This window comes from Macaca fascicularis, chromosome 8 (assembly GCF_037993035.2).
Source record: "Macaca fascicularis isolate 582-1 chromosome 8, T2T-MFA8v1.1".
Taxonomy (NCBI): domain Eukaryota; kingdom Metazoa; phylum Chordata; class Mammalia; order Primates; family Cercopithecidae; genus Macaca; species Macaca fascicularis.
In genome coordinates, this window is record NC_088382.1 from 123,882,260 (window position 1) to 124,026,438 (window position 144,179).

A 144,179-nucleotide genomic window follows, 5' to 3' on the forward strand; every position below is an offset into this window, starting at 1 on the left:
TTTAACTGAGATATGAGGTTTAAATGTGGATTGGCTATGCAACCAGAGATTATTGAAGTGTAGAAAAGGGCATTTTAGGCTAAAGGAGTTATGATGAATTCAATAATTTCTGAATCACTACAGCCTGTGTGTGTGTGTATGTATGTGTATGTACATATCTGTGTCTATGTACATATTAATATATATATTTATTATATAATGAATTGCATAAAATATATTATTTATGTGATTCATGTACTATGATTAAGAATATGAAGACATCTTTTATTATTTCTTTGTCCTGCCTTCTCAAGAACCTTTAGTTCACCATTTGGAAGCTACCTAAAATCAATGTCTTAAAGATAATTCTAAAGGCCTCTAGAATTACATGGAATCACAGAAGTTGAATTTGCACCACTCAATTTAAGTGAATATTTTCTTTTGTAATTTTTCTGTCCTCCCTAACCTTGTAATAATGTGTTCTACTTCTCTGTTTCTTCTGTGTCACTTCTCTTATTCTGATCTTCTAAATGGGGACATCTCTAGACAAATTTTAGACTATTTTTGGTATCTTTGGGTAGATATGTGTGTACCACCTTTTCTCTCTCTCTCTTCTAAAACCCATCTCTAATGTCATTTTATTCATTGCTACTAGTCCCACTGTCAACTCTGAGACATGATCTCTTCTTACCTAAATTTCTGATGTCATTTTAAAACTTTAGTCATGAGTTTCAAAATTATCAGATATTTCTACTTAAATAAAATGCCATTGTGTTAAAATGAAGTGATTTTAAAAAACGAAGGTCCCAGAAAGAATATGTAGAATACAACTAGAAAATGACTGAAGCTAGAATTCTGAGGATTATCAACATTTACATTTAGGGAAAGTGGAGACTGGAAATGAACTAAAAATGAACAAATAAAGAATAGTATGGAAAACCTGGGGAGTCATATCATGAAACAAAGCAGAAGAGTGTTACCAAAAAGAGAAAATGAAAGTGCTACTTACCTGTCTATTATCTATCTATCTATCTATCTATCTATCTATCTATCTATCTATCTATCATCTACCTAATCTATTTCTTAATCAAGAATAATGTTCATTAGTTATTATCTTTAGTACATTATCTGAGACCTTGAGGAAAACTTCTAAACAAGAATTGGTAAATATAGAATCAGTATTTGTGAAGCTATGAAATAAGTGGATAGGAAGATGTCCATTCATTTGTCCATCTGAGAAACAGAGAATATATCTATTCATCTGAAATCTTGGATTTCAGGATGTCTTTGATACAATTATAAACAAAAATATCAAAGAGAAACATCAAATTCAACCTCAGACCTCAAAAGGCTTCTTAAGAGAGGGAACGTGAGTTGTGTCTTAAAGGACATATTTTTTGCAAGATGCCAAGAGTAATCAAAATGCATTCTAGAACAAAAGGACAAAAACGTAAGGCATCACTGAGAAATTACAGTAGAGCAAAGAAGGACAAATTCTTTATGAAGATAGAAAAGAAGCTGGAAAGAAAACGAAGAGCCAATTTGTAGTGGTTCCTATATGTAACTTGCAAAGATACTTTACACTTAATTTTAAAACATGATAGTTTCAGTCAATTATAGTTAAATTGTGTCAGACACTATTTTAATTTTTTAACTAAGCCATTTATTCTTTTATAAAAATATTGTATAATGAATGTTAAGACTATGAACTCTGGAAACTGACTGCCTGGACAAATTACTTAACCTCTCTGGGCATGTTTTCTCATCTGTAAAACTAAAATAGTATACCTACTTCATAAAGTTGGTGTAAGACTTAATTCATAAATAAGTATGTAAAGGACTTGGAAAAGCATTTATCTAATAGCACTAAAATATTTACTATTATAAATCTCCATTTTATAAATTAATTGCTTATATTAATTAATTGACTCATTAAATTTATTTAGAGAGTAGTTGGCAGAGCATGAATAAGAGAGCACATCTAGTCTCAATGTCCATATTCTTCATTTTGAAATTCATATAAAAATATGGAATATAAAAGGTAGGTTTCCAAGGAAATACATGTTACTTAGTTTTCGACACAGTAATTATGAGATACTTCTGTAACTGCAAAAGTACTAGAAAGGTAGGTATTCAGGGCTTGTACTCAGGACAGTGATCTAATATGTGACTAGAGATTCTGTCAGCATATGGTTGGCAGTTATTGAAGCTATTTTCTGGGCAAGCTTGACCTCATACTTTATGTAGCACTAATGAGAATTAGGTCAGAAATGGAGGCTTATGGAATGTCGATATATTGAAAGGAAGAAAAGACATCCATTAAAAGCCCAAGAAGAAATGGCTTTCATCTTTGAAGTAGTCTTGTCAAATAGTCTAATCTGAGTTTGACCCTCTCTCTAAATTCAACCACCCATTTAAAAGAAATACAGAGATACGCCCGAGAACAGTGGCTCATGCCTGTAATCCCAGCATTTTGGGAGGCTGAGGTGGGCAGATTGTCTGAGGTCAGGAGTTCAAGACCAGTCTGGCCAACATGGTAAAACTCCGTCTCTACTAAAAATACAAAAACAAAAACAAACAAACAAACAAACAAACAAAATTACCCAGGTGTGTGGTGGCATGTGCCCGTAATCCCAGCTGCTGAGGAGGCTGAGGCAGGGGAATTGCTTGAACCAGGGAGGTGGAGGTTGTGGTGAGCTGAGATTACGCCATTGTACTCCAACCTGGACAACAGAGCGAGATTCCATCTCAAAAATTAAAAAAAAAAAAAAAGGGGAAAAGAAAAGAAATACAGAGATAGAAAATGCCATTAGCAAAATTGAGCCTCTGGAAACCTCTAATGACAAATTTCCCGATTACTTTTCCAAATTAATTGCCAGTATTGGTATGATGAGAGAGAGAGAGAGCAAGATATGGAACAGAAAGCCTATAGATTAAAAGAATCTTAATGACTCTGTAAATGATTACAAATTATGAACCTTTTTTTTTTTGGCTCCAGTTTCCAACAAATATTTTGTAATTTATATAATGAAATTTGTAGGACAATTAGAAATTTGATTACTAACCCAAGATACTGATATTAAATAGTTGTCAATTTATAGATGTATGAATGCTTTGCCATTGTGTTTTGTTTTTATTTTATTAAGAGGTAGTTTTGCTCTTGTTGACCAGGCTGGAGTGCAATGGCTCAATCTCGGCCCACTGCAACCTTGCTTCCCCGGTTCAAGCAGTTCTCCTGCTTCAGCCTCCAAAGTAGCTGGGATTACAGGCATGTGCCTCCACGCCCAGCTCATTTTTTGTATGTAGTAGAGACGGGGTTTCACCATGTTACCCAGGCTGGTCTCGAACTCATGACCTGGTGATCCACTCACATTGGCCTCCCAAAGTGCTGGAATTACAGGTGTGTGCCACTGCGCCCAGCCTGTGTTTTATTTTTAAATAGCATTTATGTTTTAAAGATACATCCTGATGAAACATTCTCCAATACATGTTGTGTGAGATTTGCTTTAAAATAATAACTGCAAGGAATGTGGGGGATATCATGAAATAAAACTGGTGTGAGTTGATGACTGTACAAGCTGGATCTTGTAATACATGGGGATCAATTACACTATTGCAGATTTGTGCATATGTTTACATTTGGTTAATGTATATTTCATACAGTTAACAGACATATGTAGTGCATGTTTAATATAGTATGTTTAAAATAAAAATTAAAACAAATATCAAAGAATCATCGTTTCTAGAGAAATAAAGGTATGACGCAAAACATAATCCAAAGTAAAGAGTTTCAAGATAAGCAAAGTTATATAAAAGTCAAGTAAAATGTGGCAAGCTGCAGTTCCATGAACTTGACAATACTGAAATGTTTGATGACTTCCCTATATTTATTACTGTTAACACAATCTTCTCAATCACATAATAACACATTTTTGTCTTAGTCTTCAAATTCTTCCTTAGATCCCACATTCATTTTTTCCTCCCTCAAGTTTAAAGTTGTGCAAGCGCTAACTTCTCTTTCACATCACACAGTTTTCAGAATGTTCTTTTCTTTCATGCATCATCTTCTCTCATTGTTACAATTGTCACTGCACATTGATTTCTCTCATAAAAGCTTGCTAGTTTCTTTTCTTTTCTTAAGCTGAGTTTCCCTCCACTGTATCCTGCAGCAACCTTTTCTACTCATCATAGCATTGGTTATAATTGCTGGGATCAAAACCTCTTAGTTTATTTTTTCTGCTAGTGATTCCACTAAGAAAAATATATTTTTGCCTTTCACATTAATATTCTTCTGCCACAATTCGGTCACATTTCTAAATGTATTTAACCTCAGATACATGCCAATAAAATAATTTATTGATTACAATTAAATTTTTTTTTCCTTTGGATTTTTCCAGAGAATAGCAATTCATTCATTTATGAAAGTCATTAATCTTTATACCAACAGATTTCTAAGCTGTGGAACAATTTCCCTCCCACTCTTGAAAAAATTAAGATCTTCCTAGTATCAACTTACCAGATTTATGCTAACTCAGATAAAGAATTCTGCTGTGATTTCAGAAATGTTAAGTCAAAAATTTGTCTAGATCATTGTATCTTCAGACTACTTCTCTCTCTACCTGTGTGTTCTTTTCTATATTAGTTTTCTCTGCATGTCACATTCTACATCACTGTAAGGCTTTTCTTAAGTAGAAGTAAACTTGTGGCATGGTTAATTCTACTCAGTCATTTAAACGTATTTGACTTAATGCAAATATCAACTTTTCTAAGCCACGTTTTATTTATGTGTAAAAATGAAAAGATGTGAGATAATGCACACAAAATGATTATAGTACCTAGCATGAGAAGTACTTAATAAAAGTTAGCTATTAAAATTATTATTGTTATTAATAGAATCTGGTGGGCAAATAGGACCTTCTATTGTTCAATTTCATTACACTTGTGTAAGGAAATTAAACACTTTCTCAGCCCCAGGAATATTACTGATTCTCTATTTTAGGTCCACTTTATCTGAATAGTAATCTACTGTATCTTACAAATAAAAGAGCATTTTATTTTTGCTTTAAGACAAAGTATTTAAATCAGCTTGTCATTAGGTTACTGTCAACATTGAGTTAATTTTTTAAGCTCTATACAGAGTTATATCTGATATATATATATATATATATATGTATACATTCCACATTCCCCACTCCTCAGTGGCAGAAGATTTTATCATGATCCTCATGATCGTCTACATCATCTATATTTGTTGAAGTGTTATCCATATAACAATGAGACTTTTATATTCACACGGGAATATTTTCCAAAATACCAAATTGATAATATGAGCCACTAGATAACGTTATTTCATTACATTTGTCACTGTAATATAATATCTATGTCATCTGCATAGTAGCTTCTGAAATGACTGTGTGAGTTTTCTTGTGGAGAGCAGAAAATATGAAGTAAATCGCATGGTATCTGGATGAAGAAAGAGATAAGTAAAGACACTGGCATAAGATCAGTAAGAAGATTAAGAAAAGCAAAAAAATATAAATTTACTGGACACTGAATATATACTAAATACTGCTTAAGTGCTTTACAAGTCATGATTTAAGTATTTTGCTTTACTTTATTTAATTATCATCATATGTTTCATCCATCTTTCATTTCTTCTTCGTCATGCCATTCCTTTCTCCTGCCGCTGGGTCCAAAATTTTATCAAGAAGACATACTTGCTGTGTGACTTGGTTAATTTACTTAAGCATAGTAAGCCTTAGTATACTATGGAAATTAGAAAAAAAAAGGTCTTCTTAGAAGTATTTTATGAAAACGACATGAGAGACAGCATGTATATAGTTTCCATCACATATCTGGCATTATTTACCATTAATTGTTTTATTCTCTTAATTTGAGCAATTTACTTTTGAAATGCTTTCTGGAAATGGTGTTAATTTTGAGAAAGGTTGAGCCTCTATGTAAAAGTACTATAAGAGGTCATAACAAATATGTCTTAAATTCTGATGATGTGTCAAAAAGCTTGAGAAGCACTTTATCTCAATCAATAACAAAAACATACTGACATGCAGGAAGGTGAAATGAGGTGTCCATGGCTAGACCGCTAATAAATGTAAGAGATAGATTCTGATCTCAGATGATTTGATCAGAAACTTTTAACCACTATGTGCTGACTGAGCACTAAAATATAAATCTAAAAGTTGTGTTCTTTTTAACTCTTACGAGGTACTGTTTGTTGAGACATTTTAAGAATACAGTATAAAGATTTTTGCTAACTTTTTCATGCTTAATGCTTATGTAAATTAATTTTTTAAATAAAACAACATACCTATAAAAATCCTAGGGATACTATATTACTCACGACATTTCCAAGCTATATTTTTTTAATGTAGTAAATCAAAGTGGATGTATTCCAATTTCTTAAAACTACAAAAGCTAATTTCGATTAAAATGAAATGTTTACACAAATCAACTGCAAGATTTTAAAAATAATCCCTGGGGAGCAAAAAGGTTCTTTTGGCTACGTGGTTCATATCTTGAAAGTTCCCATACCACATTAGTGTATAGCCAAAGTAATTTATATTTTGTCATAAATTAATATGGTGTTGGTTGAATTTTCTGTGTAGAAATATTTTTGTTTTAATAGAAAAGATAATTTTCTATTTTGGCAGTTACACAAATATAAAATATATTTACACTTAACTGTATAGTTCAAATGTTACTCGATTATTTTACATTAATAATTATTGCAATACAATTTTTACAAAATATTTAAGAGATTGTATTTACTTATTTGTTTACATATTTATTTATTTATGTTTTGAGACTGAGTCTTGCTCTGTTGCCCAGGCTAGAGTGCAGTGGCACGATCTCAGTTCACTGTAACCTCTGCCTCTCAGGTTTAAGCAATTCTTCTGCGTTGGTCTCCCGAGTAGCTGGAATTACAGGTGTGTGCCACGATGCCCAACTGACTTTTTTTGTATTTTTAGTAAAGACAGGTTTTCACCATGTTGACTAGGCTGGTCTCCTGACCTCAAGTGATCTGCCGGCCTCCCAGAGTTCTGGAATTACAGGCATGGGCCACCACTGCTCTTGGTCTAAGAGAGATTATTATTATTATTTTTTTTAACAGTTTTAGGTTTACATCAAAATGGATGGGAAGGTACAGATCCTATGAAACTTTTGTCTCCACACATGCATATTCTTCCCTATTACCTACATCCCTTACCGAAGTGATGCATGTGTAACAATTGGTGAACCTACATTGAGACATCATTTTCACCCCAAATCCACAGTTCATATAAGGCTTCACTCTTGACGTTTTGCATTCTATGGCTGGACAAATTGATGAAGCCATGTATCCATCATTATAGTGTCACACAGGTTACTTTCACTGCACTGGAAATACTCTATCCTCTGCCTTTTCATCACTGTTTCTCGACCAACTTCTGTGACTATTGATATTTTTACTATCTCCATAATTTTTCCTTTTCTGAAATGTCATATAGATGGAATAATAAAATATGTACCCTTTTTAGATTGACTTTTTTTATTCTTTCTTGAGATTTCATTTGCTTTCCTTTTATCTTCCGAAGGTGGAAGCTTAGATAATTGCTTTGAGTTCTTCTTGTATTCTAATATTAATGCTATACATTTTACTCTAAACACTGCCTTCACTGAATCTCACACATCTTGAGAACTAGTGCTTTTATGCTGATTTAGCTCACAATATTTTAAAAATTTGTTCTCCAACCCATGTGTTATTTTGAGGTATGTTGTTAAATCTCCAAATACTTTGTAATTTCTCAGCTATTTTTCTGTTATTGATTTCTAATTCAAGTCCATTGTGGTCAGACACCAGACATTATGTAATTTTTATTTTTAAAATGTGTTTAAGGTGATTCGGAAGGCCCAAATTACAGTCTATTTTGTTGAATGTTTCATGTGAGCTTGAGAAAAATATGTATTCTGCTGTTGTTGGATGAAGTAGTCAATAGATGTCCATTATATCTATTTGATTGATGGTATTGTTAATTTTAGCTACATACTTACAGATTGTCTGCCTACTGGATCTGTCCATTTCTGTTGGAGTGTTGAAGTCAATTATGATACTGTATGCATTCATTCCTCCTCGTATTTCTATGGGTTTTGCCTTGTAGCAGGAAAAGCAGCAGAAAAAACCTCTCAGACACCGAGCTGTAGAAGGAAGGGCTTTATTCAGCTGGGAGCATCGGCAAGCTGCTGCCTTAACATCCAAGCTCCCTGAGTGCACAATTTCTATCCCTTTTAAGGGCTCACAACACTAAAGATTTCACATGAAAGGGTCGTGAATGATTTGAGCAAGCAGGGGGTACGTGACAAGGACTGCATACATTGGTGGTCAGAGAGAAACAGAACAGGGCAGGGAGTTTCACAATGTTCTTCTATACGATGTCTGGAATCTATGAATAACATCGGTTTTTAAGTTATGAGTTGATTTTTAACTACTGGGTTTAGGCCAGGCAGGCCCAGGCCTGGTTTCGGGCCTGGCGCCGGGCTGCCTGTCTTTGGTTTTACTTCCTTGTTTTTTTCTTAAAACAGGTATTGAGTATAAAACAATACAAAACAATATGAGAGGGTCTCTCTCTTTCCTCAGCCTCACATATTTTCATACTCTGTTGTCAGGCACATACACGTTACATATTGTTATATCTCATTGAATAACTGAGTCCTTCATTATTACATCATGCTCCTTTTTATTCCTGACAGCTTTCCTTACTCTGAAATTTGCTGTGTCTGAAATTAATATAGTGCTAATTCTGGTTTCTTTTTATTGGTATCAACATGATGTATCTTTCTCGATTTATTTAGTTTGAATCTCTAAGTGTCTATAGGAAAGTGGGTTTTCTGTAGGCAACACATAGTTGGGCTTTGTTTTCTGATTCTCTCCTGACATAGCTGGATTAACATCTTCTATATTTGTTTCAGTTTTCTAATTGCTGCCATTATTCTTTGCTTCTATTTTTATTTTTCACTCTTTTTCTGTCTTTTGTGGTTTTAATAGAGCATTTCATATGGTTCAATTTCCTCTTTCTCTCTGTTAATTCTAGCATGCCTGCTATATCTGAGTCTTGTTCCGGTGCTTGCCCTGTCTCTTCAAATTATTATTATTTTGTCTTTTGTTACGTATTGCAAATTGTTTTCTTGATAGCTGGAATGGGCTGGTTAAAAGGAATTGTAAATAGGCCTTTAGTAATGCCTATTTACAAAAATATGGTGTATTAGGAGGAAGGGGGTTTTCTTTAATCCTGTAAGTAGCTCTAGTGTTTTAGTGAGCCTGAGCCTGTGAGATGTGAATTTCAAATCTGCTTCTCATCTTTTTTTTTGCTTTGTGTTCTCACCCCCTTGGGACAGAATGGCTGGAGTGATCTGGGTTTGGGCATTTTCCACGTAAAGAAAGGAGGGGCTGGAGTTCTGTGTTTCCCTTCCCCAAGGTCATGTAGGCTCAGATAAAACCCCAGCAGTTTAGGCTCTCCTTAACTGATTGCTCCCGTAGGCAGATCTGGTAAAGAATAGACTGCTCTGGAAGATTTCAAAAGGGTTCCTTTACCCACCCACTGCTGAAAGTATGAGAGGAATTTTCTCCGACATTCACTATGAGAACCTGGCAGAGCTCCCGAAGGTAAAACTCGGAAACATATAGGGGCTCCCGAAGACTGTAACCCAGGAGGTTTTAATCTCTCAGACTCTTCCATAATGAGCCTCAAAGAACCCTTAAGTTTTTTCTATTTTAACACTGGTTCCTATGGAAGTTGCTGCTCTTATAAGTTGTGAGAAGTTTAATTGTTTTTTACTTTTGATATAAATACCTCTGCATGAGTAACACATCTGCATATTTGCTGTATTTTAAAATAAACAAGATGAGTCCATGGACATTATTCAGTTACGTGCTCAAGCAATTTTAAAGTGTAAGTAATAAGTACCCTTTAGTCAATAACATGTATATATTACTTATTTTCACGGTAAAATGTCTAGATGATTTGATATTCCTTACTCCCTGTCCCTTTTTATAGATTAAATTTAGCACATATTCAGGACAACAACAAGATGTCGGATATTTGGTTACACAGAGTCTGTGAAATAAACCAATAGATTAAGATCTTATGCAGCATGCAAACCCATTTTTGCAGTATTTACTGCAAAATCTTATAAAATTCTATTTTGAGGTTATCAAATTTAATCAACTAGGCATTTTTAAGCCAAAATCTTGTACTTTCTACATTTTAAGCATGTCATGAGAAAAGAATATAGGCTCTGGCTGTTTCCATTTTTAAAACATCTTATTTTGATCATATAAATAAGTAAAGAAAATATTACCCTGAGCCAGATTGGTTTTCTCTCTTATCATTAAGGTCTCCACTTATATTTGCCACCTGAGTCTTATTATACAATTCTGTAATTATGCAAGTATCAACATCAATAGAGTAAGCAAATGGATGGCATCATTTTTATTTTTTTCCAAAGTGAACAAAACACAACATGTTTTATAGAAATTAATAGTTGTATGCAGTTTGCTTACAAAATAATACAGCTGATATTTCAAGCAGTTTGTAGCTGGCTAGCTCATTAATTTTTGCTCATTAATTAAACTTTTTCTCTCTCAAACCTCTTACTCTAGTCTACTTTCTCTCTCCACCCTCAATACACACATAAAATGTAAGTAATAGCAGAGTCTGACATAAATCAGTTTAAATTACAGTTTTGCCACTCACTGTTTTTGACACTACGGATAAGTTATTCAATAACTCTGAGGCTAATTTTCCGCATCTGTGAATTAGGGATAAAAACGCTTATCTTATATTGTTCCTGTGAGTATCTAATAAGGGCATATCCGTAAGTGTATATTATCTAGGCTTGCACAATGTTTTATAAAAATGAACTATATATGTAATCAAAGTTTCCAGGTTGTTAACCTTCATTTTAATGGTGCAGAATATTTTTGTTCAGTAGGTCTACAATTTATACACATACATTTAAAGCTACAAAAAAATTTATTAACTAGTAACAAAAAATGGACTATAAAATCTGAAAAAGGAAGACTTAAGAGAGGTGATCAGTTAGCAAATAGCTCAACGCAGACCTGTTTAGGGATGACTAGCTTAATAAGTGTGCCTCAACAATGCATCTATGCAATTGTCTTCAAATAATTTTTTAAATAAACATGTTACTGGCATTTACTAATATAAAGAAGGGTTTCTATCTATAAGATAGTTTAATAGGATCTTTCTGCACAGATTAAGTTGATTACCATAAATAAACTAGAATTGATGTATTCAAGGGGCATGGCTGGTTGAAGAATATAAGGTAGCCACATGAATGTATTCAATTTAGTAATTAACGGTAGGTAAAATGAAAGAATACCTAAACCAAAATGGCTCCACTTAATCAACTGTTTTGTTGGCAGATTACCTAGACCCAGATCCTCTATCACTATCTTCTCAGGAGTCCTAGGCATATTAATGAACTGCTCTGAGTTTTTAGAATTTGTTCAGAGTGTTTAAAACTACATATATGTAACATCTGTTTTATACAAGATACTTCAAAAACCAGAGTGATTACTATAATACATTCTATTAAAACTAAACCAGCATATGTTCAAATGCAGAGAACAAAAAGGAATGTTTTGTCAGATGTTGCATCTGATGGACTGAAAAAGTTCTATAAAATAACTCCTCTATAGCTTGTGCTTGCCTATATTTTTGAGTCTTTAAGAAAGTTTAATGCTGGGGAATATCTGTGATGTGTGTGTGTGCCTAGGCAATTCAACCCTTTGTGATAATACAGCATTCCTAGCTAGCTATCATTCAATTGGATGAAAATTTATTAATTATTATATTTTACTGGTAGTAATATTTTTCTTTAATTTCTCTTTTCAATCTTGTCAAATTCAGTAAGAAAAATCAATGTAATATGCAAATATCTCCATTCTATCATTCCATGAGTTATGAGTCTTTTCTTACCAACTATATCATCTATAAACTAAGTACATGACTACTACCAAGTAATATACTATCTTATCATTAATGCTAATCAACTTATGTAATAATGTTTATATATTCTACTAGATTATAAAAAATAATAATTTATAAAAAACACAAACTCTGTTTTCCTTCATTTTAACTGCTGCCTGATGTAAACAATCCAACTTTTCATGTAGTTCCCTAATGTACTACTATTGTAACAAGCTTTCTCATTATCTTAATTTATGTTTATGAAAGTCAAAACATATTTTTGTCATGAGTGAGATGGTATTTTCATATTATGCACTATGTTAATGGGAGGGAAAGTAGGGGAGGTAGAAAAGGAAACTATGATGTGAAAAAAAAACTGCTAAGTCCCAGAAATACAATACCCAATATTGTAGCAACTAATTTCTTGAAACTATTGAACACTTGAAATGTAGCTACTGGAAATAGTAAGTGCAATATACACATTGGATTTTGCAGACAATACAAAAAAACAGACAAACAATGTATAATACTGGTATTTTGTATTTATTCCATTTTGAGATGATAATATTTTAGATATATTAAGATACATAGTTATGATTAATTATACCTGTTTATTTTCACTTTTTAATTTTGTTTTTTAGGAAATGAAAATTACATTTGTGATTCATATTTTATTCCTATTGGAGAGCACTGTGCCAGATACTTCACACTAACACTTTGAATTATGGAAGATGATGATCCTTCCTACCTGTATCATGAAGTTTGAGAATTTGAAAATTATAGTCCTGCTTGTATTAATTTTATATTACTATATAAAAATACTGAAAATTTGGTAACTTCAACCAACATCCATTTATGATCTTACATTTCTATATGTTACAACTCCAGGTTTGATTTGACTGGATTCTCTGCTAAAGGAGTTTCACTTAAGGTACGGAGGCTCTGGAGAAGAATACACTTTGAGTCATGTGGGTTGATGGCAGAATTCAGTCTTCTGGAGTTCTATCTCAGTTTCAAGAAGCCAAATGCTGTTCTCTGTTACGCGGACCCCTAAATCTTCAAAGCCACCATGAGAAGTTGAATACTTTCTGTACTTTGAGTGCTTTGAGTTACGATTTTTTCCCTCTGTCTTTGACCTGTAGAACCTGATTTGAAAGTTCACGTGACTAGTCAGGTCCATCTGAATAATCTCCCTTTTCATTAACCCAGTGTTACTTTATTAGTAATCTAAATTACATTTACAAAATTCCTTTTGCCATTTGATTTAATCACAGGAGTGATATCTCAGCAGTCGTTTTCCTGTGGGATCACTCTCAGGACGATGAAGAATGTCATAAAATACTAAAAACCACAAAAATATTGCTCCAGATAAAAAGTTTCTTAAGGACCTTAACTTTTAAATTGGGGCAAAATTTCAATATGTAGTACTAATCTATGTTTTTTGTTTGTTTGTTTTTGGGGTTTTTTTCTGATGGCAAACCCTGTATTATGCATTAGTCCTTGTTTTAAGTTGACTCCGCAAATTGGAAGGGACTATTTTTCTTCCTCTGTTGCCAGTTTTAAACATCATTATCATATTGGGGCTAATAAAAGTGGAATGAGCCCATTTCATATTTTGAGCCATTTTATATTGTGAATAAGTTCTAGTTACCTAATTTTGAATTTTTAAAATTGTTGTACTACATATTTGGTAACTTTAAGAGCTTTTTAACAAATCTATTTGGTACTTCATTTAAGCTCATGGAAGAGCTGTACTTCTCTGATCCATATCCTTTGCTTTGGCAAATACGTAGATAAATAAATAAATAAGAAGAAATATCGGTTTTTCCAGAAATATGTTTTCAATACTGATATAAGCCAATAAGGACTAGTGCCTTTCACTATGTTATTATCTTTCTGCCTCTGTAATTGTGGAAGCATCTGTTGAAATGAAGTCTTTAGTTGCCAGTCCCTGAGTGATAGTACGAGAAAAATCCTTCTTCTAGACATCACAGAAACACTTTGGGCATAGAGCGTAAGAAACAGCTGCTGAAGGCTGGATGCAGTGGCTCATGCTTGTAATCCCAGCACTTTGGGAGGCCGAGGCAGGTGGACCACCTGAGGTCAGAAGTTCGAGACTAGCCTGGCCAACACAGTGAAACCCGTCTCTACTAAAAATACAAAAATTAGCCAGGCGTGGTGGTGGGTGCCTGTAATCCCAGCTACTCAGGAGGCTGAGGCAGGAGAATCACTTGAACCAGGGGGGCGGAAGTTTCAGTGAGCCGAGATCGTGCCATTGCGCTCCAGCTTGGGTGACAAAAGTGAAACTCCATCGAAGGAATGAAGGAAGGAAGGAAGGAAGGAAGGAAGGAAGGAAGGAAGGAAGGAAGGAAGGAAGGAAGGAAGAAAGGAAGGGAAGGACGGAGGGAGGGAGGCAGGGAGGGAGGAAAGAAGGAAAGAAGGAGCAAGCTGCTGAGGATGTGGAAGCTTTTATTACCACTTCATAAAATAACCTATCTTGACATATTTGGATATAAAGGTTACTATGTCCTCAAATAAAGATTTCAGAATTGAAGAGAAGTATGTGTATTATACAAATCATTGTATACTAGATGATAGATAGAAAAAGTGCAATGAAAATAAGCACATGAGAAGAATGAGGAATGAGAGATACACTCAAAATTAGAAATTGATGTTATACAGGCCTGCGGGTTTAGGGAAAGGGGAAATTCACCAAGAATCTAAATAACTGCATCTGCTTTGCCTTTTTTCCAATTGTACCCTGTGGTAAATTGCTTAACCTAATTGAGACAGTGTTTTCTCAGTTGACAAACTGAGTGTACCAACACATTACATTCTGTATCATAGGGTTGTATGAGGATAGACAGAGAAAAGTATGTGTATGCATATATGTATATATGCAGAGAGATTATAGAAGTTTGTATATATGTATATGTGCATATGTATATGAACACAAAATTCTATAAAGTGCTTATACAAATATCAGTACTATTGTTTAGAATGTACCTTTTTAACTACCTTTCAGATTCTTGTCCACTAAGCGTTGCCAAGTCTTTAAAGGTAATTGCTGCGATTTTGGCAAAATCTCTAAGGCAACTCTTCTGTTCCCATGAAAGTCTGTCTAAATAGGAAAAGCATAAAAAGGTAGGCAAACTTTTTTTTGTCCTTGTTTTTTTACAGGATGAATCCTGTTGGAGTTATTTGTTTCTTCAGACTTTGTATCTTAGATGAAATCTTCTCCTTTAGAGGCCACATAAACTGATGATGCAATCTGCATCTCTAAGGAAAATTCATAGGTTATACTTTTTCTTCTTCATACTTGACATTTGAACCTAATAAGTTTGAATAGCCTGTAATTTGAAAACTCTTGCACATCTAGCAGATCAAGGTAGCTGGTTCTGCCTTCTGGATAAATGTTGCCCTTAAGTCAGTTTAGGGAGAGTGTTCTGATATCAAGATTCTGTTGTATACTATATACTCTCAGCTTCTCATTTGTTCATATATATATATGACATGTTTATCATGGAAGTATTTCAAAGCTATCTGAAAATGAATATTGATTATTAAGGCATTCAGTTTTAGGAAGAAAACATACAATGAAGATATATGATCTTCATTATTTTCTTTTCTCCAGGCAATTTCAATAGATACTTATCAAGAACTCAGAATATGCCTAGCACTGCCAAGGTGTTGGAAATATTAGCGAGATTAAAACAGATAAATTCCTTCCTTTAGTAGACTTATATTCTAACTAAATAAATGTATTTTAAAAGGGCATAATCAATGGTATAAGCAAAAGAAAATGAGGGTGAGGTGAATAGGGTATGCCAAGTAGGGAGCTGCTATTTTAATGAGGCCTAGGAGAAATCCCTCTATAAGGTGACATTTGGGCAGAGACCTAAAGAAAGTGAGAAAACGTGATATATGTATGTACATGGAAAAACAATACAATAAGCAAAGAAAAAATGGGCAGAGGCCAAGAGGGAGTTTTATGCATTACACAGATTTTGAACTAAAAGCAAGAAGGCCATAATGGCTAAAAATAAATGAGGATTCATTATAGAGGGAGAAAAATATAGAGAGTTAGGACTATTGGCTGTGATGTAAAGTCATTGGAGAGATGACCTGAGAAATTAGAACCCTGGGTTAACATACATTTCATTTGTTATTTCATTCCAAAGTGATATTCATTATATAAAGAGAAAAAGTCAAATAGGTAGAAATGATAAAATACAAAAAAAATGCTGACTTTTGAGAAACATTGACCTATAAATCCTAAGATGTTAAATATTTGTTTCTTGTGATTTGTATCTTTATTGATGTGGTAATTCTGTATCTATAAGTTTGTGAGTAAAATACATAACAAGCCTGGAATGTATTTTCTTTATAATTCACATTAATTTTTTTCCACTAAAATTCAATCTAGTAAATTTCCTGTTACAGTCAATTAATTTTGACAACACATATTTTAATGCTCCATGGTATTAACAACCCCTTATGGTTTGCATTTAAGATTGTTTAGAGTATTCATCATAATAAATAATGAAAATGTAGGCAGAAGCTTTTCCATGTGTATGCACACACATACATACTCTATTTTTAATTATTTCATTCACATAGATTAAAATAAATGAAGTTTTGCTTAATGTAAAACAATATTGATGCTCTCAATTCCCTAGTTACTTTGTACAATTTGCATGCCTACCAGCAATGATGAATATCCTAATTACCTTATACATGTCTGTATTATGTCAAATGTTTCAGGCACTTTCATTGTCTGACTTCTTTAGCACTGAAGTTCATGCTCAGATTTAAAGGGCCTGTGTGAACAGGTGAGGCCCACCTGAACACTCTGCAGATAACCTGATTTGGTACCTTAATTCCATCTTTAAAATCCCTTCTAGCAACACCTACATTCATGATTGATAGAATAACTGAGAGAAGGTATGTACACCAGGGACTGCGAATTTTGGAGGTCACTTTAGAATTCTGTCTTCTGCGGATACATTTGAATATAACTACACATTAACATGTACTTGTCACCACATTAAGGAAAATTAACATGTAGATTACCCCAAAAAATTTCCTCAAACTATTTAATAATTCTTTAATCCCACCCCTTCTTGCCCTCTTTGCCACCTTCAGCTCTAGGAAATTGCACCTATGCTTTTTGTCTCGGATTTTGTATAAATGTCACCATGCACTATGCACTTTTTTTCTGACTTCTTTCAACTAGCATAGTTTGAGATTCCTATATGTTTTATGATTCAATAATATATTTTTATGGCTGAGTCTTATTATATGACTATATCCACCCTCATGACAATAGACATTAGGTTGTTTCCAGTTTAGGGCCTGAGAAATAAAGTTATTTTGAACATTCATGTACAAGTATTTGTAAGGACATATGCTTTCATTTCTTTTGCATAAATACAAAAAAAAAAAAAAAGAATGGCTGGACTATAAGTGTGTTTAGCTTTTTAAAAACCTAAACAATTCAAAAAGCAAAAAATGAAAATCCCGTTTCAAAAAATGGGCAAAGGACATGAACAGACATTTCTCAAAAGAAGACCTACATGCAGCCAACAAATATATGAAAACATTCTCAATATCACTAATTATTAGAGAAATGCAAATCAAAACCACAATGGGATGCCATCTCATATCAGTCGAAATGGCTATTGTTAAAAAAATTAAACATTACAGGTGCTGGCGAGGTTTCAGAGAAAAGGAAATGCTTTTACACTGTCGGTGGGAATGTAAATTAGTTCAGCCACTGTGGAAAGCAGTTTTGAGATTTCTCAAATAACTAAAAAACAGAGCTACTATTCAACCTAGCAAACCCATTGCTGGGTATATACCCAAAGGAAAATAAATTGTTTTTTCAAAAAGACATGTGCACTTGAATGTTCATTACAGCACTATTGACAATAGCAAAGACATGGAATCTAATTAGATGTCCATCAATGTTGGACTGGATAAAGAAAACATGGTACACATCCACCATAGGATACTATGCAGCCATAAAAATGAACAAAGTCATGTCTAATGGCAGCTAAAGGCCATTATCCTAAGCAAATTAACACAGGAACAGAAAACCAAATACTGCATGTTCTCATTTATAAGTGGGAGCTAAACATTGAGTACACATAGACATAAAGATGGAAACAATAGACACTAGTCACTGGGGACTTCTAGAAGGGGGAGGGTGGGAAGAGGCAAAAGGTTGAAAAACTACCTGTTGGTTACTATGCTCACTACCTGGGTGACACAATCATTTGTACACCAAACCTCAGTGACGCTACTCATCCATGTAACAAAAAGCACATGTACCCACTGAACCTAAAATAAAAAAGGAAACAAAAAAATATATTTTTAGCTGTAGCTGAAAAAAGAAAAGAAAGAAAGAAACAGGAAAAGAAACCGCCATGCTATTCTTCAAAGTATTTCTGTCATATTACATTTCCAGCATCAGAGAGTGAGAGTTCTGGTTTCTCTAACGTCATCACCAGCACTTGGCCTTGTTGCTCTCTAATTTTAGATATTCTACAGGATGTGTAGTAGTATCTCAATGCGCTTTCTTTTCCAGTTCCTTAGCTACTAATGATGTTTAAGCATGTTTTCATGTGCTAATTTATCATTTGTGCATTTTAGTTTGTGAAGTGCCTTTAGCAATTTTTACCATTTTTTTTTAAAAAAAATGTTTCTTTCTTACAATTGGATTTGTTGTGGTTGTTGTTGTTGTTGTTAATGTTGAGATGGAGTCTCACTCTATCACCCACCCTGGAGTGCAGTGGTGCGATCCTGGCTCACTGCACCCTCCACCTTCCAGGTTCAAGTGATTCTAGTGCCTCAGCCTCCTGAGTCTCTGGGATTACAGGTATGCACCACTATGCCCAGCTTTTTTTTTTTTTTTTTTTTTTTGTATTTTCAATAGAGACAGGGTGGGTTTCACCATGTTGTCCAGGCTGGTCTCAAACTCCTGCCCTCAAATGATCCACCCACCTCGGCCTCCTAAAGTCCTGGGATTACAGGCATAAGCCACTGCACCCAGCCTGTTTCTTATAATTGAATTTTGAAAACTTTTGTATATATTATAGATACATGTCTTGTATCAGTCATGAAATTTTAAATATATTCTCCAAGACTGTGTATTGTATTTTCATTCCCTGAAAAGTCTTAATAGAAGAAAAAAGTTGCTAATTTTGATAAAATCAAAATTTTTAATTTTTCTTTTTTACGAATCACAATTTGGATGCCATCTATAAGAAATATTTGCTTGGAACACATTCATAAAGAATTTCTCCTCTCTTTCTTCTAGTAATTTAAGAATTTTCATTTTTATATTTTGGGACAATTGTCATTTTGAGTTAACTTTATATACAATGTGAGGTACAGATTGAAGTTTATTTTTGTTGACAAACAAATATCCACCTGTTCCCACAAAGAAGCACTATCTTATGTCCGTTGAATTCCTTTGTACCTTTGTTGAAAATCAATGAAATATATGAGTCTATTTATGTACAGTCCATTCTGGTCCATTGAACTGCCGTCACACCAATGCCATACTGTCTTGAATACACTGTAGCTTCATGATAAGTCTTGAGGTCAGATAGGCTATACTGTTCAAATTTATTTTTCCTTTTAATTCTGTTTTGGCTATTCTAACTCTTTTACATTTTCATTCAAATTAACCTATGAATGTTTTCAAATGAGCCTACTATAATTTCAAATGAGTTTGTGTTAAAATTGTATTGATCAATTTCAGGAGTATTGAATTTTCCTAATATTGAGTTCTTGGATTCATAAACACAGTTCATCTCTCCATTGATTTTTGTCTCTTGAATTTGTGTCAGTTATATTTTTGTAGTTTTTAATATATAGGTCTTTTACATTTTTCATGGTTTTAGCACTAATAAAATTATACTTGTATATTATAGAAAATATTTTATTTTAATTCTGATTATTCATTTTGAATATTAAAGTACGAAGGAATTTTATTGATTTTGTATCTTGTGACCAAATTAATTAGTTCTAGGTCTTTATGTAAATTATAGGATTTTCTACATGTATGATAATGTCATCGATGATACTTTTACTTCTTCCTCTGTAATCTGAATGCCTTTTGTATTTTTCTTGCTTTTGTTACACAGACTAGAGCTTCCATTATAATGATGAATAGAAGTTGTAAGAGCAAATGACCTTGACTTTCTGCTACCATTAAAGGGGAAATGTTTAGTTTACGATAAGCTATGATGTCAGCAAGAGGTTTCTCTGAAATGCCCTTTTTTAGATTGAGGAACTTCCCAATGATTCCTAGACTGCTGAGAGTATTTATCAGGGATGGATTTTCAATTTATCAATTTTTTTTCTGCGTTTATCGAAATTATCATAGTATTTCCCTTCTATGAATCTGTTAAATATGATGACATGCTAATTCTCAAAGGTTAGAATATTTTCACTTTTCTGACCCACTTTGTCAGGTTATATTAACACTTGATTTTCTCGAAAAAAACAGCTTTTGATTCAGTGATTTGATTTATTATTTTTCTATTTTTTATTTTGTTGATAATTCTTATCTTTATTAACATTTTGTATTTATCAATGGCTTTAAGGAACTTAACTTTTCTTCATATTTCTTGTACTTGGGCTTGCTGAACTTCTTGGCTCTGTTGGTTGATGTTTTTTAATAAAACATGGAAACATTCCCATCACTATTTCTCAAATATTTGTCTGCCTCTCCTATTATCCTTATAGACCCAAATTATGCATGTATTTGATCACTTAAACGTCTCCCATAATTCGCATAAGCTATTTACTACTTTTAAGATCCTTTTAAATTTGTATTAATTTTATATAGTTTCTATTGTTGGACTTTAAGTTAAATAATATAGTTTTATTTTTTGCTTGGTTTTCTGCAGTTTTTAATACTTTATTTCATAGACTGTTTTTTAGAGCTTTCATTTTTTATGTCTGGAAGTTAAATTTGACCTTTTTTACATTTTCTATATTTATTAATATCCTTAATTTTTATATACTTCATTGAACATATAAATTTGATTGACAAAAATAATTTCAATGTCTTTGTCTACTGAGTCTATCATATTATTTCTACATATAATTTGGTTTATTATTCTCCCAATTAATGGTCAGATTTCTATGCTTTTTGAATGCCTGGTTAATTTTGACTAGAGTTTATATATCGTGAATTTTTTACCTTTATCCTGCTAGCTCCCATATATTTGTGCATTCACAAAAATGTTATTGAGCTTTGTTCTAAGACACAGATAAATTTCTTGGAAATAGTTTGTTTCCTCTAAGGCTTATTCTAGTCTTTGAACAAAGGACCCAGTAACCTAGCAATCTGTTGCTGATTTATTTTTGCCACTATTGAGTCAATATCCTTCCAAATAAGAATAGAAAATATTATCCCGTTTTTATTAGCATTGGGGATTGTTTTTCTGCTTTTTTTTTCGGGGGCGGGGGGTGGTGCTTTCTCCGACATTTTTTTTTTTATATACACTCACATGCTGTTGAGTCCTCAGGTAAAATCTTGACAGAGATATCTGGATCTCTCTCTCCCTCTCTCTGCTAGTGTGTTTTCTTGCAAACTCTTTATGCCTCCTGAACTCGGAAGAATCCTGGGCTCCAACTTTATTTTATCTTCCTGTACTGCAGCGTCAAACCACATTGCAGTTCATATGCTGGGGGATCATAAGACCATTTGTTTCCTCTTTTTCAGGAAACCTCTCTTGCAGTTCTTAATATCTAAAGTCTGAAAACTAAAGGTTTATTCTTTTATTATTTTTTCAGAATATTAAACTCTTTCAAGCATCAGAGTACATCCCATCCCATCCCTGTTACTCTACCTTGCCCTGAAAAAAAAAATCCTTTTTTGACTTGTAATTTTAAAAACAAAATGTAGAAGTGTCAGTTGTTTCAGATGTGTTGTATTAATGAGGAAAGTAATAGAGTAAAACTATTGATCATATTTCATGCTTACTATACCATTGATGTACAATAGTCCACATACGGTGTTATAATTTAATGGATTTTTTATATATTACTATTTGACCAATGTCACTGGATTCAAAACACAAGTATTTATGTTAAGATGTAAAGGATAAATAAAATATTCTGTGATTAAAAAATATATCAGAAATTTAATCACCTGGTAAAGGTCAATATAAAGCCAACTGAAACTACAAACATTTTTCTTTGAAAACATAAACCAATGTAGCAGATGCTGAAATTGGGAGCAATTTTGTTAAAATTCATCAAAGAAAATGGAAAGAAGAAAAGTTCACTTTAATTTCACTGGGTAACATAAAAATACATTTTTACTGTCAGATTATTTGCACGTTATATTTAAAGATACCATCTCTGTGAATATTTATGTACTGTTAACATGACTCCTCTTCTAGTAGTCAGAAATTTGTGTTCAGCTGTCACTCACGGCAGCTACTTCAGACTTTCTGCTTTAAAAAAATCGTTGAACAGTTTAGCATCTTTCTTCAAGGACACTCTTTTATAGGATGTCAAGGAGCACCCTGAAAAAACACAAGATAAAACTTTATGTTTCCTTTTAGAGGACAGTCACCACCCCATAAAAACTTCAATTATAATTTCCATGATATATTTTGGATGAGGTTGGGGTAGGCTTGAGCTTGGACAATGTTTCAAAACCCTATTTCATTTTATTAAAACACAAATAAAAAAATTGTAATCAGAAACATTAAACAAAATTTCTAATGCTATGTTTTACTCTTGAGTCAAATGGAGTTATTGTTAATATTGATGAGATTTAGATTTTTCATTTAAAATAAGTGTTGTACCTACCACATTGGGTTTCTCAGACCTTTTTAAAACATGTACTGTCTTTTTAAGTTTAAAATATTTTTTGATTTACAGAAAATTGGCGGAGATACTGCAGAGAGCTCTCATATGCTAAACACCCAATTTCCTTATTATTAGCATTTTAAATTAAGTTGATTTGTTATAATTAATAAACCAATATTGACACATTATTATTAATGAAAGTCTGTACTATATTCATATTTCCTTATTTTTTACCTATTGTCATTTTTATTTTCCAGGATCTCACCTAGGATGCCATATTAGATTTAGTTATTTTTCTCTTTAGGATTGGCTGCAACACTTTTTCAGGCATTCTTGTTTTTGATAACTTTGACAGTTTTGAGGAGGCCTGGTCATGTATTTGGAGAATATCCCTTATGGATACCTTCTCATGTTTAAACTGATTTTTTATTTATTTATTTATTTTTTAAGGAAGATCATAGAGGTAAAGTGACATTTTCATTTCATCATATCAGATATATACTGTCAACATGATTGATCGCTGATGCTGTTGATCTATCAGCTTTGAGATAGTGCTTCTTAGTTTTCTTCACTGGAAAGTTATTATCTTCCCATCTTTTTATACTGTATTCTTTGGAAGAAAGTCACTATGTGCAGCCCACTTTAAAGGGAAGGCATTACAACCACCACCTGAATAAGAGTTTCTACATAACTTGATTGGTATTTTCCTTGATGAGATACTTCTCTTCTCCACATATATTTATTTACTCAATTATTTACAATACTATGAATGTATTTTACACCATTAATTTTACACGTTGGGATATAATCTATTATGACATGATTGATTTTGCTACTCAAATTATGATAGTTTTATCATTGGGAGCTCTTTCCCTTTGTTTCTATGTGCCTTTGATACACCACCATCATTGTGTGCAGGTTTTTGTTTTGGTTTGGTTTTGGTTTTGATTTTTTTTAATACCTTCTTACTTTCTAGAACTGCAGGATTCTCCAGGCTCATCTTGTATATTTCATGGCTCAGGCACTGAATCACCATTTTCTCCACAGAGCACTTGTACCTTGTGTTGGAGAATAACATCAGAAATCAAGATCTAGATGTGTTCTCGATTTCTTAAAAGTGTTTTCACTTTTAAGTGGGAGCTTAAATACTGAGTATACACGGACACAAAGAAGGGAACAAAAGACACAGGGGCCTGCTTGAGGGTGAAAACTGAGAGGAGGATGAAGATAAAAAACCTACTTATCGGGTACTATGCTTATTACCTGGGTGACAAAATAATTTGTACACCAAACCCCTGTGACATGGAATTTACCTATACGGCAAACCTTCCTATGTATTCCCAAACCTAACATAAAAATTAAAAAAAAAATGGAATGCTAAGTGTGCTTATTGTTACAAGAAAATCAATGCTTCTAGGCTCTCTCAACTGACAAAGGAAAGAAATACATATGCAAATACAAACCCATGTATACCCTACACATTACCTATCATCTATCTAAATTTACATAAGATGAAACATGAATTGATACCGATTTCTCCAACTCTAATTGAATACCACAGACATCATTCTAGTGGTCTCATCTTGTTGGTTTGTTAACTTCCACCATAAAAGTGAGAAACCTGCATTAAGAAGACTATGTTCAGCTTTGAAAGAAAGTGTAAAATCATTTTCCAAAGTAGATGTACCAAGTGTTCAATTTACTCAATTATTCAATGCAAATGTACATGTACAGGAGTTCCAGATTGTTCACATATGCCCTGTGGGGACAAGATATGATCTTTTACTGTGCAGAGTGTATGTACAGATTATATTGCCTTCAGTCTTACAGAATCCAACCTTCTCCAAAGTTGCTTAGGTCATCACCATTTCTGCATTGGCTTCAGGTAGGTTGCTTCATACATTGGTAAATACAGTTAGATTCTTTTATCACACTCAACATTCCATCCTGGGATTCCTTGACTTCCTATTTCTTAATAATTTGCATTTATCAGCTTTCACGTTCTATGCTGCAAAGTGCAACAGGTTTTGACAATTGCATAGTAGTATGAATCCATCATTATGGTGTTATACAGAATAATTTCAATGCCCTAAGAAAATGCATGTTCTTCATGAGTTCAGCCTCTGCCCAAACCCTTGACAAACACTGCTTTATTTATAGTTTCTATTGTTTTGCCAATAAATTGCAATCATGTAGTAGATAGACTTTACAGAATGCCTTTCTTCATTTAGCAGTATTCATTTGAGATTCATCGTGACTTTGAATAGCTTGATAGTTTATATCTATTTATTGCTGAATAATATTATACAATACATTTTTCTGTTCCATATTTAAGAATATATTGGTTGTTTCCAGTTTATTGTGATGATGTATAAAGCTGTTGTTAATATCTACATAAAGATTTGTGTGGGGACAATTTTTCAAATCACTGGTTAAGTAACTAGGATCACAATGGCTGGATTGTAAAATAAGCCTATGTTCAGCTTTGAAAGAAACTGTCAAACTATTTCCAAAAGTGAATGTAGCAGTTTACATTCCCACCAGCAATGAATGGAGCACTAGTTGTTCTGAATCTACAGCAGTTGATATTGTTTATTCATTTTTACTTTAGCTATTCTAATAGGTGTGATGTTATACCTTATGGATTTAATTTGCATTTCAAATAACAAATAATATTGATCATCTTTTCATCTGTGTATCTTCTTACATGAGGTGTCTATTTAGATCTTTTGCCTATTTTGTAATTGTGTCATTTGTTTAGTTTTAGGTGTTCTTTGTGTATTTTAGATACAAGTCATTTTGGGGAAAAAAAAAAATGACTGTTTCTAGTTGAGGAGATTAACTGCTGGTTCAAACCCTGTATGTGATTTTTTAGACCTGACCACAGGCAACTACAAAGGCTTTACCTGGCAGGACTCATGGGAATAAACTGCCCTCCCACAGACCAGACTGGGTGCACAGCCAGTTCATTACAGTCTCTGAAGGGAGTTGCAGTCGAGAACTCACGGCCTTTTAACTGGTCAGGCTCTTACCGTATTTAAATTCCTAGTGCCTTCATTCCTAGATCTCTTTATCTGAGGTCTAGGACAGAGAGCTCTTCTTCAAGTACCTCTGCTGAGACCTCCTGGAGGAGCAGAAGGTGGGAAAACTTCAAGATATGCTTTTTTCCCACTTTGACTCAGCACAGTAATTTTTCACTCCTAGCTCTTCCTCCTCATCCTGCCCCTGACACCAGGGTCTATAAAGCTGCCTGACCCTATTGTTTGCGACTTCCTCAAGAGAGAAATGATCCACCTCTCTGTGCAACACAAACGCCTCCACCTGTGTGCCTTTCCGTGGGAGAATTGAGACAGAGAGTTGGGGCTTCCTTTGGTTTTAGACTCCTGCTTAAGCCATCACAGCATGTGATTAAAGGTTTAACTCCTTTATTTTTAACTTGTTGCTTTAATTGGATCCTCCAACACTTGCTTTAATTGGAGTCCCCTGATTCTAGGTTTTTATTTCTCTTTACAGTGTATTTCAGGGAAACATAGATATTAATTTTTTAAAAGTCTAACTTATCAATTTTTTTTCTTTTTTTTCTCTCAGGATTGTGTTTTCAGTGTTGTGTTGAAAAACTTGTCACCAAAACCAAGGTCATATAGATTTTCCCTTATGTTTTATTTTGTAAGTATTATAGTTTTACATTTTATTTTTAGGTCTATGAGCCATTTTGAAACAATTATTAAGAATATAATTGGGTCTCTGCACAGGTATTTTTTTTTTTTCCTTTTTGCACATGGATATCCCATTGTTACAGAAACATTTGTTATAGTCTATTCTTTCTTAATTAAATTGGCTTTCAAACATTGTCAAAAATTAATTGATTGTATTTTATTGGTTTGTTGCTGGAAATCAATTTTGTCCAATTTACCTATGTTTCTATTATTTTATGAATAATATCCTGTTTTGATTCTTATAACTGTGTAATTAATGTAGAAATTGAGTAGTGTGAGTGTTTTTATATTTTTGAGCAGTATCTTGTAGCTATTCTAGGCATTTTGCCTTTCTATATAAACTTTAGAACAGGTTTATTAACATCCATAATAGTCTGTTGGGATTTTGATTGGGATTGCATGAAATGCACAGACCAAGCTGGAAAGAATTGACATTTTAATAATATCAAATCTTTCAATCCATGAACACGGAATATTTCTCCATTTATTTAATTATTTATTGATTTTTTCCACCATATTTTGTAGTTTTCTGAAAACAGATTCTGGACATATTCTATCAAATTATGTAAAGATTAGAACTTCCCTCTGCTTCTATTTTCTGAGAGATTTTGTATAAATTGGTATTATTTTTTCTTAAATGTTTGTTAAAATTATCTAGTAAAACCATACATCTCTGGTGCTCTCTCTTTTGGAAAATTTGTGATTATTTAATTTATTTAATATATTTTGAAATATTCAAGGTATTATTTCTCCATTTTTCATTTTTGGTAGTCCTTTAAGAAACTGTTTCATTTTACCTAAGGCAGAAAATTGGTGGCTTTGAGATGTTTGTTGTATTTTTTATTTAAATTTTACTGCCCATCAGTTGATAGTGATGGATAACCTCTCACTCTGATGTAATTTGGGTCATCTCTCTTTTTTTCTTGATTATTCTGGATAGGGGTTTTTGAATCATATCAATCTTCATAAAGAAAAAGCTTTAACTTTTTTCTAATTTTAGTTTTTATTTTTGTGAGTACATAGTAGACGTATATATTTACGAGGTACATGAGATGTTTTGATACATACATGCATTATGTAATCATCACATTATGGAGAATGGGGTATCCATCCCCTCAAGCACTTATCCTTTGTTTTAAAGAACAAGATTTTGGTTTCATTTTATTTGTTTTGTATTTTAATATTCTTGATATTTTTCTAACATTAATTTTAATTTTATGCTACTTTCTGACTGCCAACTCAGTCTTTATTCTCTAGTTTCTTAGAGACTTAGGTTATTGATTATAGATCTACCATATTTTCTAATATATGAATTTAGTTCAGTAAATTTATCCTAAACATTGGTTTTCCTACACTGTGCAAATTTTGATTAATTTTATTTTTATTTTTGTACCAGTTTATTGCTGCAGAGGCTTCTGTTCCAGGTAAGCAGATGTTGGCCGTGACTCTCTGGAGTTATCTATCACCCCAGATACTGGATTAAAACTTTGCCTTGCAAATTCAATTCTCTGTTGGTCAAAGAAAATTAATCGATTTTAAGTTTTTCCAATTCATCTTGTTTTAAAGATAGAAGTCATGACTTATAAGCTTTTTAAATGTCAGAGCTGGAACTAGAAGGCCACAATTATATACTTTAAGAACATAAAATGTCTCCCTTATTCCTACTATACAGTTGTCTATAAATACTTGTCAGCTATGCTTTCTTCCTTCAATAAACCTAAATTGGCATACAACCACTGAGTTCCAGGTACTCAGCAAGGTGTCTAAGATTTAGTAACGACACAACTTGACCATTGTTTTCCAGGAGACTTTAAAGCTTTTATTCGCCTTTTACATTATACCAAGTAGTTTTCACAGCTGCAGAGAAGTCACTCTTCATCTTTCCAATTAGAGTTGTTATACTCAAATGGTACTTGCATTCAGAATGCAATTTTATCATTTCACTCTGCTATAAATGACAGTTACCCAAGCTACCAGTTAACAATAGAAATAATATGTAGGAGCATCACACTAGAGAAAACTTCAACAAACTAGAGTTAGAGCACAAATAATTGAATGAGAAGCTTCTGAATTTTTAAAATATTATTCAATGTTATAGAAGTGTTTCTCTTTCATATTTACCTAAGCCCATTCTCTGAGTCATATGTCAGGCACTTAATAATAGTTTCTTGTCTCTTGTGCATCTATAACTGAGTTCCTAAATATAGAAGTTATCATCTGGTACAATTATACTACTGATTGCTATAAAGTTCACAGAAATTTCAGAAAATCTCTTCAAAAATCCATTATCCTGTGTTGTGTGTTAGATTAATCCTAAGTACTGTATTTTATGTAGTGGATAAATTTGGATTTTATAATTAATAGCTACTTTTCCTATAATACATGAAGGGATATTAATGAATAGAATAGATAGTAAAAATAAGACAAAACAAAGCAAATTGATAAGAACCTTTACATGTTCAGATTTAAAAAAAAACTTTAGAATTGATTTTGGAATGACGTAATCTACAAGACAGTTTGTTCTACTGGCAAGTGAATTCAGTTCTATTTTTCCAAGAATTGAATTCAATTTTGAGTTAAATAGCCCATTTACCTGTCATTTCTCAGAACCTCTGAAACTGTTTCACTTTTTACATCTACACTTTCAATTAGAAAGAAAATTTTGATCTGAGGCAAACAAAAAGATTCAGCTTTAAGTCCAGTTTTATTCTGCTGTTTCCAAAATTCAGAGGGAATTTAAGTTAAATCTTGTAGTCAGACACTCTTTAGATAACTAGCTTAAGACATACTCTCTCATTCTCTGGAGTTAGGTCCTTTCTGAAACACTTCTAGCATCATCATTCTTATTTATATTTTGTTGTTTTATGAATGTATCACTTCTCTTGTAATGTATTTTCTTGTGTATCTATGGAAAATTTTAGAAGATTGAAAGTATCTTTTATGATGATTTCGTTTAAATAAAGCCATTAAAGAGGTATTTTAAGTTAAGCTGCGGTTCATGCCCATCTTCTCTGGAAGAAGTTCAAATTATGGTTTTATTATTTAGTAAATATGTAACCTTGACAACTCACTTAACCTACCATTGCTTCAGTTTCTTCATCTGTAAACTAAAAAACTAACAATAAACTGTTCAGCTACTAAACAGAGTACTTATCAGATTAAATGACTTAATATAAGTAAAGTTATCTGAGGGTACTGGTTAAGAGCATGGATTTTTAAAAACCAAACCAAGAACATAGCACAAGATCTACTTTTAGGCAGAGATAGATTCCAAATCATATTAACTTTTCTACTTGTGCCTGGAGTAATTATTTTTCCTCCTACTTTAAAAAAATAAGCCATTAAGCCATTTCTGATTTACATAAAATAGTGTCATTCTAGTCTGATTTCTTTATTTTTCTTGTAGGCACCTAAAACAATGACACCCATCTTTGATTCTCTCAGGTCTTATAATGGAAATGGTCTCCTTTTGCCTCTGGCACAATGATATTTTCTTTACTTGTGTTTCATATCACATCTGTTTCGTTCAGTCTCTCTCTCTCATTCTCTTTCTCTTCCTCCCTCCTTTCTTCCTCTTCTCTTTCTCCTTTTCTTCCTCTCCTTGACCCTTAACTCTTTATTTTTTCTTCCCACTCAAGCTTCTTGAGTTGTCTATGCTTGTTTGCTACGTGTATTTTATTTCCTTCTTTCACCCTTCAACTGACTGTTGTCTGTTTGCATCCCAAAACACATATTAATGTTGGTCTCCAAGATCTCCATTGACCATTTCAATCTTTAACCTACTTTAAATCTCTGCATTATTTTTCACTGTATGCCATTCATTTCATCTTGATATGTTTTCTAATGGGACAACAACCTTCTCTAGTTAGCTTCAAAGTATCTGAGATTCGACTTCAAGGATGACAATTTCCTTACCTTTTCTATCAATAATCAAGATATTCCTTTCTAGTTCTCTCTTTCCTCTGGCATAGCCCACTCTCCTTGGGCAATGGTACCTACATCTATAGTTTTAATTATTCCCAAATCTACACTTTCGTGACTTCTCACTCTCTCTTAAGTTTGAGAGCCATGTATCCAACTGTCTTCGGTGTTTTATTTTTTCTAGATGCTTAGTAGTTCCATTATGCTCCAACAATTTTGGCTGCTCATTTTAGGACAATTAATTTGGGAAAGAACTGTAATTTGGGGCACCAGAAACTTAATTATACTTCCCAAAATATAGATAAAATGTACACCTCTTGATAAAGTGACTATCTGTTAAAATACTTTTGCAATACAAGATGAACTTGATATAGCATGGTATATAAGATACTCCATGACATAACCCTTGCTTGTAAATCTCGGCAATCCTTGTTAAATTTAGGCCTTCTATGAATATGGTAAGTGTAAAAAACTGCCCATACTCTGCCCTTTTCCACCTTAATCTTTAAACTTAAAATGTCTTATTACATCATTTATAGTCTCACTGATTGAAATTACTCTAAAATAGAATAAGTAGTCAATGAATTTTTTTCTAAGTCATTAGCTATTGTAGGTTTCCAAAATTATGTCATTAATGGCTCAACCATTAAAATATTCATTATTTTTTATATTTAGAAACATAGGTGAATAATGTATTTATCTTGTAGACTTAACTTAGAAAGTGAGAGTAAATAGTTAATTATATGTCAACTGTGGCATTATTTGACAACTTTTTATAAAGAAAACAGAGCTTCAGTTACAATAGAAACTTGGATTTTTACTTCTATTTTGTAGATTCCACATTTTGTTTCTTTTCAGACTACTAGTTACAGTTATGGACTTATTTATAATTAGATCTGGTGTTCAGATGTGCAAACTTCCTTAAATCAAATGTTACTTTTGTTTTCATCAATTTGTTTTCATTATATGAGAAAGCATATTAGAGTGGCTATCACAGATCTAATGTATTCCATTTACTGTGACATTTTTTTCAACCTAAAAGCTGTTTTGCTATTATGTATTATTTAGTTAAGGTCTTAAATATAATATATTTTATCTTTTTTTTAACTTTTATTTTAAGTTTGGGAGTACAAGTGCAGGTTTTTTACATAGGTAAACTTTGGTCATGACTTTGTTTTACAGATTATTTCATCAAACAGGTATTAAACTTAATATGTATTAGTTATTTTTCTTGCTCTCCCCACCCTCCACCCTCCAAAAGACTTCAGTGTGCATTGTTCCACCCTGTGTATCTATATGTCTCAACATTTAGCTCCCAATTTAAGTGAGAACATGTGGTAATTGGTTGTCTGTTCCTGTGTTAGTTTGTTAGAGATAATGGCCTCTAGCTCTATCCGTGTTCCTGCAAATAACATGATCTCATTTTTCTTAATTGCTGTGTAGTATTCCACAGCATATATGTGCCACATTTTCTTTATCCAGTCTATCACTGATGGACATTTAGGTTGATTCTATGTCTTTGTTATTGTGAAAAGTGCTGCAATGAACATGCACATGCGTGTATCTTTATAATAGAATGATTTATATTTCTTTGGGTACATACTTGGTAATGGAGTTGCTGGGTTAAGTACTATTTCTGTATTTAGGCTTTTGAGGAATCACCACAGTGTCTTCCACAATGACTGACTGGCAGGGATGAATCTCTTAAGTGGAAATATTTATAGCAAAGAAAAAGTAAAGAAATACCTGTACTCTAAGAGGAATTTATTGGTGAGAAAAATATTGGTAAGATAGGTACATAAAAAATTCTATAAGTAACTCACAAAAAGAAGACAATAAAAAGAAAAATGGTAAGTGAGTTTTCAAAATTTTGATATATATGTTTAGCCTGGTAATTATAACAAGGCTTATATTTCTTCAAGGATTATTCTCATAATTATTCTTATATATCTCAATGGTAGGTAAAACATGGTGGGTAAAAACAAGAAAACAAAACAAAACAAAAATAAAACCTATAGATTTGGTGTTATATTACCAGGTTTGAATCCTAGTTACATTATTTATTGATCATAGGGCTGTGGCTAGGATATTTAACATCTCTTAGCTTCATTTTCCTCATTAATACAATAAAATTAAAGTAAGATTTTAAGGTTAATATAAAAATAAAGTGAGGTTATATAATTAAAGGACCTGGAGCATTGTAACTTTTAATTACTTGTTAATTTTCTTCCCATCTGTAGTAATAAAAATATGAATATCTTTTTTCTTAATTAATACTTAGGAAATATGTTCTATTTTTTCTCTGAATTTTGAATGTATTCATATGGAATCCTAAAAGGAAGTTGAAATGTTATTTTTTTTTGTAGTGATTGTTGCAAAGTGATTATTTTAAGTTAATTATGAACAACTATTAAGCTTTTGTTTTTAAGATTTGGTAGTTGTTAATCATTAGAGGTAGGTTGGAGATGGCTCATTACCAGTCTAAAAGGTAGGAACCTCAGTCTCTATTTTGTCATACTACATACATTCATAAGAAGATAAGCAGTAACATTTTTATATCGAAATCTGTCATCTGGGATGAATGTCAGCTGTTTTTCCCCTGTGGTACCCAAAAGCACTAAGATAGTTTGGAATTTTGCTCCCCCCAGATCTCATAGGGGCAATGTAAGAATAGTCTAACACAGAAAATTGGTACTGAGTAGTGAAGCATTGCTATAAAGATACCTGATAATGTGTAAGCAGCTTAGAAACTGGATAACAGGGCTGGGCATGGTGATTCACACCTGTAATCCCAGCACTTTGGGAGGCCAAGGAGGGTGGATCATGAGTTCAGGAGATCGAGACTATCCTGGCTAACATGGTGAAACCCCATCTCTACTAAAAAATACAAAAAATTATCTAGGTGTGGTGGTGGGCACCTGTAGTACCAGCTACTCAGGAGGCTGAGGCAGAAGAATGGCGGGAACCTGGGAGGCAGAGCTTGCAGTGAGCCGAGATTGCAACACTGCACTCCAGCCTGGGCAACAGAGACAGATTCTGTCACAAAACAAAACAAAACAAAACAAAACAAAACAAAGAAACAAACAAAAACTGGATAATGGGCAGAGGTTGGAAGTTTGTAGGACTCAAAAGAAGATGGAAAAATAAGGGAAAGTTTGGCACTTCTTAGAAACTGGTTAAATTGTTGTGACCAAAATGCTGATAGTGATATGGAGAGTGAAGTCCAGGCTGATGAGGTCTCAGACGAAAATTAGGAACTTATTGGGAACTAGATCAAAGGTCACCCTTGTTATGCCATAGCAAAGAACTTGGCTATATTTTGTTCATGTTCTAGGGATCTGTGAAAGTTTAAACTTAAGAGCAGTGACTTAGGGTACCTGGCAGAATAAATTTCTAAGCAGCAAAACATTTAAGATGTAACCTGGCTGCTTCTAACAACCTACCTCAGATACGGGAGCAAAGAAACGACTTAAAGTTGGAAGTTATAATTAAAGAGAGAGCAGAGTATAAATATTTGGAAAACTTGCAGCCTAGTCATGTGGCAAAGAAAGAAAAAAAAAAAAAAGAAAAATCTAAACGTGTTGTGGAATAACCACTTGCTAGAGATATGAGCATAACTAAAAAGTAGCCAAGTGCGAATAGCGAAGACTATGGTAAAATGGCCTTGAAGACATTTCAGAGATCTTTGAGGCAGCCCCTCCCATTACGGGGGTCCAGAGGCTTAGGTCTAAAGAATGGTTTTGTAGGCTAGACCAGGAGTGTCACTGACCTGCACTACATTGGTAGGCTTCTCACATCCAGGCCCCTGTGACAGCCTTGACTCAAAGGGCCCCATGTACAGCTTAGGATGGCAAATCCAGAGGGTACAAGCTGTAAGTCGTGATGGCTTTGAGGTGGTCTTAAGCCTGCAAGTTCGCTGAGTGCAAGAGGAAGCCTGACAGCCTCTGCTTAGATTTCAGAAGATGTGTGAGAAAGCCTGTGTAACCAGGCAGAAGTCACTGCAGGGACAGAACCCTCACAGAGAACTTCCAGTAGGGCAGTGTCAAGGGCAAATATAGTGTTGGAGGTAACACACAGAGTCCCCACTGGGGCACTGCCTGGTGGAGTTATAGGAAGGGAGCTGCCACCTGCCAGACCCCAGAAGGATAGATTCACTGGTAGCTTGCACCCTGTACCTGGAAAAGCCACAGGTACTCAACTCTAACCCATGTGAGCAGCCACAGGACCTGTACTCTGCAAAGCCACAGAGGTAGAGCTTCCCAAGGCCTTGGGAGCTCACCCTTGCACCAGTGGGCCCTGAACGTGGGACATGGAGTCAAATGAGATTATTTTGGAGCTTTAAGATGTAATGACTGCCTTGCTAGGTTTTGAACTTGTATGTGGCCTGTTACCCCTTTCTTTTGGCCAATTTCTCCCTTTTGAAATAAAAATGCTTATCCAATGCCTGCACCTCCATTGTCTCTTGGAAGTAACTTGTTTTGGTTTTCCTGGTTCATAAATGGAAAAAACTAATCTCAGATGAGACTTTGGACTTTCGACATTTGAGTGATGCTGATGATTCTATTTTGCAATGTGAGAAGAACATGAGATTTGGGGACCAAAGGTGGAGTGACATAAGTTGAGTATTGGTTCTCCCAAACCTCACGTTGAAATGTAATCACCAGTTTTGGAGAGGGGTGGGGATTGGTGGGAGGTGATTGGATCATGGAGGCAGATTTCTCATGAATGGTTTAGTACTACCCTCTTGGTGCTGTTCTCACAATAGTGAGTGAGTTTTCAGAGTTCCAATTGTTTAAAAGTGTCTGACACCTTCCCATCTCTCTCTCTTGCTCCTTCTTTCACCATGTAATGTGGCTGCTGCCTCTTCACCTTCCATCATGAGTGAAAGCTCCCTAAAGTGTTTCTTTATGGCAATGCAAGAATGGCCTAACACAGGTACTATCATTGAAAAATTCACCTGATTCTACAAGTAGGGTTAGGCTAAATAATCAGGCAGTCTGAGGTGATAAAAGGTATTCTTGGAACCAATAACTCAGCTCAGAACCAGTTAAAAGTCAAATGGAGGATGCTATCCCTTAGTCTACAGGGCAAGGTTTCACTTGATTCTTACATCTTGACCATACAAAAGTGTGAAGGTTGTAGAAACTATTTTAAATAAAACAGCTTGAACACTAGTAATTTCATTAATGGGGATCCATTTTTAACATTCATTATGCTAATTGGTAAAACTCCTGATGTTGAGTCAAGATGTAGATGTTAGAAATGCTTGATGAGGCGGGCGCGGTGGCTCAAGCCTGTAATCCCAGCACTTTGGGAGGCCGAGACGGGCGGATCACGAGGTCAGGAGATCGAGACCATCCTGGCTAACACGGTGAAACCCCGTCTCTACTAAAAATACAAAAAACTAGCCGGGCGAGGTGGCGGGCGCCTGTAGTCCCAGCTACTCGGGAGGCTGAGGCAGGAGAATGGCGTGAACCCGGGAGGCGGAACTTGCAGTGAGCCGAGATCCAGCCACTGCACTCCAGCCTGGGGGACAGAGCGAGACTCCATCTCAAAAAAAAAAAAAAAAAAAAAAAAAGAAATGCTTGATGAATTTACTTCTGCAGTATGGACTTCCTAACTTCAAATGTTAGCTGACCCCCTGGGGAAAATGATTGCAGGAATATGTCAACTAGATCCCCATAGTGTCTAGATTAACACAAATGCACATACATTGATTTAACATGGTCAATGCTGAAATATTTGAATATAAATTATAGATCTTATATAATTGTACCTTTAATCATATTTTCAAAATAGCAAAATTAAGTGAAAACTGGCTTATAAAATCCAGAGTGTAATGTCCATTGGATTTACGGAAGTATCAGATGGATAATAGATTGATCTTAATTTTGCCCTTCAAATTAAATGCCAGAGTAGTATAAACCTGAGAGAATGTAAATTTGGGAACCAGAGTTGTATCCTCTGATCTTCTCTCATAATAATAGTCTTCAAAATTGCAAGAAATAATCCTAGCACTTTGGGAGGCCAAGGCAGGTGGATGGCTTCAGTCTAGGAGTTCAAGACCAGTCAGGCAATGTGCAAAAATGCATGTCTCTACAAAAATGTGAAAATTAGCTGGCCATGGTGGCATGTGCCTATAGTCCCAGCTCCTCAGGGGGCTGAGGGAGGAGTATTGCTTGAATCTTGGAGGTTGAGGCTGCAGTTATCCATAATTGACTGAGCCACTGCACTCTAGCCTGGGTGACAGAGCAAGAATTTGTCTCAAAAAAAAAAAAAAAAAAAAAAAAGCAACAAAAAGCATGCCAAATATAAGATGTTATCTCATGGAAATAGCATGAAAAAGGATGATCTACATGAGTTGATTCACTAGTTGTATCTATTAAAAATAACCGCTTCATATAAACTAATACTACCTAATATTATTGATAGCTTACTCATGTCAGATGTTATTCCTTGACCTTTTCCATATAGTATTCATTCCTCAAAATAATCTCATAAATTACATACTATAATCATTATTTAATGAAGATAAAACCACTGAGGCAGAGAGCTTTTAAGTAACTTGCCTAAAGTCTAACAGGTAAAGAATTGATAATGTAGAATTAAAACGTAGGCGTGTGGCTCTGGAGGCCATACTCTCCAATGCTACAATACATTGATTATGTCACAGTGTGTCTATGGGGCTGACTTCATGGACCTATGACCTGTCCAGTTGCACAGGGTACCATGCTCACATGGATCTGCTCTTGGTTTAATGCTGTGCTGCTGCCATTTTGGAATTCTTAATAATTTGCAACAAAAGACCCCACATTTTCATTTTGAATTGAACCCCACAAATTATGTAGCCAAACCTGTGTAGGACTGTCTTGGCCATGAAATAATACACTTCACAGGTAGAAATGATATGAGGAAGTTCCTCTCACCGACAATCATTAGAATGTGTAATTCAAACCAGTGGGAGAAAAATGAAACTATCACTAAATAAGATATTAATTATACTTTTTGTATAGCAAATAATGAATTGTTCTTTATAACAAATAAACATAAACCAAGTCGTTTCACAACTTCCTTAGGAGTATAAGCACAAGAATATAATTACTTATCTTCATACTTACCATAAAAGGGAATATTCAAGAAATCTTAATATATTGGGAGTTTCAAACATACTTCTGTTGCCAAAATATTATTGGAGGAATGAGAGTCTATTGTTGAAAACTTAGAAAATAAAAAGACATAGTGCTTAGCAGTAAAATATCAAATTAAATCTAATTAGTAAACATGGAGTAGGGGCAGAGCAAGATGGCCGAATAGGAACAGCTCCAGTCTCCAACTCCCAGCGCGAGTGACACAGAAGACCGGTGATTTCTGCATTTTCAACTGAGGTACTGGGTTCATCTCACTGGGGAGTGCCGGACGATCGGTGCTCGTCAGCTGCTGCAGCCCGACCAGCGAGAGCTGAAGCAGGGCGAGGCATTGCCTCACCTGGGAAGCACAAGGGGGAAGGGAATCCCTTTTCCTAGCCAGGGGAACTGAGACACACAACACCTGGAAAATCGGGTAACTCCCACCCCAATACTGCGCTTTAAGCAAACAGGCACACCAGGAGATCATATCCCACACCTGGCCGGGAGGGTCCCACACCCACGGAGCCTCCCTCATTGCTAGCACAGCAGTCTGTGATCTACCAGCAAGGCAGCAGCGAGGCTGGGGGAGGGGCGCCCGCCATTGCTGAGGCTTAAGTAGGTAAACAAAGCTGCTGGGAAGCTCGAACTGGGTGGAGCTCACAGCAGCTCAAGGAAACCTGCCTGTCTCTGTAGACTCCACCTCTGGGGACAGGGCAATAACAAACACAGCCGAAACCTCTGCAGACGCAAACGACTCTGTCTGACAGCTTTGAAGAGAGCAGTGGATCTCCCAACACGGAGGTTGAGATCTGAGAAGGGACAGAGTCCCTGCTCAAGTGGGTCCCTGACCCCTGAGTAGCCTAACGGGGAGACATCCCCCATTAGGGGCAGTCTGACACCCCACACCTCACAGGGTGGAGTACACCCCTGAGAGGAAGCTTCCAAAGCAAGAATCAGACAGGTACACTCGCTGTTCAGAAATATTCTATCTTCTGCAGCCTCTGCTGCTGATACCCAGGCAAACAGGGTCTGGAGTGGACCTCAAGCAATCTCCAACAGACTTACAGCTGAGGGTCCTGACTGTTAGAAGGAAAACTATCAAACAGGAAGGACACCTACACCAAAACCCCATCAGTACATCACCATCATCAAAGACCAGAGGCAGATAAAACCACAAAGATGGGGAAAAAGCAGGGCAGAAAAGCTGGAAATTCAAAAAATAAGAGCGCATCTCCCCCGGCAAAGGAGCGCAGCTCATCGCCAGCAACGGATCAAAGCTGGACGGAGAATGACTTTGACGAGATGAGAGAAGAAGGCTTCAGTCCATCAAATTTCTCAGAGCTAAAGGAGGAATTACATACCCAGCGCAAAGAAACTAAAAATCTTGAAAAAAAAGTGGAAGAATTGATGGCTAGAGTAATTAATGCAGAGAAGGTCATAAACGAAATGAAAGAGATGAAAACCATGACACGAGAAATACGTGACAAACGCACAAGCTTCAGTAACCGACTTGATCAACTGGAAGAAAGAGTATCTGCGATTGAGGATCAAATGAATGAAATGAAGCGAGAAGAGAAACCAAAAGAAAAAAGAAGAAAAAGAAATGAACACAGCCTGCAAGAAGTATGGGATTATGTAAAAAGACCAAATCTACATCTGATCGGGGTGCCTGAAAGTGAGGGGGAAAATGGAACCAAGTTGGAAAACACTCTTCAGGATATCATCCAGGAGAACTTCCCCAACCTAGTAGGGCAGGCCAACATTCAAATCCAGGAAATACAGAGAACGCCACAAAGATACTCCTCGAGAAGAGCAACCCCAAGACACATAATTGCCAGATTCACCAAAGTTGAAATGAAGGAAAAAATCTTAAGGGCAGCCAGGGAGAAAGGTCGGGTTACCCACAAAGGGAAGCCCATCAGACTAACAGCAGATCTCTCGGCAGAAACTCTCCAAGCCAGAAGAGAGTGGGGGCCAATATTCAACATTCTTAAAGAAAAGAATTTTCAACCCAGAATTTCATATCCAGCCAAACTAAGTTTCATAACTGAAGGAGAAATAAAATCCTTTACAGATAAGCAAATGCTTAGACATTTTGTCACCACTAGGCCTGCCTTACAAGAGACCCTGAAGGAAGCACGAAACATGGAAAGGAACAACCGGTACCAGCCATTGCAAAAACATGCCAAAATGTAAAGACCATCGAGGCTAGGAAGAAACTGCATCAACTAACGAGCAAAATAACCAGTTAATATCATAATGGCAGACTCAAGTTCACACATAACAATCTTAACCTTAAATGTAAATGGACTAAATGCTCCAATTAAAAGACACAGACTGGCAAACTGGATAAAGAGTCAAGACCCATCAGTCTGCTGTATTCAGGAGACCCATCTCACACGCAGAGACATACATAGGCTCAAAATAAAGGGATGGAGGAAGATTTACCAAGCAAATGGAGAACAAAAAAAGCGGGGGTTGCAATACTAGTCTCTGATAAAACAGACTTTAAACCATCAAAGATCAAAAGAGACAAAGAAGGCCATTACATAATGGTAAAGGGATCAATTCAACAGGAAGAGCTAACTATCCTAAATCTATATGCACCCAATACAGGAGCACCCAGATTCATCAAGCAAGTCCTTAGAGACTTACAAAGAGACTTAGACTCCCATACAATAATAATGGGAGACTTCAACACTCCACTGTCAACATTAGACAGATCAACGAGACAGAAAGTTAACAAGGATATCCAGGAATTGAACTCATCTCTGCAGCAAGCAGACCTAATAGACATCTATAGAACTCTCCACCCCAAATCAACAGAATATACATTCTTCTCAGCACCACATCGTACTTACTCCAAAATCGACCACGTAATTGGAAGTAAAGCACTCCTCAGCAAATGTACAAGAACAGAAATTATAACAAACTGTCTCTCAGACCACAGTGCAATCAAACTAGAACTCAGGACTAAGAAACTCAATCAAAACCGCTCAACGACATGGAAACTGAACAACCTGCTCCTGAATGACTACTGGGTAAATAACGAAATGAAGGTAGAAATAAAGATGTTCTTTGAAACCAATGAGAACAAAGATACAACATACCAGAATCTCTGGGACACATTTAAAGCAGTGTGTAGAGGGAAATTTATAGCACTAAATGCCCACAAGAGAAAGCAGGAAAGATCTAAAATTGACACTCTAACATCGCAATTAAAAGAACTAGAGAAGCAAGAGCAAACACATTCGAAAGCTAGCAGAAGGCAAGAAATAACTAAGATCAGAGCAGAACTGAAGGAGATAGAGACACAAAAAACTCTCCAAAAAATCAATGAATCCAGGAGTTGGTTTTTTGAAAAGATCAACAAAATTGACAGACCACTAGCAAGACTCATAAAGAAGAAAAGAGAGAAGAATCAAATCGACGCAATTAAAAATGATAAAGGGGATATCACCACCGACCCCACAGAAATACAAACTACCATCAGAGAATACTATAAACACCTCTACGCAAATAAACTGGAAAATCTAGAAGAAATGGATAATTTCCTGGACACTTACACTCTTCCAAGACTAAACCAGGAAGAAGTTGAATCCCTGAATAGACCAATAGCAGGCTCTGAAATTGAGGCAATAATTAATAGCCTACCAACCAAAAAAAGTCCAGGACCAGATGGATTCACAGCTGAATTCTACCAGAGGTACAAGGAGGAGTTGGTACCATTCCTTCTGAAACTATTCCAATCAATAGAAAAAGAGGGAATCCTCCCTAACTCATTTTATGAGGCCAACATCATCCTGATACCAAAGCCTGGCAGAGACACAACAAAAAAAGAGAATTTTAGACCAATATCCCTGATGAACATCGATGCAAAAATCCTCAATAAAATACTGGCAAACCGGATTCAGCAACACATCAAAAAGCTTATCCACCATGATCAAGTGGGCTTCATCCCTGGGATGCAAGGCTGGTTCAACATTCGCAAATCAATAAACATAATCCAGCATATAAACAGAACCAAAGACAAGAACCACATGATTATCTCAATAGATACAGAAAAGGCTTTTGACAAAATTCAACAGCCCTTCATGCTAAAAACGCTCAATAAATTCGGTATTGATGGAACGTACCTCAAAATAATAAGAGCTATTTATGACAAACCCACAGCCAATATCATACTGAATGGGCAAAAACTGGAAAAATTCCCTTTGAAAACTGGCACAAGACAGGGATGCCCTCTCTCACCACTCCTATTCAACATAGTGTTGGAAGTTCTGGCTAGGGCAATTAGGCAAGAGAAAGAAATCAAGGGTATTCAGTTAGGAAAAGAAGAAGTCAAACTGTCCCTGTTTGCAGATGACATGATTGTATATTTAGAAAACCCCATTGTCTCAGCCCAAAATCTCCTTAAGCTGATAAGCAACTTCAGCAAAGTCTCAGGATACAAAATTAATGTGCAAAAATCACAAGCATTCTTATACACCAGTAACAGACAAACAGAGAGCCAAATCAGGAATGAACTTCCATTCACAATTGCTTCAAAGAGAATAAAATACCTAGGAATCCAACTGACAAGGGATGTAAAGGACCTCTTCAAGGAGAACTACAAACCACTGCTCAGTGAAATCAAAGAGGACACAAACAAATAGAAGAACATACCATGCTCATGGATAGGAAGAATCAATATCGTGAAAATGGCCATACTGCCCAAGGTAATTTATAGATTCAATGCCATCCCCATCAAGCTACCAATGAGTTTCTTCACAGAATTGGAAAAAACTGCTTTAAAGTTCATATGGAACCAAAAGAAGACATTCATACAGCCAACAGACACATGAAAAAATGCTCATCATCACTGGCCATCAGAGAAATGCAAATCAAAACCACAATGAGATACCATCTCACACCAGTTAGAATGGCGATCATTCAAAAGTCAGGAAACAACAGGTGCTGGAGAGGATGTGGAGAAATAGGAACACTTTTACACTGTTGATGGGATTGTAAACTAGTTCAACCATTATGGAAAACAGTATGGTGATTCCTCAAGGATTTAGAACTAGATGTACCATATGACCCAGCCATCCCATTACTGGGTATATACCCAAAGGATTATAAATCATGCTGCTATAAAGACACATGCACACGTATGTTTATTGCGGCACTATTCACAATAGCAAAGACTTGGAATCAACCCAAATGTCCATCAGTTACAGATTGGATTAAGAAAATGTGGCACATATACACCATGGAATACTATGCAGCCATCAAAAAGGATGAGTTTGTGTCCTTTGTAGGGACATGGATGCAGCTGGAAACCATCATTCTTAGCAATCTATCACAAGAACAGAAAACCAAACACCGCATGTTCTCACTCATAGGTGGGAACTGAACAATGAGATCACTTGGACTCAGGAAGGGGAACATCACACACAGGGGCCTGTCATGGGGGGGGGGAGGGGGGAGGGATTGCATTGGGAGTTATACCTGATGTAAATGACAAGTTGATGGGTGCAGCACACCAACATGGCACAAGTATACATATGTAACAAACCTGCACGTTATGCACATGTACCCTACAACTTAAAGTATAATAATAATAAATAAATTAAAAAAAAAAAGTAAATATGTTATTCTTCTCACCTGTTAATATTAACAGCAAGGTAATATTAATGTTTTCAATAGCTGAAAAAAGACACCATGAACTGTGCATTACCATAAAAATTTGAGGTAATATTACAAAACCTAGTTTTTTATATAGGCATAAATATAGTTTTCACTGATTAGTAATTTAATTTTTTAAATAAATACCTGAAATTTAAAACAGCATTATTGTAAAATTATAAATGTTTCTCTTTTTTTGCTGAGTAAAACAAATGAGCAAAATTCAATTCTTGTTACAAAAGTGTTATATTTCTGAGTACATTTATGAGAGAGATTTTTGGATTTAATTTTCCTCATCTAAGCCATGTAGCTTAGCAATAGTATCATTTGGGATAAATATATTTTCTTTACAAACTAGCTAATGCATATTTTATGGATGAATAATTTACATAAGTTTTGTTTCTGCCACCTTGTATTTATTGAAGTTTTATTTGACACCACACGATACATTTATGTATGATCACTTGGATTTTATCTTTTGAGGTAATTTGCCTTACATCATATTAAGTTCCAATTTATCAAAGTAAGAAGTGACTTCCGATAATCATAACCCTGAAATATATAAAAAAAACTATTTGGCATGTGCAATTACTCATTTCAGACATTCTTTTACATTTGAATCTAAAATTCGTGTACAAAATTTTATAAAATAAACCAAAGTAACACTCTATAAATATTCAACATCTGCTATTTTTAAAAGCCTGAACTCATTTCACTAATTGTCATGTGCTGATGTGGAAAATAACTGAAAGATCAGTTTCTTCCAGGATGTGCAGTTTAGCCAATATAAAGCCTGTTCAACAACAGCAAGAAACAAAAGTAGATATAAATCATTGAATTAAATCTTATTACAGTCTAAGTGCTTCTCCTCTAATGATACTCACATAATTCTTATTATATAATTCAAAAATATTAGAATAATTACAATACCGTAGAATGCACATCTCTTAGAAGCATTAGAGTATTGTTAATTCTGACAGATTTCTATAATCCAAGTCACAGTCTTCTTTGCAGACTGTGTGATTTTCTTACTTATGACTTACTCCTAATGTAAACAATATCTCCATGGAGAAAACATATTACTATTTAATGGCAATTTTAAAAAGCATTAAATTTGTTCATATTGTTGGATAAAGAACAGTATTACAGTGTATATTAAGCACCAATCCTATGCATAGTACTTTGGTAAAATTAAAAGGACCAGAAAGAAAAAACATAACTATATTGCAATTGAGATGATATTAAAAATCATAAGTAGAAAAACAAAGCAAAGTCTTATAACAAATATTGAATAAAATAGACTCTCATTACTATGGAACACAAAAGAGGAAGAAAAGTGGTGATATGAAATACCTATGTCTAGATATTGGCTTCTTGATGATTTTTTAACTTTTATTCCTTATCATATTCATTCCTTTAGTTATTTAAATATCCAGCAAGGGTTTTTGGACATCTTTGAGTAGAGAATACTTAAGTAATTACGTAATATGGATCTGAGGATATGAACTTTATGATTAATTCCTGTGAATAAGTTATGAAGTTTCTGTTATAGTGGTCATAAATGTAGGTAAGAATCCATTATGTGTCTGGGTGGGAGTACAGAATGGAGAGCTGAAGATTATCTCTGATTACATATGAAAGTTCCACTGTGAAGTTATTGGTCAATGTTTTCTGGGGAAAGCACTTCAATGTAGGCAAAGTCTGTCTAACCTAAAGAAATTTAGAGTTAAATATAGGGAAAAAAATAAATCAAAACAACATTTTGATATTTTGTGTATTTTGTGTTTCTTTATTTACCTGCAATGTATGAAATGTGTTTCCGTTGTTTTGATTTCCTGGGCAGACCAAAGGGTAAAATATTCAAGCTGAGATATAACTGCCAAACAAGTTCACTAAACCCAGCTACAGGAGATGCATAATGTTTTGACTGACATACATTCATCTGATTCCTTCCACCTTGAAGTCTCTGATGAAGAAGCAAGGCAAAAATGTTCAATCTTTCTCCCGTCTTCTTCGGATTCATTAACATATCATATCCTTGAAGTAATTGCTGTCTTATTGATGTCTCATTTGATTTATCTAAAGGAACCTTCGGCTGGACATCAATACCCATATTTTTAAAAAATGTGTGTTGTTTTATTGGGCCCAGAGACGCTACTTTTCCCTGTGCCATTCTTTGCAAATAACTGAAGTCCACATTAGCTGTTAGATCTGCTCTTCCTGGGGCAATTAAGACATCATGAAACTTGTGGCCACAAAACCCTCTGAAGTCATCTGTCTTTGTTCCATCATGACCGTAATCAGCAACCAGTGCAGCACCTCCAGTTAGTGCAATGCATTGAGAAAGTTCCTTAGTGATAACACCAGCATCAGGAAACACTTCAACGTGATTGATTGTTTAATCTAGTGACTTCAGCCATTGAGACAATCTACTGTAATTGTGATTTGAATTAAAATTTTGATTAAGTGAATAAAATGGAGCTATTTATTTCACAAATATATAATGTTATTGCAGTATTTAAGACTATAAGGGCCCCTTATATTGATAAAGCTAACACTTACTTGGGAAGGTTTTAGTAGTCGGGCAATTGAAGCAAATTTAATGGAAATATTAGCTGGGCATAATGGTATGCATCTGTAGCCCCAGCTACTCTGGAGGGAATGTTGGGAGTGACTGAGCCCAGAAGTTTGAGGCTGCAGTGAGCTGTGATCAGGAAATTGCACTCCATTTCAGTCAAAATATGCTGAAATTTATAAATTAAAATAATTTATAAGTTAATACCAAACATTTGGAAAAAATTCACTTTTAAAAGTTGTAATGTTAATAAATCAAATATTAATATTTAAAAGAAATTATGAAGTAATTTTTACTATGCAAAGAAATGTTGCTTTCCAGAACACTTATAAGTTCATATTTATATACAGTCCTGCTCCATGTGTGATATGGATAACATACACTTGACTTTCTTCTCCATCTATGCTTTTTCTATTCTCCTCACCACGAATTCCCCAATTAATACTCTGTTTCCACCTATTGAAGTAGTAGTCACATTTAAAGGACTGAGCTTAAATTTCATTATTCTATAATGTTTCCCAGATCCCTTTTTTTAAAAAAAGGGTTTTTTTTGTATTTTTACTAATTTTTCCCAGTGATGCTACTTTGCTCAATCATAACACAAGTAATAAAATATTACACTAATTTACTTTAAATGTTTGCAAATATCTGTCCCCTTCTCTATATTGCAAGCTCCTTGTATTAAAGGGACTATTATAAATTTGCTTTGAATAGACAACTATTAGATTATAATATCCAAATCAGCCTATCATGCCTAGCCAGCCTATAAGCAAATACTTAGCTTTGATTGTAAAAAAATAATATGTAGTATGTTAGATGAGAAAATAGTTACCAATATTAGATAAATTCAATTCAAACCCTACATTTCAATACTTATAAGTCTGTTTTACATAATTTCTATTATAAAACAGGTATTTGCTAACTCATTGGGGAACCATTTGGACAAAAGTTGATTCAGCAAATTTTAGGTAATCAGTAACATTGAGTTGAGAAAAAATCAATGAATAACTAAATGTAACTAAAGTGAACAGTCAATAAATTGAACTTTATATTTTCCACATGTTCTATTTTAAGGTATTTGATTTAAAAGCCAAATATTATTTTTCGGTTCATTGAATAAAAGTTGGTAACATGAATAACAGGGATTAAAGCTCATAAAACAGCTTTATGAAAATAAAGCTCAAATACAGCCAATTACATGTTATAATTAAAACATGCATTTAAAAGGTGACTTTATAATAAACAAAATGTATCGTACATGTTAGAGTATTAAAAAATCTAAATACTTTACATTAAAACATTCCACTCTGTTTTTGAAGAGCAGTTTTGAAGAGCAGAGCAGATTCAGTTACATGACCAAAGGTAGCCCAGCCTACAGGATTTTATAAATTTCAAAATCTTATATGACAAGAGCAGTTGAATAACTTCTTATTCTTGGAAAATATTTACATAATGTGCCTTCTTTATTGTAATTCTCTTGCCATTAAAATTACAATGATGTTTTCTTTCTATGTTTTTGTCTTCAATACTGCAGCCTGCCATATTGCTGAAGGTTTGTGAGACACAGCCTAGCAGTTTGTTATCAATCCTCATTGGCTGAGGCTCCTCCTGCTGTAGTTGAAGACTGTCTACTGCTAAAAGAAGAGAGAATATACTAGAAAGAAATAAAATTATTTGATGTGTTTAATTTTTTCTGATACTTCCTATTCATTTGTTACTTCCTATCCCTTTGTCACCAGAAGATATTCTCTATTTTTGTCCTGAGGCATCAAGTGTGTTGAGAACAATAGAATGTGGAAATTTTTGTACTTCAACATACAATGGAGTAAGACGTAAATGAAAAGTTTTGTGTGAGAGAGATGTTGACAGATTTCGTTTCATCTAGTGAACACATCCAGTATTTACAACCTTACCCCATGCGTATCATGCAGACTACCTGACTGCGTGTTTTGCTTCTAGATCAAGTCTTATCATCCACTCTAAAACATCATGCACACATATGAAATCTCGATTGTCTACATTTATGGAACACAGTTTAAAATACTTCAAAAATATTAATATGATAAACATCAACAAAATACAAGTTCATTTGAGATTCAACATGCATTCAACTCTTTATTTAGCTAGGAGTTATTTAATACCACATGCTGGCTACAGTGTTAGGGTCTGAAGTACATAGCCTAATATGGTTAAACTTTGATACACAAAGCAAAATGGTATTCAATTATAAAATAATGTTTACATTCTTATAGGAAAATGCTTACAAAAATTATATTAAAGCACAATGAAATGATCTATTTTAATAATTCTACACTAGAACAACAGGAATTTGTGGTTTAGAGAAGGATTTTTTGTTCGAATTAGATTTGGATAGGTCTTTCCAGAGTTAATAAAAACTTTCAGAAGGAGAAGAGAAAAAGTACATTTCAGAAAATAATTAATGACATGAGCCATATCAAAGAGATACAACAAAGCATGGTTTATTTAAATAATTATGCATGGTCCAGAATGGTAATGGTGTAGGATAGTTGTATTGGAAAAAAAAAAAAAAAAAGTAGTCTATACAACAATCAAGTTAGCTTTTACCGTATTTTTAAAAACAATGTTAAGTAATTTTGAGTGATGTGGGTCACATTCTGCAGGGAATGGCTAATCATAAAAGTAATTAAGCAGAAACCTATTTGGGACAGGCATTTTTAAAACTTTAAATTAATTACCCTAATAACACTTTCTAGAAAGCAACTGTTCCCAACATGCACTTAGGGCCAAGAAACAAGCAGATATCTGTGATTTTATTAAAATGTTGTTTGCCAGTCTTTCCTCAGAAAACAATAAAGGATTTGAGAAGAAAAGAAAAATAGCCATTTATGTAGTTTTTGGCTCAAGTTTCAAATAAAAAGACAAAGACAGATGATATATTAAGTCAAGAGCTTTCTTGATCTTGCCCAATGAATGAACAGAAAAGTAAGAGCTTCTCCCAAAATTCTCAGATGGATTGCCTCTGAAGTGCCTCCACTTGGGTTGACTTTCTCATCTTTGGTTATTCCCTTTGATTGAGCATAAAATGATGTGTGAAATAATTAGCAGAAGCCTGTATTGGCAGAATAGTTAACGTATCTTCATCTAAGATAAACATCTCTTCTCTTTCATCTATCTATAAGTATTCTTGATTCATCTTTTCATTAGATTTCTTTTGCAGCCATAAGGCTTTACCTCATATTGCAGGATTTTCTTCACTGTTATCTTTAATCTGCAAGTTAACATTTGAACCATCACCAAAATATATCACTATGACAACCAAATAACAAGTAACCTTTATTACTTTATATTTTGAAGTTCAACAAACCATAGTCTTAAGGAGTATGTTCTGAGCGTGTCTGAAATAAAAGTGACATCATTGCAAACTGTTATAGGTTAAAAACAAGCAATCCAAAGTGAAACTAGGGCAATCTCAATTTCCTGTAAGCCACGCTAGGTAGGTGAGGTCTCTGCTTTGTTAAAATGAGTGGAAGTGTAGAGCATAGATGAGAAATAGGAGCAATCCAGGATCAAAAACATCAGTTAGTTGAATTTGGAGACAATAAAGACAAGTGTTAAAATGATCTGAGCTGGGGGTTAGAGGCTATTCATTAAAAAGAGGAAACTATTTTCATTTCTACATCCATTTTTAACCATAACACTTTGAAATATAATTTGCAATTACTTTATAAAGAGAGAACAAAAAGCATAAAGCATTGTGGGGAGGTGGAAATAAATAACTCTTAATAAAAACAAAACAAGGAAGTCAAAGCAAAAAAAAAAAATCCATAAAAAGTTTAGATACAGTTTGAAATAGAGCTTACCAGTTACTTTCATTATATGACTAAATTTATTTAAAAAGAAAAGTGAAAAGAAAAACAAATGTGGAAGTGAAATACACCCATTTTGAAGCATCGAATTGATAAACGATAATGGATGCATAGCCACATGTGTACACCCACAGAGAACTAAGCACTGAGTGCATTAAATTTAGATTATCTTAAATAAAATACTATATACAACTCATTAATCTTTCTTTCTTGGTAATAGAGTTGTAATTTTTAATTTTGACTATTATGGCACAGATTCATTTGAAAATACTCTATTATGATGTTTAATATTTTGCCATTTCCTGTAGTGCTAAATTTCATTTATGCTAAACTGAAATAAAATCTGGGAGAATAATTTGAAAATCAGTGGCATAGGCATGAAGACAGTAAAAACTGGACTACATAAATTTTGGGGGCAGGTACGCTCTACAAGATCTCAGGTAAATTAGGGTCAAATATAGAAAACATAATTTGTGTTAAGTAAGGATATAGTTAAAAATTCTAAAGCAAAGTCATTGCAGTCTTTTTCACAAACACCTACTTTTTAATATTTTATGTATAACATAATATTAGAAAAACACAATCAATAGGAAACAAGAATGTTTAAATTAACTTGACTGAATTTTCTTCTCACTTTCCCACATGTGGTATTTTGTAAACATATTTTAGAGTTAGGGAGTGTAAAGAAGGTGAATATTTGATTTTTTATTAGAATGTATAATAAAATCTTGAGATAAAATTATCCATGATGTTTCGACATGTCTTGTATCAGTTTTTGTTCCAGACTATCTTTGCAAGAAAGTTTATACAGCAAATGTCTTTGAAAAATAGTGTTTCCCCCAGGGACAGAGGACAGATTTGTGTCTTGACTTGAAAAGTAAAGGTAACCTCTCCTTCCGAGATAAAGTTTTGGCAAGCTTGCCAGTAATCCCCTTAGAAGACTGAAAGTTCTGTAAACTCACTGTGTGTACCATCTACCTGTTCTGCTCCATATAGCTCCCATGGGATATGGGAGAGCAACAGAAACCAACTTAAACACAAAGCTTATGCTGTCTGTTATGGCTTGAGTAACTAGATTTTTTTTTTTTGTTTTTGATCTAGGAATTTCATGTGTTTTGCCAGCCTCTGCAATACTGTGGGGTATGTTGTAAACTTGCAAGTAAAATAAAATTTCAGACCCTTACAATTCTTAACATAAAAATGCTCAAATTTTCAGTGCTAAATAAGTTTTTAAATTTATTTATTATTCTGATGAGGAAACTGAGGAAAGCACGGGTTAATTAATTTTATTTTATTTTTTGGAGATGGAGTCTCACTTTGTTCCACAGGCTGGAGTGCAGTGGTGCAATTACCTGCACATAAACAGTCAATTAACATGTATTTTGTATGTTATATGTACTATCTACTATATTCTCACGATAAAATTATCTAGAAAAAAGAAAATGTTATTTTAAGAATTATTGAAAAAAGAAAACATATTTACTATTCATTAAGCGGAAGTAGATCATCATAAAGATCTTCATCCTCATCCTCACATTGAGTAGTCTTAACAGGAAGAAAAAAAGGAGGTGTTGGTTTTGCTGTCTCAGGTGTGTCAAAGTCAGAAGAGATGGAGGAGGTGAAAGGGGAAGCAAGAGAGTTAGGCACACTCAGTATAGTTTTACACTAAATTCTACATTGTAATTTTTGACTTCTTGCTTCTTCGTTTCTCTAAAAATATTGCTGTGTGTCACCAGTCCTTCTTTCACCATTTTCTTTTGTTTAAGTGCCCAAATCATGAAAGGTCTGTGTCATAAAAGAAGTCAAAAGCAGTCCTGAATAATTGGCAAACTTCCGCAAGATGGTCTAATGTCAAATTCTTTTCCGAAATTTCTTCTTCCCCATCTTCCTTATCATCTGGCACTGGTTCAGAGCACTTATCTCCATCAAGTCGTCTTCTGTAAATTCCTCTTGCATGGTATCTATTAGCTCTAGAATTTCTTCAAGATCCATAACTTGAAACCCTCCAATCCCTGTCTTTTTCACCATATCCCCAATCTTTTTCATGATTTCCTCGGTGGGCTCTGTTGTAAATACTGTGAAGTCATGCATAGCATCTGGACAGTTCTCTCCAGCAGGAATTTATTGCTTCAGATTTGATGGTTTTCATGGCTTTTTCCCTAACCATGATGGCATCTTCAGTGGTGTAATCCTTCCAGACTTTCATGATGTTATCTGTATAGGGGTTCTCGTCTATAGCGTTAGTAATCCTTTCCATAGAGTATCATGTGTAATGAGCCTTTAAGGTCTTTATGATCCCCTGATCTAGAGGCTGAATTAGATACATTGTGTTTGAAGGCAATTAGACCATTTGATACCTTCTGTGTTGAACTCATGGGGTTTTAGGTGGTCAGGGTCATTGTCCAATATTAAAATAACGTCAAAATGCAATCCATTACTGAAAAGGGACTTCCTGACTTTAGGAACAAAGCATCAATCCATTACATTTCGATGGAAACAATCCAGAACGAGGGTTCTCACTGACCAGGCTTTTTTCTTGTACGATCAAAAGACTGGCAGCTGGTATTTATCTTTCCCCTCCAAGGAAGCTTTATAGATAAGCCTTGATTGTAAACCCAACTGAATTTGAACAAAATATTAGAGTTAGACTATCTCTTCCTGCCTTAATTCATGGTGCTTGCTGTTCTTTGCTAATAAATGTCCACTTTTTTTCTAACAGAATAGTGCACTTTCATCTGCATTATGAACCTGTTTAGGCAGATATTGTTTCTTTTCAATGATTTTCTTAATGTTGTCTGGGAACTAGTCTGCTGCCTCTTGGTCAGCAGAAGTTATTTCTGCAGTTATCCTGACATTTTAAAAGCCAAAACTCTTTCTATAATAAAATTATCAAACCATCCTTTGCTGGCATTAAATTTCTCAGCTTATATTCTTCACCTTCACTTTTTCTCAAATCATATTACAGTCTACAGGTATGCTTGTCTTATAGTAGTCTTACACTCACATAAAAGCTGGATTTTGAATACAAGATAAAAAAGTATTCCACAAAAAGTGCGAGGTTTTCACACCTGCTGGTGTAGCTGCAGTGACAGCATCACAAGTTTTTTTCTTATTTTATAGTGGGTCTTATGCAGGATTCTTTTATCATAAAATGGCTGGCAAATGTATCTGCAAGACCTCAATCTATAGTACCTATCAAGCAATTAAACTTTTTCATATAATGTGATGATTTTGCCACTTGGGAGCACTTCCAGCATCACATGTACTGGGATTCTCTCAGATTTTATCATCATGTTCACTAAACAAATGCTGTCTTCTTTCTCTGGTGGTAACTTTGTTAGTAATATTGTGAAGGGAAATTGATTACTTGGAATTGACTGAATAGTCTAATTCTAATCTGGCTTACATATTAAGCAAAATCTTTTTTTTTTTAATTTTGTCTTGTCAAAGTCCTTGTGATATATATTTATGGCACCAAATATCTGGTATTTCTTTTCTTTGTTTTCTGAAATATACAGCTTAACAGGACATCCTGAATTTTCTAAATGTAAAAACAGCATTCTATTAAAAGAAAAGAATTAATTGAAAAATACCATAAACTAACTTTTTTATAAAACATCTATGCAGTTTATATTGATGTTTGATAAAAAAATATAAAAATTTCTTCTTTGTGTTGGTGACACATAGAACATTCCAAACTTTATGTAATATTAAATTTTATTATTAACTAATATATGTGGCAATCTACAGTTTATAGAGAATTTCAAATATATCATTTAATTCTCACAAAAGGTATTTTATTCCATCTTTCTTTTACCTAGGAGGCAAAGGATCAAAAGGTTATCACCTTGATAAGAGAGGTTAAATTTTTTTGATTTGAAAACTGGGAATTTTATTCTCTTATATAATGCCTTTTGTGCTTTTATGCATAAATGATCTTGAAATTTCAAAAAATGCTTAATAATGAAACAATATTTTTATGTTAGTTTTATTTAAGATATCTAAAAGTGAAACTTTTAATTGTTCTGCTGTTCTCAACCTTGAAAACTTGAGCAATTAATCAGATTTATTACAGTGGTGATGATGACAAATGTAAATGAAAAGCAGGGATTTTTTGCTTTCATTAAGTATTCTGATATTCTCTATATCTTTTAATTATATGAAAATTGTGTTATATCTGTGCAGAAATATTCAAATTTTAAGTAATAGCTACTATTCAACTGTACTTTCATATTTAATTATTTTAAATACCTGTGATTCCAAAGTTTGTTTATGAGTATTTATTATTTTAACTAGTGTTTTGGATGTGTCCTTGTACATGAGTTTTCAGAATGTTACAAATGATTATGCAAGTTGAGAATTTACAGAGTCTGTGTCAACATTACAAATAATCCCAAAATACTTCACCCTCTTATGAGTTTCCATATTAATGAGGAAATTGACCTGATGCAGACCATAAGTCATACATAGACAGCCACATTTAATTGTAAATTGTGGACTGAATTTTGAATTACTTATTTTTTTAACTAGGTGGGTTTTTTTTACATTTTTCAAATACCATAAATACACAATAAGTAATACATATATGGTGTCAATTGAATCTTGCTTTCAAGAAGACAAATTCATACCATTAATGGTTAATGAATGATATCTAGCTTCGTAAAGATATCTGAAAAATGCTAACTGAATTATAATGAAATTTATTAATATGGGCGTATTTGTAAACTATTTCAGAAAATTAGAAGCCATTTATTAATACAAGTAATGCAACAAGGGTGAATATAAGCAAAACCAGCTATCCCCATGAAGCTGTTGATATAATTTTTAACTTTTACTAATTTTTCTTGAAAATAGAGGTGAAATAGTAATCCATAGCTATTGTAAAAAGGAGGTCAATGATATGATAGAAAAAATGATCTTTAACTTTTTAATAGAAATATTTTGGAAAAACTCACTTACATGTAATTTATTTTTTACCCAATTAGTACAATTCTCTTCTCCGTGACAACCTAGAGCAAGACAATTGCCTTCAGATATTTGCATACAATTATTTTGTTTCCCCACAGGCTCCTCCTTTTTTAATCAACACTTTCTCATTGCCTTTAACTATTCTTCCATGACATTCTTAATTTCTAAGTTACAGTGATACATATGTATGCATATAAATTAAAATGTGCATATGCTTATGTACTCCTATGCAATCTGAAAAATAAAACATTGAGGACAAAGTATTTTTAGGAAGAAAAAAGAATGCTATTTGTAGCATCTTTTGACAGGCCAAGGGGATTCCTTTCTTTTTAAAAATAAGCATCAATAAAAATCGAATTTGATATCTTTTAAAATCTTCAGAGAGAAAACAATATGAATTATGTGAAATGTTGACTCATGGACTTATTTTTAGCAGAAAAGAGAAGATAAATTACAACAAAGTACATATTAATATTTTGTGTTAATTGATTTTTAAAAGCATATAATGTGATTCCTTCAACTACCTTAATGTCTTGTCATTTTAGTTGTTGTTTTGGTTTTAATGATGTATGTTCCATAAAATGTAACATAGTAAAATTCTCAATATGTTATGGTTTCTATTTTCTGTCATATGTGTAGTAAAGGCAAAACAACCTCAGACTATGATTCACTCTAATTTATCTTTATTCTACCTTGAAATAAATATTTTAGTCTATTGAAGATCAAGTTTAGCTTTGTCCCATAGGACTATTCATTGTTTCCAACTACATTTGTGGTAAAGGATACCTCCACTACCACTGCCACTGATTAATCACCATTTTTACCATAAACCAAATTGCAGTATGTAATGAGATCATGTTTATCAGTATTCTGTTTTGCATTGAAATGTTTATTTTTGTATTAGTGCCACACTTTTGATAAGCTCTGATTTTGACTTTGTCTATTTAGTAAAGGAAAATTAGTGCTTTAGGTCTTTTTAAAGCTTCTATTCAAAAACCTGTTATGTACCCAGTGTCTTCTTGGCTTTATCCCATATTTCTTCAAATCTCTTTGCCATGGCCGTCCTTCTACTTATTAGAATTTTCTCTTGTTTCTCTGTGTAGAAGAACTGCCTTCAGGCTGCCAATGCCCACTGTACTTGTGTTTTTTGCACAAGTGACCAGAACTTTATGTCACAGATGACAGATTATAACTAAAGCCTGAGAGGTGAGGGAGAATTAATTCTCCAAGTTTCTTGCTGCTGACTGAGAGAACTCCATGGTGTGACCAGCACTCCCCGGAGCACCCCAGCATGAGCCAGAAATACCCTTTCTGGGACTTTAACTGATAGTGCGCCCTTGCTTGGCTTTTTCCCTTTCTGGTCCTAATTTCTTTCACCTAACCTGTTTTTTGTGGGAATAACTAAATTACTTCCACCTACATGTTCCTCTCTGTTGATGTCCCGAAAGTCCAACTTATATTTTCTAAAGAATTCAAGTGTGATGGTATTGACACCAGACAAAATATAAATCAGAGTGTTTTATACTAATATAAGTTACAGTGAGCCATGAGGTCATTTTGTATCAAATATATTTATTGTCAGCCTACTAAAGCCCTGGTCATATTCTATGTACTTGAGACGTAACAGTAAATACAATAAATAAAGTTTCTGTTTTTATAGAATTTCTCTTCCAGTTTGGAGAAGTATACAAATAAGTAAACATATACACCTCTGTGTACACACATATATGCTTCTGTAAAAAATAAATACATAAATAAATCATAAAACAGAAAAATAATCTAGTGATGAGTGCTATCAAAAAAAAAAGCTAAATTAGAATGTCATAGAAAGGAACTGGAACGGTGCTTCAGATTTTTAGTCAGAGGAGGTCTCTGTAAAAGGGCTAGGTTGCATTGAAGTTGAGATCTAAAATGACAGGATCAGTCTAAACCTTTGAAGATTAGGAATAAAAACATTCCAGCCAGGAGGGACACTGGGTGCATGAGCAAGTGGCCAGAGTATTTAAAACAGGATGAGTAAAAAAAGAAAAATATTTTTAAAAAGAGAGATAATCTGAGTCATTATTTATCAGGGACTTAAAAGCCATACCATGTGCTTTTATGTGTGTAGTAGAAAGACATTGGATATTTGAACAGAGGAGTTACTTGATCTGATTTTAATGAAAAGACATTTTAGCCATTCTGTGATTAAAGGGTTCCAATACAGGATCTTAGGTTTGGTTCCCTGCAAACAGAAATAAGGGAAGCAGAATTGGGCAGAGGGAGAAAATAAACTGTGATAAAGGTGAAATAGAAGGCTCATACAATCCTACATGCAGCTCAGGAGCTGGCCCTCTGGAGTTGTCCCAAAGGGAATCAAGGGTGTCTGGGCCTTTATACCTTCACATCAGGCAGTAACTAGATGTCATTTACCCTATGGGCAAGGCACCTCCCTTTGGGTAAAGCAGTGCTGCGAGAAGTACACATCTGTGAGCCATCAACAGCCAACATTTCCAGCAGCTGGGAAAATGAGTGGTTCAGTTAGACAGGAAATCCTCTTTCTTACACACGTACTATGTGTGATATTCACCGACATTTTCAGTGAAATTCTGTTCTACTTTATTTTATTTTATTATAAGCAAATCTGGTCATAATATATGAAATTAATTTCATCAATCTTTGTTTTAGGTCTCAATTTGAAAAAGCCTACTGACCTAGGGAATGTGTAGAAAGAGAAGTGAAGAAGCAGGAAAGTACAGAAAAATAGAGAGATCAGGAGGCTGTTATTAGCCTAGGCAGGAGGGGAATGTTACCTGGACAAGGGCAGTATCTGGGTAGTGGAGAGAAGTGTTAGATTTGAGACATATTTTGAACCCAATTATATTTAATGTTCTGTTAGATTTGAGTACAGAAAATGAGTACTGAAAAGAAAAGAGACAAAGGTAACTCCTGGTTTATATTGTTTAAAGTACTTTTCATTCATGAACAATTGAATAAATCATGATTCAATGTAGCAATAATGGAAAAACTGCCACAAAACATTTGATAGGGGAAACCAAAATTTACTCTGGGATATGTTGCAGTTGAAGTGGCTATTATATATTCAATGTCAAGTATATGGTACATTATGCAAATCTAAAATGTAGGGAAGCAATTATAGATATAAATGTGGGAGTCACCACACACAAATTAAAATCATGGTGCTAGATACCATTATCTGAGGCAGTGCCTGTCAAGATTTTTTTTGATCCACAATAAAAAGCATTTTGCTTCTTAACCCATATTCATGTATAACTACTAAAACAAAAGTTTCGCAAAATTGCTTGCATTGATTATGCAGGATTTAATATTTAAAGGACTCACAAGGCTTTGCAAGTCATACACTTATTAAAGCTTTAACAAAGTTAAATAATGCAGTACAACAGGAGAAAGAAAGTACAAGCAATCATTGTTGGTGGAGAGATTTTTAGGCAGCTTTCCAGAATTCTTTCTAAGTTTCACAGAAGGCACATCGTCTTTCATTTATTTCACTCAGACATGCACATGACATCTTTGTCTTAGGGGAGCCCAGGAGTTTCCAGTGGGGTTTGTCTTACCTCGCTGGACACATTCCCAAATTAGATTGTATAAGCAGCTAAATCAGGTGCAAGCTTTCAATTTATATATTGGTAAATAATGTCAATAAATTTGCCTTTGCTGCTTTCAGGAAATGTTTTACACTCAAAGTGCACATTATATACTACTATTCAAACTCATTTTTTTTTTTTTTTTTTTTGAGACAGTGTCTAACTCTGTCACCCAGACTGGAGTGCAGTGGCACAATCTCGGCTCACTGCAACCTCTGCCTCACGGGTTCAAGTGATTACCATGTTTAAGCTATTACCCTGCCTCAGCCTCCCAAATAGGTGGTATTACAAGTATGTGCTACCACACCCAGCTAAATTTTGTATCTTTTGTAGAGACCACTTTTGGCCACGTTGGCCAGGCTGATCTTGAACTCCTGACCTCAAGCCGTCTGCTCGCCTCAACCTCACAAAGTGCTGGGATTACAGGTGTGAGCCACCGTGCCAGGTGCCTGGCCTCAAACTCATTCTTATCCTTACCAAGAGTCAATACAAAATTTCAGACACTCTCAGAGATTAACCTAGAGCTGTCCCAGTCTGGCAATAAAATAACTCTTTCTTACACACTTGATATGTGTGGTGTTCAATGATATTTTCAGTGAATTTCTATTTTATTTTATTTAATAATGGACATATTTATGTAATAGTCATAGCCCATTAAATTAATTTCATAAATTTTTGTATTAGGCATCAGTTGGAAAAACAAACACTGATCTAGGGATTAAATGTAGAGGGAGAATGGAAGAGAACACAGGACTGGATGCTTGGAAACACAAATACTTCAGGGATAGAAAGAAGAGGAGGAAATAGAAAAAAAGCTTGAGAAAAAGCAAAGAGAAAAAGAAATGCAAGAAGGTTATTATATCCTTGAAACTAAGAAGAAAATATCTGATGAAGTGGTCAAGTGTTGCTGAGAGGCATAGGGCATCATGTAGTGAGAAATGAATGCTGGCTTAGGTGAAATAATTGTTGAGGATCTTGATGATAGTTGAATGGATGTCTGTTGGAGTGGATTGAGAGGAGAATGATACATGAGAAACCAAAGACTTGGACACAGGACATTTTTCAAGATATTTGCCCTAAAGAGGCAAGTGAGGCAGTAATTTGATTAGGTTATGGAGTAAAAACAGGGTTTTAGGAGTTAAATTACAACATGCTTATATGACAAGGGCAACAATCCAACAGAAGGCAAAAATATGACTATTTAAGAGATAAAAGGGAATATTGCAGGAAAGAACTAGAGAAGGCAAGAGACAGTGTTGCCCAGCAAACAATGTGAGGGCTTATACCCTATGTATTCACTAGGGCAGCTTATCCATTTGCGTAAAAATCAGTGGAGTATATGGCAACAGATTTAAAACATTAGTTTATTGAATGGAGTAAAATTGAATGAGTTCTTTGGTAACTCATCATTTCACAGGTGTGTTCATTCTACGAGAAAGCTATAGGGAGCAGGAAGCATTAGATTTGAAGAGAGAAATAAGGAGAAATATATTTATCTGAGGGATGGGAGACTAAATCTGTAGAATAACATAGTTGGTTTACTGAGTATCACTGAGATCCCACTTGAGATTTCTTCATCAGACCAGTTGCTTGTGTGCTTTTCTACAGCCGTTTTCAACTGCGTGGTTGAAGGCAGAGAGTTAGCCAAAGGCTGATTGTAATTAGGGTCGAAAGTCTAATGGAGAAATGTGGAAGAACAAGAAAAAATAAGAATTGAGGATGTACACATAAAAATGAATAGAATTTCTTATCTAGGTTAGGTAAAGACAAGTAAGGGTAGTGGTGGAAAACGAAAATGATGATAGGGTACAAATGTGATTGAATAATATAAAGAGTAGGGGTTTTAGAGCAAGTAAACTCTAAAGACAGGATGTCGGGGAGAGTTCAAATGTTCAAACATAGATTTTTGGAGACCATACAGTTAATAACGATGACAGTAAAAATAGTATTACTGATGGGAGTTGGTAGGTGAGATTGGGTGAGGGAAAAGTAGTTGGAATTGAAGATATTATCAAAGTGCTAGAAGGATTATCCACATGGATTTTGTTATCTTGTGAATGATGACTTAGACTGGAAGGTGGAAGACAAGTGGAAATCACTTTCACATAGAGCAAGGGTCCCTTCTGACTTTTGTGGGTTGGAAGTGAGATTCTGCCAGCCTCTAGCATGTGGGTCTCCACCCTGCTGCCTGAAAACCTCCTGCCTTTGTGCTATTGGCAGCTGAGATACTAAGAAGTTCTCTTTGGTGATTTTATTTCCTACTTTCCAGGACATTACCAATATTTACCTGATCTTTGCTATTCTAACTTCTAATGTTAACTTCTTCAACACATATGTATATGTCACATATGTATATGTATTATGGATAGGTGTCATTTTCCTTGTCCTCATTTAATGGAAGAAGCAGCATTTTATGACTGCTCTTTGTGCAGGTGCTCCATGATGCTCAAAGTTTCCTGTATAAAATGATCACAGTGTGTCCGGAATTGATTCCTTCTGGTGGGTTCCTGGTCTCGCTGACTTCAAGAATGAAGCCGCGAACCCTCGCAGTGAGTGTTACAGTTCTTAAAGATGGTGTGTCCGGAGTTTGTTCCTTCAGATGTTCAGATGTGTCCAGAGTTTCTTCCAGTGGGTTTGTGGACTCATTGACTCCAGGAGTGAAGCCGCAGACCTTCACAGTGAGTGTTACAGCTCTTGAAGATGGTACTTCCAAGTTGTTTGCTCCTCCCAGTGGATTCGTGGTCTCACTGACTTGAAGAGTGAAGCCACAAACCTTCGCAGTGAGTGTTACAGCTCACAAAGGTAGTGCAGACCCAAAGGGTGAGCAGTAGCAAGATTTATTGTGAAGAGTTAAAGAACAAAGCTTCCACAGCGTGGAAGGGGACTCAAGGGGGTTGTCATTGCTGGCTTGGGTGGCCAGCTTTTATTCCCTTATTTGGCCCCGTCCACATCCTGCTGATTGGTCCATTTTACAGAGTATTGATTGGTGCGTTTACAAACCTTTAGCTAGACACAGAGTGCTGATTGCTGCGTTTTTACTGAGTGCTGATTGGTGCGTTTACAAACCTTTAGCTAGATATAGAGCACTGATTGGTGCATTTACAAACCTTTAGCTAGACAGAAAAGTTCTCCAAGTCCCCACTTGACCCAGGAAGTCCAGCTGCTTCACCTCTCAATCCCCACTCTAAACAGGACATCCAAACTGCTGTTGAGAATTGGGCAATGACTGCTCTAGCTACTTCCTGCTAGATAGGGGTGAAAAAGGGGGCCTGCAGTTGTAGTTTCCTCCAAAGGGGAACTCTCTAGGCCAGTGAAAGGACCAGCAGGTTGGTGCAGGGGTCCTTGGTAGAAGTTGTTAGTTGAGCTCATTTGGGGTTCCGTTTGCAAGACCATCTGTAGCTTGATGGCCTCAATTCTACAGGAAACAAATTTGACGAAGAGGTTAAAAATACAAGGCTCGAAGGCCAGTAACATAAGATGGCTGTTTAAACCATCAAAGTTCAAAAGAGACAAAGAAGGCCATTACATAATGGTAAAGGGATCAATTCAACAGGAAGAGCTAACTATCCTAAATATATATGCACCCAATACAGGAGCACCCAGATTCATCAAGCAAGTCCTTAGAGACTTACAAAGAGACTTAGACTCCCATACAATAATAATGGGAGACTTCAACACTCCACTGTCAACATTAGACAGATCAACGAGACAGAAAGTTAACAAGGATATCCAGGAATTGAACTCATCTCTGCAGCAAGCAGACCTAATAGACATCTATAGAACTCTCCACCCCAAATCAACAGAATATATATTCTTCTCAGCACCACATCGTACTTACTCCAAAATTGACCACGTAATTGGAAGTAAAGCACTCCTCAGCAAATGTACAAGAACAGAAATTATAACAAACTGTCTCTCAGACCACAGTGCAATCAAACTAGAACTCAGGACTAAGAAACCCAATCAAAACCGCTCAACTACATGGAAACTGAACAACCTGCTCCTAAATGACTACTGGGTACATAACGAAATGAAGGCAGAAATAAAGATGTTCTTTGAAACCAATGAGAACAAAGATACAACATACCAGAATCTCTGGGACACATTTAAAGCAGTGTGTAGAGGGAAATTTATAGCACTAAATGCCCACAAGAGAAAGCAGGAAAGATCTAAAATTGACACTCTAACATCACAATTAAAAGAACTAGAGAAGCAAGAGCAAACACATTCGAAAGCTAGCAGAAGGCAAGAAATAACTAAGATCAGAGCAGAACTGAAGGAGATAGAAACACAAAAAACCCTCCAAAAAATCAATGAATCAAGGAGTTGGTTTTTTGAAAAGATCAACAAAATTGACAGACCACTAGCAAGACTCATAAAGAAGAAAAGAGAGAAGAATCAAATCGACGCAATTAAAAATGATAAAGGGGATATCACCACCGACCCCACAGAAATACAAACTACCATCAGAGAATACTATAAACACCTCTACTCAAATAAACTGGAAAATCTAGAAGAAATGGATAATTTCCTGGACACTTACACTCTTCCAAGACTAAACCAGGAAGAAGTTGAATCCCTGAATGGACCAATAGCAGGCTCTGAAATTGAGGCAATAATTAATAGCCTACCAACCAAAAAAAGTCCAGGACCAGATGGATTCACAACTGAATTCTACCAGAGGTACAAGGAGGAGTTGGTACCATTCCTTCTGAAACTATTCCAATCAATAGAAAAAGAGGGAATCCTCCCTAACTCATTTTATGAGGCCAACATCATCCTGATACCAAAGCCTGGCAGAGACACAACAAAAAAAGAGAATTTTAGACCAATATCCCTGATGAACATCGATGCAAAAATCCTCAATAAAGTACTGGCAAACTGGATTCAGCAACACATCAAAAAGCTTATCCACCATGATCAAGTGGGCTTCATCCCTGGGATGCAAGGCTGGTTCAACATTCGCAAATCAATAAACATAATCCAGCATATAAACAGAACCAAAGACAAGAACCACATGATTATCTCAATAGATGCAGAAAAGGCTTTTGACAAAATTCAACAGCCCTTCATGCTAAAAACGCTCAATAAATTCGGTATTGATGGAACGTACCTCAAAATAATAAGAGCTATCTATGACAAACCCACAGCCAATATCATACTGAATGGGCAAAAACTGGAAAAATTTCCTTTGAAAACTGGCACAAGACAGGGATGCCCTCTCTCACCAGTCCTATTCAACATAGTGTTGGAAGTTCTGGCTAGGGCAATTAGGCAAGAGAAAGAAATCAAGGGTATTCAGTTAGGAAAAAAAGAAGTCAAATTGTCCCTGTTTGCAGATGACATGATTGTATATTTAGAAAACCCCATTGTCTCAGCCCAAAATCTCCTTAAGCTGATAAGCAACTTCAGCAAAGTCTCAGGATACAAAATTAATGTGCAAAAATCACAAGCATTCTTATACACCAGTAACAGACAAACAGAGAGCCAAATCAGGAATGAACTTCCATTCACAATTGCTTCAAAGAGAATAAAATACCTAGGAATCCAACTGACAAGGGATGTAAAGGACCTCTTCAAGGAGAACTACAAACCACTGCTCAGTGAAATCAAAGAGGACACAAACAAATGGAAGAACATACCATGCTCATGGATAGGAAGAATCAATATCGTGAAAATGGCCATACTGCCCAAGGTAATTTATAGATTCAATGCCATCCCCATCAAGCTACCAACGAGTTTCTTCACAGAATTGGAAAAAACTGCTTTAAAGTTCATATGGAACCAAAAAAGAGCCCGCATCTCCAAGACAATCCTAAGTCAAAAGAACAAAGCTGGAGGCATCACGCTACCTGACTTCAAACTATACTACAAGGCTACGGTAACCAAAACAGCATGGTACTGGTACCAAAACAGAGATATAGACCAATGGAACAGAACAGAGTCCTCAGAAATAATACCACACATCTACAGCCATCTGATCTTTGACAAACCTGAGAGAAACAAGAAATGGGGAAAGGATTCCCTATTTAATAAATGGTGGTGGGAAAATTGGCTAGCCGTAAGTAGAAAGCTGAAACTGGATCCTTTCCTTACTCCTTATACGAAAATTAATTCAAGATGGATTAGAGACTTAAATGTTAGACCTAATACCATAAAAACCCTAGAGTAAAACCTAGGTAGTACCATTCAGGACATAGGCATGGGCAAAGACTTCATGTCTAAAACACCAAAAGCAACGGCAGCAAAAGCCAAAATTGACAAATGGGATCTCATTAAACTAAAGAGCTTCTGCACAGCAAAAGAAACTACCATCAGAGTGAACAGGCAACCTACAGAATGGGAGAACATTTTTGCAATCTACTCATCTGACAAAGGGCTAATATCCAGAACCTACAAAGAACTCAAACAAATTTACAAGAAAAAAACAAACAACCCCATCAAAAAGTGGGCAAAGGATATGAACAGACATTTCTCAAAAGAAGACATTCATACAGCCAACAGACACATGAAAAAATGCTCATCATCACTGGCCATCAGAGAAATGAAAATCAAAACCACAATGAGATACCATCTCACACCAGTTAGAATGGCGATCATTAAAAATCAGGAAACAACAGGTGCTGGAGAGGATGTGGAGAAATAGGAACACTTTTACACTGTTGGTGGGATTGTAAACTAGTTCAACCATTATGGAAAACAGTATGGCGATTCCTCAAGGATCTAGAAATAGACGTACCATATGACCCAGCCATCCCATTACTGGGTATATACCCAAAGGATTATAAATTATGCTGCTATAAAGACACATGCACACGTATGTTTATTGTGGCACTATTCACAATAGCAAAGTCTTGGAATCAACCTAAATGTCCATCAGTGACAGATTGGATTAAGAAAATGTGGCACATATACACCATGGAATACTATGCAGCGATAAAAAAGGATGAGTTTGTGTCCTTTGTAGGGACATGGATGCAGCTGGAAACCATCATTCTTAGCAAACTATCACAAGAACAGAAAACCAAACACCGCATGTTCTCACTCATAGGTGGGAACTGAACAATGAGATCACTTGGACTCAGGAAGGGGAACATCACACACCGGGGCCTATCATGGGGAGGGGGGAGGGGGGAGGGGGGAGGGGGGAGGGGGGAGGGGGGAGGGGGGAGGGATTGCATTGGGAGTTATACCTGATGCAAATGACGAGTTGATGGGTGCAGCACACCCACAAGGCACAAGTATACATATGTAACAAACCTGCACGTTATGCACATGTACCTTACAACTTAAAGTATAATAATAATAAATAAATTTAAAAAAAAAAAAAAAAGATGTCTGTCAAGGGACCTAAAAAGGGGAGAAGCCATGTTGCCCAACTCCAGAGGTTGGTATAAGAGTTTGAAAGGCATTGCCTGATTTCAGAAACTTTTTCCTGTAAATGCCAGGTGGCATCTCATACTATCCCTTACTGGTTAGTGTAAAAGCAACACTCTTCCCCTAAGAAGGTGCAAAGTCCTCCTTTCTCAGCAATGAGGAGGTCTAGGCCTTGGCAGTTTTGGAGAGGCAATTTGGGATTGTAGTTACTATCTTTACTGGATAGATTTTGTTATTTCTTGCAAACTGTCTGAGAAATCCTTTGAGAGTGTGTAGTAGTAGGATAATGATAAAGATAAACTGGCTATTCCAGTTCCTGTAGCAGTGGCCATTTCTAATCCTGTAAGTAGCGGTATTACTTGCATGACCCTGCGCTGATGGACTTGAGCTTTGTGGGTCACTGATAGGGTCTGATGTCCATAAGATTAGAAGTTAGGATAATATATGTTACACTGTTAACTTTTAGCAAACTTTACTTTTGTTGGAAACCCTGTAAGTTTGGGATTTCAATTATTCTTTGCTATTAATAAGACCTCGTTCAGTCCAGATTAATTTAAAATTGGTATAGATGGCTCCTTCCTGATTCTGTAAATGCTTTAAGGTTTGGCTGAGTGCAAGCAGCTCACATGTTTGAGCAGACCAATTGTTTGGCAATTTTCCTAACTGCTTCTACAAGGGTTCCTTTATCACTTACTGAATTCCCATTGTTTCTTTTTCCCTTTATTGCCTGGGAGGAACCATCATCCTGTCCTGGAGGGAGTTCTTCCTAGGTCAGATTGGACTTTTGTATGGTAATTAATTAAGATTTAGATCCCCTGTTAGGAAACCTGCTGGGTTAAGGATTTTTGATAAGAAGGCTATGGGTTGTCAGAGGCCTCAGTGCTTTTGGGTTATGCCATTGTTTGCACCGACAACAAGGTGGTATTGGACTGTTATAGGGTCACGGAGAAGACCATCAGTTATCAATTATAGGTTTTAAATTTACCTTGGCTTTTAAAGGAATAGGGTATGCTGTTTTTTCTTCCCTACTTCCATCTCTCTTTCTCTTTGACTTCTTTGTCTCTCTCTTTCTGACTCCCCCTTTGTCTGTCTCTTCCTCTCTCTCTTTGACTTTGTCTGTCTCTCTCTTTCCTTTCTGCTGGTCTTTCCCTGCTTCTGCTTGCCACTTATGCTGCTGTTGTCCCCTCTCCTTCCCCTATTTGATGGCTTTGGCAGTGTAAGACTGCCATCTCCTTGGGTTTTTGCACTGTGTGCAATAATTCCATAATTTCCTTGTAGTGTTTAATGGGGGTTCCCCCAGAGGTTAGGAACTTCCTTTCTTTCCATATTGCAGCATGGGCATATAGGATTAGATAAGCATACTTGCTATCTCTATGCACATTTATTCTTTTTCCTTTTCTCAGTTCTAAGGCTCGGGTAAGGGCCACTAGTTCTGCTAACTGGGTGCTGGTCCCTGGGGGAAAGGCTTACTTTCAAGTACGGTTACATCACTAACTATGGCGTAACCTGCCCTTCATATCCCATTCTCCACAAATGGGATACAGATGAACTTCCATCTATATATAGGTTAAGGTCAGGATTAGCTAAGTGGACTTTTAAGGGATCATCTCGGGCGGCATAAGTCTGGACTATAATTTGTTGGCAGTCATGCTCAATTGGTTCCCCATCCTCTGGGAGAAAATTGGCAGGATTGATGGCCACGCACATAAGTATTTGAAGCATCGGTCCCTCAAGGAGTAGTGCCTGGTATCTAAGTAAGCGGTTGTCTGATAGCCATAAACTGCCTTTGGCGCCTAGTATGCAATTTACATCATGAGTACTCCAGACAGTGAGATCCTTTCCTTGTATTATTTTGATAGCCTATGACACTAAGACGGCCACTGCCATAACTACCCTTAAACAGTGAGGCCAGCCTTTTGCTAATACATCAATTTCCTTACTTAGTAACGCCATTGGTTGTGAGGTTGTCCCATGAGTCTGAGTAAGGACTCTAAGAGCTATTTCTGCTCTCTCTGTGATGTATAAAGAAAAGTTTCGTCCTGTGGGAAGGCTTAAGGCTGGAGCTTGAGTTTGTTCCTTCCAATTTCCAGTCTCAGGGTTGATTCCCTCCTCAAGCATGGGACAACAAATGGATAACTTGTTCCCCATATTCATGTAGATAATAGTTCCAGCTTTGGCTAATATATCCCTCCCTAATAAGGGTATGGGACTTTCAGGTATAACAAGAAAGGCATTTGAAAAGAGCAAAGTCTTCCAATTACAACTGAGGAGGTGGGAGAAATACCTGGTTACAGGCTGTCCCGGGATTCCTCGGATGGCAATGGACCTTGAGGACAGCTTTCCAGGACAAGAGATCAACACTGAGAAGGCCGCACCAGTGTCCAGGAGGAAGTCAATTTCCTGGCCCTCAATGGTTATACATACCCAGGGCTCAGTGAGAGTGATGACATGAGCTGGCGCTTGCCCCGGACACCCTCAGTCCTATTGTTGGATCATCTGGTTGGGGGCTTCTGGCCCAGAGAACCTTTGTCCTCTGGGGCAGTGTGCCTTACAGTGATTGCCACAGTATAGTGAACACAGGCGAGGGGGCAGCTTGTTTCTTATAAGACAATCTTTTTAAAAGTGTCCTTGTAAACCACACTGATAACAAGCCCTACCGGGTGATTGGTCTGCTTCATTTTCTGTCCTCTCTGAACCACCAAGGTTTGTTTGTCTGAGGACCATGACTAAGGCTGCAGTGTTTCTCTGATCTCACTTTTCCTTCTGGGCCTGTTCCTCTTGGTCCCTATTATAGAACACTGAGATTGCCAGGTTTAATAATGCCTCCAGATTTTTATCAGGGCCCAGGGCTCACTTTTGAAGCTTTCTCCTGATATCCGCAGCTGATTGGGTGATAAACTTTTAGGATCAATTGACCCTCAAGTGAGTCAGGTGACAGGGGCGTATATTTCTTAAGGCCTCCCATAGCTGCTCGAGGAAGGCAGAAGGATTTTCTTCCTTTTCCTGAGTTATGGTGGACATCATTGAATAATTCATGGGTTTTTTCCTAATTCTCTTTAGTCCTTCTAGAACACAAGTCAGCAGATGTTTATGACTCCAGACCCCATTATCTGAGTCAAGGTCCCAGTGGGGATCCATACTGGGGATGGCATGCTGACTGGTAGGGAATTTGTCCCTTTCTTCGGCTGTCATTCTATCATTTCCTTGCCTAAGATGCCAGATATCTCCAAACTCTTGGGTTGTTGTTAAAACTGCATTCTTTTCGTTAAAGGTTGGAGTTTGATCTAACAATAGCATGACATCTCTCCAAGTGAGATCGGAGGTTTGCCCTAGACCCTGTAGGACATCTGTACCTGTCAGGATCATCTGAAAACTTCCCAGGTCTGCCTTAATCTGCTCTAAATCAGAGAGGGAGAAGGAGACATTTACCTGAGTTAGGCCAAATTCCCCTCCCCCTACAACTTGAAGGGGACATAATATATAGCCTGGGGGTTTTTGTGGTCCTTTGGAGATTTCTTTGCTTATTTTCTTCTGGGTGGGGGAGATTAGAGGAGGCTTATCATTAATAGGAAGGGGAGCCATAGGGAGGTTAGGATATGGGGGTAAGCTGAGAGGTCCTCCTGCAGGATGTAAGGAAAGCTTGGACTTAAGGTATTTCACTCCATTTGCCTTTCCTCTTTCAGAAAAGGTCAAGCTGCAGGATAGTATTGTAATTTATACTTCCCTCAGATGGTCATTTTTCCCCATCAGAGAGAGAATATTGGGGCCAAGCCATTGTGCAGAAAAAAATGAGCTGAATCTTTTTCAGTGTTTGAGGATCAAATTGGTCCCAATGGCTTAGGATGCATTTCAAGAGTGAGCTTGTTGATGCCTGAGCGTTTCCCAACTGAAAGACAAAACTGCCTGTGGTTTTGGTTTGTTTGTTTCTCCCCCTGCCCAAGAAACTGCAATGGTCCCTGGACCCTACTGATCAGAATAGTTGCGCTTACTGACACAGCAGCAGAAACATATCCTGCCTAAGAATCTGCAACGGTCCCTGGACCCTGCTGATTGGAATACTTGCGCTCAGAGATGCAGCAGCAAGATTTATTGTGAAGAGCAAAAGGACAAAGCTCCCACAGCGTGGAAGGGGACCTGAGTGAGTTGCCAGCTACTGGCTTGGTGGCCAGCTTTTATTCCCTTATTTGCTGCACCCACGTCCTCCTGATTGGTCCATTACAGAGTACTGATTGGTGTGTTTACAAACCTTTAGCTAGACACAGAGCACTGATTGGTGCATTTTTACAGAGTGCTGATTGGTGCATTTACAAACCTTTAGCTAGATAGAAAAGTTCTCCAAGTCCCCGCTCGACCCAGGAAGTCCAACTGGCTTCACCTCTCAATAGCACTTTTTGTCTTGCAAAGCTCTCATGCAACTCTGTTGAGTCTAATAGAAAATTGAAACTCCTTGAATTGACATTTAAGTTATGTGATTTTTCTTTCCCACTTGTTCACCCTTAACTTTCTTATATCACTTCCACTTCGTTCTTTTTTTTACCCACTGTGAGTGAGGATCTTTTAACATTGAGGATCTAACTGCTCTAACTCACTAGCCTGACTTATAGCTTTTTCTTTTTATAATATTTTTCTCTCCTAAAACATCTTTTCAATTTATATCATTCATTAAGACTCAGTTCAATGTCATTTCATCAATTAAGCCTACATATATTTCCCTATTCTCATTTATCTGTATATACATAAATGTTTATTAATATCTCTTCTTTGCAAATTACTGACTTGTGGCATTCTATACAGTTTACATATTCATCTTATTTTTTAGCTTGCAATTTTATCATTTGTTACAGGTAGTTAGATAGGCATGAGCAGGGACAGGGGTGGGCTCTTTCCCCACCCATTAGGCATATCTGGTGATGTTCTGGCAATTACCACACTGTCTCTCTAACAATGATAACTCTGCAGCCATTGCCAGAGTGCCAGGCAGAGACAATCTCCTGATGATCCATGGTTATTAACGTTGAAGTGTTAATTGAATGCAGATGCCAGGGAGAAGAAACTTCCTCGCATGGCATGCACATTGAGACAAAAAGGTGAAGCATGACTTTCCGGGAGCACTCCATCAGAAAAGGGAAGAAAGCCTCAAATGGACATGAATACAACTTCCTAAACACACTGCGAGTGCTCAATTCCCTGGGGTAAGGAAGACACTCTGCATGCGGGAGGCCCACCTAAGGGAAGAATCGTGAGAAACAGGCAAGCCTATAAAGTCCTAGAATCAAGGTTAAATGCTGTATTTGACCTTCCGGCACCCTCTGACATCTTTTCCAAGTGAGCTTAATTTTCTTTCCTGTTCTAAAGATTTTTAAATAAACTTTCACTCCTGCTCTGAAACTTGTCTTGGTCTCTTTTTCTCCTTTATTCCCCCTCAGTTGAATTCTTTCTTCTGAGAAGGCAAGAACTGAAGTTGCTGCAGACCCGTATGGATACCAGTAACTTGGGGTAACTAAGACCTCTTCCACTGGTAACATCAATGACTCTTGTCTTTTGTTTGTTTTTCTATCATTTAACACTGTTCCTAAAAGAAAATATTCATTAAAATGATTGCTGAATGTGTGAATGAGTTAACTAAATGATCATTTAGCTTTATGGCAGGTGTCTTATCTGGAAGGCATAATATCATGGTATGTATAAACTTGAAAGAACTTAAGTAACGGCCGGGCATGGTGGCTCACGCCTGTAATCCCAGCACTTTGGGAGGCCGAGGTGGGCGGATCACAAGGTCAGGAGATCGAGACCATGGTGAAACCCCGTCTCTACTAAAAATAGAAAAAATTAGCCGGGCGCAGGGGCGGGCGCCTGTAGTCCCAGCTACTCGGGAGGCTGAGGCAGGAGAATGGCGTGAACCCGGGAGGCGGAGCTTGCAGTGAGCCGAGATTGTGCCACTGCACTCCAGCCTGGGCGACAGAGCGAGACTCCGTCTCAAAAAAAAAAAAAAAAAAAAAAAAAAAAGAACTTAAGTAACATGTAAATTTCAAGTCTCTTTAAAACGTATATTTTGTCTTTTTTTTTAACAAACGGTATCAAATTCAAAAAAAAGTATATCAGCTCACAAATACAGTATTTATAAGAACACAGGCAATTTAGTGGCCACTGTTTTTACTAGTTTTAATCGTGTGAAATTGCCATTTTGCTAATATTCACAAATGTATGGATATAAGCAAATCTGTTTTAAACTAAACATCTATTAGTAAGAAAAAAATCTGCATATGCATTAACTATCAAGCTTTTAAAACACTAAATTCTTTAGGAAACTTTAAATATTCACATTTGATTTACATCAAACATCTTTTGATAGGGATGATATAAATATCCAATTGCCTTTTTGATCAAATTTTGCATAGTAAGGATTTTGCATTTGAACAATGCTGAGACAGCATAATATCAGTGTAATTGAATTGACATCATAACAGTTCCTTGGCAGCAATTGTGCTCTCAATAATGCAAATATAGTGCATAATTAAGGTAGAAGATACCACCGTGATCAGCAGAATGCCTCCTCTGGAGCCTGTACAATGTCCCTGTATTATTGCCATGAGAGTAATGATTGCATCCTGTACCTTCCAAGGAAAACACATAATGAACAATATGTGAGAATCATAAATGATAGAAACTGACATGTACAACAGCTGTATATCTTGGTTTCTTCAGATGTTTATTCATAAAATACATATTGCTCTTGTCAGCCTGCTGGGATATGGTGAATACACAGCACAGAAGAACAAATTTGAAAAGAAAGTCAACTAAACAATTAGGTGTGTTTCAAACTGTTTTAAATTAGAAGCCATTTTTAGTCTTATAAACTATTTTTCAATTTATAGTACATAAACATTGAAAAGTATTTTATTAATGTTTTAAACCCTTTAATACTTTAATACTGCAAAGCAAATTCTGCCTGATACTCATTTATTGACAGTCTCTTTTCTGAGAGACATAATCTTAGTTAATTTTTTATGTTCCTGTCTTCTCATTTATAAACTTAGAAAAATGTTCTAAGCAAGTTATATAGGTTTTATTAGATTTAAATTAGATAATGCTGAATAGTGTTTGGCTCAGCGTCTGCCACAATGCAAATACCCATTAAATTTTAGTCAGTATTATTTATCAATCCTTACCTCTCCTATTATAGACATATATAATTAAGTGTTATAATTTAATTTAACATAAATAGCAATATTCCAGAATGAAATGTCTGTAAAGGCAGAGACTTTGTCTATATTGTTCATAACAGTATCTCCAATACTTTAAAAAAATTCTTTAAAATACTATTTTTTTGATATCTGTTGAATGGATTAACAAATCCAGTGTAGCATGTGTGATTTTAAACACAATCTCAAAAGAGTGATTTCAACTTTCTAATTACACCTGGATTCACATTTCTTGCACATAGGATTCATAGGTACAAAGAGCTTTATGAAGTTAAGAGAGGAGACCAGGCTTCATATTGTCTTATGCCCAGTTTCTGCTTCCAAAGAAAGAAGAAGTAAAAACTAAAAGGCAAAAATGAAATTCACAAGCAGACAGCCCAGCGCCACACCCTGGGCCTGGTAGTTAAAGATTGACCCCTGACCTAACCGGTTATGTTATCTATAGATTACAGACATTGTATAGAAAAGCACTGTGAAAATCCCTGTCCTGTTCTGTTCCATTCTAATTACCAGTGCATGCAGCCCCCAGTCAGGTACCCTCTGCTTGCTCAATCAATCATGACCCTCTCATGCGGACTGCCTTAGAGTTGTGAACCCTTAAAAGGGACAGGAATTGCTCACTTGTAGAGCTTGGTTGTTGGAGACGTAAGTCTTGCTGAAGCTCCCAACCAAGTAAACCCCTTTCTTCTTTAACTCGGTGTCTGAGGGGTTTTGTCTGTGGCTTGTTCTGCTACAAAGTGACTGATTATATCTATTTAAGATATAATCTTACAAAAATTGTTTTATCATCATTATTATCGTCATTATTTTTGAGTACAGTTTGTAAACATTGACAAATAAAAGGGAATTGATTAGGAAATACAACTGAATTATTATGGGTCTGTATGACCTACTAAACTTTTTCCAAGCCTGAAATTCTAAGTTTTTTCCTGTTTTGATATTTTCTTGATTCTCTAAAACATTAGTTACATTTTTATTTACTTCTACCTATTAATCGTTTCTTTTTTATTTAATAGTAAAGCAATTTGACATCTTCATGGTGCTTTTTTCATGTTTGGAAAACTGCTTGAACATGAGCAAGCAATTATTTCTGTCTTGCAAAAAGTAGTCACCAACATCAGGTATTTAGAGAAAGCTAACATCATCTTTGGATGTCTTCAAGTGTATTAAATTCAATGGGTTTCTATTATGGCCAAAAGATTTATATTGTATATCTCATTAACCTTGACAACATTGAGTCTTGAAAGTTAAATAGTAAGTTATGCCATATAAAATTGTCCATGTTTTATAATGTGATTTAAAAGAGAATTTAATAAAACACAACTGATTATCATATTAATAATTAAAAATGAAAGATTTGGCTCAAAGAGATTAGGAACTTTCTGTTATCATGTATTTGTTGTGGAGTAATTATTTAAAGCCAGTTCTATGTGGCTCAAATTTTTTATATAATAACCTAACTTTATTCTTTTCCGATAGTTTCTTCTCTACTATTTAGGATTCATTCCTTTCTATTCCCCTTTGTAGAATTTATTTTATAAAGCAACTATTACTTTAAAAGTTAATTTGAAAAGCCAGCATAGCTACATAACCAAATAACCATCTTCGGGACTTGTTCATCAGAATCATTTCAAAGAGTGACTAAATGAACAAGTTTTAAGGAAGAATAGAAGAAGAAGATAAGATATCTGTCAAAAAAAAAAAAAAAATACCCTGAATAAGTATTTCTTTAAGCAAAGACAAATTATTTAAACCTAATATTTTTACTGCCTTTAAGAAAAATCTTCAACCAGTTATGGTGGCTTATACTTGTAATTCCAGCACTTTGGGATTCTGAGATAGGAAGATCAGTTGAGGCCAGGAGTTTAAAACCACCCTGAGCAACATAATGAGACACCATCTGTATAATTTTTTTTTTTTTTTTTTTTGAGGTGGAGTCTCGCTCTGTCACCCAGGCTGGAGTGCAGTGGTGTAATCTCGGCATCTCGGCTCACTGCAACCTCCGCCTCCTGGGTTCAAGTGATTCTCCTGCCTCAGCCTCCTGAGTAGCTGGGATCACAGGCATGCACCACCACTGGTTAATTTTTGTATTTTTAGTAGAGATGGGGTTTCACCGTGTTGTTCAGGCTGGTCTCTAACTCCTGACTTTGTGATCCAGCCACCTCAGCCTCCCAAAGTGCTGGGATTACAGGCATGAGCCTCCACACCCGGCCTCTGTATTTTTTTTTTTTTTTTAATAGCCAGGGATGGTAGCATGTGCCTGTAGTCCTAGCTACTCAGAAGGCTGAGGCAGGAGGATTGCTTGTGCCCAGGAGTTCGAGGCTGCAATGATCTATCATCAATTCCAGCATAAGCAAAATATATTTTTTTAAAAAAAGAAGAAAATTTTCAAGGAGGAGTTGATTTTCATATATCCAAAATCCCCTTTCTTAATTGCTACTCGGATATCTAGTAGGTATCTCAAACTGAACTAGTTCAAATGAGACCCAGACATACTTTCTTCCTAGATTTTCAATACCAATAAATAGCAATACTATTAATCCAGTCAGTTTCTTACAGTACAACCAGAATTATTATAAGTAGAAATAATTGTCAGACTTTGTCACTTGATATAAAAGCCGGGTAATTCAGATGCTAAATGAAGGTAGAAATCAAAAAAGGTCTATGACGAAACAATCATGTATACAACTACAAAAATGTAACAAAGAATGGGTTCACACCTCAGACTTGGGAAGAGTCCTGCCATTTTCTATAATGTGACATCGTATGTGGGCTCATTTCACATGTAGAGCCCTACACATGTCAGGCTGTTGAGCAGAAAACAGCCTGGGAATGTAGGATGACTCTTCAACAGGGTTATTTTCTGTGGGGGCTCTCATGGCTGTCTGTTATATGATAGATCTGCCTTCATATAAATGTCTACAATCTTCAAAAATTGCTAAATGTGTGCGCTAGACTTCTTTAAAACAAAATACAGTCTGCATTTTTAAACAAAAGCATATTTTTTCTTCATTTTATGTGTAATGAGTTTGAAACTATAAAATGGGCTGGCGCAGTGGCTCACATCTATAATCCCAGCACTGTGGGAGGCCAAAGTGAGTGGATCACTTGAAGTCAGGAGTTCGAGACCAGCCTGGGGAACATGGTGATACCCCATGTCTGCTAAAAATACAAAAATTAGACCAGGCACAGAGGCTCGCGCCTGTAATCTCAGCATTATGGGAGGCCGAGGTGGGTAGGTCATGAGGTCAAGAGATCAAGACCATTTTGGCCAACATGGTAAAATCCCATCTCTACTAAAAATACAAAAATTAGCTGGGCATGGTGGTGTGTGCCTGTAGTCACAGGTACTTGGGAGGCTGAGGCAGGAGAAGTGCTTGAACCTGGGAGGTGGAAGTTGCAATGATCCAAGATCGTGCCATTGCACTCCAGCCTGGTGACAGAGCAAGACTCCATCTCAAAAAAAAGAAAGAAAAATAAATAATTAGCCAGGTGTGGTGGCACACACCTGTAATCCTAGCTACTTGGGAGGTTGGGGCAGGAGAATCACTTGAACCCAGGAGGTAGAGGTTTCAGTGAGCTGAGATCGAACTGCTGCACTCCAGCTTGGGTAACAGAGCCAGACTCCACCTCAAAAAATAAATAAATACATATATAAATAACTATAACATGATACTAAGATATACATTTTTAAATGGAAACCTCACCTTTTCAGATGATAGCCCTTCAAAATTTGCAAATATAGGTTCATAACCTTAACTCTCTTACAAATTTAGAATTTAATGTTGATCTTTCTAGCAATATGATTATTGTAGAACGTTTGTTTCCCTCTTGCTGCTGCTCTTCTTTCTCTTTTCTCCTCCTCTTCCTCCTTCTCCTCCATTTCCTTTTCTTCTTCTACCTCCTCCTCTTCCTCCTCCTTCTTTCCTTCCTCCTTCTCCCCCTGCACTTCCTTTTTACATTTCCCACTTCTCCAAAATCAATAATGTAACATTTTCAGATAAAATATTTAAGATTCAGAAATTTAAATGAGATACCCAAATCCATACAACTGAAAAATAAATGAAACAATTAAGATTTGGATGGAGCTGGAGGCCATTATCCTTACCAAACACAGGAACAGAAAACCAAATACCTCGTGTTCTCACTTACAAGTGGGAACTAAATGATAACACATGGACACATAGAGGGGAACAACCCACACTGGAGTCTTTCAGAAGGTGGAGGGTGGGAAGAAGGAGAGGATCAGGAGAAAAAAATGGGTGATGAAATAATCTGTACAGCAAATTCCCATGACACAAGTTCATCTATGTAACAAACCTGCACTGTACGCCTAAACTTGTAATAAAAGTTAAAAAAAAGCTTTTAAACATATTTTTTATTGCACATTTTATGTCCTGTCAGTATTATGCATCATGCTCCTGTTTATAACTCTGTTAGCAACTAGAAATTATTTTGGCAAAGAAGAATTTAGTTCTCATGTTTTGGAAGAATTCAATAAAATTGGAATTCACAAGAATAGCAAAAGCTTAAATGCCTACAAACACTAAACATTATCATTTATACTTTTCTGCAAAAACATTATTAAGACGATACCAGTGTTAATTTATGCAAGTCTTTTTCCAATGGCATTTAAGCTCTCAAGTAAAATTTTTTTGAGGGAGACTATAATCAAGCTATGTGAATTAAAAAGGCCTACCTCAGAGAGAGATTTATAATATGATAACATGCCACCAGGCACAAATTGAGTGAACATTTATCAGTTTAAAAAATTTGGACTTCTATTCTTAAGTAAAATTAAACTTTTATTATATATATTTATTGTATTTTTATTATATGTAATATATATTATATATAGTATTTTATTATATATTATATATTTTATTATATATAATTTATTGTATATATTTATTTTTATTTTTTGAGACAGAGTCACTCAGTCACCCAGGTTAGAGTGCAGTGGTGCAAACTCCACTCACTGCAACCTCCACCTCCTGGGTTCAAGTGATTCTCCTGCCTCAGTCTCCCAAGTAGCTGGGATTACAGGTACGCACCACCATGCTTAGCTAATTTTTTTTTTTTTTTTTGTATTTTTTACAGAGATGGGTTTCGCCATGTTGGGCAAGCTGGTCTTGAAATCCTGACCTCAAGTGATCTGCCTCCTCAGCCTCCCAAAGTGCTGGGATTATAGGCATGAACCACCATGTCCGGTCTATTGTATATATTTAAAACAACGTGATACATGATTTGAAATAAGTGTACATTGTGGAATGACTAAATCAAGCTAATTAACATATGTATAACCTCATATATTTATTATTTTTTGTAATAAGAACACACAATCTATTCTCAGTGATTTTCAAGTGTAAACAATACATTGTTATCTGTAGTCACCATGTTATACAATAGATTTCCTTTTTTATATTTTATTTCATTTATTTTTTAATTTCAATAGGTTTATGGGGAACATGTGGTCTTCGGTTATATGAATAAGTTCTTTAGCAGTAATTTCTGAGTAAAATTAATCTTAAACAACAAATAACATTGCACCATAATAAAATGGTCATTTAAAGTGTTCATTTGAAATGCTTACAAGTGCATTTGAGAATAAAGGCCCTTTAAAAATGTTTTTGAAACAGTTTGGAGAAGACAGATATCAGAATTTTGTGTCAATATTTAGAGACATTTCATAAATAGATACTGTAAAGATTCAAAAGATCATCTAATTATATAAAACTAATACTTTCAGATTTGCCTATGAAAGTGGAGACTTAAAAAGCTTATTTAAATAAATAAATGAAGTTCTACCAAATATGAATTACTCACAAATATTATCAAATATTTAAATTAGATATCTAAATATAGCATATATTTAGATACATTATGATACAATATGGTGCTGAACCACAAGATTTAAGATTAGAAGAATCTTCCAAAGGGCTGTGAGAAAAGATAAACACATTCACCTCTAAATCCAAGAATACATGGATGGCAAAAACGTTCTCCCATTCAGTTTGAAGAAAAAAATAAATTTATTCCTAGAAAATTAAATGCATGTGGTATAGAAAAAAAAAGGATAGAAAAGTGAGTTTGTTTAAATTTTAAAAACTAATAACTTTAAATTCTAAAAAATAAGATGAGAGAGAGAAAGTACACATTGAAAATTTCATAGATGTTTCCCAGTGGAAACAGTAAATAAAAGATTTTAACAATACTTCATTACACCAATGACCACTAATATTTCTGAAAATATGAGCTGAGAGTTTGACTAGATTATTCTCGAGTATTCAAAATATTTAAAATTGAATATTTGTGAACTAATTGAATAAAATATGTAAAAGTATGTTTCTTCAAATAATTATTCAAATAATTTCTGTTGTGAAATAACATCATGGACATCTTGGAAGACATTCTCAGATGTAATTTTCTTTATTATTTCTTCTTAAGTTTACTTTTAATTAAATAATGATTATATGAACTAGCTTTTAAAGGATTAAAACTCTAAAATGTGAAAATATTGCCAACCCTCTTTCCTACGTTTACTTGAAAATGTAACCACCTTATCATCATTTTCAATGTAAGTTTTCAGACATTATCTTATATATTCTTGAAAGTGCTTTGAACATGACTTCCTGAGTATTTCATTCCTGAACATTTTACACTGTGCAATTCCGTAAAGACGTGTGCATTTTGATTCTACTATGTATCTTTGAATTTTCCAATTATAATTCTAATGCTTTATTATTGATATAATCCCAATCTGAGAAAGTTTAAAAGCTTTGAATTGCTTCCCATTACCCTTGGAATACAATATAAATGGTTATCTGTGACCTGTAAGGTTCTGCATGAGCTGTCCTTGTTATAAGCTTCAAATAGCCATGGAACATGATTTAACTATGCAGCACTCTATCCTTACTGCATAGCAAAGATCCTGCCACATGGAATAAACCTAATATATACATTAACTGACTACACGTATGAAATAACTCCATTGTTAAGACTGTATTTTTAATGTGGAAATTCTCATATTTTGAGAAATAAGGAATATTAAACAAATAGAAATGAAGATATGGTTTAGAAATTTAAATAGAAATGCCATTACAATTACAACTTAGAGTAAAAAGCATTTATGATTCATGAATACTACTTTATTATTAAGACTGTGCTGTCACACTTACATTCTTTTAGTTTCTTTGTATAATGGGGACTATTTTGGTTCTTAGATTTGTGACAAGTTGAAGATTAACTATAACAATTGTCATTGTTATATTTAGCAACACTACTTTGATATTTTATGTGTCAAAACTGAACTACGAACTCGACTAAAATGTAAATCTGTAAATACTATAAATTTATAAATCTATAAATACTAAAATCATTTTATGATTTTATGTACATGGACAACAGCTCAGATAACTCATATAACAGTTTTCAATGAACAGAATATATATAAACTTTATGACTCTATATACATGGGAAAATATTTTCATACATATAGCTTCCATAAATTATTCTCACTTAATAAAAGTATTTTTTGTGAAATTCAAAATTATGCAATAATTATCTTCCAAAATATTAATTTTTATATCAGTTACATAGGAAAAATGGTCTGTTTTGTATATGTAAAATATATGCATGTATATGTTTATGTATGTGTATGTGTATGTGTATTGAAATGGTAACATGGCCTTCAAAGTTTCAACATAAATGTTATATTTACCCATTTGTCACAAAAGTGTTTTCAAATGCCAAAGAGGCATACCTTCTATTTTGAAGTTTTAAATCTTGAAAGTCTTCTTTTGCTAAATATTTATCTTTTCTAAAAGTAAAATAAGTAATCTTAAAGGAATTTAAGATCTTTTATAGTAGTTACCTGAAATGGATAAATCATAAAAATGTTTTTTCACATATTTATGGAGAAATTATAACATGGTGTCTTTACCATATACACTGCTCACTATCACTTCTGCTACAAGAAATAAAATTGTTTGGATCTCATTCTAACAGGTTAAGCTAATACTTGGAGTTCTGACCTTGTAGGCCACACAGCTTTACCTTCACAATGATGAAAATTGCTATTTGAATAGCATAGTTATTAAGCGTTTTGATCACATAGTAAAGTTAAACTAGGTGAAAACTGAACCACATCTATGGCATTTCCAACACTCATTAAAAAAAAAAAAAAAAAAAAAAAAAACCAGATGTAAGCAAAGGCATCAATACTCTTCTTTACCCCATGCTTTTTTCATTAGATAATTTTTGTTTCTAATTAGTTGTGTATGGATCTTATGATCTAATTACAGACTGATTTTGAGAAATAAAAACCATCGCTCTGGGTAACTCTAGTCTTAATCATGGACATTAATATACTGTTCTTTGAAATTCAACCTGACAGCCTCTTCAAATTCAGAAATTGTCTTGCTAGAAACTTCCAAGGTCATGATCCTTCAAAGTACTGTTTGTCAAATTGCCCTGACACAACTCCTGCAGGAAAAACTACTCTTTGATTATTAGTGTGCAGTCAAAAGTGACAAAGCCTTGCATATTGATCTTATATATCAAGAAAAAATAACAAAGTGATAAGGTGAAAATACCTTGCATTAAACCTCATATATATAATAATACCAAATATGTGAATATTTATAGCTGATGAAAGAATTTTGAGTTTCTAAATTACATTGTAAATGTGTTAGGAGGGGTAATACATGATAGTCAAACTCCTCAGTATGAAACATATGAAATATATGTATGCAGATTCCTATTTTCACAGATGAAAATAGTAAATACTGACTTATAAGTTATATTATATAAATTGTACTTCAGAAATCATAAAGAAAAAATTTTACTCCCCTCTGCTACATTATGTCACAAATCCACAGAATGCATTCATTCAGTATGTATGATACATTGGTAACTATTTTCAAAGCTGTGGAGAATATAAAGCATGAATCCATTGAAGTCTATATGTGTTCTATAGACACAGTCTACATATCTATATGTGTATATATGTACATATAAATATATAATTCATGTAGTTAAGGAGTCTTATTTTTATAATTTTTTAATGAATACTCTTCTTTGATAACTTTTTATGAATTCTTGTTCTGCAATAAGACTATTTCATATATGTGAACAACTATTATGAAAACATATATGAAACAACTATATGAAACAACTATATGAAACATACATGAAACAACTATTTCATATATGTGTGTGCATGTGTGTTATGAAAAAAATCAGTATATCTGCAAAAGCAAAGCAATGTTGAAACATAAGTAGATCTTAATTATATACTGGGACTTATAAGGATAAATACATAATTCTAAAACTTCCAGAAAAAATGAAAATATTCTGATATCTTATTTTTCATCAGCAAAACTACAGCAGATGATATCTGAAAATGCCTTCTAAGTTCTGAGGTGAGATAATTATGTTTCACTAATTTCATACCCTTAAATGTTATCTTTCAAGAATCAATATAAAATAGAATACATTTTCCAATATGTAAGAACGCAAACAGATTTTTTTTCCCATGCATCATTTCTTAGGAAGGCACATCCAGCAAAAAACAGTGAACATCAAACGAAGGACACTGCAGATATACAAGCAATCAGTCCAGACTTAAATATGAAGAGAGTACACTCCAAATGAGTGTCTTTAAAATAATGTGCCATGTTTTAAGTAAAAGGTGATGTGAAAACAGAGAGGGAGGATGAATGATTTAATGATTAAAATAAGTAGTAGATATGTATTTAAAAATATATTTGTAGATGGGATGATGGGAGGCTTTATGGTTCATTGGTTTTTATTCCTAATTCCTATGATTATTGCTTAATTGATTTTTTTTCACTGCATCTAAGCTTCTGCCTATATGATCTTTACCTATCTTTGGCTTTAGTTTTTCACGAATAGCTAATCGCTTTCTGAGTGATCTCTTTTCCAAACTAACACATTTTGATTACATTAAGAAACAAACATGTTATTCTCTGACATTTCCATGTAATCTCAATAGATATTTTGAATATGCATGAATTAATAGGTACTCAGTAGCTATTTTGATGACTGACTTAATCAGACCATGAGCACTTACAATAATGTTGTCTCATTGGAAATTCAAATCGGAATGAGTAGTCAACAGCAAACCTTAGAGAAGAATGAGCAAGACTTTTTTGTTCAACTTTCTTGATGCAAGGGGGTGGAGTGTGAAAGAGAAGAAGCGAAAATGCCAAAGGTAATTATGCTTTGCACCAATAATTGATAGATTTGGTATGAATGTTAAAAATAGAGAAATCTAGAGGCGAAAGAGCTGACTTGGATATTTGGAGATAAAGATTTTTAAGTTTATCGTAATGTATAATAGACCAAGAGTCTATCTATATATAAATATTAATACCATTATCTATTAACACAGTTGCAGTTCTTTCCAGCCTCTGGAAATATTGGAGATTCTTTATTTGATGTTTTTCCATAGCAGTTTGTGATTGAAGTATTGCTGCCTAGGTACTTTACACAATGTATTGATGTTAATTTACTATATTCTAAATTTTCTTGAGAGCAAGAGATTATTTTTATACAGATGTTAAACTGAGCTAACAGGTACAGAAATAAGTAAATGGGTTTTTAGATTGCAAAGAGAAATGTAGCTTGGTAACCCTTTTCAAATTAGAGTTATATGTATCTAAAAGTCTTCAATTGTGGGCCATGCTGATATGAACAAAATATAAAAAAGTATTTGGTATGGATAATAGTAGTAAAATAAATATATATAAAGCAAATGAATGTGAAATAAAATAAGTTTTAAAATATTCTACTAAATAGTCACCTTTAATGTTTAATTTGCACATTTTCTTATGAGACTACATTAGGAAATATTTTAAAGTTTTTTTTTTTACATTATAAAATGTTGTTTAAACCATACCTATAGGCTAGAAATTAAAGAAAATAATACCCAATTAGTTCTATTTCCTGGAATTTTTTTAAAAAGATAGCCAGATCAAACATGTTTTATTTTATATATAATTATAATTCTCTCTTAAAGTGAATATAAAAGCCATTTTGCACCAATATTCTAAGAATTATTTTCCCACAGGTCTTTCTTAATATCTTGATATTCAAAATAAATTCCATGATGTTCTTATGACTGTAGCATTTTTGCTTTTTTAAATTCATAGATATTTATGGGACTATGAGAAACTCTTTCATCTAGGGAAACTCTTTCTGTGAGATTGGACTTGTCCAATCTATTTTCTTTAAAAATAGAGGCCTATAAAGAATTAACAATTGGAAGATGTGCTTTGATTATACTTTTAAGGGAGAGACATGCTGGAATGAAACCAATTTTATAAGTAGGTAGTTCATTAGTGAACATTATGCTGTTAATATTATTTCATCTCACTTGGGAAGGATTTGATTAGTACACATGTGGGCCTAAATGAAGCAATTTCTGGAAATACCCCAATGTGTCCCCTCCATGTTTCTAACTGCTTTATTAATCAGAATATAAAGAACATGTAAAGTGCCTTTGACATATGCATAATGTATGTACAAATGTGTAAGATCAAGGCTCTCCATTCAGAGTCCATATTTCTCTTTGCAATCTACCGCATACCACTTTTGTGCATTCATTTCTTCCTAGTGTTCTCAGAGTCTAGTAATATTGCTCCCTGCACTTATGAAAGGCTCATTTCCTACATTGTTTTATAAAGACCTAATAAAAACTCAACAATTTTTTTAAAAATGAAGTTTTATTCAACTACATAAAAGTTATCTCGTTTTCCATTGCTCCTGTAGTGCTTATGCAATTAGTGTTTAAGTTGGCTCTAGCAGTAGAAATAAACATGGCGACATTAAAATAAAACTTTAAAAAGTATGGATTTAACATGTTTATTTGTAACATGAGGGACTTCAACATATTCAAATATTATATAATATGCTTCACAGTGCTTTTTAGATCAAACCAATTTTTAGAAATGGTTATAAGCATCTAGAGGGTAAATTTGCAGTTCTCCTATACCCTGTATAGCACTATGTAGTGCTTTTGTGCTTTCTATTAAAATCTATTTTGAGTTTATATTAAATGCAAAGGTGCAGTTTAACATTTATTAGAGCCACCACTTAACCAAGCACCATATTGATCAAGGGTTTGAAATGAAGACGTAATATCCAAGACTGTCATTACAAGAGGGAAGAAAATATAGAAAGACAAATCAAACTCCTAAGGTGAATACTTTTTGAATGAGAAGAGAAGTTTACAAAGTGAATCATCAGCTAAATACATATTCTTGCTTGTGGTTATGTTTCATTGTTCAGCTATAATCAATATGACAATCCATGTCAGATAGTGTAATAGCAATAACTTTTAAAAGCCTTTGAACATTTATTGCTCATCTTTCTTTCATGTCATTTGATTCAGGTGCTTCAATTTGAAAACAATCTGAAATAGAATGTAATGATTTCATTTGAAATTGTTAGCGGGGGCAATTGAAAGAACTGTTCAATTTCCTACTTGATGTTATTGCTAGTATTCTCTGTCTTGTAATAAGGCCAAAGGTAAATACACTTAGAAAAGGAAACTCCACTAACAATATATATATTTTACTTTGCCAGTTATTTTCTATTTGTAAAATGTACTTTTGTATATTTGCATGTAGACACACACACACAAGCACACATGAGCACATGCACAACACAGGAATGTGCACACGCATTCATTTTACAGTTTCATAAATAAAAGTAAACACAATACATAATCTCCTAGAACAATAAAAAGAAAGTAGGTATGAGACAAGTCTTACAGAAATCAAAACTAAACTTTGGGAGGGCGGCAAAGCAAGATGGCAGAACAGCAAGTTCCACTGATTACACCCTATCTCCTGAAGGACATCAGGTTAACATCTACATGGAAAAATAAACAAAAACAAAAACGAAACACCTTCATAAGAACTAAATATCAGATGAGCACTCATAGTACCTGCTTTTAACTTCATAGTGCCGGAAGAGTCACTCAAGAGACAGAAAAAGTAGTCCTGAATCACCAGCGCTACCCTTCCCTCATCCCTAGCTGCAGCATCAGGCAGAGAGCTTCTCTGGGCACACAGGGAGGAGAACATAGCAACTGCGAGGCATTGAACTCACAGATGTTCTGTTAAAGCAGAAAGGAAAATGGAACCAAACTCAAAGGACACCTGCCTGATGAGGAAGCATCTAAACCAGCCCTAACCAGAGCGGAGTCACCGATGCTAGCGTTCCAAACCTGCAAACCTTGCCATCAAGGGATATAGCACTCTGTGTCTCCAAGTAAATGTGAAAGCCGTTCTAGGCCATAAGGACTGCAAATCTTAGGCAAGTCCTAATGCTGAGCTATGCCGGAGACAGTTGACTGGGGTTAGGGTGGGCATGCAACATATTGAGGCACAGGTTGGGGCAGCTAAGGGAGGGCATCACTCCTACTCTAAACTCCTCTAACCCTAGCCTCCAAAAGAGGCTCTTTCCTTCTGCTTGAGGAGAGGAGAAGAAAGAATGGAGAGGACTTTGTCTTGCATGTAGGATACCAGCTCAGCTATGGCAGGATAGGGAAACGATCAGAGTCATGAGGCCCCTGTTCCAGGACTTAACTTCTAGATGACATTTCCAGACACACCCCGGGCCAGAAGGCAACCTGCTGCCTTGAAGGAAAGAACACAGTCCTGGCAGCATTCACTTGAAGACAGCACTCACTTGGAAGCCTTCACTTGAAGCATTCACTTGGACCACAAGGGAACCTGGTGCCTTGAAAGAAAAAAAAAAAACCACTCTGGGCAGCATTCATTTGAAGGCAGACTGCACTGGCTTCAAGTCTGACCCACCACAGTTATACGCTGGCCACAGAAGTGCTCGTGTCACTCCACTTCCAGCTTTAGGCAGCTCAGAACAGAGGGAGGCTCTATGTTTGGGAGAATGTAAGGGAAAAGAACAAGAGTTACTGCCTAGTAGTACAGAGAATTCTCCCAGATCATGTCCAAGAACAGCAAAGTGGTGCCTCTAGAAGTCTGCAAGAACCACAGCATTACTCAAATATCCATAAAGCCTTCCTAAGAAGGATAGCTACAAATAAGCCCAGACAGTAAAGACTATAATAAATACCTACTTCTTCAATGTGCAGATACCAAAGAACATCTACTAGAATCAACACCATCCAGGAAACGACCTCAGAAAATGAACTAAATAGGGTTCCAGGAACTAATCCTGGAGAAAGAGATGTGTATCTTTCAGACAGAGAATTTTTTTTTTTTAAAGCTATGTTGAGGAAACTCAAAGAAACTCAAGATAACGCAGAGGAGGAATACAGAATTCTATCAGATAAATTTAATACAGAGAATGAAGTAATTAAAAAGAATCAAGCAGAAATTCTGGAGCTGAATAATTCAATTGACAAACTGAAGAATGTATCAAGCAGAAGAAAGAATCTGTGAGCTTGAGGACAGGCTGTTCGAAAATACGTGGTCAAAAGAGACAAAAGAACAACGAATAAAAAACAATGAAGCACATTTATAGGATCCAGAAAATAGCCTCAGATGGCAAATCTAACAGTTTTTGGCTTTAAAGAGGAGATAAAGAAAGAGATAGGGGTAGTTTATTCAAAGTTTATTCAAAGGGTTAAAAACAGATTGTGGAGGAGGATGGTGGATAGGATGCAGGGCTAATGTGCAGCTCCCACTTGAATTGACAGAGCAGTGTGTCCAAACTCACAGTGAACTTTTGCTCCAGGGATCACCACAGGAACCTAACAGGAAAACTGAAGGAATTCACAGATCCTTTGAAAGAAGTGGCATGACACTGCAAATTGCACAGTGCAGGCAAAAAACTGTGAGTTCCCAAAGTGTGAGAAGGGTAAAACCTGCCTCCAAACACACATCCCCACTGGGGAATGTAAAAATCCAGATCACAGGACAAGGATTTAAACTTACTTAGAGATGAAATGAATTTAGGGAGCCGTGTAAAATATAAAAGTAGAAGCAGTAGTAGAAAGAGCCTTGTGGGCACTCCCAGTCTCCAGCTTGATCCCAGAGAAGCCAGCCCTGACTATATGTCACAGGGTCCCTTGGGGAACGCCGACAGCAGAATTAGGGAGGGGTCACAGGGTGAAAGATGATTCCAACTGGATTTTGTACTAATTTCGACTAGGCACAAACTTTCTTGAGCAGAGTCAAGGGGGTGAACGGCAACTGTTGTAGGAATGCTGCCAGCATTTTGGGCAAATGAGGAGGGGCAAGGCCTGAAAGCCATGCTTTCTCTCTCAGTGGGGAAGCTTTTGACCAGTGGCAAGGTCTGAGTTCTGTGTGCAGGCTGCCTCCATCTAAACTTGACACAGTTAATGAAGCACTGCAGGAGTGAGACTTAAGTCTGAACAGCAGGACTTAAGTTCTATGCCAACTGCATGGGAGCTGGGTGAGGACTCTCACTACTAGCTATCCCTCACTTCCCTGGTGAACTCTATGGCACAGCAGAGGCAGCCATAATTCCCTCTGGAACATATAACCCCATTGGCTTGGGAACCACCCCTCCACCCTGAACAGTGGCTGTGGCAAGCCTCACCCAAGGAGAGTCTGAGCTCAGATCTGCCTAACTCTGCCCCCATCTGATGGTATTTCTCTGCCCACCTTTGTAGCTGAACACAGAACACATAAACTCTTGGGAGCTTTATGGCTCTGTCCATTGCCTGAGAAACCAGAATACTTACCCTGGCCAACTTAGGGCAAGCTTATATGCCCCTACTCCTACTGTAGCTGGTGCTCTCTTGAAAGCACCACCTCCTGGTTGGAGGATAACCAACTCAGGCTATTACAGCAACTCATTACAGAATAATCCTGCTCCCAGGAAGAAGAAAACAGCAGATAATATCACTGCCTGCAATATCCTGGCTAACCAGAGGTCCTGAATCTGTACCCTTGACAATTTCACTGATGACATAACCAGCATTCAAGAAAGTCAGTTCCCTAAACATATCTATAACCAAGGATTCTCACAGAATCTATTCACTCCCCTGCCACCTCCACCACAGCAGGTGCTGGTATAACCTGAAGACTGATCACATCACACACATCACAGGACTCTTTTCAGACATTCCCCAGCACCAGGCCAGAGCCTGGTAGCCCTGCTGGTGGCTAGACCCAGAGGAGTAATAACAATAACTAGAGTCTGGCTCTCAGGAAGCCCCATCCCTAGAAGAAGGGGGAGGGCATCACATCAAGAAATCATCTGATGGGACAAAAAAATCTGAAAAGCAAGATATAAGTTCCAGATCTTTACACTGAAATAGTGTACCCAAATGGGAAGAAACCAGAAAGATGATTCTGGCAATATGACAGAGCAGGCTCCATAACATCCCCAAAAGATAATACTAGCTAGCTAGAATGATTCAAACCAAGGAGAAATCCCTGAATTGCCAGATAAAGAATTCAGAAAGTTGATTATTAAGTTACTCAAGGAGATACCAGAGAAAGTTAAAAATCAACTTACAGAAATATTTTTTAAAAAAGGATATGGATGAACAATTTTCTAGAGAAATAGATATTTTAAAGAAAAAATAATCACAAATTCTGGAAATGAAAGACACACTTAGAGAAATACAAAATGCAATGGGCCGGTAAAACAAAATAATCTCACAGGACCTATAAAACAATAATACATGAAAAAGAAAAAAAAGCAAGATATACAGGCAACAACTCACGTAATGAATAGAACTGTACCTTACATCTCAATACTAATGTTGAATGTAAATGGCCTAAATGCCCCACTTAAAAGATACAGAATGGCAGAATGAATAAAAATTCACCAAAAAAGGATCTACTGTCTTCGAGAGACTCATCTAACACATAAGAACCCACATGAACTTAATTAAGGTAAAGGGGTGGAAAAAGATATTCCAAATAGAAACGAAAAGGTAGCAGGAGTAGCTATACTTGTATCAGACCAAGCAGACTTAAAAGCAACAACAGTAAAAAAAGACAGAGGAACACTATACAACTTTAAAAGTCTAACTCAACAGGAAAATATCACAATCCTAAATATATATGCACCTAACACTGAAACTTCCAAATTTATAAAACAATTGCTATTAAACTTAAAAAAAGAGATAGACAGCAACACAATAATAGTGGGGTACTTCAATACTCCATTAAAAGAACTAGAAAAGTCATCAAGAAAGTCAACAAAGAAACAATGGGCTTAAACTACATCCCAGAACAAATGGACTTAACTGATATTTACAGAGCATTCTGCCAAACAACTGCAAAATACACTTTGTTTTCATCAGCACATGGAACATTCTGCATAATAGACCATATGGTAGGTCACAAACCAAGTCTCAAAAAATTTAAGAAATTTGAAATTATAGGCCGGGCGCGGTGGCTCAAGCCTGTAATCCCAGCACTTTGGGAGGCTGAGACGGGTGGATCACGAGGTCAGGAGATCAAGACCATCCTGGCTAACACAGTGAAACCCCATCTCTACCAAAAAATACAAAAAACTAGCCGGGCGATGTGGCGGGTGCCTGTAGTCCCAGCTACTCGGGAGGCTGAGGCAGGAGAATGGCATGAACCCGGGAGGCAGAGCTTGCAGTGAGCTGAGATCCGGCCACTGCACTCCAGCCTGGACCACAGAGCGAGACTCCGTCTCAAAAAAAGAAAATTGAAATTATATCAGATATCCCCTCAAACCACAGTGGAATAAAACTGGAAATTAATTCCAGAAGGAACCCTCAAACTATACAAATACATGCAAATTAAATAATCTGCTCTTGAATAATCTTTGGATCAACAATAAAATCAAGATGGAAAATTAAAAAATTTTTTGAAATGAACAATAATAGTGACACCATTTATCAAAACCTCTGGGATACAGCAAAAGCAATGTTAAGAGGAAAGATCACAGCATAACTGCCTTCATGAAAAAATCTGAAAGCGTACCAATTAGACAAAGTTCACAACTCAACAAACTAGAAAAACAAGAACAAACCAAACTCAAATCCAGCAGAAGAAAAGAAATAATACAGATCAGAGCAGAACTAAATTAAACAGAAACAAAATACAAAAGATAAATGAAAGAAAAGCTGGTTCTTTGAAAAGATAAACAAAATTCATAGACCATTAACAAAATTACCAAGAAAAGAGGCTAGAAGATCCAAATAAGCTCAATTAGAAACAAAACGGAAGGTGTTACCACTGATACCACAGACATACTAAAGATCATTCAAGGCTACTATGAACACATTTATGCACACAAACTAGAAAATCTAGAGAAGAATAAATTTCTGGAAATACATAACCGTCTTAGATTAAATCAGAAAGTAACAGAAACTCTGAATAGATCAACGAGTAGTGAGATTGAAAGAGTATTAAAAAAAAAAAAGGCAACAAACAAAAAAAGTCCGGGACCAGATAGATTCACACTGAATTCTATCAGACATTCAAAAAAGAATGGGTACCAAACTTCTTGAAACTATTCCAAAAGATGGAGAAAGAGAGAATCTTCCCTAAATCATTCTATGAAGCCAGTATCACCCTATGAAACCAGTATCACCCTAATACCAAAACCAGGAAAGGACATAACAACAAAGAGAAACTACTGACCAATATCCCTGAAGAACATCAATGCAAAAATCCTCAACAAAATATTAGTTAACCAAATCCAATAAGATATCAGAAAGGTGTAATCAAGTGGGTTTCATAGCAAGGATGCAGGGATGGTTTAACATATGCAAGTGAGGCTGGGCGTGGTGGCTCACGCCTGTAATCCCAGCACTTTGGGAGGCCGAGGCAGGTGGGTCACGAGGTCAGGAGATTGAGACCATCCTGGCTAACACGGTGAAACCCCGTCTCTACTAAAAATACAAAAATTAGCCAGGTGTGGTGGTGGGTTCCTATAGTCCCAGCTACTCGGGAGGCTGAGGCAGGAGAATGGCATGAACCCAGGAGGCGGAGCTTGCAGTGAGCCCAGATTGCGCCACTGCACTCCAGCCTGGGCAACAGAGTGAGACTCTATCTCAAAAAAAAAAAAAAAAAAAAGGCAAGTGAATAAGTTTGACACATCACATAAACAGAATTAAAAGCAAAACTCATGTGATCATCTCAATAGATGCACAAAAACATCTGACAAAATCCAGGATCCATTTATTATTAAAACCCTCAGCAAAATTGGCACAGAAGGCACATATGTTAAGGTAATAAAAACCACCTATGACAAACCCACAACCAATATTATACTGAATGGGGAAAACTTAAAATCATTCCCCCTGAGAACTGGAACAAGGGAAGGGTGCCCACTTGCACCACTTCTATTTATCATATTACTAGAAGTTCTAGCCAGAGCCATCAGACAAGAGAAAGAAATAAAGTGCATCCAAATCAGTAAAGAGGAAGTCAAATTGTCACTGTTGCTGATTATATGATTGTATACCTAGAAAACCCTAAAGAGTCATCCAAAAAGCTCCTAGATCTGATAAAGGACTTCACTAAAGTCTCAGGATACAAAATTAATGTACACATATAAGTATCACTGCTGTACACCAACAACAACCAGAATGAAATGTAGAACACAATACCTTTTACAACAGAGGTGAAAAATAAAACTTAGGAATATACCTAACCAAGGAGGTGAAAGATCTCTACAAGGAAAACTCCAAAACACTGTTGAAAGAAATTATCAACAACTTGAACAAATGGAAACATTTCCCATGGTCATGGAAGGGTAGAATCAAAATTGTGAAAATGACCACCATACTGACAAAAGCAATCTACATATTCAATGCAATTCCCATCAAAATATCATCATCATTCTTCACAGAACTACAAAAAACAATCCTAAAGTTCCTATGGAACAAAAAATGTTCCCATATAGCCACAGTAAGAATAAGCAAAATGAACGAACCTGGAGGTATTGCATTACCCAATTTCGAACTATACTACAAGCCTATAGTTACCAAAAGAGCATCATACTGGCATAAAAATGGGCAGGTAGACAAATGGAACACAAAAGAGAAACCAGGAATAAAACCAAATACTTACAGCCAACTGATCTTTCACAAAGTAAACAAAAACCTAAAGTGGGGAAAGGACAACCTATTCAACAAGTGGTCCTGGGATAATTGGCAAGTCACATGCAGAAGAATAAAACTGGATTCTGATTTTTCAACTTATATTAAATTGGTGCCTAATTTTACAACAAACCTAATACAAAAACCAACTCAAGATGGATCAAAGATTTAAATCTAAGACCTGAAACCATAAAAATTTTAGAAGAAAATATCAAAAAACTCTTTTAGACATTGGCTTAGGCAAAGAGTTCATGACCCAAAAGCAAATGGGACAAAAACAAAAATAAATAGACAGGACTTAATTAAACTAAAAAGCTTCTGCACAGCAAAAGAAATAATCAGCAGTGTAAATAGAAAACCCACAGAGTGGTAGAAAGTATGCACAAACTATGCATCTGACAAAGAAAGTATGCACAAACTATGCATCTGACAAAGGACTAATATCCAGAATCTATGAGGCACTCAAACAAATCAGCAAGAAAAATCAAATAATCCCATCAAAAAGTGGACAAAGAATATGAATAGACAATTCTCAAAAGAAGATATAAAAATGGCCAACAAACATATGAAAAAATGCACAACGTCACTAATGATCAGGGAATGTGAATCAAAACCACAATGTGATACCACCTTACTCCTGGAAGAATGGCCTTAATTAAAAAATTAAAACCTAATAGATGTAGCATGATGTGGTGAAAAGGGAACACTTTTACACTGTTGGCAGAAATATAAACTAGTACAACCAGTATGGAAAACAGTATGGAGATACATTATAGAACTAAAAGTAGAACTACCATTTGATATAGCATTCCCAGTATGGTATCTATTCAGAGGGCAAGAAGTCATTATATGAAAAAGACACTTGCATACACATGCTTATAGCAGCACAATTCACAGTTGCAAAAATATGAAGCCCATAAACCAAAGAGTGGATAAAGAAAATATTATATACATATATATATAGACATATATATATACACATATATAGAAAACATATCAGTATTCCACAGTGTGTGTATATATATACAGCTTAGCTATAAAAAGGAATGAAATAATGGCATTTACAATAACCTGGGTTGAATTAGAGAACATTTTTCTAAGTGAAGTAACTCAGTAATAGAAAACCAAGTATTATATATTCTCTGTTATAAGTAGGAGCTAAGCTATGAGAACACAAAGGTGTAAGAATGATATAATGGACTTTAGGGACTTGGGGGAAGGATTGGAAGAGGGATGACAAAAAAATGACTACACATTGTGTACAATGTACACTACTCAAGTTATGGGTTCACCAAAGTCTCAGAAACCACCACTAAAGAACATATCTATGTAACAAGAAGCCACCTGTTATCCAAAAATTATTTAAGTAAAATTAAGAAAAACACCAAAAGGTTAATAACAGAAAACTTCCCAAAACCTAGAGAAAGATATCAGTATCCAAGGACAAGAAGATTGTAGAACACCAAGCAGATTTAACCTAAAGAAGACTACTTCAAGATATTTAATAACCTCCCAAAAGTCAAGAATAAATAAAGATTCTTAAAAGCAGCAAGAAAAGAGAAACAAATAACAAACAATGGAGCTCCAATATGTCAGGCCACAGGCTTTTCAGTGGAACGCTTACAGGACAGAGTAGTAGCAGGACATATTTAAAGTGCTGAAGGAAAAAACAAACAAAAAAAGGTTTATCCTAGAATAGTATATCCAGTAAAAATATTCTTCAAATATAAAGGATAAATAAACATTTTCCCAGACAAACAAAAGCAGAGGGATTTCATAAATTACAGACCTGTCCTACAATAAATGCTAATGGGAGTATATCAATCATAAAGAAAAGAACATCAATAAATATTGATAAATAATCACTGGAAGGTATAAAACTCACTGGAAATAGTAAGTACACAGAAAAACAAAGAATATTAATAGATTGTAACTGTGGTGTGTAAACTACTCATTCTAAGCAGAAAGACTAAACAATGAACCAATAAGAAATGATAACTATGACAACTTTTCAAGACATAATCAGTACAACAAGCCATAAATAGAAATGACAATAATTTAAAAAGTGGGAGGACAAAGTTAAGGCATAAGGTTTTTACTAAGTTTTTTTTTATTGTTTATGCAAATAGTGTTAAGTTGTTATCAGGTTAAAATAATGAGTATAAGACAGTATTTGCAAGCCTTATGGTAACCTCAAACCACAAATCATACAATAGATACACAAAAAGTAAAAGCAAGAAACTAAATTATGTCACCAGAGAAAGTCATCTTCACTAGAAGAAGACAGGAAGGAAATAAGGAATAGAAGATCAGAAAACAAATAATAAAATAACAGGAATAAGTCTCCATTTATCAAAAATAACATTGAATGTAAATGGATTAAACTCTCCAATCAAAAGACGTAGATTTGCTGCATGGATGAAAAAACAAGACCCATTGATCTCTCGCCTGCAAGAAACACACTTCACCTATGAAGACACACATAGGGTGAAAATGATAGAATGTAAAAATATTCTATGACAATGAAAACAAAAAAAGTGGAAGTCACTATACTCATATCAGACCACATAGATTTCAAGACAAAAACTTCAAGAAGAAACATGGAAGATCACTATATAATGATAAAGGGATCAATTCAGCAAGAGGATATAAAAATTTAAAATATATATGTACCCCACCATGTTGTACCAAGATATATAAAGGAAATATTATTTGAGTGAAACATAGTGATATGCTCTAATACAATAATAACTGGAGGCTTCAATGCCCCACTTTCAGCATTGGACAGATCTTCTAGACAGAAAATCAGCAAATATCAGACTTAATCTGCACCATAGACCAAATGGATCTAATAGATATTTACATAACATTTTATCCAAAGTCTGCAGAATATACATTCTTTTCATCAACACACAGATTATTCTCAAGGATAGATCACAGGGTAGGTCACAAAGCAAGTTGTAAAACATTTGAAAACAATGAAATAATAGCAAGCATCTTCTCTGACCACAATGGAATAAAACAAGAAATTAATAATAAGAGGAATTTTAGAAACTATACAAATACATAGAAATTAAACAATATGCTCCTTAATGACAGTGGGTCAATTAGTAAATTAAGAAGCAATTTGACAATTTATTGACACAAATCAGAATGGAAATGCAGTATTCCAAAATCTACGGGATACAGCAAAAGTAGGGTTAAGAGGGAAGTTTATAGCTACAAGTGCCTACATAAAAAGAGAAAGAACTTCAAATGAACAACCTAACAATACTTCTTAAAGAACTAGATAAACAAGAGCAAACCACATCAAAATTAGTAGAAGAAAAGAAATAATAAATGATCAGAGCAGAAACAAATACAATTGATAATGAAGATAACAATAAAAAGCAAAAGATCAATGAAACAAAAATTTGGTTTTTTGAAAAGTTAAACAAAATTGAAAAACATTTAGCCAGACCAACTAAAAAGAGAGAAGATCCAGATAAATAAAATCAGAAATAAAAAAGGAGCTATTACAACTGATACTCCAGAAATGCAAAGGATCATTAGTACTTTCTGTGAGCAACTATGTCAATAAATTAGAAAACATAGAAAAAATAGACAAATTACCAGACACATACAATCTACCAAGATTGAAGGAGGAAGAAATCCAAAACATGAACAGACCAATAACAAGTAATGAGACTGAAGCTGTAATAAAAATTATCCCAGGGGCCAGGCATGGTGGCTCACACCTGTAATACCAGCACTTTGGGAGGCCGAAGTGGGCAGATAATGAGGTCAAGAGATAGAGACCATCCAGGCCAATATGGTGAAACCCTGTCTCTACTAAAAATACAAAAATTATCTAGCTGTGGTGGTGCATGCCTGTAATACCAGCTACTGGGGAGGCCAAGGCAGGAGAATCGCTTGAACCTGGGAGGCAGAAGTTGCAGTGAGCCGACATTGCACCACAGTACTCCAGCCTGGGTGACAGAACAAGGCTCTGTCTCAAAAAAAAAAAACATTCTCCCAGAAGAAAAATCTCATAGCTTTAGTGTTGAATTCTGCCAACCATTTAAAGAATTAATACCAATCCTACTTCAACTAGTCCACAAAATAGAGGAGGAAGGAATGCTTTAAAACTCATTCTATGAAGCCAGTATTGCCCTGATACCAAAACCAGACAAACACATTTAAAAAAGAAGAAGAAAAAAGAAAACTACAGGCCAATATCTTTGACAAATATTTTTGCAAAAGTCCTCAACAAAATACTAGCAAACTCAATTCAACAATACATTACAAAGATCATTTATCATGACCAAGTGGGATTTGTTCCTGTGATGCAAGATGCTTCAACATATGCAAATCAATGAAGGTGACATATCATGTCAAACAAAGGAAAGCTACAAATCATATGATCATTTCAATTAATGCTGGAAAATCATTTGATAAAACTTAACATTCCTTTATAATAAAAGCTTTCAAAAACTGGGGATAGAAGGAACTTACCTCAACATAATAAAAGTCATATATGACAAACCCACATCTAATATCATACTGTATAGGAAAAAAGTGAAAGCCTTTCCTTTAAGATCTGGACCATGAAAGGGATGCCTACTGTCACCACTCATAGTTAACACAGTACTGGAAGTACTAACCAGAGCAGGAAACAAGAGAAATATACCAAATACATCCATACTGGAAAGAAAGAAATCAAATTATCCTTGTTTGCTGATGATATAATCTTATATTTGGAAAACCTAAAGACTCCACAAGAAAACTATTAGAACTGATAAATAAATTCGGTGAAGTTGTAGGATACAAAATCAACATACAAAGATCAGTAGTATTTCTATATGCCGACAGTGAACAATGTGAAAAGAAAAAATTAAAAAGCAGTCCCATTTACAACAGCCACCCATGAAATTAAATGCCCAGACACAAACTTAACCAAAGAAGTGAAAAATATCTATAATGAAAGCTACAAAACACTGATAGAAGAAATTTAGGAAGACACAATAAAATGGAAAAAAAATTCCATGTTCATGGATTGAAAGAATCAATCTTGTTAAAATGTCCATTCTACTCAAAGCAATCTACAGATTCAATGCAATCTTTCTCAAAATGCCAATGACAGTCCTCAAAGAAATAGAAAAAAACTATTCTAAAATTTATATGGGACCACAAAAGACCCAGAATAACCAATGCTATCCTAAGTAAAAGGACAAAACCAGAGAAATTATATTACCTGACTTCAAATTACACTACAAAGTGATAATAAACAAAATAGCATGATACATGCATCTACTGATACATACATCAGTGGAACAGAGTAGAGAACCCAGAAACAGACCCACACACTTATAGTTAACTAGTTAACTTATTTTTCACAAAGGTGCCAAGACCATACATTGGGGAGAAGACAATCTGTTCAATAAACGGTGCTGGGAAAACTGGATATCCATATGCAAAAGGATGAAAATAGATTCTGATCTCTTACCTTATACAAAAATAAAATCAAAATGAATTAGAGACTTAAATTTAAGTCCTCTAATAATGAAACTACTATAAAAATTGAGGAAAATACTCAGGACATTAGTCTGGAGCCAAAATTTCTTGAGCAATACCTCAGAAGCACACACAACTAAACCAAAAATGGGCAAATGAGATCACATGAAGTTAAAAAGCTTCTGCACAGCAAAGGATACAATTAACAAAATGGCAAGACAACCTACAGAATGGGAGAAAGTATTTGCAAGCTACCATCAGACAAGGGCTTCATAAAAAGACTAAGGATTTCAAACAACTCCACAGGAAAAAATCTAACAATTTGATCAAAAGATGGGTAAAATATTTGAATAGACATTTCTCAAAAGAATACATACAAATGGCAACCAGGCATATGAAAAGCTGCCAACATCATTTATTATCAGAGAAATGCACTCCAGTCTGGGTGACAGAGTGAGACTCCATCTCAAAAACAAACAAACAAACAAACAAAACCCACAAAATTATGGCAATCGTAACATTTAATAAGCAAGGATGATGAGAATAGTATTTGGGGTGGTTTAATTTAGAAAGTAGGCTGGATAAATTTCCTGCCTTTTTTTTTTTTTTTTTTTTTTAAGAGACCAGGTCATGCTGTCACCCAGGCTGGAGTGCGGTGTCACAATCCAGTTAAAGTGACTTATATCTAAAAGACAGGCAATAACAAATGCTGCGTATCAGATCAAGGAAATTTTGGGCAGAGGCTATGAGGTTTTCTAGGTATACAATCTTCTTGTCTGCAAACAGAGATAGTTGGACATCCTCTCTTTCTATTTGGATACCTTTTACTTCTTTCTTTTGCCCAATTGCTCTAAGCAGGACTTCCAGTAGTATGTTCAATAGGATTGATGAGAGAGGGACTGTTTTTCTTGCTTTGGTTCTCAAAGGGAATGCTTGCAGTTATTGTCCATTCAGTATGTTGGCAGTGGGTTTTTTCAAAGATGGCTCTTTTTATTTTAAGGTACGTTCCTTCAATACCTAGTTTGCTGAGGATTTTTAACATGAAGTGATGTTTAGTTTGATTGAAAGTCATTTCTGTATCTACTGAGATAATCATGTGGTTTGTGTTTATATGGTAACATTTATTGATATGTGTATGTTGAACCAACCTTGCATCCCAGGGATAAAGCCTACTTAGTTATGGTGGATTCGCTTTCAGATGTGCTACTGGATTCAGTTTGTTAGTAATTTGTTGAGTATTTTTTGCTGGCAAAGACTTCATGACAAAGACACCAAAAGCAATTGGAAGAGAAACAGAAATTGACAAATGAGATCTAATTAAATGAAAGAGCTTATGTGCAGTAAAATAAATTATCAACAAAGTAAACCAAAAATCTCCAGAATGGGAGAAAATATTGCAATTTGTGCATCTGACAAAGGTCTAATATCCAGAATTTATAAGGAACTTAAACCTATTTACAAGCAAAAAACAACAGCCCCATTAAAAAATAGGCAAAGGACATGAACATAATTTTTTCAAGTGAAGACACAGATATGTCCAATAAGCATATTTAAAAATGCTTGACATTATCAATCATTAGAGCAATGCAAATCAAACCCATCTCACATTTGTCAGAGTGGCTATTATTAAAAAGTAAAATAAATAAATAAATAACAGATGCTGGAATGATTTTGAAAAAAAGGAAATATTTATACACTGCTGGTGGGAATATAAAGTAGTTCAGCCATTGTGGAAAGCAGTTTGATGATTACTTAAAGAACCTAAAACAGGATTACCATTTGACCCAGCAATCCCATTATCAGGTATACACCCAAAGGAAAATAGATAATTGTACCAAAAGAACATATGCACTCATATGTCCATCATTGTGCAATTTACTATCGCAAAAACATGGAACCAACCTAGGTGTTCATCAATGATTGCGTGCATAAAGAAAATGTGGTACATATACATCATGGAATACCAGGAAGCCATAAAAAACAATATTATTATGTACTTTACAGAAACGGGGATAGAGCTGGAGGCCATTATCTTTTCTTTTCTTTTTTTTTTTTTTTTGAGACAGAGTCTTGCTCTGTCGCCCAGGCTGGATGGCAGTGGTGTGATCTCGACTCACTGCAACCTCCGCCTGCCAGGTGGGGTTACAGGCACGCGCCACTGCCCTCAGCTAATTTTTGTATTTTTAGTAGTCAGGGAGTTTCACCATGTTGGTCAGGCTGGTCTCGAACTCCTGACCTCGTGATCTGCCTGCATCAGCCTCCCAAAGTGCAGGGATTACAGGCATGAGCCACTGCGCCCGGCCGAGGCCATTATCTTAACCAAACTAACACAGGAACAGAAAACCAAATACTGCATGTTCTCACTTATAAGTGCTGAACAATGGGAACACATAAATACTGGAAAGGGAACAACAGACACTGGGGTCTGCTTGAGGTGGAGGATGGGAAGAAGGTGAAGATAAAAAATTACCCATCAGATCTGGGTGCGGTGGCTCTTGCCTGTAATCTTAGCACTTTGGGAGGCCGAGGTGGGTGGGTCACCTGAGGTCAGGAGTTCGAGACCAGCCTGGCCAATATGGCAAAACCCTATCTCTACTAAAAACACAAAAGTTAGCTGGGCATGGTGGCGGGTACCTATAATACCAGCTACTTGTGAGGCTGAGGCAGGAGAATAACTTGAACTCGGGAGGCCGAGGTTGCAGTGTGTCGGGATCGCATCACTTAACTCCAGCCTGGGTGGAAGAGTGAAATTCCATCTTAAAAAAAATTACCCATTGGGTACTATGTTTATTACCTGGGAGACAAAGTAATCTGTACACCAAACCCCCCAACATACAATTTACCTATATAACAAATCTGCACATGTACCCTTGAACATAAAATAAAAATTAAAAAAAAATTAATAGAAAATTTTAATAGACAGGAAGGTACCAGAGTTTGAAAGGATTTTTTTTTTTTAATATTAGTAGAGTCATCATCAGTATCCCTAATGAATATTTAAAACCAAGTTATCCAGGGAAAGACATCTTTCATGTTTCTCATATGTATTTCATCTTCTTTGTTTCTTGTCCTCCTCACTCTTTGCAGATAAATTTTAGGGAGATCAGATGAGCAAAACTGAAGAACTTAAGGAATTGGCTGTGGAAAACTGGAAAGCCCAGGACAGCAAAGGATGAACAAAACCAAGGCAGCTGAAAAATATAGTTTAGCAGCCCTAAACACCTTTAGTATAACTATGGGAGATGTATTGTCAATAAGAGAACACTGGGGATATTTGGCAAAATAGGAAAGTAAAGCACACTCCTCACCTTTCATGTGTCTTCTTTTATATTCCCAATCCTCCCCATTCCCTCCATCAACACCCTACCCCTTCAAAAAAAGAAAAATCCAGAATTCTCTATAGGCTAATTTTGCATCAATTTTATAAGGAGACCAAATACTCATCGTCTATTTAGTCATCATTTTAAAAATGTAATTTAATAGGAGGGTCAGATTGGTTTTTGATGTTTTACTTATTCTCAGAAGAATAAAATGTAGTTGGAATGATAGAAAATGAAACGTTTAGTAGCAGTAGGAGTTAAATTAGAAGAAAAAATTATATTGGAAATATAAGAAGGAGAATAAAGTAATCTTTTAAATAAATAAAGTATAAAATGTATACAATGTGTTAAAAAAAAAACCAGAGGATTTATCCATTTATGCCAGAGGTTGCAATTTTTTGTGTGTGAAAAATCAGACCTTGGCAATGACCTTGAGTAGTAGGATATAAGTAACTCCCACAAACACAGCGTTCCAATAATGGAACACTACGCATAAATGGCTAATAGGTTAGTGTAGTGACAATCACTGAGTGATCTAATTTAAGATAAATAATTTGCATGTATTTTTACATGACAAGAATGTTAGAGATTTTTAAAAAATACATAGTGTTTGCATTCAAAAATTGCAAAATGATAAAATAATTTATCTATGGTGTTTAGTGCATGGTTAGATGTTAAGCACAGTTACAAATTGGGTTCCCAAAAAGCAACTCTGAGACCTATGCACATGCAGGAAGTTTACTGGAAAACTACTCTTGGTAACCCCACCTGTGAAAAGTTGAGGAAGCTAAAAGAAGTAAAAAACAGTTAAGGTATTAGGGTTCTTCAGACAAACAGAACCAGAACCAATAGGAGATGATGGATGGATGGATGGATGGATGGATGAATGGATGGATGCATGCATGGATGGATGGTTGGATGGATGGATAGATGGATGGATGGATGGATAATAGATAGATATATAGATTGATTGATAGATAGACAGATGGATAGATAGATAGACAGATAGAGATTTATTATAATTTTATGTAGACTGACAAGTCCTGAGATCTATAGCTGGCAAGCTGGAGACCCAGGAGAATTGATAGTATAATTCCAGTCTAAATCTAGCAGGCTGGAGACCCTGAAAGCACTATAATTTCAGTTCTATTTCAAAGACAGAAAACAAAACAAAGCAAAACAAAAGCAATGTCTCAGCTAAAGGCAATTGGGCAGGAAAAATTCCTTCTTACTTTAGGGAAAGCTAGCCAGGCTCTCAGTTTATTGGAAGGATCTTACCCACAATAGGGAGGGTAATCAGCTTTAGTTAGTCTACCAATTTAAATGTCAATCTCATTCACAAACATTCTCATAGAAACACTCAGAATAAAGGTTGACAAAGTATGTGTGCACAATATATGGGCCAGGTGACATATACAATTAAACATTACAATTGGGCAGCATCACAGTCAAAGGTCCCAGACTCTGAGACAGAAATCTCTGGATTTGGGATAGCCCTGCAAAGTTGCTCCAGATGTAGTAAGAGAGTGCTTATAGTCCCTGCATTCATGCCATTGGATGAGGCAAGGAGGTTCCTTCAACCAAAGCAAATGGGCTAAGAAGTGAGTTGACTCTGTTTAGCCAAGGACATCCTCTGGGAGAGGGAAATTGTTGCATGCTATTGGCTGTCAATGCTCCCAGTTGCTGGGAGAAGGAGTGCTTTAATCCTGAGGGTTGCAGAGACTTGGCTTACATACCAGAGTCTACATGATGCTCTCTATTACATCCTAGATATTCGAAGAAAAGTCTTATAATTTAGCTCTTGAGATTTTCAGAATCTAGAATAGAAAACAGATAGGTAAATCCCATAGAAAGAAAGATTTGTAATCTATAAAATGTCACATTCTTGTGCTCTTACAGACTACCTGGTATACCATATTAACATATTATTTACTAAATAAATTTAAAAGTGACATAAAATCAGCAAATATCAGTGTTATAAACTCCGGTATATAAAGAATTTCTTAATGTTTGTTGATTACTCAATTAATAAATACTTCATTAATGGATATTTCATAATATTATTGATTCAACACAACTTATTCATGTATTACTTGCCAGATACTGTCTAAAGTATTCAGTAACTTGGACCTAAATCCATTTAAATGAATATTTAATTTCTCTCTCAGTAAAAACTATATATTGTTCATGGTCAAATGAAGTTCTTCAAGGGTAAGATTATTCAAATGAATGCTTTTGATTTTAATTCATGTATGATTAGTCATTTATTTGAATATGTTTTGTCTGTCCTTTCATTGTGATAGGCGTGGAGCTAACATCTAATGATTAATAATAACAAAATATAGTCACTTGCTTCACTGATTTAGTTGAAGAAATTTAAAAGATAAACTAGGAATTGCACCACAATTTAAATAAGATCCAAAATGAAACTGCATATTAAGTATGGAGATATAAGAATCTCTGAATCAATTAATAATGATTGAAGTGCATATATATGAGACAATATTTAAGAACATATAAAATATCCATAAAAGTTTAATCAAAGATTTTATGACATCTGAGGAAAGACACAAAACCAATGCAATAAATAAGTGGGAAACCTGTGAAATGTTTGCATATTTGAAAACGAGTAGTCTGTTTAAAAAATAATTTTATGCCAAAAATTATGACTCCTTTAAATATTAATTTTACCTCCAGTGTAAATGTAAGAAGCAAGTATTATTTTTCTCCGTTTATAATCTTGAGAAAATTTTAGCCTAGGGAGTTAACCTCTCATAGAGAGTAAATGGCTTGGCTTTAACTTAAACTATAATCTGTAAAACTCTAAAATCCACAGGGCATGACTTTTAAAGGCTTTACGGTATTCACATTTGCTATGCTTTGGGCGTCTGTTCCCTCATGTTGAAACATAATTGCCATTGTAAAAGTATTAACCCGTGGGACCTCTAAAAGGTGATTAGACTGTGAGGACTCTGCCCTAAGGGTTGGGGCTAATGCCACCACAGACAGGCAAGACAGGCCCCCTCTTGCCCTCCCTCTCTTTGCCCTTCTTCCATAATGCCTTTTGCCATGTGATCACTCTGCTCTGCAAAAAGGCCCTCACCAGAGGCTGCTGTCATAATGTTGGATTTCCAAGTCTTCAGAATTGTAAGCCAATAAATTTCTGTTCATTATCAATTATCCAGTCTGCAGTATTCTGTTATAGCAGAACGAAATGAACTAAGACATTACAGAATCATGCCATATTTCTGTATTTGATTAAAACTTTGTTGTGAAAATAAGATATTTCAAAATAAGAGGCTGGTAAATATTAAAATAATGATACTAAAATGAGAATATTGGAAAGAAGTGAGAGAAAAGAAAATATTTAAAAACTCATGTTACCTAATTAGATTTTAATACTCACTCTTAGTTATTGTACATAAATGTATACTTGGCATCCTAAATCAGTATTTAGCAGAAAAAAGGAAGTGTCTGTACACTAGGAAAGACCACTAATATAACAGAAACAGCTATATAAAACTGGAATTAAAATAAATTTATTCTAAAATAATAAACACCTGAGTATCTCCTTAAATATCTGTTTATTTTTCGAAGCAGAGATGAAGATTGGCAGAAAGATGTGCATAAAAGGTAAGAGTCGAAGAAGAAAAAATACAAACAGAGAGGGAAAAGAAAGAGGGGAGAGAGAGAACGAGAAACAACTACTCTTACCAGAAGTTAAGGTATTTAAATACAAATAGATGTAAATTTATTTGAATATATTTCTAAACACTATTTATTTATATTTATATAACTCCTTTGCAACCATAGACCTCTGTGATTGTACCTGTGGAACTGAAAACCTCCATCAATTGTTAGTTGGTTTAGAAAATCAGTAATGAACATAACTCATGTAAACTAAGTTTATTAATAATACACTTAATGTGCAATAAAGATTAAGAATTTTTATATGCAGTCTTCTATCTTTATCCCACTTTAAACAATTTTGTTTGACTATTTTTTATTCCATTTGATATATTTTATGGAATAGGAAAGGAGATATTTTATTTTTTAATTATTATTATTATTTCAACTTTTGGATTCAGGGGATAAATGTACATATTTGTTACACGGGTATACTGTGTGAAGCTGAGGTTTGGGTTACCTCACCAAAATGGTGAGCATAGTATCCAATATGTAGTTTTCCCGTCCATCCCTCCTTCTCCTGCCATATTCCCTCACTTCCCAGTAGACCACAGTGTCTATTTTTCCTTCTATATGTCCATGAGTATGCAGTGCTTAGCTCCTACTTAAAGGTAGAAACACATACTATTTGGTCTTCTATTCCCCTGTTAATTCACTCATGATAATGGTCTCCAGTTATATCAATATTGCTGTAAAAGACATACTTTTCATTGTTTTTTCATGGCTGCATAGTATTCCATGGTATGTTTACACACCTTCTCTTTATCCAATTCAACATTGATAAGCACTTAGGTTGATCCACTATCGTGAGTAGTGCTGAGATGAACATGTAAGTGCATATGTCTTTTTGATAGAATAATTTCTTTTCCTTTGGGTATATACCCAGTAATGAGATTGCTAGGTCAAATGGCAGTTCAGTTTTAAGTCTTTGAAAAATCTCCAAACTGTTTTCCACAGTTGCTGAATTATTTACATTCCCACCAACAGTTTATAAGCATTCTCTTTATTTTCACAGACTTGACAGTATCTGTTATAATTTGTCTTTTTAATAATGGTCATTGTGACTGATAAGGAGATGGCATCTCACTGCAGTTTTGATTTGCATTTCTCTAATGATTAGTGATGTTGAGTATTTTTCCATAGTAATTGAGTGCTTGCATGTCTTTTTTTTTGAAAAGTATCTGTTATGTACTTTGCCTGAATCAGTAATTTAAAAACTACCAACCAAATAAAAAGCTCTGGACCAGATAGATTAATAGCAAAATTCTACCACATGTATAAAGAACTGGTATCAATTCTACTAAAACTATTCAAAAAAATAGAAGAGGAGGGGCTCCTCCCTAACTCATTTAATTCAGCCAGTATCTGACTGACACCAAAATCTGGCAAAGTTCAACAAAAAAATTCAGGCCAATATTTCTGTTTAGTCTAAGCAAAACTCCTCAACAAAATACCAGTAAACAAAATCCAGAAGCACATCAAAAAGTTAATTCACCACAATCAAGTAGGCTTTGTTGTTGGAATGCAACAGTAGTTCAACATATGCAAATCAATAAATGTGATTCATCAACAAAACGGAATTAAAAGCAAAAACCATCTGATAATCTCAGTAGAGACAGAAAAAACTTTTTGATAAAATCCAACATTTCTTCATGATAAAAACCTTCAACAGACTAGGTATCAAACAAACATACCTCAAAATAATAGAGCCATTTATGACAAACTCACAGCCAACATCACACTGAAGGGCAAAAGCTGGAACCAACCCCTTTAAGAACTGGAACTAAACAAGGACGCCCACTCTCACTCTCCTATTCAACACAGTACTGGAATTCCTAGCCAGAATAATCAGGCAAGAGAAAGAAATAAAAAACATCCAAATAGGAAAAGAAGTAGTCTAAATATTTCTCCTCACTGATGATATGATTCTGTACCTAGGAAACCTTAAAGTCTCTGCCATAAGGTTTTTAGAACTGATTAATGACTGTAGTAAAGTTTTAGGATACAAAATCAATGTACAAGGGTCAGTAACATTTCTACACATCAGTAATGTTCAAGCTGAGAGTCAAATCAAGAACACAATTTCATTTACAATATCCAAAAAATAAATAAAATACCTAGGGATGCATCTAACCAAGGAGGCAAAATATCTCTACAAGGACAACCACAGAACACTACTGAAAGAAATCAGATATGACACAAAGAAACGGAAAAACATTCCATGCTCATGAATTAGAAGAATCAATATTGTAAAATAGTCATACTACCCAAAGCAGTTTACAGATTCAACACTACTTCTGTCAAATGACCAATATCATTTTTTCACAGAATTAAACAAAGCTATTTCAAAATTCAAATGGAACCGAAAAGGAACCTGATCAACCAAAGGAATACTAATCAAAAAGAACAAAGCCAGAGGCATCACATTACCTGACTTCAAATTATGCTATAAGGATACAATAACCAAAACAGCACACTACTAGAGCATAAAGACCAATGGAACAAAATAGAGAATCTAGAAATAAAACCGCACACCTACAACCACCTGATTTTCGAAAAAGTTGACAAAAACAAGCAATTAGGAAGTTACTTCCTCTTAAATAAATGATGCTATAACTTCTGTTATATGCAGAAGAAGAAAACTGGATCCTTACCTTGCACCACACACAAAAATTAACTCAAGATGAATTAAGGGTTTAAATGGCGGTAAGACATCAAATTATAAAAATCTTAAAAGAAAACCTAGGAATTACTCTTCTTCACATTAGCCTGGCCAAAAACATTTTTAGTTAAGTCCTCAAAGGCAATGCAACAAACACAAAAATGGACAAGTGGGAGCTAATTAAACTAAAGAGCTTCTGCACAGCAAAAGAAACTATCAACAGAGTAAAGAGACAATCAACAAAATGGGAGAAAATATTCATAAACTATGCATACAACAAGGGTCTAATATTCAGAACCTATAAGGAATGTAAACAAATAAATAAGGAAAAACCAAATAACCCCATTTTTAAAAAATGGGCAAAGGACATACTATTTTTATAAAGCCTGAATTCTACAATTTTCTGTGGCTGGATGTGTAACATTTTGAGTTAATACTACCACAATTAACATCAATTAAACATTTTTTACAACACATTTTAGCAAGGAAATACAACTCAAAATAGTTCCCAAAATTTAGTTTGTTCAAGAATAACCTAGGAGCTTACATAAAATGTACGTCCAGGGGACTATTCTCAGAGATTTTGATTCAGTATATTCAGTTTCAGTCTCAGAAATCTACCTGTCAAGTAATTACCTCACATGATTTTGATTTATAAATAAAGATATTTTTAAAGATCTTTACATGTATGTGGCAAAGCTTATTGACACACTTTCTGTCCCACTTTAAGTTTCTAACATTAAGACTCTGCCACTATTGTTAAGACTCCACCATATATTTGCCATATATTGTTGCTATATCATTTTATTTAATCTCAGCCAGGCAAACTGAAAGGAGGTATATCTATAATATCATTTAATGTATAAAATATACACTAAAATACAATTGTATATATACACAAATATAAATATACATTTACATATATTTATATAATTATATGTAAATATATCAAGTGTATGTTTACATACATGTATTTACATACATGTTTACATAAATAATTAAAATACATTAAATTATTTAATATATGTTTATATGTGTGTATATATACAATTATATTTTAATGGTATTTTTATATAAATAAGTATATATAATATATTATTATATCTATAATTAATATTATTTATATGTCTGTATATGTATACTATTGTATTTTAAAGGTTTGAAATAAAAATCCATTTCTTAAAAATTTCTGTCTACTAGTCCCATGTTTATGTTCATGCTTGCTCAGTGTTAATCTCCCACTTGTAAGTGAGAATATGTAGTATTTGGTTTTCTGTTTCTGTGTTAATCCACTAAGGATTATGGCCTCCAGTTGCATATACGTTGCTGCAAAAGACATGATTTCATTCTTTTCCAAGCTGCCTAGTATTCAATGAAATATATGTATCACATTTTCTTTATTCAATCCAATCCACCACTGAAGGGCACTTAGGTAGATTCCATGTCTTTGTTATTGTGAATAGTGCTGTGATGAACATGCAAGTGTGTGTGTCTTTTTGGTAGAATAATTTATTTTCTTTTGGGTATATACCCAGTAATGATATTGCTGGGATGAATGGTAGTGCTGTTTCTCTTGGAAAAATGTCCAAATAGCTTTCCACAGTGGCTGAACTAATTACATTCCCCAAGGGAGAGTATAAGGATTCCCTTTTCTCCACAGCCTCATCAGCATCTGTTATTTTTTGGTTTTTTATAATAGCCACTCTGTCTGGGGTGAGAATAGGTCACTGTATTTACAGTGACTGGTATCAAACTGTAGTTTTTGACTTGCATTTCTCTGAAGATTAGTGATGATGAGCATTTTACCATGATTGTTGGTCATTTGGGTATCTTCTTTGGAGTTCATGTCCTTTGTCTACTTTTTAAATGTGGTTGTTTTTTGCTTGTTGATTTGTTTGTTTCATATAGATTCTGGATATTAAACCTTTGTCAGCTGCAGAGTTTGGGATTATTTTCTCCCATTCTTTAGGTTGTCTATCTACTCTGTTGATACTTTGTTTTGCTGTGTAGAAGCTCTTTAATTTAATTAGGCTATGCTTGTCAATTTTTGTTTTTGCTGTAATTGCTTTTGAAGACTGTCATAATTATTTCACAAGGTCAATGTTCAAAATGCTATTCCCTAGGTTTACTTTTAGGATTCTTATATTTTTAAATATTGAGGTCTTACCCGTAAATCTTTAATTCATTTGGAGTTAATTTTTTTATATGGTGCAAAGTTGGGGTCCCATTGCATTCTTCTGAATATAGCTGGCCAGTTATCCTAGCAGTATCTATTACATAGTTTTTTCTTTCCCCATTAATTGTTTTTGTCAGCTTTGTCAAAGGTCAAATTGTTGTACATATGCAGCTTTTCTGGGTTCAATATGCTGTCCCATTGTTCTAGGTGTTTTTGTGTTCTATGTGTTCTATTTGTTCTTGTTCTAGGGCCACACTGCTTTGGTTACTGTAGCCTTAAAGCATAGTTTGAAGTTGGGTAATATGATGCCTCCAGCTTTGTTAGACTTGCTTTGGCTATTTGGACTTTTTTTGTGTTCCATGTGAATTTTAGAATAATTTCATTTAATTCTGTGAAGAATGATATTTGTAGTTTGATAACAATAGCATTGAATCTGTAACTTGCCTTGGGCGGTATGGCCATTTTAACAATATCAATTCTTCCAATCTATGAACATGAAATGTTTTTCCATTTCTTTGTGTCATCTCTGATATATTTCAGCAGTGTTTTGTAGTTCTTCTTGTAGAAATCTTTCACCTCCTTCGTTAGCTTTTTTCCCAGGTATTTCATTTATTTTGTGGCTATTATAAATGGGATTATATTATTGGTTTGACTCTCAGCTTGAACATTCTTGGTGTATATAAATGCTACTGATTTTTGACATCAATTTTGTATCTTGAAACTTTATTAAAGTCATTTATCAGTTCTAGGAGCCTTTTCACAGAGGCTGTAGGATTTTCTAGGTATAGAATCATATCAGTGAAGAGAGGTAAGTAGACTTCTTTTCCTATTTGAATGCCTTTTATTTCTTGCTCCTGCCTGATTTGTCTGGCTAGATGGTCACATTGAGAATCCTGCAGTGAAACTAGGCCGCATAAAACTTAGAAACTAGGCCTCATAAAAAAAAAGAACTTAAAAAATTAACACCAGGTGGCTCTGGAGAGGGTCCCACCCTGCCTCAATAGGGTCCCACCCTGATAGGGTCCCACCCTGCCAATTCCGGGAAACAACCTCATGGGGTCCCACCCTGCCAATTCCGGGGGTCCCACCCTGCCTCGAAGTTCCCGGAATCAACAACTCCAAGAAAAAACCTCATAAGGTCCTGCTCTAACCAATTAGAACAAGACACCTTGCTCAGGCCATAGACAGACCCAATTACCACGCGCCTAAAGCTTTGTTTGAATTTTGCGCCCTAAGCTGTGTTTGAACTTGTGTTTGCCTGTAACAAGCAGTCAGGGTCCCAGGGCCAACTTAGAGCTTGGGACCCTAGCGCGCTAGTAATAAATAACTCTCTGCTGTGAATCTCGTGTCGGTGATCCTTCACGGCGACCCCTGTCCAGGAAGGAATCGACAGTTTGGTTCCAACAGCAGAATATTTGGTGCATAATGGAAATGATAAGTAGGTCAGACTTCGTATTGTCCTGCCCAAACTATTTCCTGCGCAGTTAAGGACTTGTCGAGTTAATATAATATGTGTGGCTGTGTCTGATGGAGACTTGTGTTCGAATGCACTTCTGAAGAAAAGACTTTGAATATAGTTCTATGTCTCTGGTTAACAGATCTGAGAAGAAGTAAGGATGCCTGTTCCATGAAGGGGTCCACAAAGGAAGATGCCCAGAGGCTTGGGGGTCTCTATACTGAGCATGCCCAGCATGGCAGGCTGACACTGAGGCTGAAAAGGCCTAAGGCAGAGATTATCCTGCCCTAAGTGGGGTCACACACACAGGTTAAAGTCCCCTGCCATGGCACCAGATGCTATTACTGGGATCATCTGAGACAGTTAGTAGATGAAGAGTATAAAATCCTAGAATTTCTTTAATTCATGTCCAACATTTACTGATGCAGACACTGAGGCCCAGAAAGAGGAAGGGATTTGCCAACATACAGGCGGCAGTTAAAATGGGTGCTGGAACCCAGTTTTCTGTCTCCTGGTTGTCTTTAGAAAACTGGAAGACAGAAAGTGATTCTTATTTTTCCTTCTACTTTGGTTCACTTTAGAAATAGTTTTTTATAGAGGAGAAGACAATGAATTGAAAGACGTTAGGAAGCTGGTTTTGAAATCACACCGTGTGCTAGGTAAAGTTTGGATATGTCCTCCAAATCTCATGTTGAAACGTAATCTCCAATGCTGGGTGTGGGGCCTATAGGGAAGTGACTAGATCATGGAGGTGGATTTCTCGGGAATGGTTTAGCACCATCCCCTTGTGATTTCCTTGTGATAGCGAGTAAGTTCTTGTGAGACCTGGTTGTTTAAAAGTGTGTGGCATCTTCCCCTTGTTTTCCCTTGTACTCCTGCTTTCGCCATGTGATGTGCCTGCTTCTGCTTTACCTTGTGCCTTCAGTAAAAGCTCCCTGAAGCCTCCACCAGAGGCCTAGCAGATAACATTACCATGCTTCCTGTACAGTTTGCATTTGCAGAATCGTCAGCCAATTAAACCTCTTTTCTTTGTAAATTACCCAGACAGGTAGTTATAGCAACACAAGAACAGACTAACAGACTATGAATATATTAAAAGAGCACTTAACATCAGGAACAAAAGATTACCAAGCCACATCTCTTTTAATTTATAGTTGATGAATCTGGAAACCAGAAAACCAGATGACCTGCCTAAGAACACATGGAAACACCCGGCTTCCTGACTCTTCCTAGCTGTGCCCCTCTGTATCATAGCTGTGTCCAGGCAGCTACCACCACTGACTGAATGTTTCAGCATTAAATGCCAGGTTTCAGTCTAAGAGCTTGTGAAATATACTTCTGCGTTTTCTGTAAAACTGAAGTTGAAGGTATATAATAATGCATAGTTCAGTATCATCCATACAAATCTCATTGAACATTTATTTCAGATTTCAGAATCAGGAAAAAAATACTTCCCTGAGAAGTGAGCATATTTTCCATTTCCGATAAGTATGAAAGCAACTATGTTTTCCTATTTACTCTGGCTGGCACAAAGCTCAGAGCCTAATTTAATGTACAATAAAATATGGGTATTTCCTCCTTTTATCTTTTATCACCAATTTCTATTTAATTTACTTTAACACGTGTGTCTCTGGAGTTAAGACAAGTCAATTCCCTTTCGTAAAAGATGGAGACATCATCACACAATAATTGTTGTTATGGTAAAAATAAATTATGAAAATGTTAATAACAAAAAATAAAATAGGAGGAGGGAAAGGTAGAGCCTTGCAGTCCATGATAAGAACTAAAATGCCAAAATTGTCTAGCGAAGACAAGGATTTTCAGTAAAGAATGACATAGATTTACTTATGTTTTGAAAGGATAGCCTGAACAAGTGTATATAAAGTAGAATATGATGGTGAGACCATGATGAAGAGAGGCAGAAGCATTGGGAAAAACTGTTCATATTCATAGAAAGAAATGTTGGTTGTGTTGACAGGAGTTGTTAGAATAGTCAGATTCCAGAAGTATTTTAAGGTAGTGCTGCCAGCACCTATTGGTGTATCAAGGACAGAAGAATGAGAAAGGTCAAGAAAAAATAATTTGCATGTAGGAAGGACAGAAATAGTAAGTTCTTATCGGGAGAACCCGCTCCCAATGTTTAACGTGTGTTCTTTTCTATTTCCTAAGTGTCTCGGCTGGGCTGAGAAATAAAGGGAAAGAGCACAAGAGAGAGAAACTTAAAGCTGGGTGTTCGAGGGAGACATCAAATGTCGACAGGATCCGTGATGTTCCCCGAGCCGAAAAACCTGCAAGTTTTTATTAGCGATTTTCAAAAGGGGTGGGAGTGCACGAATAGGGTGTGGGTCACAGAGATCACATACTTTACAAGGTAATAAAATATCACAAAGCAAATGCAGGCAGGGCGAGATCACAGGACCACCAGATGAGGTGAAATTAAAATTGCTAATGAAGTTTCCTGCAAGCATTGTCATTCATAACATCTTATCAGGAAACAGGGTTTGAGAGCAGACAACCTGTCTGACCAAAATTTATTAGGCAGGAATTTTTCTCCTCCTAATAAGCCTGGGAGCACTACAGGAGACCGGGGCTTATTTCATCCCTTAGGCTTCCACCATAAAAGCTTCCAAAGGGGCCCTTTACAGGCCTACCTTCAGGGCGCATTCTCTTTCTCAGGAATGTTCCTTGCTGAGAAAAAGAATTCAGCGATATTTCTCCTATTTGCTTATGAAAGAGGAGAAATATAGCTCTGTTCCGTCTGGCTCATGGGCGGCCGGTTCAAAGTTACCTCTCTTGTTCCCTGAACGTCGCTGCTATCCTGCTCTTTTTTTAAGATGCCCAGATTTCATGTTGTTCAAACACACATGCTCTGCAAACAATCTGTGCAGTTGACACAATCACAGGGTCCTGAGGCGACATTCATTCTCCTCAGTTTACGAAGAAGATGACGGGATTAAGAGATTAAAGTAAAGACAGGCGTAGGAAAACACAAGGGTATTGATTGGGGAAGTGATAAGTGTCCATGAAATCTTCACAATTTATGTTCAGAGATTACAGTAAAAACAGGTGTAAGAAATTGTAAAAGTACTACTTTGGGGAACTAATAAATGGCCATGAAATCTTCACAATTTATGTTCTTCTGCCATGACTTCAGCCAGTCCCACCGTTCAGGGTCCCTGACTTCCCGCAACAACTTCTATGTGGCACAATTTAAGTTTGTAAAAACTATTAGACATTCATGTAGAGACACTGAATCCATGATTGAATAGATGAGCCTGTATTTCAGAGAAGCTGTCAGGATTGCAGTTATGCATTTGGGAGAGGTCAGCATTCACCTACATATGCTGACTACATGAGATCTCTTCGAGAGTGAGTAAATAGAGGCAAGAAGTTATCCAAGGGCTGAGCACAGAGCACATTGTTGTGATCGGAAATCCAAAGTTACAATTCTATCTAAGGTTACCTGAGGTAGAAGCAGAACTGAAGGAGAATAACGTCTTGAAAGAGAGACAGAAATGTATTTCAGGAAGCCTGAAATACTTGTCTGTAAATATCACTTCATTGTGGTGGATAAGGGGAAGAAACTGGCATTTAGATTTTGTAATATGAACATCACTGAGGTTACTATCAAGTTGCAATTCTGAAGAATGTTTGGGAGTGCCTCCCCTCTCCCCTTCAAAAGAATGTATGTTCAGAAGAGAAAGGGACAACGGGGAATGAAGAAGACAATGAATTGTAATTATTCTCCGGAAAAAGAGAAATAAGTCTGTAATTCAGGGTGAAATGTCAAAATAAAAAAAAAAAATTCCCCACTAATGTAGAACTAATGAAAACAGACATATATGTAAACAGACAAGTTATTAGAGTGTGATATATAGAATAAAAGAGAACTATAGCCACAGCTCTTATGTAACCTTACAGTTGGAAGCCTCGATCATGAAACAACTAATTAGTCTGTAATAAACAGTACTTACAAATTTGTGCAGAAGACATGACTTGATATTTTGAAGAATGAAAATTAAATTTTGGATATTTTCATAAAATACTCATATTTTCCTTTTGAATAAAATTGGAGAATGACTTTTATTATCTTTATAAGCTGAAGATTTCCATCAGATCTTTCCACTAAATCCATATGCTTGAGTAAAGGCAGCCATATTGCTTACCTTGTAATTCTGCAAAAGTAGCCCCTGAGAAAATGTATTGGAACAGTTACCAGTTGTACCTTTTTGGCAAAAGAATTGATTTAATTCTCTGCTTTAATTTGTAGTTCAATACAAAAGTCATTCCAAAAGGCAATTCATCTTAGCTTTCAAAACCAGATCGTTGGAAACATCTTGTTTAGACAAAGCAAATGTCAGAGCAAATAGAAATTAACAAATTGAAAGCAAAATTATTTCTTTGCTTGCAGGTAAAACGGACCCATTACTCGTCCAAATAGCTGTGCATTAATCAAATGATAATAAGGCATTCATGTGTGCCCAACTTTCTAGCCTTCTATAAATGTCTTAGATGTGAGCTAAATAATTTTGGCCTTTGATAAAATATTTTTACTGCCAAAAAAGCTAATTGTTGTTTCATATTTGGTTTACATAGTTATTAGTAAAATAATAACTGTGGCTTATCTCAAATGTATTTATATTTCAAATCTTTCGGAAGTTAGCCAGTTAAAATTGAAATTTTTAGTCATAAAAAAAGTTTGAACTTACTCCACTGTTACTTAGTTTATGTGTGTTTTATTGTTTCTTGCACTTTGTTATTTTGTACTAGGCCTTTTAAAGAAACTTTTTCAAGACAGTAAGCAATAAGAAGTCTACTTTTCAATATACTGAGCAGTGAATTGTAAAATATATCATAAAAAGAGCATATAAAAAATATATGTGCTTTAAAAACAATAATAAAACAAAAATGATACAAAATATCCACACTCCAGGACAATACATAAAATATTAATTTATGCTCAAAACCCTCCATGTGCCTTTCCCAATAACACTCTTTCCTCCTTGCTCAGGAGTAACCATGATTCTGAATTTATATTAATATCTTTCTGTTTCTACATAGGTTTAAAACCACGTATGTATGTTTTATCAGTAAGGTCGCAATCAGGGAAGGAAAACCACTATACGCAAAGAAATATAAAATTTATAATAGGAAACTGGAACTTACATAATTGTGAGATTAGGTGGGGAAGGAGAGGTCCGAAACGATCAGAAAAATACCACTAACCATTCCTGGCTTCATTAACACATTAGTGTTTGCAGGAAGTGAGGCATGTTCAGCACTGGAATGGAAGCACAATGCCTGTGTAAACAGTCAAGGGAAGATTATCAGCTCTGTGGGTTTGCAGCCAATGTATAGGTGGGACTGGTTTTGCTATCACACAGGGGCGTTGACAGTCAATAAAGAAAGCCAGAACCTCTGCTTCTGTTCCACACTGCCTTCACCCAGGATGTCCTTTACAATTAATGGCTTCTGCTGCCTTTTAAATCTCATGAAAAGTTCTGTTGGGTCTCACCTTTACCCAAAACAACACCAAGAAGGCATATGTGGAAAATATCGGAAACACATATGTGTTACCAAACAACATATTGTACCGTTTTGTCTGTTTCTAAACTTTAAATAAATGAAGCTATACAGAATGATTTCTGTGATTCACTTCTGTTGTTCACAATTTTATTGGAGGTTCACTCATGTTTTTATTGTGTATTCTATTTTTCTATTTTTTTAATATGCCACAAAACTTCCTTCTTTTTTTTTTTCTTTGAGACAAAGTTTTGCCCTTGTTGTCCAGGCTGGAGTGCAGTGGCATGATCTCAGCTCACTGTAACCTCCGCCTCCCAGGTTCAAGTGATTCTCCTGCCTCAGTCTCCCAAGTAGCTGGGATTACAGGAAAACTTTCTGTTTTTATTGGTCATTCTGAACAATGTTACTATAGACATGTATGTACACTTTTCTTGGTGCACACATGCAAGAAATCAGAGGAAATGATAAATCATAAGGTAGTCACATATTGAGCTTCACTAAGAAACAGTAACCTGATTGTCAAAATAATTATATGAATCTACACATCGCTTGCAGTGGATAAGAGTTCTATTTGCTCTAAATTCACCCTCTGACAATTAATATAGACCTAGTCTTAATTACCGCCTACCTCGTGATTATGAAATGATATTTTAATTGATACTGTTTCATTTTCTAATGACTACTAAATGTTTTACAACATCACATATATTAATGGATTCTTAATGTTTCCACCTTTCTTAAATCTCTATTTACATATTTACTTATGTTTGTCTACTAGTCAAATATACCTATTTGTTCAATTTTAATATTAGTATTCTACTTGATTTGTAGAGTATATTTATATATTTTTCATTTTATTTATTTTCTTTATATATGTGTGTAGTTTAGGTTTATGCTGTTCTTAAGTTTATTGAAGACTTCCGTCAGACATCTAATCTCAATTATTTATTGGGGTAATATTTACGTTAACTATAAATATAAAGATAGTTTACATACATAGTTTTTAATTTTTGTTTCTACTAATTTATACCGTGAGGTCATAAACTTCATTTTCTAAATTGCCTTACACAGTTTTTGCTCAGTTTTATTTTAGTTTTGCTTTTTCATTGTATCTCTTCTTATGTCTATTTCTAAGAATATGCCCATTTCATCTAAACATTAAACATTGTTGCCATAAACATGCTTATCATATTTGTTATTATTAGTATTTGTATACCATTGCATTGCTAACATCATTTGTATTTCCTGTCATTTTTCTTTTTCTGTTTTTTTTTTTAATTTTTAAATTTTTTAATTTTTTAATTTTTGTTTTGAGATGGAATCTCACTCTGTCACCCAGACTGGAGTGAAATGGCGCAATCTCGGCTCACTGCAAGCTCTGCTTCCTGGGTCAAGCTGTTATCCTGCCTCAGCTTCTGGAGTAGCTGGGATTACAGGTGCCCGCTACCACGCCAGGCTAATTTTTGTATTTTTAGTAGAGATGGGGTTTCACCATGTTAGCCAGTCTGGTGTTGAACTCCTGACGTCAGGTGGTCCACCTGCCTCAGCCTCCCAAAGTGCTGGGATTACAAGCGTGAGCCACCACGTCAGGTCTCCTGTCTCTTTTCTTGATAAATTTCATTATAATTTGTTTCAATTTTTTTTTGAAAAAACAACCATTGATATTGCCAAATTTTCTATGACTTTTGTGTCTAGTTAACTAATTTCTGACCATATTAGTTCTTCCCTTTAATTGTGCAGAATATGTTTCACATTTTTAAAAATAATGTCCTGAGATGGATGCTTACTCCTTAATATATAGCCGTTCATCTTTTCTAATAGTCACATTAAATATATAGGTATATACACACAAATGTATGTATATAAATATGTATATAAATTCTTCTAATATCTCGGTAAATACAATTTACTTACATGTCTCAAGTTTTAATATAAAATATTTTTAATAATCATTACCCTATAATAGTTCTAGTTTCTTGTGTGGAACCCTTTTTGAAACAGTTTTCATATACATTTACAATTCCTGACTTTTCAAACATACGAGAATGTGTTTTTGTTTTGTTGTTGATTTGGGTGTTAATTGTATTATCAAAGTATTCACTTTAATATATGATCTCAATCTTTAATTTCTTATAGATAGGTTTATGGCTTGGCACCAGTCAACCTTTGTAAACATTCCACACAGGTTTGTAAAACTAAAATCTAAAATAAAATAAAGTTCTGCTTTTGTTGTGTTCCTAGTTCTACATGTGTCATTTACGTGAAATTTGTTAATCCTGCTATTCACATTTTATATACCTTTACTTATTTTTTGGTCTGCTTGCTCTACCAAACAGACCGACAAATATAGGATAAGGATCGACAAATATGTTAGGACATATCTATTAAAATCTTATGTTGTCTATTTTGCCTGTAGTTCAGTTTTATTTCTGGTTCACCTTTTCTTTCAGAGTATAGCATTCTATGGCCTTAATTTATTTTGATGAAAATTTCCTATTAGATTTCTTCACTTGTGTGGATTTGGGCTTATGTATCGACCCACCTTTACTAAAGGGAATATTAAACAAAAAGTTTGCATTTTCAAGGATTAATAAATATTTTCAAGAAAATAGCAGCTCTGATGATGTCCTTATGTTATCTGGTTCAAATTGTCTTTTCTATTAGAGCTTTGTAATTTATCACTAAATTTTTTATGCTTTTAAGAAGTTTAGTTCAAAACTTTGCTTCATTGACTTTAACATTTCTGAATCTTAAAAGTGTACATATTTTTCTATCATTAACAATTTAAATCAGTATTAATTAATTACACATCTTCCTTACTCAGGTCTACATAGAAAATTGTTAAATCATCTCATAAAAGTGTGAGTTTTTAAAGCATTAAATATAATGAAAATTATGGCCCTAAGAAGCAAGATAAATCATTATCAGTTATGAATGATTTAGCTGTGTTCCACAAAAGCAATATGATAAAAATAGTTATTCTTAAGAAGTCAGTAAGGTAGTCAGTTAAAAAAGCAATATTTAGAAAAGATACAGTTTTCATATTTTCCAACATTCATAAATAACAATTATACCAGAAATATACTTTTCAGTAATATATAAATATACTCGTATTTCACAATATACGAATTCTAAGGATACTATTATTTGACTTAGGTAGGATATATGTGGCGATATCTACATTATTGTGGTGAAGCAAATGCATATCATTTATCAATTTTAAGAAATCAAGAGTTGTGCCATGTTCCTGAAGGTATTTAATGACTGATGCAAATTTTTCCATTTTTCTCAATTAACTTGTAATTCTAATAACATGTTATTGAAAACACTAGAGTTTTTTTCTTTTAATTGAGCAGGTGGGAGAGATTAGAAGATGCCAGCTTTCAATAAATAATAAAGCAGTTTATAATTTCATCTGAAACCAGAAAAATAAATAGAATGCACTGAAAATAACACATGTAAAAATAATAATTGGAAGCATATGTACATGAGATATTTGACAATATTAGTTAAACAAAACATATGATGATGAAAGCTGTTATGTCACTTGATTACATATTGATAAACAAAACAAGTCAAAATTATGGACATCTCTGAGATAACGTGATAACAAGTGGCACAGGAAAATAATGAGAAACAAAGATCGTTAAATAAGGTACTGGGACAATTAGCTATTTTGAAAAATAGGTACAGATCCTTATTTCTACCTGCTTCAAACGGAATTCCATATTAAATAAGGTTGAAATATATGTAGCAATCTATGGATCCTTTTAGGGATGTAAAGTTGTGTTTAAGCATTAAACAGAAGAAATAAACTCTGAAGTAAAATCATTCAGCCACTGTGTCAGATATAAAGAAAACTATGAGGCATCTATAATAGGTATTAATAAGGGGTATAGACATATAACATCGCAGAATTGAAATGTGCAGTGTAACAGGCAATGAAAATTCAAAAGTCATGAAAGGTCTTATTGTTAAAGGATCCAATATAATTTTAAACACCAGAGATGTGGAAGTGATTGGCAAAAGTTTTATCAAAAGATGCCAAAGAAAGAGTGAAATGAAATGAGAAGGATGAAGAAAAAAAACAGATGATGAGGGATTTATGTTATATAATACAGATTCACTGCAGCATGAACATCAGGTGAAAACATCAGGAAAAATATTAAACAGTATGGCAAATTTTATCTTTTCTTTCTTTCTTTCTTTCTTTCTTTCTTTCTTTCTTTCTTTCTTTCTTTCTTTCTTTCTTTCTTTCTTTCTTTCTTTCTTTTTTTTTTGAGACAGAGTCTAGCTCTGTTGCCCAGGCTGGAGTGCAATGGCGCGATCCCGGTTCAGTGTAACCTCCACCTGCGGGTTCAAGCGATTCTCCCGCCTCAGCCTCCTGAGCATCTGGGACTACAGGCATGCGCCACAACACCCGGCTAATTTTTCTATTTTTAGTAGAGATGGGGTTTCTCCATGTTGGTCAGGCTGGTCTTGAACTCCCAACCTCAGGTGAGCCGCCCGTCTCGGCCTCCCAAAGTGCTGGCATTACAGGCATGAGCCACCTCACCCAGCCACATTTTATCATTTTAATTCAAATTTATATATTCACAAATATTGTTAACTTTTCTAATCTTTTTAATATTGTTCAGCGAAACATTTCATTTAGTCAATTTTTAGTCATTCGAGATCACATGTTTTTGAATGCCAACTATATAACATTACCTCAAAGCAATATATTCAAAGAATTATAGACATACTTGTTCAGTAAGAGTCCTGTTGTTAAACAAAAGACATTGCACCAGCAGTAAATTCTACAATCCTTATCACAATAAACATAGCGCCATTGATATACATAAATATTTAATAGGAATATTAAGTAAAATGGCTAAAATTGTTACGTATTTTCAGAGTGGACAGTAAATTCTGAATTTTCCATCCTCTGATGTCAACGTCCAAAATTAACAATTTCTTAAATTCAAAAACTATTTGTTTTTTACATTAAAATCACTCTTTCTTTTTACTGGGTTGTAAGACGAATTTTAGTAATTTCTGGAAAAACACTTCTGTTATTTCTATGACAAGTATGATTTGAGCTCTCTTAGTAGATTAGTATATCTTGTAATTGACCAAAAAAATACTTATTTTTTATAAGACCAACATGGTTTTTCTGAGACGTTTGAAGTAAATTATAAAAGGAGTTTAAGAATAAAGAACTCAGAAATAAAGTCATACACCTACAGCCACTTGATCTTTGACAAAGTCGACAAAAATAAGCAATGGGAAAAGGATCAATAAATAGTGCTGGAATGGCTGGCTAGCAACACTCAGAAAAAAGTAACTGCACCCCGTACCTTTCACCACATACAAAAATTAACTCAAGATAGATTATAAATTTAGTGTAAGACCTAAAACTATAAGAATTCTAAAAGAACTAGGAAATACCATTCAGGACATTGGACTCAGGAAATTGTGACTAAGTCCTGAAAAGCAATTGCAGCAAAACAAAAATTCACATGGGACCTAAGTAAACTAAAGAGCTTCTGCACAGCAACAGAAACTATCAATAGAGTTTATAGACAATCTACAGAATGGGGGAAAATATTCACCAACTATCCATCCAAAACCAAGATCTAATATCCAGAATCTATGAGGAACTTAAACAAATGAACAAGCAAAATAATAATAACCCCATTAAAAAGTGGGCAAAATACATAAAGACATATCTCAAAAAAAGACATACTCATGACCAACAACATGAAAAAAATTTTCTACATCACTAATCATCAGAAAGATGCAAGTCAAAACCATAATAAAATACCATCTCACAGTAGTCAAAATGGCTATTATTAAAAAGTCAAAAAACAACAGATGCTCCTGAGGCTGTAGAGAAAAGAGAACACTTATATACCTTTGGTAGTAGTGTAAATTAGCTCAACTAGTATGGAAAGTTGTTTAGACATTTCTCAAATAACTTAAAACAGAGCTGCCTTTTGGCCCTGAAATCCTATTACTGGACAGGTAGTCAAAGTAAAATAAATCATTATACCAAAAATAAACATTCAATTGTATGTGCATTTCAGTGATATTTACAATAACAAAGACATGGAATCAACTTTGGTTCCCACTAACACTGGATTGAATAAAGAAAACGTGGAATGCTACACAGTCATAAACAAAACAAAATCATGTCTTTTACAGCAATATGGATGCAGCTGGAGGCCATAATCCTAAGAAAATTAATGGAGGAACAGAAAACAAAATAGTGCACCTTCTCAATTTTAAGTTGAAGCTAAACATTGGGTACTCGTGGATGTAAAGATGTCAGTAAGAGACACTGGGGATTACTAAAGGAGAGAATTAGGGAGGGGAGAGAGTGCTAAAAACTATTGTATATTATGCTCAATACCTCGGTGTCAGAATCACTTGTACTCCAAACCTCAGCATCATACAATAGATTCAGGTAAAACACCTGCACATGTACCTCTTGAATTGAAAATAAAAGTTGAAAAAATAAAAATAAAAAAATTAAATATCTTATATAGCAGTGAAAATATAAAATTGTTGTCCATATTTTCATAGTTGTGATATAAATTATGAAATTAGAATGTAACATTAGCTTCCTGAGAGGAATGGCATGTATTGATTGGATTCTACCATGTATAAAAATAGATAGATTTCCAGATATAAGTATTTGGCCTTCATTTTATTTTTGCATTAGTATTAATGCTAAAATATGTCTAGCTAATGATGTGTTTATGATATCTCTGATACTAACACAACAGACAGTTACTAGTAGTCATTTATTTTAAAAAATGAAAATCAGTAAATAGTCATCAATGAGGTTAACATTGTTACTCTCTATGACAAAACTTTATAAGTAAATATCAAAGTGAACTTGTAAATAAGAGGATCAAGAATAAAACATTATCTTCCAGGTAAAAAGGAGTATATAAATACTTTTTTAAGCCCTGTGATAATAAGTAATAAATGAAGATTTATGTTTTCCATCATACTGGAGATTTTACACATAAGCTGACACTTTCAGAAGGGCAGATTCTCAATATTCTTTCAGATGATTTCTTGAATAAAAGTTACTTAAATCAAGTAGATTAGGAAATTATGTTCACAGTGAGATGTAATTAAATTTTTAATTCTTTTTTTATTTTACAAATATGTTCCCAAATTTGTTGGAATAATTGATGCTTTGTAAAATAAAATCTAAGAAATAAAATCACATTCTTAGCATCTATTCTTTTCTTTATTTAACATTAATCAATATCAGACAAATATCTACACATGAATGACTGTAATAAAAATATTCCATTATTTCTACTGAAGGAATCTGTCCTTCATTGTAAATTTCTGAAAATTAATTAGATTTAATGTTACTTCTCATTTGTATTTTAGTAGTATTTATTTTTTAAATACAATTTTATTTCTTTGTTTTTATTTTCATTAACATTATTATAACATATGATGTTGGGTTTTATTGTTTTGCTTTGTTTTTTGGTTTGTTTGTTTGTTTGCAGAAAAGTTTATAGGAAGCTGTGTGCCCTGTGCAGAATGATTAAACTCTGAGAAATCTAACTCAGAATATTCAGGTGACAAAAGTATTCTAAACTCTGCTTTTATTTATTTTCAATACTTTTTTTTTCTTCTGTATATTAAATCTTTATAATTGACTCTTCTTTTTCAGCTGTTAACTTCAATATCCTCCTAAATTCGTATTTCCTTATCATTCATAGTGATTTAAGTTAGCTGTAAGTTAGGTCTTTTATGTTGCTTTTTCTATCTTTAAAGAATTTAGAGATTTTTAATCAAATGACTATTCATGTAATAGAGCATTTTAAGCTTCTCAATTATATTAACAAGTCTTTGGAACATTATTCTTATCACCATATATTCTAGTAAGATTCCAAGCTTGAAAATACAATTTCTGTCTGCCAAACAAAATGTAAAAAATACGTTGATTGCATATTTATGTTCTGCCAGAATGGCTTTGCAAAAGAACAGCCTTGTTATAAATAAATGAACACTTTTATAACATGGCTTTTTTATAATTTCAACTTTTATTTTACATTCATGAAGTATATGTGCATATATGATACATGGGTATATTGCATGAGGCTAAGGTTTTGGATATGGATGAACTTATCATCCAGGTAGTGAGCGTGGTATCCAGCAGGTAATTTTTCAGCCTTTTCTTCCCCTCTAACAGTCCCAGTGTCTATTTTTCTGTCTTTATGCCCATGTTGTCCATATGTACCCATGTTTAGCTCCCACTTACAAGTGGTAACATACAATATTTGGTTTTCCATTCTTACATTAATTTGCTTAGGATTATGGCCTTCAGCTTCATCCATGTTTCTGGAAAGAACATTATTTTGTTCATTTTTTATGGCTGTGTAGTATCCTATGCTGTGTAGGTACCACATCTTCTTCATTGAGTCCACGATTGATGGGACCCTGATTGACTCTGGGTCTTTGTTATTGTGAATAGTGCTGCAATGAACATACAAGTCCATGTGTCATTTGGCAGAATAATTCCATTTCCTTTGGGTACATACCCAGTAATGGGATTGCTGGGTTGAATGTTAGTTCAGTTTTAATTCTTTGAGAAATCTCCAAACTGCTTTGTACAATAGCTGAACTAAGTTACATTCCCACCAACAGTGTATAAGTGTTCCCTTTTACTGCAGCCTCACCAACATCTGCTATTTTTTTTAATTTCTAATAGCAACCACTATGACTTATATGAGATGGCATCTTAATGTGGTTTTGAATTTCATTTCACTGATGATTACTCATGTTGAAGTTTTGTTTTTTTCTTTTTTTTTTTTTTCATATGTTTATTGGCCACATGTATGTCTTCTTTTGAGAAATGTCTATACATGTCCTTGGCCCACTTTTTAACAGTATTATTTGGTTTTGGTTTGTTCCTTACACATTCTGGATATTAGATCTTCATCAGTTACATAGTTTGTGAACATTTTCTCCCTTTCTCTATGTTGTCTGTTTACTCTGTTGATAATTTTTTTTTTTTTTTTTTTTTTTTTTTTTTTTTGACAGAGTCTTGCTCTGTTGCTCAGGCTAGAGTGCAGTGGCGAGGTCTCAGCTCACTGCAAACTCCACCTCCCGGTTTCCAGCGATTCTCCTGTCTCTGTCTCCCAAGTAGCTGGGATTATAGGCACCTGCCACCATGCCCCGCTAATTTTTGTGTTTTTAGTAGAGACGGGGTTTCACCATGTTGGCTAAGCTGATCTCAACTTCCTGACCTCAGGTGATCCATCCACCTCAGCCTCCTAAACCCAATACTTGGTTTTCCATTCTTGCATTAATTTGCTTAGGATTATGGCCTTTAGTTGCATCCATGTTTCTGCAAAGAACATTATTTTGTTCATTTTTTATGGCTGGTCTCAAACTCCTGACCTTAGGTGATCCATCCACCTCAACCTGTTGATGGTTTCTTTGGTTGTGCAGAAGCTCTTTAATTATGTTCCACTTGCCAATTTTTTGTTGTTGTTGCAATTGCTTTTGAGGACATAGTCATGTATCCTTTCCTGAGCCTGATGTCCAGAATGGTATTTCCTAGGTTTTATTCTAGAATTTTTACATTTTATATGCTTATGTTTTACATTTAATTCTTTAATCCATCTTGAGTTAATTTTTGTGTATGGTGAAAGATAAGGGTCCAGTTTTATTTATCCTCATAGGGATAGCCAGCTATTCCTGTGCCGTTTATTAAATAGGGAGACATTTCCTCATTGCTTATTATTATTTTTTTTTTACTCTGTTTAAAATCAGATGGTTGTTGTGTGGAGCTTAATCTGGGGTTCTCTGTTATGCTTCACTGATCTATGTGTCTGTTTTTGTACCAGTTTCATGCTGTTTTTGTTATTGTAACCTTATAGAATAGTTCAAAGTCAGGTAATGTAATACTTCTGACTTAATTCTTTTTGCTTAGAATTGCTTTGGTTACTCAGGCTTTTTTTGAGACTTCATCTCTACAAAGAAAAAGTGATAATAATTAAATGTTAGCTGAATGTGATGCCACATGTCTTTAGTCCAAGCTACTCAGGAGGTTAAGGCAAGAGAATTGCTTGAGCCCAGGAGTTTGAGGTTACAGTGAGCTACAATCATGCCACTGCACTCAGATGTGGGTAAAAGAGTGATACTTTGTCTCAAAAAAAAAAAAAAGAGTTGCTATGTGACAGATACAAAGTTTCAGTTATGCAAGATTAACAAATTCTAGATATCTACTCTACACCACCCTGCCTATAGTTAAAAAAAAAAAACAACTATATTGTACTGCATTGTACTCTTAAAATATTGTTAAAAGAGTGTATCTCATGTTACATTTTCTTACTATGCCAAAAACAAAAGTTTAATACGAATTAATCTACTGAAAACATTGAGTAGCACCCATTGAATGAAAGAAACAAAAACCCCCATCTTTGCATGCAGTGCAAATAGCAGATGACTATTCCAACAAAAATGATGTTGATCATAATGATCATGATGAAGCTAATATTTATTGAATGCCTGTCACATAAATGGCTTTGAGTAATAGAAATAAATTATGTATTTATGCACATGTATTTAATTCATTTTTATATGCTTATGTTTATATTTTTTATATGAATTTAATCTTTGCAAAAAGCTAATGGAATATGCCATTTACTCATTTTATAAATCAACAGTTACAGAAATTTAAGCTTAATAGCTACAGATTACATGATGTCATGTATAGAAAAACTTAATACTACACCATAAAACCCCACTTAGAACTGGTGAAAATAAGAAATTCAATAATGTTGCAGAATAGGAAATCAACATACAAAAACAAGTAGTATCTGTATACACCAATAACAAACTGGCTGAAAAGAAATCAAGATTGAAATTTAATTTATAATAGCTACAAAAATAAAATACATAGAAAGGAATTTAACCAACAAGGTGAAAGATTTCTACAAGGGCAAATGGAAAAACACGATGAAAGAAACTGAAAAGGACACATAGACACAAATAAAAAGACATTCCATGTTCATGAATTAGAATAATCAACTATTTATTTAATCAATTATTAAAATGACCACACTACCCAAAACAACTGCCAGATTTGATGCCCTCTCAATGCCAACGGAATTCTTATCAAAAATTTAAAAAGCTAAAATTTGTGTAGAACCACAAAAGACCCCAAATATCCAAAAGAACAAAGCTGAGCAAAAAGAACAAAGTTGCAGGCATAATATTACGTGACTTCAAAATGTATTATAAAGCAATAGTAACCCAAACAGCATAGTAATGTTATAAAAATAGACATGGAGGGTAAAAGAATGGAGTAGAGAACTGTGAAGAAAGAAGTTCACATATTTACAGTCACTTGATTTTCAATCAAGACACCAAGAACATATACTGAGGAAAGGACAGTTTCTTCAACAAATGGTGCTGGAAAAACTGAATACCTATATTCAGAAGAATGAAACCAGAACTCTGTTTTTCACCACATACAAAAATCAACTCTAAATGGAGTAAAAACTTAAATGTAAGACAAAAAAATGTAAAATTATACAACTGAAAGAAAACATACAGAACATTGGTTTGGGAAAATATTTTGTGGGTAAGACTTCAAAACCACAAGTAACAAAGGCAAAAATAGACAATATATTAACTAAAAAGCTCCTGCAAAGCTAAGGCAACAAAAAAGAGAATGAAGAGAGGCAGCCTATAGAACAGGAGAAAATATCTGAAACTATTCATCCAACAAGGGATTAGTATCTAGAATACACAATAATCTCAAATAATTCAACAGCAAAAAACAAATACTCCGATTTAAAAATGGGAAAGAAATCCAGACAGATATTTTTCAAAAGAAGACATGCAAATGGCCAAGAAGAATATTTGACAATGCTTCACATCCCTAATCATCCGATAAATGCAAATAAAACCAACATTGAAATATCATCTCATTCCAGTCAGAATGGCTATTATCAAATAGACAAAAAAATAACAAATTTTGGTGAGGATACAGAGAAAAGAAAACTCTTTTACATAGTTTGTGAAAATGTAAATTAGCAGAATAATTATAAAAATAGTATGGAGGTTTCTCAAAAAACTAAAAATAGAAGTGTTATATGATCCTGCAAGTTCTCTAGTGGGTACTTATTAAAAGAAAGCAAGCATGGAAGAAAGGAAGGAAAAGGTAGAAAGGAAATCAGTATTTCAAAGAGATAGCTTTACCTCCATGTTTATTGCAGGACTATATACAATAACCAAGATATTGAATCAACCTAATTGTCCAACAACAGATGAATGGATAAAGAAAATATGGCATATATACACACTAGAATATGATTGAGCCATAAAAAACATCCTGTCATTCATGACAAAATGGATGAGGTTGGAGGACATTGTTAAGTGAAATAAGTTAGGCACAGAAGGATAACTATGGCATGTTCTCATTATATGTGGAAGCTAAAAAATATTGAATTTACAGAAATAAATAGTAAAATTGTAGTTATTATAGTTATTAGAGGCTGGGAAGGGTAGGGGGCAGGGGAAAATAGGGAGAAGTTGATTAACATAAAATTACATCTATACACAAAGAATAAGTTCTAGTGTTCTACAGCATTTTAGGATGGCTACATGTACTTGCCTGTTTTCACGCTACCCAGGAAACCATTTTTTCCTTCTAGACCTCTGGGCCTGTGATAGGAGGGGCTTCCATGAAGGTCTCTGACTTGCCCTAGAGACATTATCTCCATTGCCTTGGTGATTAACATTTGGCTTCTCATTACTTATGTAAATTTCTGCAGCTGTCTTACATTTCTTCCCAGAAGATAGGGGAGAATTTCTTTTCTATGACGTCATCAGGCTGCAAATTTCCCAAACTTTTATGCTCTCTGATCTCTTGAATGCTTTGCTACTTAGAAATTTCTTCGGCCAGATACCCTAAATCACCTCTCTCTAGTTCAAAGTTCAACAGATATCCAGGTCAGGGGCAAAATGTTGCCAGCCTCTTTGCTAAAACATAGCAAGAGTCACATTTATTCCAGTTCACACCAAGTTCCTCATCTCGATCTGAGGCCACCTCAGCCTGAACTTCATTACTTATTGCACTATCAGCAATTTGGTCTAAACCATTCAAGTTCTAGGAAGTTCCAAACTTTCCCACATCTTCCTATCTTCTGAGCCCTCTAAGTCTCTAGGAAGTTCTAAACTTTCCAACATTTTTCTGTATTTTTCTGAACCCTCGAAACTGTTTCAACCTCTGCCTGTTACCCAGTTCCAAAGTTGCTTCCACATTTTCTGGTATCTTTGCAGCAGCACCCCACTCTACTGGCACCAATTTACTGTACTAGTCCATTCTCATGCTGCTAATAAAGACATACTTAAGACTGGGTAATTTATAAAGGAAACAGGTTTAATGGACTCACAGTTCAGCATGGCTGGGGAGGCCTCAGGAAACTTACAATCATGGTGGCCAGGGAAGCAAACACGTGCTTCATCACATAGTGGCAGCAAGGAGAAGTGCCAAGCAAAAGCAAGAAAAACGCCTTATAAAACCATCAGATCTAATGTGAACTCACTATCATGAGAACAGCATGAGGGGAACCACCCCCATGATTCAACTGTCTCCCACTCGGTCCTTCCCTTGATATGTAGAGTTTATGGGAACTACAATTCCAGATGAGATTTGGGTGGGGACCCAGCCAAACCATATCACTATAGTTAACAATAATTTATTGTATTTTTTCTAATAGCTAGAAAAGATGATTTGGAATGTTTCCAACACAAAGGAATAACAAATATTTCAAGTGATACCAATTACCCCTAGTTGATCATTATACATTTTTTAATGTATTGACGTATTATTCTCTACCCTATAAATACATAAAATTATTACATATAAATAAAATTTATAAAAATAAACAAAAAACAGTTACACATTTTTGAGCCCATATTTGAACCCAGTCTAAACTAGAATTTTTACTCATAGTAACCAGGCTATAAGTACGCAAAGTAATGATATTGGGGTGTGCTAGTTTGGGTGTGGAAAAGAAGTACAACTCTATCCATTATTCTGTCTCCACCAATCTAATTTGCTGAATTACCAACCTTTTCCAAAAGTAAAATAAGCAAACAAATATATTAAAATAAACTCCAGTAAATAATAAAACCTTGCAAAAAAAAAAAAAAAAAAAATCAAAATGTCAAATCAGCCCCAACAGAAAGATGAATATATGTAGTAAAATATTTTTAGTTCTAGTAGATAATTTAAATCAGGTTAGACTTAAGACTTGTACTCTCTATTGCAACTGTAGTTGCAATAACCTTAATTTCTGAGTTGAATTTCTGAAATAATGTGTTAGAAAAATAATCTTTATGTAGTCAAGATCTTAATTGTCCATATTTGAGATACATCAAACCCCAAGATTTAATATAGAGTACAAATAAGTAGATTTCATTTTCGAGAAGTTATTCTAATCAAATATATCAATTAGAAAGTTAATATGAAAGCCTGAAATGCAGAGGAAATGTCTTGGATTTGGGAATTTTCTGAATGTATATGTAAAGCCATGTAAATGGGAAGGATCACGTGGAGAGGGAAGATATACAAAGAGAGAAGATGGTTAAGAGGCCAGGTAGAGCATATGCTAGTAGCACAATAGAGAAAGGGCCTGAGAAGACATCAGAAAACAGGAATACATGGTGTACCAGAAGAAAGACAGGGAGGATGTCTTTAAAAGGAAGAAGAGGACAATCATGTCAATTGAGGCTGAAAGGTTGAAGAAGAAAATAAATAGAAGTTTTCACTGCATGTGATGAAATAAAAATCATTTGTACATGGGTAAGTATAGTTTCTGTTTTATGTTAGAAGTGGAAGCAACCATCCAGCGGTAATTATTCTGACTTTTAACATGTTGCATACATTTACATCTAAGCACCCATCAATTCCTACTCTATGCATCTCCTAAATAAGTCAATAATTTCTATCTCCGCTACCAGTGCCTTCATTCAGAACCCCGTCCAACAACATATTCTAGCACTTTCTTAATTTTTAAACCATGTTCCAGTCTTGCCTTCCTCTAACATATTCTCTGGATAATTATCAGTGATCTCTCTTACACTAATACACTAATACAATCTATTACGCAAGCATAATCAATGCCTATAGAACAAACGTCATGTTCCCTAATGGCACATTATTGCCAGCTATCTTCTGACCTCTCAACCTCTCTGTCGCCATAACTGTGCATGTTTGTTCTGCCTTAAAATTTTCAAGTCAGCCAGGCGTGGTGGCTGTAAACCCAGCACTTTGAGAGGACGAGGTGGGCGGATCATGAGGTCAGGAGATTGAGACCATCCTGTTTAATACGGTGAAATCCCGTCTCTACTAAAAATACAAAAACATTAGCCAGGCGTGGTGGCGGGCACCTATAGTCTCAGCTACCCCAGAGGCTGAGGCTGGAGAATGGCGTGAACCCGGGAGGCGGAGTTTGCAGTGAGCCGAGATCACGCCACTGCACTCCAGCCTGGGCGACAGTGTGAGACTCCGTCTCAAAAAAAAAAAAAAAAAAAAAAAAAGAAGAAGTTTCAAGTTTCAAGTCAAACAACCATTGTATTTTTTTGCACACCAGGCTGTTTCTCCTTGATATGTCTTTGATCATGGAGGTCATTTACAAAGACTATCTTCACCCCTTTCTTTACTCACTGTTTACCTTTTACACTTGAACTGATACTTAAAGAATTAGTTGTGTTCCTTGTAAAAGCCAATTTTTCCTCAAATCTTCATCTACAAGATTGTTCTTTAATGATACTTTCTGTAAATCTCTGTCATTGAAAATAAATGAGAGAATTTGATTGTTTTTAGTTCCTTTATCTCATTCCTTGAGTGTATAGCTAATAATTTGTTTATGTTCAGTCACTAGTATAGTGCCAAAACTTATCAGGAGCTCAACAAATATTGAGTGATAAATAGGTAAATAATAATTGCCCCATTTAGAGGTGGTATATAACAAAAGCCTAGAGACATTATTAGGATGGAATTTAAAATAGTGAAGCATGAGGAATAAAGAGGACAAAACCAATGCAAAAAAAAATTCATACATCCCCAATATATTTATGAGTTGCTGTAGTAATGTTAACACAATTTTATGTTGATGGTTATTTATTCTTCCTACTTCCTTTTAAGCAGTTTACAAACATAATCAAATGTTTTTGATTTACAAACTGAATCAAATATCCATTGCCTTAAATAAGTAGAAAAAAGAGAATTAAAACACTTGAATTTCTATCATTTCAGATAGCTATGAAAAACTATGCATTATAATGCCTTTCATATATAAAATAATATGACCCAATTTATTCATATTCTACTCAGTAAATTCAATTATACATAATAAAAAAAGGAAATGTAAATAGCTTTTTAAATGGTTTATTTTAGATCTGAGTTAAAATTGAATAAATATAAATTGTATTTTTCTTGTCTACCTTATGATTTTCTATCATGAAATCGTTTCTTGTACATATCCTTTCAATTAAAGTTAATTACTTATTTTATTATAGTGAACATTTGATTCAGTTTCTATTTCACTAAGACAATTTCAATAAAAGTAAAAAACATAGATTGTCTTGCCAAGCATGAATCCAGCCTATTATACAGAACATTTCTATGAAGCCAATATTCAAAAGGAAGTAAAAATTGCTTAGTTTATTCATGATACTGTATGTGTTTTCATTACAGTGCAAGCAAATTTATCTCTCAAGTATTTGGAGGTTAATGGTCCTGAAAGTACGTATGAGAAGCAACATTCTGACAGTTTCAGAAGCCAGGAGACTATTTAGAAAAAGATAAATACAATACTAAAAATCATTGCTGCTGTTCAGTATCTGTGGCTTTCAATATGCAATCAATTTTATTATCAAAATTATTTGGTCATTGCCTCCTTCATTTTACTGCCTATAAGAATTTTACACATCTTCTTTCTAAATTAGAAAATAATAATAATTAATAAAAGCTGTTTGTAATTAAGGCAGGAGTCCTTTCCCAGCCATATTTTAACTGGTAAATATGTAATGCTTATATATCACTCTTCTAATGCATAGATATTATTTAGCTTTAATATAAATCATGTTTCATTCACATTCAAGAGACTTGTTTAGATACACCAGCTTTCCCGTTAAATAGAGCATAGCTTTAGATTTAATAGCCTAGATATTTTTCAGGTAAGAAATACCTATTTAGACAAAAGCAAGATAAAGTTCAAGATTATATAGAAAGAATATGAAGTCCAATTGCATCTCTTACTTACTGAATATTTTAGCTTCCTTGACTGGGAATAGTCACATAAAATACTTCACGTAGATATATATTTTTGTAATTTATTTTGAGGAAGAAAAGTAAAGGTAAAATTGCCGAGTCAAATAACAAGCAGGTGTTTTATTTCCTGAAAAACTAGTAAACGGTTTTCAAATTGGTTGTACCACATTACATTTCCACCATCAATATGTAAACATTCCAGTTGCTTCACATCTTTAACATTTAGTATTGTCCTTTTTTTCAGTTAATACAGTTATTGGATCTACAGTGGCATTTCTTTGTTAGTTTCGTTTGCATTATTTACTGACATATGAGGCTGCGCCTTTCGTGTGGATATTGGCCTTTGAACCATCTTTTTTAGAGACGTGTGTGCCCAAATGATTGTCCATTTTTATTAATTGTCTGGTGTTTATTGTGTTCTGAGAGTTCTTTTTAAACTCTGGATATAAGAGTTCAATCAGGTACTATGTTTTAAAATATTTTTTCTAGTCTGTTGATTACTTCTGTCATTTATTTAAGAAGGTATGTTAAAGAGCAAAAGAACAAAAGTTTGAATTTGACAAAATTAACATATCAATGTTTAATTTGGGGGGATTGTATTTTTTATATCCTAGAAAATACACAAGAAATCTTTCCTAAGCCAAGGTCATACATATTTATGTTATGTTTAATTCTAGAAATTTTATAGTTTTTCTTATTTATTTTGTTTTCTTTTATAGACAGGCATTCACTCTGTTGTCCAGTCAGGAGTGTAGTAGCATAATCATTGATCACTGCAGTCTCCAAATCCTGGGCTCAGCTCAAGTGATCCTTTCACCTCAGCCCCCTGAGTATCTAGGACTGCACACATATGCGACTGCATCCAGCTATTTTTTGTACAATGTCACTATATTGCCCAGGCTAGTCTCGAACTACTGGCCTCAAATAATCCTTCCACCTTGGCCCTCCAAAGCACTTGTATTACAAGCATCAGCTTCCAGTTTGAAGCTTTGCATTTAAGTCTATGATACATTTTGAGTTAATTTTTTAGACGTTTTGACTTATGGATCAGAGTGCATTGACTGCAGAAGGATATCCTTTTTTCCCAGCATAATCTGTGGAAAAGACTCCATTCGTGGACACAGATGAAGGTAAAGAAAAACAACCCAACAACCCAAATCTTACTTCCAAACAGCAAAAGGATTTTCTTGAACCTTCTGGGTAACTGAGGTCACAAGACAACCAACTGGACATATATCTAAAGGAGAGAAGAAACACAAGCACAGGCTTACCTGGGAAAGATGCGGGGAGAGACCAGAAAGAAGAGTCCTGCAAATTGGTGAAGGCCAAAACTTGAAGATGATAAACATGGCAAGTTTTCACTCTCACTCTCTTGCAGGCATTTTCTCCATTATCATCACTGGGTCTTCAAGAACAGTTGGGAAAAGTACTGAGAAGTTCCCACTCATGGAGCAGATCCACTGACAGGAAATAGCAACAGCTGAAGTAGAAGCAGAAAATGACACCTAATGTCTTCCATTAAGTAGGAGAGAAAACTAGTTGCAGCTAAGGGAAGGGGAAAACAAAACAAAACAAAATAAAACAACAAAAAAAAAACAGCTCTCTTTCTAAGAGAGAGTCAGGGAAATAGCCTGGTCTCAGAAATATGCCAGGGAAGGGGTAGGAGCAATGCAAAGGCCCCATTCAGGAGTTTTAGGGACACAGTGATGGCCTATGACTAAGCCTACCTATTCTGATAGGTAATGCCACCATTCCCCAACCCCAGTTCCTGCCACAGATATAAGGCTGGAAATTATCAAATAACATATAACTTGGCACAGGCAGACCCTTTCTGAAGTGAAGCCTAAACAGAACACTTAAAATAAGGATGGAAAAGAACTTACTGGTGAACCATCTCTGCTGTTAACATAAATTATTGCTAGTGATACCTGAAGCCTATTTGCACTGATAGTAATAGAACAACAATAAGTGTTACATCCAGCCCACCTTCTAATTAGGTTAACTCAAAGCCCCACAACAAAGACCCAGCAAAAGGAAAGATGTGCCCAATCAAGGCATTAAAAGTATTTACAAAGGCCAGGAACGATAGCTCACACCTGTAATCCCAACACTTTGGGAAGCCTAGGTGGGCAGATTGCTTGAGCTCAGGAGTTTGCGACAGATTCACCTGGACAACATGGGAATACCTGGCATGCCGGTATTCCCAGCTACTATGGGGGCTGAGGTTGGGGGATCGCCTGAGCCTGGGAGGTGAAGGTTGTAGGGAGGTAAAGGTTGCATTGAGCCACTGAGCTCCAGCCTAGTTTGACAGAGTGAGATCCTGTTACACACACACACACATACACACACACACACACACACAATGTATTTACATCACTTTCTAACAGCCTACATAAGATGTTTGTTTTTCAACAACAACAACAAAAAAATCATGAGGCATACATACACGTTAAAAAAAAAAAAAAAAAGCAACACAACCCCAATAAATAAAGCAATCATCAGAACAGTATTCAGATAGGACATAAATAATGAAACAATTCAAGGCTGCAGTGAGCTGAGATTGCGCCACTGCACTCCAGCCTAGGCGATAGTGCCAGAAAACCCTGTCTCAAAACAAACAAACAAACAAACAAAAAAACATTTTGACCAGAATCTTAAAATAATTATGATTAAAATATTAAAGGAGTTAGTGAAAAATGTAGACAACATTTAGTCAAGGTAAAATTTGAATGGTTCAGTAAAATAATTTAAGCAAGGAAATGAAAATCATTTTTAAAAAATCTAAAGAAAGTTCTAGAAAAGGAAAACACAGTATTGGTGTCCTGCAAAAATGACTTTAAATAAAGAATTTCACAAATAGCAACACTGGTGGTTATTTATCCTCTTATTTACTCCACAATGAATTGTAAGGGGAGGCATTAAGGTGAAAAGAATATGCCAGTTAAAAAGTTGGATGTACCCAAATAAATGTAAAGCACAGGAAATAAAATATGTACAGGTAAATTAGGATTCGTATCTTTTCTTATTTTTAATTAGACCAAAAAAATTTGACTGTATGAAGCAAAAGTGGTAACATTATATTATGCTATTGTAGCATTTGTAAAAGTACTCTATGGCACTAATAGTACAAAGAATGGGAATTAAAAATACAGTGTTGTAACTGTGAATACATTACACATGAAATGGTATACTATTATTTGAAGGTGGAATTTAATTATCTATAGGTGTGTATTTTAAACCTTTAAGCCCTAAAATATTTTAGGAAAGGGTAATCAAAATAATAAGTCAATAGTTAAGATAAAATTAAATCTTAAAACAATGCTGAATTAACCTAAGCCAATTTTTTAAAGGAAAAATAAAGACAGAGGAATAACCAAAGCCTGGCAGAGACACAACAAAAAAAAGAATTTTAGACCAAAATCCCTGATGAACATCGATGCAAAAATCCACAATAAAATACTGGCAAAACAAATCCAGCAGCACATCAAAAAGCTTATCCACCATGATCAAGTGGGCTTCATCCCTGGAATGCAAGGCTAGTTCAATATATGCAAATCAACAAATGCAATCCAGCATATAAACAGAACCAAAGACAAAAACCACATGATTATCTCAACAGATGCAGAAACGGCCTCTGACAAAATTCAACAGCCCTTCATGCTAAAAACTCTCAATAAATTCGGTATTGATGGAATGTATCTCAAAATAACAAGAGCTCTTTATGACAAAACCACAGCCAATATCATACTCAATGGGCAAAAACTGGAATCATTCCCCTTGAAAACTGGCACAAGACAGGGATGCCCTCTCTCACCACTCCTATTCAACATAGTGTTGGAAGTTCTGGCCAGGGCAAGCAGGCAAGAGAAAGAAATAAAGGATATTCAATTAGGAAAAGAGGAAGTCAAATTGTCTCTGTTTGCAGATGACATGATTGTATATTTAGAAAACCCAGTTGTCTCAGCTCAAAATCTCCTTAAACTGATAAGCAACTTCAGCAAAGTCTCAGGATACAAATCAATGTGCAAAAATCACAAGCATTGTTATACACTAATAACAGACAGAGAGCCAAATAATGAGTGAACTCTCATTCATAATTGCTTCAAAGAGAATAGAATACCTAGGAATTCAACTTACAAGGGATGTGAAGGGCCTCTTCAAGGAGAACTACAAACCACTGCTCAATGAAATAAAAGAGGACACAAACAAATGGAAGAACATTCCATGCTCATGGATAGGAAGACTCAATATCGTGAAAATGTCCATACTGCCCAAGGCAATTTATAGATTGAATGCCATCCCCATTAGGCAACCAATGATGTTCTCCACAGAATTGGAAAAAACTACTTTAAAGTTCATATGGAATGAAAAAGGAGCCCGCATTGCCAAGACAATCCTAAGCAAAAAGAACAAAGCTGGAGGCATCACGCTACCTGACTTCAAACTATACTACAAGGCTACAGTAACCAAAACAGCATGGTACTGGTACCAAAACAGAGATATAGACCAATGGAACAGAACAGAGTCCTCAGAAATAATACCACACATCTACAGCCATCTGATCTTTGATAAACCTGATAAAAACAAGAAACAGGGAAAGGATCCCCTGTTTAATAAATGGTGCTGGGAAAACTGACTAGCCATACATACAAAGCTGAAACTGGATCCCTTCCTTACTCCTTATACAAAAATTAATTCAAGATGGATTAGAGACTTAAATGTTAGACCTAAAATCATAAAAACCCTTGAAGAAAACCTAGGTAATACCATTTGGGATATAGGCATCGGCAAGGACTTCAGGTCTAAAACACCAAAAGCAATGGCAACAAAAGCCAAAATTGACAAATGGGATCTAATTAAACTAAAGAGCTTCTGCACAACAAAAGAAACTACCATTGGAATGAACAGGCAACCTACAGAATGGGAGAAAAGTTTTGCAATCTACTCTTCTGACAAAGGCCTAATATCCAGAAGCTACAAAGAACTCAAACAAAATTACAAGAAATAAACAAACAACCCCATCAAAAAGTGGGCAAAGGATATGAACAGACACTTCTCAAAAGAAGACATTTATGCAGCCAACAGACACATGAAAAAATGCTCATCATCACTGGCCATCAGAAAAATGCAAATCAAAACCACAATGAGATACCATGTCATACCAGTTAGAATGCTGATCATTAAAAAGTCAGGCAATGACAGTTGCTGGAGAGAATGTGGAGAAATAGGAACACTTTTACACTGTTGGTGGGACTGTAAACTAGTTCAGCCATTGTGGAAGACAGTGTGGTGATTCCTCAGGGATCTAGAATTATAAATACCATTTGATCCAGCCATCCCATTACTGGGTATATACCCAAAGGATTACAAATCATGCTGCTATAAAGTCACATGCACACTTATGTTTATTGCGGCACTATTCACAATAGCAAAGACTTGGAACAGATCCAAGTGTCCATCAGACAGAATTAAGACAGACTGAGTTAAGAAAATGTGGCACATACACCATGGAATACTATGAAGCCATAAAAAAGGATGAGTTCATGTCCTTTGTAGGGACATGGATGCAGCTCGAAACCATCATTCTCAGCAAACTATCGCAAGAACAGAAAACAAAACACCACATGTTCTCACTCATAGGTGGGAATTGAACAATGAGAACACTTGGACACAGGAAGGGGAACATCACACACTGGGGCCTGTTGTGGGGTGGGGGGAGGGGCAAGGGATAGCATTAGGAGAAATACTTAATGTAAATGACGAGTTAATGGGTGCAGCACACCAACATGGCACATGTATACATATGTAACAATCCTGCATGTTGTGCACATGTACCCTAGAACATAAACTAAAATTTAAAAAAATTTAAGAAAGAGAACAAAAAAGAAAAGAGAATAAAGAAAACAAACAAAAAACTACTAGAAAGAAGGAAGGTGTTCATCCAGTTATAACAATAATCACATTAATTCTAAGTAGTTTAAAAACACCAGAGTTTATCATATTCGGTCATTGATTTGAGACCTTTTCTAATATGTGATTAGTTACATAAATTGCCCTGTGCCTACTCTTTTGTCAGCATCCAACAAATTTGATATACTTTGATTTCCATTTTATTTCAGTTCAACATACTCTGTTGATTTTTACTGACCCAAGCAAGAGTTAGATTATTTTTTATTTCTAAATATTTAAGAATTTATAAACTTTTTAAATATCTTTCTATGTATCTCTAATTTGATTCACTTGTGCGTAGAAAACATAGTTTGCATAGTTTTTATCCTTTTGAATGTGTTGAAACATTTTATTTTCCAAAACACAGTCAATCTAGGTGAATGTTTAGGGTGCACTTTAAAACAATGTGTATCTGGTTGTGGTTTGAGTGTTTCTAAAATGTCTATCAGGTAAAATTTGTTTATAGAGTTGTTCAAGTTTTCTATACATAAGCTTGTTTAGGTAATATGTCATCTTTCACTGTGTGTGTGTGTGTGTACATCTGTGTGTCTCTGTGTCTGTGTTTGTGTCTGTTAAGTTAACACTTTTGTTATACCTGAGGAGGAAAATACGAATGGTGATAAAGATGAACATGGGAGGCTGCTTGGTTTTGTATCTATTTTGTGACATGAGTGAGTGAGTATAGAGGGGTTCCTTTTGTAGCAATGCACTGAGTTCCTCATGTATTTTAATATGATTTTCTGCATACATTTAATATGCAACTGAAAGCATTTCAAAATAATAAAAGACATTTTACATATATACAGATATATTTTACAAATAAACAGCTATGTAGAATGTTCCTTTTTATTTCTTACATGGAAACATACCCTGTATCATGTACCTCACATTTTTCATTTTTATATAAAGCAATATTGTATTAGTCCATTTTCATATTGCTATGAGGAAATACCCAAGACTGGGTAATTTACAAAGAAAAAGAGGTTAATGGACTCATGGTTCCATATGGCTGGGGAGGCCTCACAATCATGGTGGAAGGCAAAGCAGGAGCAAAGGCATGTCTTACATGACAGCAGGCAAGAGGATGTGTGCAGGGGAACTGCCCTTCATAAAACCATCAGATGTCATGAGATGTAGTCACTATCATGAAAACAGCATGGGAAAAACCTGCCCCTATGATTCAATTACCTCCCATCGGGTCTCTACCACAACACATGGGGATTATGGGAGCTACGATTCAAGATGAGATTTGGGTAGGGATACAGCCAAATGATATCAGCCACCCCTGGCCTCTCCCAAATCTCAGGTCCTCACATTTCAAAACCAATCATGCCTTCCCAACAGTCCTCCAAAGTCGTGACTCATGTCAGCATTAACTCGAAGTCCATAGTCCAAAGTTTCAACCGAGACAAGGCAAGTCCCTTCTGCCTATAAGCCTGTAAGTTCAAAAGCAAGTTATTTACTTCCAAATATAGTGGAGGTACAGGGACTGGGTAAATACACCTGTTCCAAATGGGAGAAATTGAACAAAACTAAGGGGCTACAAGCTCCATACAAGTCTGAAATCCAAGAGGGCAGTCATTAAAACTTAACATTCCAAATGATCTTCTTTGACTCCATAGCTCACATCCAAGTCACACTGACACAAGAGGGGGGCTCCCACGGCCTTGGCAGCTCTGGTTCTGTGGCTTGGCAGGGTACTGGCTCTCTCCTGTTGCTTTCTTGGGCTACCATTGAGTATCTGTGCTTTTCCAGGCAAACGGTGCAAGCTGTCAGTGGATCTAACATTCTGAGGTCTGGAGGACAGTGGCCTTTTTCTCACAGCTCCACTAGGCAGTGCCCCAGTGGGGATTTTGTGTGGGGGCTCCAATCCCACATTTCCCTTCCACACTGCCCTAGCAATTGTTTGAGTGAAAACATAGTTTGCATAGTTTTTATCCTATGAGTGCCCTGCCCCTGAAGCAAACTTCTGCCTGGACATCCAGGCGTTTCTATACATCCTGTGAAATCTACATGGAGGTTCCATAACCCAAATTCTTTACTTCTGTGCACCCACAGGCCCAATGCTACATGGAAGGATCTAAGGCTTGGGGCTTGCACCCTTTGAAGCAACAACCTGATCATTGGCCCCCTTTAGCCACAGCTGGGAAGCAGGGTGCCAATTCCTGAGACTGCACAAAGCAACAAAGCCTTGAGCCCAGCTCACCAAACCATTTTTTTATTCTAGACTTTCAGGCTTGTGATGGGGGAGACTGCAGTGAAGACCTTTGACATGCCCTGGAGACACTTTCCCCATTGTTTTGGCAATTAACATTTGGCTCCTTGTTATTTATGCATATTTCTGCAATCGGCTTGAATTTCTCCTCAGAAAATAGAATTTCTTTTCTATTGCAACATCAGGCTGCAGATTTTCTGAATTTTTTGCTTGGCTTCCCTTTAAACATAAGTTCCCATTTTTAATCATATCTTTGTAAATACATAAAACTGCATGCTTTTAATGGCACCCAAGTCACATCTTGAATCCTTTGCTGCTTAGAAATTTCTTTTGCCATACACCCTAAATCATCTCTCTCATGTTCAAAGTTCCACAGATCTCTAGGGCAGGGGCAAAATGCCACCAGTCTCTTTGCTAAAACATAGCAAGAGACACATTTATTCCAGTCCCCAACAAGTTCCTCATCTCCATCTCAGACCACCTCAGCCTATACTTTGTTGTCTATATCACTATCAGCATTTCGGTCAAAGCCATTCAACAAGTTTCTAGGAAGCTCCAAACTTTCCCATATTTTCCTGTTTTTTGAGTCCTCCAAAGCTCTAGAAAGTTCCAACTTTTCGCACATTTTCCTGTCTTCTTCTGAGAAGACAAGAAATGCTTCCAACCTCTGCCTATTACCCAGTTCCAAAGTTGTTTCCACATTTTAGGGTATCTTTACAGCAGTACCCCGCTTTATCAGTATCAATTTACTGTGGAGGCCTCATAAGCATGGCAAAAGGCAAAGAAGGGCAAAGGCACACCTTATATGGCAGTAGGCAAGAGGATGTGTGCAGGGAAACTGCCCTTTATAAAACCATCAGATCTCATGAATCTTATTCATTATCACAAGAACAGCACAGAAAAAAATCTGCCTCCATGATTCAATTACCTCCATTCCACCAGGTCCCTCCTACAACATGTGAGGATCACGGGAGCTACGATTTAAGATAAGATTTGGTTGGGGACACAGCCAAACCATATCAGATATAAAAATCATTCTATATTAGTGTATGATTCTATACCAAGGTCATTCAATTTAAAAATAGTTTTATATAACTTTATATTTTAAAAATGTCTTGAATTAGAACATGTAACATGTTCAACAGATTAGATAATTATTCAGGTATATAATTAGACACCCATTTCTTTGTAAATGAACAATTTTTTTTTTTATCAGTTCTCTTAGGGTTTTTCAGATGTTAGCCTTGTGTATATTGTTTTTTAATGCAAATTTCCAGGAATAAAATTTCCCATAAGAATAAGCATTATAAATGTTAATAGATACTCCAAAATTTATCATCTAATTGATTAAAAACCTTCATTCCCATCTGCAATATAATAGGACAACTGTTTGCAAATAGTCTTTCTAAATTTGTCAGTTAGCAATGTGTTTTTTTCATCTGATAGGTAAAGATTGATATCATATTTCAAATAAACAATCACGATTCTGTCTTAAATAA

At 35.1% G+C, this 144,179-nt stretch overlaps 1 long non-coding RNA gene and 1 pseudogene across 2 annotated transcripts; both read right to left on the bottom strand.

Moving 5' to 3' along the window:
• Positions 1-22,106: 22,106 nt before the first annotated feature.
• LOC135964557 (uncharacterized) lies at positions 22,107-116,973 on the bottom strand. Of its 2 annotated transcripts, none has more exons than XR_010577043.1 (3): positions 116,849-116,973; positions 23,778-23,866; positions 22,107-22,519 (listed from the first exon to the last, which is right to left on the bottom strand). It is a non-coding gene; the product is annotated as an uncharacterized lncRNA (long non-coding RNA). The 2 variants fall into 2 exon arrangements; XR_010577042.1 differs by having other exon boundaries at positions 23,770-23,866.
• Positions 45,029-45,628, bottom strand: LOC102118277 (protein arginine methyltransferase NDUFAF7, mitochondrial pseudogene; annotated as a pseudogene).
• Positions 116,974-144,179: the final 27,206 nt, after the last annotated feature.